This window comes from Eumetopias jubatus, unplaced genomic scaffold (genome assembly GCF_037043125.1).
Source record: "Eumetopias jubatus isolate StellerSeaLion01/CBP00866 unplaced genomic scaffold, mEumJub1_p1.0 scaffold_9, whole genome shotgun sequence".
Lineage (NCBI taxonomy): Eukaryota > Metazoa > Chordata > Mammalia > Carnivora > Otariidae > Eumetopias > Eumetopias jubatus.
Genome location: NW_028274815.1, coordinates 91836919 through 91979587, shown reverse-complemented (window position 1 = coordinate 91979587; position 142669 = coordinate 91836919). Strand labels below are relative to the sequence as shown.

The 142669-nt window shown below is 43.0% G+C and overlaps 7 protein-coding genes across 9 annotated transcripts in view; 5 read left to right on the top strand and 2 right to left on the bottom strand.

The window, feature by feature from the left end:
* Nucleotides 1–233, top strand: part of LOC148163568 (putative cystatin-16) — a 2446-nt gene extending 2213 nt beyond the window's left edge. Inside the window, exon 3 of one of the 2 annotated variants that reach the window (XM_088026234.1) lies at nt 150–233. In XM_088026234.1, coding sequence (XP_087882360.1) covers nt 150–233 — 84 coding nt within the window. The remainder of the gene's footprint in view (nt 1–149) is intronic. The other variant, XM_088026233.1, reaches the window with a different exon arrangement.
* A 4446-nt stretch (nt 234–4679) lies between these two features.
* Nucleotides 4680–8381, top strand: LOC148163567 (putative cystatin-15). Its single transcript, XM_088026232.1, has 3 exons — nt 4680–4904; nt 7475–7585; nt 8301–8381. The coding sequence occupies exons 1-3, from the start codon at nt 4710–4712 to the stop codon at nt 8379–8381; spliced, it is 387 nt and encodes a 128-aa protein (XP_087882358.1). The 5' UTR covers nt 4680–4709.
* Nucleotides 8382–24034: 15653 nt separating this feature from the next.
* Nucleotides 24035–37630, top strand: CST8 (cystatin 8). Its single transcript, XM_028123758.1, has 3 exons — nt 24035–24265; nt 27345–27458; nt 37547–37630. The coding sequence occupies exons 1-3, from the start codon at nt 24035–24037 to the stop codon at nt 37628–37630; spliced, it is 429 nt and encodes a 142-aa protein (XP_027979559.1).
* A 43884-nt stretch (nt 37631–81514) lies between these two features.
* Nucleotides 81515–90496, top strand: LOC114224541 (cystatin-13-like). Its single transcript, XM_028123777.1, has 3 exons — nt 81515–81742; nt 86332–86445; nt 90413–90496. Exons 1-3 carry the CDS (start codon nt 81515–81517, stop codon nt 90494–90496), a joined length of 426 nt encoding a protein of 141 aa, XP_027979578.1.
* A 3927-nt stretch (nt 90497–94423) lies between these two features.
* Nucleotides 94424–97559, bottom strand: LOC114224527 (cystatin-9-like). The gene is made up of 3 exons (XM_028123759.2): nt 97332–97559; nt 95420–95533; nt 94424–94513 (listed from the first exon to the last, which is right to left on the bottom strand). The coding sequence occupies exons 1-3, from the start codon at nt 97557–97559 to the stop codon at nt 94424–94426; spliced, it is 432 nt and encodes a 143-aa protein (XP_027979560.2).
* Nucleotides 97560–100382: 2823 nt separating this feature from the next.
* On the top strand, nt 100383–103498 carry LOC114224489 (cystatin-9-like). The gene is made up of 3 exons (XM_088026634.1): nt 100383–100646; nt 102393–102506; nt 103409–103498. Exons 1-3 carry the CDS (start codon nt 100383–100385, stop codon nt 103496–103498), a joined length of 468 nt encoding a protein of 155 aa, XP_087882760.1.
* Nucleotides 103499–107879: 4381 nt separating this feature from the next.
* LOC114224538 (cystatin-9-like) lies at nt 107880–124262 on the bottom strand. 2 transcript variants are annotated; one of them, XM_028123776.2, is made up of 4 exons: nt 124244–124262; nt 111086–111267; nt 109281–109400; nt 107880–108386 (listed from the first exon to the last, which is right to left on the bottom strand). In XM_028123776.2, the coding sequence occupies exons 1-4, from the start codon at nt 124245–124247 to the stop codon at nt 108282–108284; spliced, it is 411 nt and encodes a 136-aa protein (XP_027979577.1). In that variant the 5' UTR covers nt 124248–124262; the 3' UTR covers nt 107880–108281. The 2 variants fall into 2 exon arrangements, with proteins under 2 accessions (XP_027979577.1, XP_027979576.1); XM_028123775.2 differs by lacking the exon at nt 124244–124262 and having other exon boundaries at nt 111086–111340.
* Between the last annotated feature and the right edge of the window lie 18407 nt (nt 124263–142669).

Below are 142669 nucleotides of genomic sequence, written 5' to 3'. Positions count from 1 at the left end.
TAAGCTCCTCGGATCCTACCCTAGGCCACTGTTTCTTTTTGCTTTTCGTCATTTATAGTTTTCATGCACGTTGAACTCCTACTCAGTCTTTCATGCTAAGTGCTCTCCATGTGTTAAACTGTTCTAATCTCATAATTACTTTTTTTTTCCAAGTGGACTGCACCTTTATTGTGGATGCCAGACCAAGGATTTCCCAGTTCTCCCTCCTGAACAGTACCTGCGTGCAGAAATAGGCAGAGAAGGAGCCCATAGTTCCTCAAGCAGAAGTTCCTTTCCCTCCAGAGAGCAACAGTCAGTCTGTAGTCCCAGGTCTATTTAGTACCAGGGGAAATAAAGGTATCTCAGAGCACTTTCTGGGTCCATGTCTGTTTTGCACTCTCCCACATCTTTTATCTTTTATAAATGGTGCTGCCTGTGACAAGGGGTGGAGAATTCATCATTATTGCTCTTACCTTGACTGTAGGTGCAGAGCGTTGAATCAGTCAGACTCCTCAGCTCATGGGAGGCTGCCCTAGTGGTTCTTGCGGGGTCCCCACTGGTTGGTTGGTGTATTTATTCATTTAGTCATTCATCCTCCAATCTTCCCATGCCCCTCATCCATCCCACTCAAAAGGAATGCAGACTATTTTGCCAGGGAATAGCTCTTGCTTCTCTCTTCCAGCTCTAAGGCCAGGCTCACAATAGGGTGGTCCTTCCGAAGAGGGACCATATTAGTCACAGAGATTGGAGGTGGGTGAGTGAAGCTGATAAAAGGCTCTGCCCTCCATGGACACCCATCAAGGCATCTGCACATGAGCCCCTTGACACATAGAAGGTCATCCCAGGGCCTCTGAAGATAGCTCAGAAAATGGTAGCTCCAATCACCATGTCCCACCTGCTCCCTGATGATGCCTGTATCCCCCTTCCTAGCTCTGCCTAGCCTCCATGGCTGTCAACACCAATCACTACCCCTGGGATAGGAACTGTGGTGACAGACACCCAGCCTGATGAGCAGTTCTGTCTTTTGGGATCCTTGTGGGGAGTAACCCTGGAGGGGCAGAGTGAGGGACAGACAGAGTGAGGTGTGGGAGCACCTGGGAGCATGACTGGGACAGAGAAGCTGTGGCAATGATGCTTGGAAGAATCCTTCAGCATGGAGGGGTTAGGGGTTACCTTCCTTCCTTTTGGGTTTCTAGGGGTTCTATTTTTAGTGTGGTTCAAAGTCTGTCCTTTTCTTGCTGATATATTTCCATGATGTGGCTATAAACATTGATAGGATAGATTTTCCACATATTCTGGACTGCTTCATTGGGCACAGAATAAAGATGGTGGCCTGAGCCAGGTTTGGTCCTTTGACCAGCCTGTGCATATAATTTCTGATGTCTCCCCACAGTTTGATAGGGGCAAATATAAACTAACAAGGTAGATGTGTGGTCAGCAAAGCTAACCTATTACCTGCTCTTGGTTTGAGATCACTCAGGTTCAGAGTGGTCTAGCTGTTCATTGTTCAGAGGCCTGTGGTGGCTGAGGACAACCAGACCCTCCCTGAAGTCCGGTTGTTGCTGCTCACTGTTACCCCTCATAGGTGAACACCTTTATCGTCATTCCCATTTCACATTGGGAAGGCCTGGCATCTTGTTGTTTTCAATTATGCTGTGCTTTGAGCTCAGATACACCTTACATGCACCTGGGGGCATTGTAAATGTAACTGTGTTAGTGTCATGTGTTCAGCGGACCCAGCCACTGGGTTATTTTAAGCCCTGCACTGATGATTCTAATGAGCTTCCCTTTGGGCACCAAGGTGTGAATATAGGTTCATAACTCTGACTGTGGCCTCTTGCAGCTCTCAACAAATATGGGATTAGAAACATAGCTTTTTGGGAACTGAAAGTCACAGCTTTGCTTGAATATGGAAGTTACAACAGTTCTATCCTTGGGCTACCTCTTCTTATGGTCTCCACATTAGTAAAGCCAGACCAGACAGGGCTAGAGGGAAAATGATCAAATCCCAATCCAGTAACTGACAGAACCCACTAGGTAAAAATCAGAACATATATACAAAAATTTAAGAATCCGTTGAACAAATTTGATTTTTGATTATTTTTGGGAGTTTAGCTAAGCTACTCCATGGTACTGCTGCCTTGGCAGCTACTTTGTGTGGCCAGGAGGACTGCATGGTCTTAAAACTGACACTAATCTCTCATATAAGCACAAGCATGTGCCCTAGATAGCATCCTGCAGAGTCACAAGTAAATGGAAGCACCTGATGTGACTTCCCCTGCAGCCCTTGTGAGCAATAGTCTCCTCTGCCTCCCAGGACCTCCCCCTTGTGCTCCCTTAGAAAAGACCCTTGTGGGTTTTACAGAACTCTGTCCTTTGGGGTTGAGTTGGTCAGTCTGGTTCTATCCCAAGAACCCCGAAGTACTCCACCCAGTAAGCAGATCCTGTGGCTCCATCTGCATTGTGCCTTGACCTCCCCGTGCGGCCCTTTCACCTTGCTGAGTACTTCCCCCAGGACCTGTGAATGATCGCTCCTCTATTTCAGTTTCTCCCATGGTCCTTTGTTGAACTGAGATTGACCATGCATCACCCTGTGCTCCACTTAATTGTTAATTTCACAAATTAATAACAATTATATAGAATATTCACCACCGACTATGGAACATGTATTCTTCTTTTTTTATATAATTTTATTTATTTATTTTATGTTTTTAAGATTTTTTAAGATTTATTTATTTGACAGAGAGAGAGAATGAGAGAGCATAAGCAGGGGAAGCGGCAGGCAGAGGGAGAAGCAGGCTCCCCGCTGAGCAAGGAGCCCGACGTGGGGCTTCATCCCAGGACCCTGAGATCATGACCTAAGCTGAAGGCAGACGCTTAATGACTGAGCCCCCCCAGGTGCCCCGGAACATGTACTTTTCTTGAGCTGATAGAATATTAATCCAAACTGAACATATTCTGATCCATAAAGTGAATCTCAATGCATTTGAAAGAACTGATATCATAAGGAATAAAGTCTCTGGCTGCAATGATGTTTAGATTGAAATTAAGGAGAAAAATGGTTGTCGAGTCAGCAACACACCTTAAAATAACACAAGTAATCTCAATTCTGATTAGGGTATATGATCAAAGGAAATGATTAAAATTTATGATGTGACAAGTATATGTGGTGCTCCTGAGGTTCAGCCTCAAGGGAAGTGACAGTCTGGACCGGCACACGCAGAGGATGGGCACAAGGATGACCGGTGATCACAGTCTCTCTCAAGAATGGGAGGAAATTATGACAAAAAAGCATAAACAAAGGAAAGAAGAAACAGACTGATAGAGAGGGCCAAGAAATGCAACAGCTGGTCCATTGGCAGGCCCCATGAAACCTCTGACCCCTGCTGAGAGAAATCTAGAAGTGAGGCAGTCACAACCCATGTCAGTAGTGTCTTCCTGGTCTCGAAAGATGACAATGGCCACTCTAGTCACCCTGCTGCTGGAGGTGGGGAAGAAGGGTCAGCCATGTGGGGACCTGATCTCCTCGGGAGAGCAACACTCAGGATCAGACACACTTGTAGGCAGGGTGTGGAGTCCTCGTCATGACGATCCCCAGACACCCATGCCGCCAGCTATCTACTGATGTGCAGCAGTGAAGGTGGTCACAAAGGTGTCTGCCATTCTGGCCACACTCCCGTCTCTTTCTGGGGTAATCCCAGTCTGTACTTATGGCCTATCTGAACAGCTGTGGCCCTGGCCCTGTACCCTTTCTGGGATCATCATCAATGTGCAGGTGTCTGTTTACTCCCCATGCCCAAGGTGGGAAAATCCTTCCCTTGCAGAGTGTCCTCACATGCATGGACAGCATGTCATAATTTCTTGGTCCACTCACTCCCAATGCCTTGTATGAGGCCAGGCAGGACACTCACACGTACTGTGCTTCCCCCGAGGAAAGCCTAACAACAATGACTTGGCAAAGGCCATGGGACCTCAAAGTGGCAGAACTGTGTGGAAATGCATGTTGGCTAGGGCTGGGCAAGGCCTGTCTTTCCCAGTCCCTGATCCCTCTCATGCCCATGGCTGCCATCCACATCCATTCCAGCAGAGCCCTGCCCTGGGCTAGTACCCACTTTGTCCTGGATTTCTCTCCACCTGCCCAGTACATTAGAAATCCCTCTCCCCACTGCCAAACACAGCCAGACCTCATGGCAAGCAGGTCAGCAGGTGCCAGAGGTGGTGGAAGGGATGGTAACCCAGCCCCAATGGTAACCCTTCCCTGTACCCTCCTGATGGCTGCAGCCATGGTCAGAGGTAGACCTGGTTTTTACCTCAATCTCCTAGAGCCCACCAGTGTTCCTAAGAGTTCCTGTGACTTGGCAGTTGTAGGATGCAGTGCTGTGAGAGCAAGGGAGGTGGGTTCAAAACCCCCATTCAGAGCCTATTAGGGCTGGACTGGGGCAGGTGGAGGTAGCCCTGGAAACAGAGCATATTGCATGCATGTTCCTGGGTCCAAGGCTTATGGAACAAAGCAGTGGAAATGGTGAGCCCCTGCTCTGCCTTCTGTTAGTGATGATGGGAGGGACAAGGCACAGACAAGGCAGGATGAAAGGGAGGAGCTGGACAGAGCACTGGCCAGCAGCCCAGGGACTCCTTGGGGTAAGGCTGTGTGGGATGCAGAGCTTTGGAGGGTGGCCCCGCGCTGGCTGCCAGCCGTTTGCTGCTGGCTTCCAGGGCTCACGCCAGACAACATGCTCCTGAAGGCACCTCTGCTTCTGGGGCTCATTGTGCTGGTGCCTCATGTCTGCAGTTCCAACTTTGTGGACATTGATAGGAGAACAAATTACTTTACCCTGTGTGTTGAGTTTGCGGTGTTTCATTTCAACCAAGTTTACCCAGATGAGTATGCGTATAAGCTGCTGTGGGTACGGCGAAGCCAGCGCAAGGTGAGTTGAATGTCCTCCTTCCATGTGGCTCCATGTTTGCCCTGGGACCACACCTGGGAGGGGCGAGTCCTTGATCTGCAGGAAAGAGCAATGGATGTTTTAATTTGGTAAATATTGTTAAAAAAGTTACAAGGTTTCATTAGAAGTGTTCCGAGTTTCTGATTTGTTTCCTTCATGAGCAAGTTCCCTGAATAACAGAGGGAAGGAAAGAAGGTGAGCAGAAAGCAAGCACTGAACGCAAAGATCCAGCTGCCGAGTGAGAGAGGGAAGAAAAGCTGCCAATGAGGTGGCTAGGAGAAGCCAGAGCCGCAGGGAGACAAGAAACCAGAGAGACTAAGAGACGTGGTAGCTGGGGAGCACCAGCCCGAGAAGGAAAGGCATCACAGAAACTGAGCTGTGAGGCTCCTGCATGAAACACTGTAGGTCCAGGGCTGGGCAGGAGGTAGCAGAGAAGACAGATTGGGACATGTTCTCATGGGGCTGTGGTGCTGGTGAGGACAGACCAATGGCCTCCAAGTTCATGAGTGGAATAGTGGAAGGCTGGGGAAGAGCAGTAAGTGTGGGGGCCTAGGGCAAAGGCAAGGCTAGGGGCATGGGGGGCAGTCAGGGAAGGCATCTCAATGATGGGTACTCCTGGAAAGATACAGTCATCTGGAGGTTGGGGATGAGAAGGGCAGGCAGCCCTGGGGAGGACCCTGGATGGGGACAAGCAACAAATACACTTGCAGACAGCCTGAAATTCTGTGGACTGGCGTTGCTGGGAAGGAGGTGCAGAGAGGCAGGAGTGCAGGGGTAGGTAGGGCTGGGGGCACCTCAGGGCCCCAGGCAAAGATTTGAGATGTTATCCTTGAAGATCTGGGGATCCATTGAAAAAAGTTGCTCAGGGCTCCACAGGCCATGGCAGGCTGAGACCAGGATGCAGGGGATGGTCCTCTGGTCACTGGGAAGTAAAAGAAGTGCTGGCTTCTGCATCTGTTGGAGGTTGATGTGGGGTGCACTGGTGTGACAGTGTAGAGAAAGAGGGGGTCAAATATGGACCCCTGGTGTTTTCCCAGAACACGTGGGTGTGCAGTGACTCCATCAACTGAGACAACAGAGCAAGGTTGGAGGAAACACAAACAGATCTGGGCAGGACACATCACATTTAGGATTCCTGAAATAGCCCATGCAGAAGAAGGCCATGGGTTATAGAGCCTTAAGAGTAGAGAAAACATTGGGCCTGATAGAAATGTGTCCTTAGCCTCTGTTGGGCAAACCTTTCCCACTACTGTTTATTCTTATCACTTCATGCTTTCTTTGAATGGAATACAGACTGCTGTTCTGAACTCATTCTGTGCATGCCCAGATTCTGGTCCCTGCATGAACAGTCTTGAGCCAGGCACCATGTCTGCAGGGCCCTGATGGGGAGAGTCTCACTTCTGCATCACACTGGGTGTGGCCCCCTCCCCTCACAGTGCCCACTGGCTTCTCTCAGTCTTTCCCATTTCCTGACCCTCTGCCTCTTCCTTAGACAGCCGCCAACCCTGGACACCTGGAGGATGTGGGAACCCCTGGGCATAGAACCTGTAGCTGCTGCTCCAGCCCCTGTGCCCCGTCCTAGCTCAGGGTCTGGGGGCCATGCAAGTGAGGCTGGGTGTGCATGAGTGTGTGTGTGTGTGTGTGTGTGTGTGTGTATTGTTGGTGCTTGTTGGGGCACGAGTGGATATCATGTGTCAGTTGTAAGAACTGAGCCCAAAAGTCAGCTTTCTAGATAATTCCAGTTCAGTCCAATGAGAGGCAGTTTCCTCCCCACAGTGATTTCTGGCTACATTTCTAAGTTTGAGCTCTTCTTGAGTTTTCATGCAGTTCTTTCTTTTTAACAAGATGAAATGGTAACTTTTAATAACTTCGGATAGAAGCCTAACTGACACATGGGAAAGCATCTGCTTTGTAAATATCCACCTCAGTGAACCTTAACAAGAAGAGCCCTTCTGTGCAGCCAGCTCCCACATAAAGAGGCAAGCATCCCCAGCCCCCAGGACCCCCCACATCCCTGTCTAAATGCTGCCCTGAAAGGGACTGCCATCTGTGATGGCTAATCATTGGACTAACACACCTGTTATCCTACTCTCCAGAGGAGGACACCCTGGTGTGCTCCCCTTGTGTCTGGCTGATGCCACGCAAGCATACGATTGAGAGATCAATGGTGCTGTCAGTGGTGCTTGAGCCCCTGCAGGCTCCTTGCTGTGCAGCGTCTGATCCTGTGAGCCTGTTACCTCCTGTGCATTCATAGCACTGTGGATGTGACTGGCAGGTGCAGGCCATCAGGAGGAGTGCCTCAGGGAGGATTCTAATACATGCCTTAGGTGTACATATGGACATCTTTTTGTAGAAAAATGGAGAATTAAGAGGAAAAGGTGAAATAATAAATCAATTTAAAAATAAGAAAAATAAGAGACATCGTACATATGTATGTCCTTATTCATTTATGTATGTATATTCACAGCTTTTGCCTGTTTTCTTTTTGGTTCTCTGTTTTTCTTACTAACGCAAAGTATTTCATTGCAGTTTCTACAATTTGTTCTTAACAGGAGTTTACCTTGATATATTTAATGGAGTTGGAATTGGGCCAAACCATTTGTACAAAACAGGATGAAGATCTGGAAAATTGCCCCTTGCAAGATGGCCCAGAAGAGAAAAAGGTTTGAGAATATGATGAACATTCATATAAAGGAGGACTGATGGGAGAAGGCTTAGGGATGTTGTCAGGGATGATCGTGGGCCATAAAAAGAGTCCTGGTCCCTCTCCTTTCAGGTCCCAGGGTTCCCCGCTGAGGGAGAATATGGTTTTTCTAGGCCATCAGAGCCCTGTGCTCACAGCTGGCCTGTGTAATGAACTTCTTGTGTCATCATCTATGAGCTGATATCGTCCAGGGGACTCAGACCCTGGGCATGAGCCTGAGTCAGGATGACAACCCTCAGTGGGGCTTTTCTCAGCCCCACCCCCTATCCCAGTCTGAGGGGCAGCCTCTCCTCTGGGTAGGTTTGCAGCTGCTACTGAGTGTTCAGTGTTCAGCTGGACCATCTCCTGGGCAGTCTGCTGGCTCCCTCAGAACTCATGGGGGCAGGGGGCATCCAGGCTGTGTCATGGGTACTGGCAGGACCCCTGAGTGGCAAGCCATGGTCTCACCAGGACCCTCTCAGGAGCCCCTGACCCACATGTGCAGATTCAGCAACCCCTGCCCATCATTTTGGTGGAGTCTTGAGCTCCTCGGATCCTACCCTAGGCCACTGTTTCTTTTTGCTTTTCGTCATTTGTAGTTTTCATGCACATTGAACTCCTACTCAGTCTTTCATGCTAAGTGCTCTCCATGTGTTAAACTGTTCTAATCTCATAATTACTTTTTTTTTTTCCAGGTGGACTGCACCTTTATTGTGGATGCCAGACCATGGTTTTCCCAGTTCTCCCTCCTAAACAGTACCTGCGTGCAGAAATAGGCAGAGAAGGACTCCCTTGCTCCTCAAGCAGAAGTTCCTGGGATACCTGGGTAGCTCAGTTGGTTAAGCATCTGCCTTCAGCTCAGGTCATGAGCCCACCGTCTTGGGATTGAGTCCCACATCGAGCTTCTTGCTCAGTGCAGAGCGGGCTTCTCCCACTGTCTGCCACTCCCCCTGCTTGTGTTATTTCTCTCTCTCTCTCTGACAAATAAATAAATAAAATCTTAAAAAAAAAAAAGAAGTTCTTTTCCCTCCAGAGAGCAAGAGTCAGTCTGTAGTCCCAGGTCTATTCAGTACCAGGAAAATTAAAGGTATCTCAGAGCACTTTCTGGGTCCCTATCTATTTTACACTCTCCCACATCTTTTATCTTTTATAAATGGTGTTGCCTCTGACAAGAGGTGGTGAATTCATCATCATTATTGCTCTTTCCTTGACTGTAGGTGCAGAGTGTTGAGTCAATGAGACTCCCCAGCTCATGGGAGGCTGTCCTAGTAGTACTTGCAGGGTCCCCACTGGTTGGTTGGTGTATTTATTCATTTAGTCATTCATCCATTCGTCCATCCATCCATTCATCCATACATGTATCTACACATCCATGTATCCATCCATGTATCCATTCATTTATTCATTCATCCGCCAATCTCTCCATGCCCCTCATCCATCTCACTCAAAAGGAATGCAGACAATTTTGCCAGGGAGCAGCTCTTGCTTCTTCTCTTTTCCAGCTCTAGGACCAGGCTCATAATGGGGTGGTCCTTCTGAAGAGGGGCTATATCTAGTCACAGAGATTGGAGGTGGGTGAGTGAAGCTGATAAAAGGCTCTGCCCTCCATGGACACCCATCAAGGCATCTGCACATGAGCCCCTTGACACATAGAAGGTCATCCCAGGGCCTCTGAAGATAGCTCAGAAAATGGTAGCTCCAATCACCATGTCCCACCTGCTCCCTGATGATGCCTGTATCCCCCTTCCCAGCCCAGCCTGGCCTCCATGGCTGTCAACACCAATCACTACCCCTGGGATAGGCACTGTAGTGACAGACACCCAGCCTGATGAGCAGCTCTGTCTTCTGTGATCCTTGTGGGGAGTAGCCCTGGAAGGGCAGAGTGAGGGAGGGTGTGGAAGCACCTGGGGGCATGACTGGGACAGAGAGGCTATGGCAATGCCACTTGGAGGAATCTGTCAAAATGGAGGGGCTGAGGCATCTTCCTTTCTCCTGGGTTTCTAAAGACTCTGATTTGAGTGGTTCCTAGTTGAAAGTCTGCCTGTTTCCTGAACAATTCATTTTTATTAAGTTGTCATAAGGAATGATGTGATAGGATTTCCCAAGACAACTGGGGATAGTTCCACTGGACACAGCACAAAAGTAGTGGCCTGGTTCAGCTTTGGTTTTTTGACCAGTCTGAATGTAGAGTTTGTAATATCTCCCACACATTGAGAGGGGCATACACTATCTTACAAGAGTAAGTTTGTGTGGTTAACAGAGCTGACCTATTACCTACCCTTGCTTTAGAGCACTCAGGTTCTGAGGGGTTGAGCCATCATTCTTGGGCTATGTGGTTTCACCCAAGGAAGGCCTGGTATCCTGTTTTTTCTCACTATGTCTGTCATGTTCTCTCTTGATCCACATGAAAATGCCCTTGGTTTCATTTTACAAATGCAGAGACCAGGCCATACTCCCCCCCCACCCCCACTAGAGAGGAATCTTTGTGACTGGACATCAGAAATACATAAAGTTGGGAAATAGTTTTCTAAGGATCTGCAGTACTTAGAAATGTGTGAATTGTAGTTAAGGTATTTTGTTTGTGACCAATGTCTTTGCTCTGGTTCCTGCTCTGGTAGAATAGGGGATTAAAAACATGGCCCCTTTCATGGAATTGATGTTCACAGGTCATGGTTTGTGCAAGAGTCTTTGGTAGGGCGAGTAAATGTTGTGCCTGCCACCATTGCCAGCGGTGAGCCCACATTAGTAGCTTTTGAATGAAACAACACTGTCCAAGGTGAATCAGCACCAGGGGCAGCCTGTCCTGTGTCATCATGCCCTGGAGAGACCTCTCCAGATCTAGCCCAGTCACTCATTGTCCCAAATCAGTAGGGAGCAAAAATATACTTGGAAGTTATAATACAAGCACACACATAGAAACATTGACACACATTTCAGAAATTCTTGATGTCCACAAAACCCAGAATGTTTTATGGGACTTCCTGGCCTGAAGGAATAGAGTTCCCCAGAATATACTTGTGAGACCCCTTCCGAAATAGGGGCTTAGCCAAAATCTCAGCACTGGGGTCTTCAGGGAAGCTTCAAAGGGGAAAGAGAGGGGGTGAAGGAGAAAGAGGGGAACTGTGCTCCCTGCAAGGTCAATGTCATAAAATCCAAGTTATGAAATGATCTCTATTAACACTCAGGACCGCCTCCTTCCCCATTTCCCTATCAGGACGCTGGTAGCTAGTCTCATGATTCTTTACTGTGCTTTTCTTAAGTTGAGCTCACAGACTGAGCCCAGCTCCTATCACCCATATTAACTTTTTGGTTTCCAAACGCAAATACCACAGGCATTAGCTAAGAAATGAAGGCTTGGAAATATATGTAACTAGCCATTTGTTATCTCCTTTTTGAGATGCTTTCCAAAATTATTTCCTCAACAAAATCACTCACCACAGAAACTGCTATTGTTTATCTGCTTTCTTGTCCTCTCTTATGAGGCCACATTGTCAGTCCAGCAAGACCAACAAATCAATGTCCTGAAGCATCGCATTCATTAGATCGGTCCCTTGCCTCTGTCTTCAACTGCCCTACACTCAGGTGCCATCCCTCAGCATCTGCCCCAGTGTCCTCCTTGTGTTCCCCTAGACCCTGTACAACCTCTCCTTCTTCTCCAGTCTCCTGGCTGCACCCACTTTCAGAATCTACTCTTTAGATGATGACATTATCTCTGAAATGGTCTGTATTTTACATAGACCTGTCCCATGGCTTACATCCTGTACATCGCTGTCAGATCAAGGTAAAATATTTTCTAAATCATGCAAAGCCTCAATGAGTTCTACATGTTTAAAACACAGAATATCCAGCAATCAGTCAAAAACAATAAGAAAAAAAGACAAGACTTGATGGGTAAATCAAGAGCAAAATTTAATAATAGAAACAAACCTGAAAATGTCTAAACAGTGCAGTCATCAGATATGGGGTTTTAACGCCCTCAAGATGAATAAGTCAGGGGAAAAAGATGGATAATACTGGTGAAAAGTAGAAGCTACCAAAAAGAATAAAAAGAAAGTTCTAAAACTGAAAAATATAACAGAAATGAATGATGTGATAGGTTAATCTGCATGGGAGTTAGACAGCAGGGAGGCAGGCCAGAACAGATGCAGGATGGGAAGCGTGAGAAGGGTGAGGTGAGATCTGCACCATGGGGGAAGAAACAGATAATGGGGCAGAAGCAGTATTTGAAAATGTAAAGCTTGAGTTTTCTAGAACTGACCAAAGACATAAAGCCATTGATTCAAGCAATGTTACAAACCCTAAGCAGGATATAATAAAAGAAACCCACAATCGAGCATAAAAGAGTTCTAAATCAAACTTAGGGAGAAAAATCTTAAAACCAGCCAGAGGTAAAAAGATTTCTTATTTTCAAATAAACCACCAACAGGCTTTTAGCTGACCTCAGATAGGAAGCAACAGAAAGTCAGAAGATATTGTCATGCACTTGCTAACCACTGAAGGAAATTAACCATTGACCTACAATTCCTTGGGCAACAAAAATCTCTCTCAAAAATGCATACAAAGGGGCACCTGGGTGGCTCAGTCATTAAGCGTCTGCCTTCGGCTCAGGTCATGATCCCAGGGTCCTGGGATCGAGCCCCGCATTGGGCTCCCTGCTCTGGGGAGAGCCTACTTCTCCCTCTCCCACTCCCCCTATTTGTGTTCCCTCTTTTGCCGTGTCTCTCTCTGTCAAATAAATAAAATCTTTTAAAAAAAATGCATACAAAGACACAGATGTAGTGAAAAGAAGGGCCATATGCATCCCAATGTTCATAGCAGCAATGTCCGCAATAGCCAAACTGTGGAAAGAGCCGAGATGCCCTTCAACAGATGAATGGATAAAGAAGATATGGTCCATATATACAATGGAATATTACTCAGCCATCAGAAAGGATCAATACCCAACTTTTACATCAACATGGATGGGACTGGAGGAGATTATGCTAAGTGAATAAGTCAAGCAGAGAAAGTCAATTATCATATGGTTTCACTTACTTGTGGAACATAAGGAATAGCACGGAGGACATTAGGAGAAGGAAGGGAAAAATGAAGGGAGGGAAAAATAGGAGGAAGAGATGAACCATGAGAGACTATGGACTCTGAGAAACAAACAGGGTTTTAGAGGGGAGGGGGGTGGGGGGATGGGTTAGCCTGGTGATGGGTATTAGGAGGGCACATACTGCATGGAGCACTGGGTGTTATACAAAAACAATGGATCATGGATCACCACATCAAAAACTAATGATGTATTGTATGGTGACTAACATAACATAATAAAATTTAAAAAATGCATACAAAACCAAGTTATTTTAAATAAGCAAAATGGAGTGTATTTGCTGCCAGGAGAACCATTCTAAAATAAAGACTAAAGGGAATTCTCTGGGCAGAAGGAAAAATAAGCCCAGTGGAAAAATAGAGCGGTAGGAAGAAAAGAAGAACAAACACATCAGAAGGATGAATATGTGGATAAATCTAGATGATATTTTGACATGTACAATCATGATATTGTATTGAAGATTGTTAAATACATATAGAATTAGTACACATGAAAATAGTAGCAATGTGGCTAGGATGATGTAAATGAATTGTGTACTATAATTAAAAGACATGGTTAGTTGGACTGAAAAAATACAAGAAGGCAAAACAAAAAGGAAACACATCTCAAATATAAGAACACAGAGATATGGGAAAATAAGAATAGATTATATTATGTCAATGCCAACCAAAAAATGTCAGTGTAACAGTACTAAGACTCCATAAAATAAACTCTAAGACAAGAGGTAGTGCTGAAATAAAGGTGGACATTTTACTGATGGAAATATTATTTACTAGGAAGATAGAACAGCTCTAAGTGTGTAGGTACCTATCTCTGAATACTCAAAGCAGAAACAGAATGAATAAAAAGGAAAGATAATCAAATCCACAATCACAGAGAGAGTACAAACACAAACCACAGGAGCTGATAAAACTCAGCTGAGGCAGGACATCAGCCAAGTTCTGAAGTTTCCATAGAGACATATCAACTTGTCCTTGACTTGTACTGAACACCACTCAAACATTGACCACAAATACATGCTCGTTTCTTTCATTCTTTGTTTCTTTTTTGAGGGGGGGAGGGGCAAAGGGAGAGGGAGAGAGAGAATCTTAAGCAGGCTCCACACCCACCTTGGAGCTTGACAACGCAGGGCTCAATCTCACAACCCTGGATCATGACCTGAGCCGAAATAAAAAATCAGACGATTAACCAACTTAACCACCCCAGTGCCCCAATATATGCTCTTTTCAAGTGCACATGAAATATTTCCAGAATTGATCAATTGTGTACCACAAAGTAATTCTTAACAAAATTTACAGGCCTGACACCTTGCAGACCATTCCATGACCATGATGAAATTAGGCTGGAAATCAATCAATAAGAAAATGTTAGAGACTTCCAGAGATCAGAAGAAGCTTTCCTTGTTTCTGTGAACCCTTCCTGTGTTCTTCATTGGCTTTCTCCTTGAAGTGACCTGGAGATTAAGGTGGATCGAGTTGGAGGATGTGTTGCAGAGGGAGAAAAATTTCTGAGGGGCTCCTCTCTGAGGAGATGGTTCCAGGCCAAACTGGTATGATAACTTTTCAGGCTGCAGGTAATTATAAAGGCTCACCTGGCAGATTTAAGGGGGAGGCTGGCCTTCCCCACCAGCCCCATGCACACATTTTGCATTCTCTGGAGAGAATTTCAGGCAGGGACTCACATGGAGAAGATGCTCAAGAGACAATGCATAGGGGGACCTCTTCATGGAGGAAGGGCACTTGACACTTGTCTCCACTCTGACTCAGTTCTCAGTACTTTTCCACTTCTAGTCCTGCCCCTTCACCCTCTCCAGAACCCTGGGGTCCTCTCTGGTTTGCTTGCTTGCCATTCATTCATTCATTCACTGTCTTTTTTCCCACACCTACTCTAGTCCCCTGCCCCTCTTTTTAGAACTATTCTCATGACTTTTATGTGTGCCTTTACATTTGTTTTCTGGAAGAGTGGGTAGTATTGTTTTGTGTCCATAATAGTTATTTAATTGGGTTGTGTTATATATCTTCTTTTGAATTTGATGTTTTCCTGTTAGTATTGTCTTTTAAAAGATCCATTCTTCGAATCTTAGAATCTTGGAAGTAAGAATGAATCTTCTCTGTATACATCCAGTCTAGCTTCCAACCCCTGCATTGTGCTTTGTGGGGAGGTGTCCACCACTTTACCCACATTTCCTCTACCCCCAGGTGGTTTTTGACTCCCTCATCAAATCTGCTGCAGTGAACGTCTTCCTTTAGGTCCTTTATGGATGTCCTGAGAAATTCCTTAGACTGCTACTCAGGATCAGAAATGTGTCCTGGGCTTTGCAAACCCTCAATTTATTCTCCAGAATGGAGGCACCAGTTCTCACACTCCCTAGATGCACAGAAGCCCTCCTGTGCCCCCGTGATTAGTCTCATCTAGCTTTCTCATTTTTGATAGCCTAGTAGGTTAAAAGGAGTAATCCATTTCACTGGTGATACCTATTTTCACTTCTTTTTTTTCTTTAAATTTTTTTATTGTTATGTTAATCACCATACATTACATCATTAGTTTGTGATGTAGTGTTCCATGATTCATTGTTTGTGCATAACATCCAGTGCTCCACACAGAACGTGCCTTCTTTAATCCTATTTTCAATTCTTTGGTTACCAGTGGGTTCGAATATCTTTTGATATGCTCAGACTGCTAGGTTTTCCCTCTGACAATGCCTGGCTCACAACATTAGCTCATTTCTTAGTCTCAGATTTGGCAAAAGTCTTCACTGACTTCTGTGAATAGTATCTTTTGTTGAATAGACACCCTAAATCTTGTGAGTTTTAATGTGGAGTGTGGCATTTCATACTAGAACTTGTTAATGTATTCTTCAGGCTTTTGATCTCTGCTTGTTTTTGGGCTTCTCGATTTATCAGTTTTTTGCTTCAGATTAATCAGATAAAAAGCTGACCACTTTTACCTGCTTTCCCCTGCTTTCTCATTTCTTGCTAGGTGTGTGTTAGGCTATTGCTAGGCCTATAAATATTTTGATGACTATATCTTCTTGTTCTATTTTTTTCTTTTGTCCATTTTTGTTTCTTTATTAGTTTTTCTATGCTATGCTACAAATAACCACACATTTAGCAGTTTTAAACAATACTCATTTATTATCTCATTGTATCCGTGGGTCAGACTTATCTGGGTCCTCTGTTCAGGGTCTTTCCAGGCTGCGTCCAAGTGTTGGACAAGACTGGGGACTCACCTAAGATGGAGTCCTTCTCCAAGCTCATGTGGTAGTTGGCAGAATTCAGTTCCTGTGGTTGTAGGACTGGGGTTTTCAGCTGTTAGAGGCTGCTGTCTTCTGCCAACATTGGTCTTCTGCCAAAATGGTCTTCCACTCAACATGAGCATTTGCTCTTTGAAGGCCAATAGACAAGTGTCTCTGCTGCCTCTTTTCTTTTGCCTCTAGATTATCTTTTCATTTTTTCCAAAAAAAAAAAAACAGCTTTCATGAGATATGGTCCATATGCCATACAATGCACTCATTTCACATGTGCAATTCAATGGGCTTTTACTATATTCACAAAGTTGTGTATCCATCACCAGAATCAATCTTAGAATATTTTCATTACTACAAAAAGAAATGCCACACTCCTTAGGTATCACCCTCCAGTCCCCAATATCCCTCTGCCCCAGCCCTATCAGCAACTTTCTGTCTGTATAGATTTCCCTACTCTGGATGTTTCACATAAAAGGAACCATATGATATTAATGACTTAGCATCTTTCACTTAACCTAATGCTTCCAGGATTCATTCATGCTATAGCATATAATCAGTACTTCATTCCTTTTTATTGCTTAATAATATTCTTTTGTGTGGATATACCACATTATATTTTATCCATTCTTTACTTGATAGATATATAGGTTGTTTCCACTTTTCATTAATCATGAGTAATGGTGCTGTATATATACATTTTTGTGCAGACATAATTTTTCTCTTGGGTATATTCCTAGGAGTAGTATGGCTGGAATGTATGGTAATTCTATTCTTTAATTATTTGAAGAACCGCCAGATTGTTTTCCAAAGTAGTTGCACCACTTTACCTTCCCACTAGCAGTGTATGAGGATTCCAATTTTTCTACATGCTTGCAAAGACTTGAAATAATCCATCTTTTTTATTCTAGTCATCCCAGTGGTATGCAGTGATAGCTCATTGCAGCTTTGAGTTGCATATTCCCAATGGCTAATAAAATTGAACATCTCATGTGTTTATTGGACATTTGCATATCTGCTTTGAAGAGATGTCTATTCAGATATTTTGCCCATCTTTTAATGGGTTATTTGTATTTTTATTATTGAGTTGTAGTATTTTTTATATATTCTAGATTTATATATTCTGGATCTCTTAAGTCATAGATGATTTTCAAAGTTTTTCTGCCATTATGTGGGTTGTCTTTCCACTTTCTTGATAATGTCTCTTGAAACACAAAAGTTTTTCATTTTGATTAAGTCCTTTTATCTATTTTTAATTTGGGTGCTTGTGCTTTTGGCATTATGCTTCAGAAAGCGTTGCCTAATCAAAAGTCACAAATATTTACACCTATGTTTTCTTTTAAGGATTTTATTTTAGTTTTTACATTTGGGTCTCTAATCCATTTTGAGTTAACTTTTGTATATGGTGTGTGGTAGGATTCCAACTTCATTCTTCATGTGGATATCAAGTTGCCCCAGCACTACTTGTTGAAAAACTCTTCCAATTGAATTGTCTTGGGTCCCATGTCAAAACTCAACAACTATAAAATATGAGCATTTACTCTAAGGACTCTTAGTTCCATTGCATTGAGCTATATGTCTGTCCTTATGCCAGGACCACATTGTTAGGATTATTGTAGTTTTGGAGTAAAATCTGAGATTGGAAAGTGTCAGTTCTCCAACTTTGTTCTCCAACTTTGTCTTTTTTTTTTTTTGCAAGATTTTTGGGGCTAGTTTGGGTTTCCACATTTTATGAGTAATGGATCCATGGAGCTCTTTATTCTACCATCCTGAAAATGAAAATCCTCTCTAGACCCTCTTTTAAAGGACTCATTTGATTAGGTCAGCTCTATACAGGATAACATCCCTTTCTATTCTCTTAAAGATCTCTGATTAGGGAACTTAATTACTTCTTCAAAATGTCTTCCTCTTCGCCATATTACCCAACCTCATCACAGGACTGGTATACCATTATATTTACATGTCCTACCCACAATCAATGGGAGGGGATTATGCAGGGTGTATATACCAAGGGGTATATCCTGGGGGTCATCTTAGAGTTCTTCCTACCACAGTTTCTTATGACTCTTTTTTTTGTCTTAATTCTTATTTTGTCATTTATTAAGATTGATGCTCTAATTTTCTTTTTGCTTCATATTTGTCTAAATATTTTTCTATCCTTTTATTTTTATCTTTTCTGTGTCTTTTTGTTTTAAATGTATCTTTTGTAGAGACAACATGCTGTGGGTCCTTTTTAAAAATCCAATCTGTGAATTTTCACATTTTATTTAGTGAGCTACTTTTATTACCATTATAATACATATCTTCTCTGTCATTTTCAATACTTGCATTCACTGTATTTTCTCATTCTGTTTTTGCCCACCTAATCTGCTTTTCAATGGGTAAATTGAAGTTTCTCCTGATGGTTCCATTCTGTTTTTATTCTTGTGGTTATTTCTCATTTAACTTCAAGACCATTTTCATGCTTATTTACCCCTCTGGCTCCCACTTCTAGCCAAGCTGGTAAACTACCATAAGCTGCTGACTCGCTCCTAGGATCCATGCTAGAAAGATTACAGAAATGAGAAAAACTTAGATTCTAGTAAACTAGCGAAGCATAAGAAAACAAAAACCATGTGAGACTCCTGTGGTGACTGGAGGCTATAGGTTTACTCATGTTTTCTGGTAATCATTATTTACCTTTCCACCACAGAAATTAGCAGCATCCTCCAAGGTCGCAGGTACCAGGGATTGGGTTAAGAACACAGCAAGATTCTTTCCAGAAAGAGGAGTTGGTGAAAACCAGTGGGGTCAAGAGTCTACTTCCAGGGTGCCTGGGTGGCTCAGTTCGTTGGGCAACTGCCTTCGGCTCGGGTCATGATCCCGGAGTCCTGGGATCAAGTCCCGCATTGGGCTCCCAGCTTGGTGGGGAACCTGCTTCCCCCTCTGACTCTCTCCCCTCTCATGCTGTTTCTCTCTCGCTCACTCTCTAATAAATAAATAAAATCTTTAAAAAAAAAAAAGAGTCTACTTCCAGGTAGCTATCTAGCCTACTCCAAATCTCCTGGTGTTATGGTGTAATGAATTCCTGGTGGGAATGTTGGCTTGGGGTGAATACATTTTGCATGTAGGACTTTGCAAATGCAATGGAGAATCTTGAAATGGGGAGATTATTCTGGATTATATGGGTAGGCCCACTGTAACCACAAAGGTCCTTAAAATAGGGGAGGCAGGAGGCTCAGAATCAGAGTCAGAGACAGAGATGTGAAGATGGAAGTGGCAGAGGAGAGAGAGAGAGAGAGCTTGACAGAGAGAGAGAAAGAAGTTGATATATAGAGAGAGATTTGAAGAGGCTTCATGGAGGAAGGGGCACTGAACCAAGGGATTTAGACAGCCTCTGGAAGCTGCAAAAGAAAAAGAAATACATTTCCCTGTAGAGTCTCCAGAAGGAATGCAGCCCTGCCTGTACTTGATTTCAGCCCAGTGAAAGTTGTTCTGGGCTTCTGACCTCCAGACTTGTAAGATAATGAATCTGTGTTGTTTATTTTAAGCTACTCAGTCTGTGGTAATGTGTTACAGCAGCAACAGAAAACCAAAACAAGTGGATTGCATTTTAGGGGGCCTGCCTGCTCTCAAGGTTTCCTCATCAGAATTTAAGGGTGAATCCCTCACTGCGGGCATTGTTTGGCGGGGTGGCAGCAAAGGAGGTGATTGATGAAGGCTCTAGGGTCCCTGGGCCTTTATACTCTGGGATGCATCCCCTCTCTCTTCCTTAAATTCAGTCAATTTAGAGTCTTAATCCAGGTCACAATTCCAGACAGAGCAGCTGATATATCTCGGGGGAATGTGGACTTGCATACCTGAGGAGTACAATTATTAAGCCAAACCATACAAAACAACTATTTTTATAGATCAGTACCAGTCAAATATTAGCAATTCCTTTTGGTTCAACTTAATACTCTAAATAGGAATGATCAAACTATGGCCCATGGACCAAATCTGGCCCACAGCATGTTTTTATAAATAATTTTATTGGAGCAGAAATATTTATTGGAACAGAGGCATATTGCCTCTGGTGGCTTTCATGCTATAGTGGTTCAGCTGAGAAATTCTTAGAGACCACATGGTCTCTAAGCATGAAATATTTTCTATTTGCCTCTTTACAGAAAAAGTTTGCTGATCCCTGCTCTATAATAATACCTTCTGAAGTAGAATTGTCAGAAAAGATTGGTGAAAATTTTAAAACAAACAAGATAAAATGTTTAAGAAGGTAAAGAAAGGTTTTCATAATCTAAAAAAAAAGACAAACATTTATTTTAAAAAAAGAAAAAAAGAATCACATGGAAACACTAGATATAAAAAACCCAAGGGGTGAATAGGTATAGCAGGGAAATGGATAGGGTACTAAGATGGACAGGAGAGGAGTGAATCACAGGGTGGACAAGCTGTCTGGGAAATGCTCTCAGAAGGCAGCAGGAGAGGACAATAAGATAAGAAAGAGAAAAATGAACTGATGTAAAGGAGAAAAGTAGAAGTGCCAACGTCTGCAGAAGTGGGAACACACTAGCAATACCGTTTTAATTGGGTGTATTTTAGATTACTAGTCGGCTCTTGGCAAAGAAATGCTGTATACTAACTCATTCCTTACCCTTTAGCGAACCAAAATAAGCATCCATTATCTGGTGTATGGGTCTGAAGGCTGACTGTAGCTTGATTGACAGTTGTCAGCCTATTCACAGTGTTGCTTGAGGCAACACTTGGGCCTGTCTTTTCTAATAGCAAGCCCCACAGATATTCCCCCTATGCCCCACCAGCACCAGGACAATATGGCTGGACTGGCCCTTGTGGTTCAATTGTAATAGCAAGACACACCTCAGCAAAACCATCAGGGAACTTTGGAAAACAAAATTTATTTACTCACAAGTCCTGGTGGGTATGTGGTACACCTCCCTGGTTCAGTGCAGTCTCAATAGAGAGACAGAGAGAGAGAGAGAACAGACCTGAGGCTTCACCTTTATTAGAGGCTGAGGGTGGGGTATCCAGGGTTTCATGGGTTCACTCTTTATCAGTGAATTTAAAGTATAAGAGCCAGAAGTGGAGGGGCATCAAAATGGTTCAGTTGGAAGAGTGTGTGACTCTTGATCTCAGGGTCGTGAGATTGAGCCCCATGTTGAGTGTAGAGGTTACTTACATCAATTAAAAAAAAAACTTAAAAAAAGAGCAGGAGGTGGAGCATAGGAAGGGGGAAGCAGAGTCACTCACATGGTCATGTATCTAAGTCACCCAGGGCTTTCTGAAAAATGTACCTTCATGGGTGGGGTGGCCTGCTTCCTTATCTCGTTGTTTGCTAGTAGCTGTGTCCTATAGCTGCAGTGTTTGTTTGAGGTAGACATCTTTGAAATGAATGCCTTGGAAGTCAATAGCTCAATATATTACTTACATTACAATCAATAAACTTTACATCAGGCACTTACACTACACTGGTCTAGGAAGCATGCTGCTATGGCTTCACTTTAGGTTGATGCACCTGGGCTCACTTTCAGGTAGGTTCAGAACATTGTTCTGGAGTCCAGACTAGGTGTTCCTACATAGCACATTCTCAGACTACATTCTAGGGCACCCCTTACCTTGGAAAATCACCTGAGAACAAGTGCACAAATGCAGTATGTCTTCACATCTCACCATTATCCTGACACATGGTCACTTCTGCCTCTACTGCACAGTGCTAAACCAGCCATATGCTCAAACCCATCACATGAATGGAGAAATACATTCCATGCACTGTAGGGGAGGCCCTGAGAAGTCACTGCAAAGGGCACAAAGGAAGTATTCTTAAACAGGAAAGCTTGAAGGATTGCAGCAATGACTCAGTCTGTAACACTGGGTTATATAATGCTGAATGTAAAAATCTAAGTCCCAGGAGTCTTACATACACTGTGGTAGATACCCTTTTATAGAGTACAAAACTGAGCATGTCAGGTGTGCCGACACTGGTGATTAAACTCTTGAGTAAAGGCAGGGATGATACGAGGTGTCCTGGATAACAAAGGAGCACACATTGTCAGATATTGATAACATTCTGGCTCTTGGTTTAGGTGATGGATTGTGGGCTGTTCACTGTCTTATACAGCCACACATGAACCAATGCCAGGTGTGTCATGAACAAAGGAAAGGATGATGTTTAAGCAAACTCTGGGCAACTAGGGTTCATAAGAAAAGAAAAAGACAAGCAAACAAAAAACGCAAATGCATCATAGAGTCAGAGAAAATCAAACAGATGTTTTGAATTTGGCGATTAATTTGGAAAGGGTTAAGGGGCAGTTTACTCTAGCAACGCAGCCTCAGTGGAACCTGGGGTGGTGGGACTCCTTGCTCCAAAGACCTTCTGAAGTGGGCTCCCTGTCTACTGGGCTGTGTCTTTGGGGTTGGTCCTTAATTATCCTCTTGGCCTCAGGAGCAATGAATGACTCTTGCAGAAGAAGCTGGGAGTAGCTGGAAGTAAGTGGGAATAGCTGGGAATAGACAGGAGTAGTTGGGAATAGGTGAGAGTAGGGGGAGTAGGTAGGAGTAGAGGGGAGTAGCTGGGAATAGGTGAGGGTAGGCAGGAGTAGCTGGGAGTAGGTGGGAGAGACACTTTAGATTTGGGTGGAGGCAGTGACATGCATATTGAGACTTGTAGGTGGCTGAGCCTCTGGGTGGAGGTGAGGGAATATCAAGCCCTGGTAAGGAGGCTGGGCCTGGGTGTAGAGGCAGGGTGCCACTTGGTCCTTGGTGAAGTGGGAGAGGCTATTAGAGATGTGGTTGAAGATGTGGGTGCACACAAAGTGTGATCAAGATGACTTGCATTTTTTAATAAAAGTTTTTATTTACGAAGATCATTTTTAGTGTTTTGCCTCCTGGTTCACATGTACATTGATACTCAAGAGGCACAAATGCAGTACACTGGTTCTCAGACACGGCTATACACTGGAACCTGGGATGGCTTCCTCGTCACTTGGCCCTCTCGCAAGATTGATTTTTTTGGTCTGAGTGGCCTAGGTACTTCTTAAAACTCCCCAGGTGCTTTTAACATGTAGTAAAATTTCACTGCAACAATTTACAACCTGCCAAGCAGACTTATACCTGCATATTGTTTCCTATACGTTGCCACTTCTCATGGTCAAGAGCCCATCAATCTTCTGGCCCTGGGACCAATGCCCACCTCTTGGCCCCTCCAGGAACTTGCTGGACATTGATTTGGGATTTTCACAGAGAAGCAGAATCTCTGAGAACTCAGGGGATGCAGGGGCCCCCTCCCGCTAAGGCACAGGTTCCACCATCAGGTTGGCTGGGTGACCCTCACCCTTGCAAGACGGCAGAGGGAAGTGCTATTGGTCCAAACAGTGGGGGTCCAGAAGCTAGGCATTTAGGAAGCTGAGGTCACTGCACAGGTGGGCAGGAGACCTCTGGGTGGTCCCCACAGCTTGCCTGCTGTGTGTGAGCTGTCTGCACCGGAGGACAGTGGCTGTGTCACAGGTGCTGGATTACATCACAAAGTGTGCCCTGCCTACAGGGGCATGGAGAGAGCAGAGTTCAGCACTGAGGGAGACCCCTGACCAGGGCTTAGGCACAAACTGAGTGCTAGAGACCCAGGAGAACCACGGGCTGGGGTGTGGGCCACAGACAACTACACAAGGAAGAGGGGGCAGCCAGTGGGCACAGCAGGTTGGAAAGTCCCCAGAGAGCTGGAGCCAGGAAAACTTGGGGAAGCAACGCTTTTCACAGTCACAACTTACAAGCTGAGGTGCAGAAACAGGAGTGGGCAGTGAGGTGACCAGGGTAGGTCCTGGCAGACTGGGTCTAAGTGTTCTCCCTGAAATTGCAGACCATATCCGGGGGATGGAGGGTGGATGGCTGGTAGCAGGGACTTTTTAGCTGGTTTCTTGTGGGTTGATTTCCTTGGAGACAGGGATAGCCCTAAAGGGTGGACCTAATGGTTCTTTCTTGAATCCAGCTGGGCTGAAGCTGTTTTAGATCTTTGAACCTGCAGCAACCGCAGCCATCCCACCCCGCCTGCAGCTCCAGCCATGGGAGGACGAGGAGGCTCACTTCTGTCCCTGGATGGAGGGATCATGACTAGATCCTGGGGGTCCTGCTTGCTCCTGCTTACCATTTTGCTGGCCCTGGTGGCCAGCACAGACCCAGGCAAGAATAAGATCAAGGTGTTGAGGGAATTAAAAGTGGTCAATGCCTCAAATGCCAACGTGAAGCAATGTCTCTGGTTTGCCATGCAAGAATACAACAAAGAGAGTGAGGATAAGTACCTCTTCCAGGTGGTCAAGACAGTACAAGTCCAGCTGCAGGTAAAGGTGTTCCCTCGCACCATGCATGTGTGCCTATGGTGGGAGAGATTGAAGCTGGACTGAAAGAGTGGGCATGGGAGAAAAACAATGATATATAAAAGTCCTAAATATGTGAGTGATCAAGTACTTACACATTTGCAGGTCACTGTGACATCACTGCACTTTCTATATATGCTTCTGCTGTTGTTCTAAGTTCTTTATGTGTACTAACTCACGTAAACTACAAACCGCAAATCATAGGTTCATGATTTGTATTTGCTAGGGCTGGGAGACAAATTGAGTGTCATGAATATTTTGCAATAATGCTGCCATGGGCAACATTTCCATCTATCTGCATAACGTAAATTGTGTGGTTGAAAAAAGACATGTGGCTTATCTAATGTGTAGGTAATAAAGTCTCTCCTCCTATAGTCTATAATTCTTTGAATCCAACATTTGTTTGGTAGAAGCACATTCTGATTCTATGTTCATAAAAATGTATCCCTCCTCGCAGGGTCATGCATGGCCCAAGGCTAGGAAGCATTGTTTAGTTGGATTCCATTGAGGATGATGCTCCCCAGAGCTTGCAACATGTGGTCCTGCATGCCATGGTCAAGGAAAAGCCCCCAGAGCTGGAACTGAGCTGACTGTACCATCCTCAGTCTGCGGGTTGGTGGTGCGGCTTGTAATTCCACCATGAAACTTGTGGGAATGAATTGTAAAGGTACCCAGCGGAGAGGTCCTTGTTGGCAGAGTTTACTTCCGTTTTTATATTCTCCATATGGCATGTCCATTTGCAAGAGCTGAGCCAGTGTACATGTTGATGTTTATGACCCCATCCCTTTGGGACCTTGTGAACGAACAGCCCGTATTTCTAGTATATCATTCTGATGGCGCTCTGTTTATTTTTATTTTTTTTAAAGATTTTATTTTATTTATTCATGAGAGACACAGAGAGAGAGAGCGAGAGAGAGGCAGAGGGAGAAGCAGGCTCCCAAGGAGCAGGGAGCCCGATGCGGGACTCAATCCCAGGACTCTGGGATCATGACCTGAGCCGAAGGCAGACGCTTAACCATCTGAGCCACCCAGGCGCCCTGATGGCACTCTGTTTATTGACTGGCACGCTGCACAATCCCCTGGGGAACTCCTGCATCCCTTTGAAGTAGGGGGATGGATCCTGGCTCTTGTAACTTCTCCAGACCCCTTTGCAGTTCTCTTTCTTTGGTATCCAACTAGCACACATATTCAGCAAGTTTCTCCTAAGCAGCCCTATGCCAGGGATGTACATGGGGTGGTGAGATAGACAGAAATAATCACACTCCTAGGAAGCCAGCAGTCTAATCAGAAAGAAACAGTGCCAAACCCAGAATGAGAGCTGGAGCATCTGACCTGGTGGCGTGGTACCCAGGAGTCTGGAGGTCAAGGAAGCCTTCCTTGGATAGGCTCTCACCTGAGGGGCTTGCAAATGTCCTACCACACTGACCTCACCGTCACCAATTAAATGAGGATCTCTAGGTAGGACCCAGGTCTCAGTAGGTGTTAAAACCTTCCAAGTGATCCCAATACACAGTCAAGGCTGAGAACCACCTCTCTAGGGAGTGATATTGGTGCCAAACCTGAGGGCAGACTAGGAGGGGATCAGGTGAAGGATGCTGGTGGGAAGTGTTTTCTTTTAGGTTTCCCACAGCAGATCCCAGTGCTAGAATTCAAGTGCCAGTAGTTTATTTGGGAGGCCACCCCAGTAAGCACCAGGAGGCTGGAGGAGAAGGGAGAGAAGGCAGGAAAGTGGCCAGAACAGAGTGAGTTACGGTGCAGATGACCACAATGGGCCTCCCTGGGGCCTCGGGAAAGGATGCAGAGCCTGCCTCAGAGTTTGGCCACCCTGCAGGAGGGAAGATCAGTTGCTTACCCATCAACTCCCATCCATTGTTGGCTAAGAACTGCTCTTGGCTCTTGCTGGTCAGGAAACCTCCAAGCAGGGAGCCCCAGGAAGTGGCAGTGTGTTTGGGAAGAGCAAAGGACATGGGCACCACTCACAGCATCTACTACAGCAGGGGAGCCCAGGAGGATTGGGGGGCTGCACGGGGGTTGGGAAGAGCAGTTACATGTAGCTGGCTGCCACTGGGAAGGGGCATGGCCCATTCAACAACTCAAAGGAGCCAGTGTGACTGGACAGAGAGGTGGGCAGGGACTAGACCATTCAGGGCCTTGAAGGTACCCAACTTAACTCTCCAACCCAAGGGGCAGCTCTGGCAGTCTCTTCTTGATGTCAACTAACCAGCTTCTCCCCCATGGCAGGCCAGAGTCACCTTGTTAATTCTTTGGAATGTAGCTAAAATGTAATACAATTTTATTAAAGGTTTGAAGATAGCAGACCCCTTTTGTCTCCTGCTGTAATCTCTTAAAACCAGATGAAAGCTGATTTAAATGAGTTTCGTGAGTGTCTTTAACCACACTCAGCCATTAATGAGTTCAGAAACTACTGATGCCTTGCTGTAAACCCATTGCTTCTCTGCTTACTAAACACTCAGCAGAGAACAGCAAGACCAACTCCAGCCGGCATGGCCCCTTTAAGGACTGCTTGCTGAGGTTGTGGAGAAGCCCTCCAAAGCAGGAGATGTCACCAGATAACAGACTCTGAGGGGGGTGTGGGAAATGAATCAGGGAGGAGCGTCCAATGTGGCCACAGGGCCTGTCCTTTCTTCTGGCCTGTGCAAACTTGTAATATCTCAGGCCTAGGAGAGCTGATGGTTCTGGTGACCTCATCCTTCTCCCTGATCCTTCATGGAGGATATGGCATGCCCTGGACTTTGGGTCAGAAAGTGGAATTGGAAGATTTCACCTTCATTGGGGCCCCACACTGGAAAGGAGACTTTTCCCCAAGGATACAGCTCAGGGGAGTGGTTTCCAGGGTCCAACTGGTATCAGTATACAGCAGAAACCAGGCCTTCCTCTAAAGGTATGTTGGAAAGAGGGGATAGGGAGGCAATAGGGAGAGAGGATGAGGGGGAGAGTGTTTTTTAGATTTTTTTTTGACTAAAATTTTAAAAAAGTAAAATAAAAATCTTTTGAATAAAATTGCACCATTGTTAATTGACAGGTTACAGATCGTTTGGAATACTTTATTGATGTTGAAATTGGCCGCAGCAATTGCAGAAAGTTTTCAAATAGTACTGAAAACTGTGCCATTCAAGAGAACTCTAAACTGGAAAAGGTAGGTGATCAACATTCTGTGATGGTCTTGGCTGCTCTGAGCCCTAGACAGAAGAACTCGAGGTGCCTGTATCCTCTCTCTGAGGTCTGGATCACTCCCAAAGTTTTGCCCCAGAGTGGGCTTTAGAGCAGAGGGTAGAGAACAAGGGAATATGATGAACCCCTCTGAGTCTTTCCTTACACCCCATCCTAGGGGCAGAATGCTGTCAGGGTCAGTCTTATTGCAAGGGCTTCATCCACTCTGTCCTCTCGGTGCAGGAAACCTTGACAACACTATTCATTGAAAGCGTGTCCTCTTGGACCCAGATGAGCAACCTAGCCATTGCTGGCCCCAGAGCTGCTCATTGTTTCGAAGGCAAGAAAGGAAACTCATTCATCCACTCAGCTACGCATTAAAGCTTACTATGCACCAGGTGGTATTTTGGGTGCTGGAGATTAAGCAATGACTAGGCCAGACATTGTTCCCATTCCCCCAGAGTTACAGTTGATTCTTTCCAGGCTCAACCATGATTTCCAGGAAGGTCATGGAAAAGCCCAAAGACCCCCACCAAAGGACTGACCTGGGCCAGGGGCTTTTAGCCTCAAGCCCGTATTTCTGATCTCAGAGGTGGGGAGAACCCCAGATTCATCTAAGTCCTTAGTGTGATATTGATGAAAGCTTTCTGCAGGTTTGCCCAAGAGATGTGTCTTTGCTTTTGTTTACACCAGTGGTTCTTTATGTGAGCAGGCATCAGAATTACCTGGAAGCCTCAATAAACCCAGATGGCCAGATCCTACCTGCAGAGTTTTGGACTCAGTAGGTCTGGAGTAGGAACCAAAAGTTTGCATTCTTAACAAGTTCCCAGCTGCTGCTGCTGGCTGTGGGACCATACTTTGAGAACCACTGCTTCATGTAGCCATGCCACAGGAAATTGCAAGGGCCTATTAACAAAGTGCACTTCCAATATGTTTCACTAAAACTGCCTCTGTATGCTCAAACTTTATAAATCCGATCATTTCCAGTTAACGGCAGATACCCATCAGGACAAACATTTAAGCAGGGAGCATGTCTTCATGCCATATGGCTTTTATGTTACTTTTTTTTTTAATTGAATTATGTTATGTTAGTCACCATACAATACATCATTAGTTTTTGATGTGGTGATCCACTATCCATTGTTTTCGTATAACACCCAGTGCTCCATGCAGTACGTGCCCTCCTTAATACCCATCACTGGGCTAACCAATCCCCCCTCCCCCCTCCCCTCTAAAACCCTGTTTGTTTCTCAGAGTCCATAGTCTCTCATGGTTCGTCTCTCCCTCCAATTCCACCCACCCGCCTCATTTTTCCCTTCCTTCTCCTGGTGTCCTCCATGTTATTCCTTTATGTTCCACAAATAAGTGAAACCATATGATAATTGACTTTCTCTGCTTGACTTATTTCACTTAGCATAATCTCCTCCAGTCCCATTCATGTTGATGTAAAAGTTGGGTATTCATCCTTTCTGATGGCTGAGTAATATTCCAATGTATATATGGACCACATCTTCTTTATCCATTCATTTGTTGAAGGGCATCTCGGGTCTTTCCACAATTTGGCTATTGTGGACATTGCTGCTATGAACACTGGGATGCATATGGCCCTTCTTTTCACTACATCTGTGTCTTTGGAGTAAATATCCAGTAGTGCAATTGCTGGGTCATAGGGTAGCTCTATTTTTAATTTTTTGAGGAACATCCACACTGTTTTCCAAAGTGGCTGTACTAACTTGCATTCCCACCAACAGTGTAAGAGGGTTCCCCTTTCTCCATAACCTCTCTAACATTTGTTGTTTCTTTTCCTGTCCATTTTGCCATTCTAACTGGTGTAAGGTGGCATCTCAATGTGGTTTTGATTTGAATTTCTCTGATGGCTAATGATGAGGAACATTTTTTCATGTGTCTGTTAGCCATTTGTATGTCTTCTTCAGAGAAGTGTCTTTTCATATCTTCTGCCCACTTTTTTTTAAATTTTTTATTGTTATGTTAATCACCATATATTACATCATTTGTTTTGGTGTAGTGTTCCATGATTCATTGTTTGTTCATAACAGCCAGTGCTCCATGCAGAATGTGCCCTCTTTAATACCCATCACCAGGCTAACCCATCCCCCTACCCTCCTCCCCTCTAGAAACCTCAGTTTGTTTTTCAGAGTCCATCATCTCTCCTGGTTCGTCTCCCCCTCTAACTTACTCCCCTTCATTCTTCCTCTCCTGCTATCTTCTTCTTTTTCTTTTTTCTTAAAATATGTTGCGGTATTTGTTTCAGAAGTACAGATCTGTGATTCAACAGTCTTACACAATTCACAGCGCTCACCGTAGCACATACCCTCCCCAATGTCTATCACCCAGCCACCCCATCCCTCCCACCCCCCACCACTGCAGCAACCCTCAGTTTGTTCCTGAGATTAAGAATTTCTGCCCACTTTTTGATTTGATTATTTGTTTTTTGGGTGTTGAGTTTGAGAAGTTCTTTATAGATCTTGGATACCAGCCCTTTATCTGTAGTGTCATTTGCAAATATCTTCTTCCATTCTGTGGGTTGCCTCTTCGTTTTGTTGACTGTTTCCTTTGCTGTGCAGAAGCTTTTTATCTTGATGAAGTCCCAAAAGTTCATTTTTGCTTTTGTTTCACTAGCTTTTGGAGATGTATCTTGAAAGAAGTTGCTGTGGGCAATGTCAAAGAGGTTACTGCCTATGTTCTCCTCTAGGATTTTGATGGATTCCTGTCTCACATTGAGGTCTTTCATCCACTTTGAGTTTATCTTTGTGAATGGTGTTAGAGAATGGTCGAGTTTCATTCTTCTGCATGTGGCTGCCAAATTTTCCCAGCACCATTTATTGAAAAGACTTTTTTCCATTGCATGTTTTTTCCTGCTTTGTCAAAGATTATTTGACCATAGAGTTGAGGGTCCATATCTGGGTTCTCTATTCTGTTCCATTGGTCTATATGTCTGTTTTTGTGCCAGTACCATGCTGTCTTGGTGATCACTGCTTTGTAATATAGCTTGAAATCAGGCAACGTGATGCCCCCAGCTTCGTTTTCCTTTTTCAACATTTCCTTGGCGATTCGGGGTCTTTGATTCCATACAAATTTTAGGATTATTTGTTCCAGCACTTTGAAAAATGTCATTGGAATTTTGATCGGGATGGCACTGAAGGTATAGATTGTTCTGGGTGGCATAGACATTTTAACAATGTTTATTCTTCCGATCCATGAGCATGGAATATTTTTCCATCTTTTTGTGTCTTCTTCAATTTCTTTCATGAGTGTTCTGTAGTTCCTAGAGTATAGATCCTTTACCTCTTTGGTTAGGTTTATTCCAAGGTGTCTTATAGGTTTTGGTGCTATTGTAAATGGAATCGTTTCTCTAATTTCTCTTTCTACAGTTGCATTGTTAGTGTATAAGAAAGCAACTGATTTCTGTGCATTGATTTTGTATCCGGCTGCATTACTGAATTGCTGTATGAGTTCTAGTAATTTGGGGATGGAGTCTTTTGGGTTTTCCACATAAAGTATCATGTCGTCTGCGAAAAGAGGGAGTTTGACTTCTTCTTTGCCAATTTGAATACTTTTTATTTCTTTTTGTTGTCTGACTGACGTTGCTAGGACTTCTAGTACTATGTTGAACAATAGTGGTGAGAGTGGGTGTCCTTGACATGTTCCTGATCTTAAGGGAAAGGCTCTCAGCTTTTCCCCATTGAGGATAATATTCGCTGTGGGTTTTTCATAGATGGATTTTATGAACTTGAGGAATGTTCCCTCTAGCCCTATACTCTGAAGAGTTTTAATCAGGAAAGGGTGTTGTATTTTGTCAAATGCTTTTTCTGCATCAATTGAGAGGACCATATGGTTCTTCTCCCTCCTCTTATTAATGTGTTCTATCACATTGATTGATTTGTGAATGTTGAACCACCCTTGCATCCAGGGGATAAATCCCACTCGGTCGTGGTGGATGATCCTTTTAATATATTGTTGGATCCTATTAGCTAGGATTTTTGAAACCATATTCATCAGGGATATCAGTCTGAAATTCTCCTTTTTGATGGGGTCTTTGTTTGGTTTGGGGATTAACGTAATGCTGGCCTCATAGAATGAGTTTGGAAGTTTTCCTTCTGTTTCTATTTTTTGAAACAGCTTCAGGAGAATAGGTATTATTTCTTTTTTGAATGTTTGGTAGAATTCCCCAGGGAATCCATCAGGTCCTGGACTCTTGTTTTTTGGGATGTTTTTGATCACTGCTTCAATCTCATTACTGGTTTTTGGTCTATTCAGGTTGTCAATTTCTTCCTGTTTCAGTCTTGACAGCTTATAGGTTTCTAGGAAGCCCTTTCATCCAGATTGTTCAGTTTATTGGCATATAGTTGTTGACAATAATTTCTAATAATTGTTTCTATTTCCTTGGTGTTAGTCGTGATCTCTCCCCTCTCATTCATAATTTTATTAATTTGGGTTCTTTCTCTTTTCTTTTGGATAAGTCTGGCCAGTGGTTTATCGATCTTATTAATTCTTTCAAAGAACCAACTTCTAGTTTCGTTGATCTGATCTACTGTGTTTCTGGTTTCTAATTCATTGATCTCTGCTTTAATTTTAATTATTTCTCTTCTAATGCGTGGCTTAGGCATCATTTGTTGCTTTTTCTCTATTTCTTTAAGGTGTAGAGTTAGTTGGTGAATTCGGGATTTTTCTATTTTTTTTGAGTGAGGCTTGGATGGCTATGTATTTCCCCCTTAGGACCGCCTTTGTGGTATCCCATAGGTTTTGGACCAATATGTTTTCGTTCTCATTGATTTCCATGAGCTGTTTAAGTTCTTCTTTGATTTCCGGGTTGACCCAAACTTTCTTGAGAAAGTGGTCTTTAGCTTCCAAGTGTTTGAATTTCTGCCAAATTTTTTCTTGTGATTGAGTTCCAGTTTTAAAGCATTGTGGTCTGAGAATATGCAGGGAATAATCTCAATCTTTTGGTATCGGTTGAGAGCTGATTTGTGACCCAGTATGTGGTTTATTCTGGAGAAAGTTCTATGTGCGCTTGAGAAGAATGAGTATTCTGTTGTTTTAGGGGGGAATGTTCTGTAAATATCTATGAGGTCCAACTGATCCAATGTGTCATTCAAAGCTCTTGTTTCCTTGTTGATTTTCTGCTTAGATGATCTTTCATTGCTGAGAGTGGAGTATTGAAGTCTCCTACAATTAACGTATTGTTATCAATATGACTCTCTTTATTTTAGTTAACAGTTGGCTTATGTAGATGGCTCCTCCCATGTTGGAGGCATAGATATTTACAATTGTTAGATCTTCTTGTTGGATAGACCCTTTAAGAATGATATAGTGTCCTTCTGTGTCTCTAATTACAGACTTCAGTTTAAAATCTAATTTGTCTGATATAAGAATTGTTACCCCAACTTTCTTTTGAGGTCTGCTGGCATGGAAGATGGATCTCCATCCCTTCACTTTCAGTCTGGATGTATCTTTAGGTTCAAAATGAGTCTCTTGTAGGCAGCATATGGGTGGGTCCTGTCTTTTTATCCAATCTACAACCCTGTGCCATTTTATGGGAGGATTTAGGCCATTCACGTTGAGAGTGATTATTTAAAGATATGAATTAATTGTCATCATGTTGCCTGTGAAGACATTGTTTTTATAGATTGTCCCTGTAAATTTCTGTGGTATATCACTCTTGGGGTCTTTCTCCTTTTATAGAACCTCCCTTAATATTTCTTGCAGGGCGGGCTTAGTGGTCACATGTTCTTTCAGTTTCTGCCGGTCGTGGAAGCTCTGCATCTCTCCATCCATTCTAAATGAAAGCCTTGCCAGATAAAGTATTCTTGGCTGCATGTTCTTCTCATTTAGTACCCTGAATATGTCTTCCCAGGCCTTTCTGGCTTGCCAGATCTCTGTGGATAGGTCTGACATTATTCTGATGTTCCTCCCTCTGTACATAAGGAATCTCTTCCCCCTAACTTCCCTTAAGATGGTTTCCTTGGTTCTAAGATTTGCAAGGTTTATTATTACATGCTGGGGTATTGGTCTGTTTTCCTTGATCTTGGGAGGGGTCTTCTCTGCCTCTAGGATGCAAATGTTTGTTTCATTCCCCAGATTAGGTAAGTTCTCAGCTATGATTTGCTCAAATACATCTTCTAGTCCTCTCTCTCTCTCCACTCCCTCCGGGATTCCAATTATTCTGACATTGGAACGCTTCATGGTGTCACTTATTTCTCTGATTCTATTTTCATGGATTCTGGGTTGTTTTTCCCTGGCCTCCTCTTTTCCCTTTTTATCTATTATATTGTCTTCCAGGTCGCTTATTTGTTCTTCTGCCTCAGTTACCCTAGCTGTTAGATTATCTAGATTGGATTGGATCTCATTGATAGCATTTTTAAGTTCTGCCAATTCAGCTTTCATTTCAGCCCTTAGAGACTCTATGTTGCCATTAATTGATTTCTCCATTCTAGCCATTGTCTTCACAATTGCTAGCCTGAATTCCATCTCCAACATCTTGGTTATACCTGCATCCATTTGTAAATCTGCAGCATAAGCCATAATCTCTGAGTCTTTTCTATTTTGGGGACTCCTCCTCCTAGTCATTCTGTTGATGGGTGTTTGAGGGAATGTATAGAGTCCAAATTACTGACCAGAACCCAAGCAAGATGCACCTGTATTCTTGGGACCTTAGGGTTGCTGGGCTCTTGTTTTCCCAGCCTTTCTTCTGGGGGAGGGGCCTGCTGCGCTGTTACTCAGGCAACCCTGTTTGGGCAGGGTTGCCCTGCCCACCTGTGGCGGGGATGGGCTCTGTGCGAATCAGTTTTTGGGGCTTTTGTTCTCTGGCGGCTTTCCCTGGTGGCTTTCCGCATCTCTTCCGTGAGTCAGAGCCGAAGAGACCGTTTCCAACCCTCTGCCTCAGAGCAGAGAGACCGCAGTCTGTTCTTCAGTGAGCTCTCCAGGCCACACTGTCTCCATTTCTGTCCATGCGGCTATAAACTGCAGCGGCCTGGGTTGTGTGCCCCTCCGCAGTGCCCCTAGTCCTGCCTCCAGGTTGGGGCACATCTCTGCCCTTTGTGCTTCTAAAACTGCCAGCCGCTCCCAGTTTGCAGGCATGACCCCGCTGCTCTGGGTTTCTGCCCCGGGGGCTGCCCTAAAGTCCTTTCCGTCTGCTACCGGTCTGGAGTCTGTGCCCTGTCCCCAGGGTGCGAGGCTGTCACTCGGCGGTGTAGGATCCCCACGGCCAGACACCCTCCCACTGCCATTTATCCTCCAATATCTGCCTGTGGAATCACGGCTCCCGGATTCATACCTCAAAACCAACTGCCTGCAATATTCTGTTTGTAGAGATCCAGATCTTCTTACATCTCAGGCTTCGTGGGTGCTCAGAATGGTCTGGTAGATATCCAGCTCAATTCAGGGGACCAGTTGAAATAGGGTCCCCTACTCCTCCGCCATCTTCTTCTATCTAGCTGACCATCTCAAATTTTAAGGTGCACGTTTTTAAGCGCACACTTATCAATATTGAAAACAGTTTTTTTTCTTTCCAAATCTTTGGAATAAAGCTGAGCAGTAATAATGCTGGGCAGTTTTTCTTATTCCCAGCTTTGATGGCAGTGCTTTCAGTATTTATATCCTATTATTAAATATTATATCAAGTGCTGATTTCTGGAATTCCTCCAATTCCTTTTGCCAAGAGTTATTTTTTCTTTCTTTTTTTTTTAATTTTATTAACATATAATGTATTATTTGTTTCAGGGGTACAAGTCTGTGATTCATCAGTCTTACACAATTCACAGCACTCACCATAGCACATACCCTCCCCAGTGTCCATCACCCAGCCACCCCATCCCTCCCACCCCCCTCCACTCCAGCAACCCTCAGTTTGTTTCCTGAGATTAGGAGTCTCTTATGGTTTGTCTCCCTCTCTGCTTTTGTCTTGTTCCATTTTTTTTCTCCCTTTCCCTGTGATCCTCTGTCTTGTTTCTCAAAATCCTCATGTCAGTGAGATCACATGATACTTGTCTTTCTCTGATTGACTTATTTCGCTTAAGTTCCATCTGTGTTGTTGCAAATGGCAAGATTTCATTTTCTGATGGCTGCATAACATTCTGTATGGCTGTATATATATACCACATCTTCTTATCCATTCATCTCTTGATGGACAGCCAAGAGTTATTTTTTAAATTATGTTTCTTCTATCAATTATTTTTTCAGCATCTACCAAGTATACTAAATAATTGTTCTTCTTTGACCCATTAGTGAAATAAAGTAATAGATTCATTAATGCTTTGTCATTCTTACATATCTGGAAGATGTTTTTTTAGGGGGGGATTTTATTGCTTGGATTGCCTTAGTTAGTTCTTATCCATACTGACTGACTGCAGGTTGTTCAAAGTGGTGACAAGTACCTAGTACCTCAATGTATAAGCTTGTTTAGGGAATGTCTGTCTTCTTTGCATTTTCTGGACAACTGCACACAGATATGGCATGGGACATTCCTTACTGCTTTGGGCCAGACAGCTTTGTTGAGCCCGGTGTCAATATGCACATCCATCCCTTTCACAGCAAATTTCTAGCTCTCCCTGAGTGCCCTGGGGGCACACTTCTTGAAGGGTCCTCCACAGATGTGCTGTGAACATGGATGGTATATTCTCTGGTCACCTCACTAATGGCAGAACAGTCCCTTCTTCTTGCCACCTTTCTTTGTGGGAACAATTCTGTTGGGCATGGTGGGTTGTGTCCACCCTTTTAGAATATGGTGAAATTCAATATACCATTTTTTAAAGGAATTTTTATATAGGAATTATATACATTAAGTACTCTTAATCTTCCCTAAATTTAAGAATCAGAGGCGCCTGGCTGGCTTAGTCTGTGGAGTGTGTGACTCTTGATCTCAGGATTGTGGATTTGAACCCTGTATTGGGTGTAGAGATTACTTTAAAATAAAAAGAAAGTCACTTGGAGCATGTAGTGAAACCACACACACAGTTCCATGGCCTCATCCCAAATTTATTCCATCAGAATTTCCAGGTACAGACACCCCACACATTTCATATCACTGGGAAAGTCTGGGAAACACTGTGTTAGGGATAGAAATTGTTTAATATGCAAATGCCTTTAATTTGCCAGTATTTTTTTTTTTAGGATTTTTGTTTTAGGGGAGTTTGAGTTATAATTTATTCCTCTGGTATATTTTGGTTTCAGGATTTTTCTGGCCTGGTATAATGAGAATAAGGACTTTCCATCTTTTTTGTGTGTGTTCTGGATCAGTTTAGGGACCACAAGAGCTTTGGGTTGCCAAGGTTTTGTGTAATTTGCCTATAAAACCCTCTTGATTTGGTGTTTTTTGTGGGTTTCTGGGGGGGGGGGACAACCTGCATAATCCTCCTTTGTGTGTGTCCAAAACTCAGCAGAGACCAGGCTTTCTTTTCTCTGTCTCCTAATAGCATCTCAATGTTTCCAATTATTTAAGATGCTCTTTGCTGTTTTTCCAGGACAGCTATATATGTATCATCCAGCTATCTATCTAACTAGCTAGATTTTTTTTTATTATCTAGCTATTTATCTATCTACCTACCTACTTTCCTATCCATCCATCCATCCACCTATCACACACACATACAATCTTTCATTTGCCATTTCTATGGTATTTTGAAATGGAGAGATGGGCTCTTTGGAATAACAGCTGGTAGGCCCTAGAGCCCTCCGAATTGCTCTTGTTATCAGAACAAAAGGCATTATTAGACTTAAAAGACATTATTTAATTATTAAGATAACATATATTAGTTTATATCTGACATAAAATTGCTTTATTTACATTATAGAAAATATTAGAGAGAATTAAAAATAAAATCAAGTTTGCATCTGATCTCCCAGCAAAACATGATGATTGTTAGTATTTGCTGTCTGTCCCTGGTTCTTATGGGAACAGAGACCCCTCCAGGTATCTGCTGATGGCTGCAAAGGTCTAGGGGATTCCTAGGAGCATTCACTGTTGGCTGAGGACCCATCCTCCAGCTAGCAACAGGACATTTTTTCCCCCTCTTTTTTGGCATTACCGATTTTGTTGTGGTTGTGTTTCTTTTTCAGAAAGTAATGTGCAGTTTTTTGGTCGGAGCACTCCCCTGGAATGGTGAATTCATGGTGATGAAGAAACAGTGTGCAGATGCTTAGGGGGTTCTGGAGCACCCCCCCCACCACCACCATCTCTACCTTTTTCTGTGAAGAGATAAATGGCATGCACCGTGTTACCAATGTGGTTTCCTCATGCATGCCTCTCTGCTAATTTTGTTTCCTAGTTTCTTATTAGGTGGTGACAAAAGATGGGTATGTCCAATTCCTTTTTCTTTTTCTTCTTTTTTTTTTTTTGCCTCAAGGGAAGCCCCTTGACTTTGGCCAACTTGGTGACCCACCACCAGGAATAAGTTTGTCCCTGAGTACAAAGGATGGAGTGAGGTCTGATTCCATTCCCCCCTGCAAATCTGAGGAAGGATTCCTTTTTGATTGGGTAATAACCCCTTCCAGAGGTCTGAAGACAGTGGGTGCTAACTCAACAGGTTCCTTCTGGAAGCCTCCTTTTTGGCCTGAGGCTCTTTCTTCCTGAGAGTTCTGAGTCCACAGGTCACCTGGGCTGGGAGAACTCCTGCAGAAATCTTCCCCTGTGGGGTCTCTGTGAATTTGGGAACTTGTGTTTTTTCTCCTGTAAATGTTAACAATGGTCACACGAAGAGAGACAAAGGGCAATAACGCCTTCAGAGTAAGCTGTGTTGTTCATGTGTACGCGCATGTACGTGTGTGTGTGTGTGTGTGTGTGTGTGTGTGTGTGGAGAGAGAGAGAGAGATAGATGGATTGAGAAAGAGAGAGAGAGACAGAGATGGGGAATGTGAAGAAGGAAGTAGGCAAACATGGATGATAGCAGGAGATGAAATTCTCTTGAAGAAAATAATCATTAAAAATAAGTCAGTCTAATGGGGAATTATTTAATGGTACTCATTTTCAGTTTTGCAATATGAAAGAGTTCTGGGGATTAGTTTCACAACAGAGTAACTATATTTAACACTACTGAACTGTATACTTAAAAATGGTGAAGATGGTAGATTTTATATGTATTTACCATGATTAAAAATAAAAAAAAATTAGACATGTCTGTTTGAACCATGGTGGTGGGTAAAATTCAGAAGGCCAACTATATTTCAAATGTGCACACACACGGGCCAGGCTTCACCTCACAGGGCTTGGCAGGTGGTAAGGATTGCAGTGTTTCTGCCCCAGACTGAATGAGGCCATGAAACTCAAAGGCCATTCCTTTTACCTCTCGTTCCTGTGTTTTACCCAACTGATGTTTCATGGGTAGGGACACTGTACCACTTAGAGCAGCAGGGACAAGTGACATTCACCTTGCAAAATCCTTGCTTTTCCTGTGGCTCTCCCTGCTCTCCCTCCATCAGGCCCCATGATTTTCTTCCAGGCACACCCACTTCCATGCCCACTTTCTTCTGATGAAGCCCCTGCCCTGTTTCCTCTTCCCCCTCTCAAGATCCTCCTCTAATTAAGGGACTAGGGTTTGGATCTGGTACAGATTTTTGCATTTCTTGGACCTAATGTACTTATCCTGATTAAAAAGTGTTCTTTCCTTCGGGCCAGGACACTCCATCAAAAATTACCCCCTAACTTCCACCCCTCCACCTCTGACACACTGATGGAACTGCAGGCAGCAGACCCATCACCCAGCTTTGGAGGGGCTTGTGGGACTGGTCAGCTTAAGGATCCATGGGTCTCCACTGTTTGTGGAACAGTCTAAGTCATATGTAAATGTCTTAGGAAAGACTGTGTTTTTGGAACGAAATCTTGGAATTGTCTTTCCTATGGACAGGTAGGCAGGAACCATAGGGACTCTGATGTCTGGAGCAGTGTGGACCAGCAGGGCAGTGTGGACAAGCTTGGACATGCTGGGGATGGGGGTGACCGCTGCTTGTGCTCTGTTTGGGTTAGCTTCCCCTACGGACCCAGAGACGTGTCCTATGTTCATATGCATTTACATGCAGGGATCTATTTCTAAGTATATTTTAACATTAAAATTTTATTTGTTTTAACCTCTTTTCAACCTGTCTCTCCAAATCTCTTTCATTTCATAAAATAAAATGCAAGGCAGGCCTTACTTTCCTTTGCTGGATTTCATGTCCTTTTTGCTAAGATGTTACTGGAGTGCACTCTGTCTCTCTCTCTCTCTCTCTCTCTCTCTCTCTCACACACACACACACACACACACACACACACATACACACACACACACACACACATTCACTTCCCCTGTGGAGGAAAGGAGTCCCCCAAGATAAGACCTGCCGTTTCCATTAGGTTCTACTGAAACTCTACCTGTGAGCCCTGGACCCCAAGCACTGTCTGTCTGAGTCTGGGACACAAGAGCCCTGGAGCCATGGGAGGCCATGGACATCAGGGAAATGGGGCTTGACCAGATAAGCCACATTGTTTAGGTGCTGCCCAGACTCAGAACTGGTATGAGGGGTGGTGTCCTGAGCCCACATGATGACTGGTCATGGTCATGCTGTGTGTGAGAACAAGGAATAGCCCAGTCCTAGGCTGGGTCACTGAGAACCCACAGGTTGGTGGGAAATGAGGTCGGAGGAAGGGGTCTGCCAGGACCAGAGTGAGCACTCTGAGGATACATGGACAGCAGTGGCTGGGAGCTCAGGGCCTCAGACCTGGGAAAGGGCCAGGGGGCCATGTGGAAAACACAGCCTGGTCCTGGTCTCCATCTCAAGAGGATGTGAGTGCTGTCCCAGGTCTGGTGCTTCCTACTGCAGCACCTTCATCACTGAACCTACCCCTGATCTGTTCACCTGACCTGGGAGAATGTCAGGACTGCCTGGATCCCAGGGGGCCTGCTGAAAAAAAGCAGTGTGTGTGGGTTGCAGAGTGATTTTTCCATGTCTGCTCTGGAGAAGGGGCATTTCCCTTTCTATGCAGTTGGTACACTTAGATTGGACTTAGTAGATGCATTTCTAGTGTCTCCAAAGAATTCAGGGACAGTCGGTCAAGACCCAGGGTCAGATGGAATAAGACCCAGACAAGTCAGCATGTGTTTTTCATACCATTTTAGATATTGTTCAATGGGTCTGATGAGGATTTTTGAGTTATCCAGGGGATATACCTCTATTTGATGTTCTGTTCATTATTGATTAAAAGCCAGACTCTAAAGTCATGTGTTCACTTGTGGATTTTTTTTTCCCCCTGAGAGGTGCAAATGACTACTGTCTAATAGAAAGGTTTACTATAGGGGTATGGTTTTATTGCTCTCTGGAAAATAAGCCAACTTTGTAACTAACTTAGGAATTCCCCCTCAACATTCTGTATTTATAAGTGGCTCAGGTTTGTAACATTCTGAAAATTATCCTTTGACGCTTCCATGTGACCCTTCCAAAGTTCTCCACGTGCCAGACATCAGGTATGTCCCATGGCATTTAGGACCTGCTCTCCTTCCTTCCTGAGTCCCATCCCTCAAACAAGTTGACTCAGGGAGACTCTGTGATGGGCCTCCTCACACACCTGTCACTTATTATGGAGGGACAGGAGGTCAAGACCACAAGTGATAAATAAAAGTATTAGCGAGTCAAAAACTGTCCTTGATGGATATAAACACTGGTCCCTTGTTCAGGGGCTTGGAAGCTATCAGGAATACCTTCCAGTCATCTGGGAGTCCAGAGAAATTGGCACCAAGAATGCCATATTTGGCCCTTGACGAAGAGAGGGTAAGGGATCAAACTGACAACTGCCACCCATTGTCAAATGGGGACTTTTTGGTTATGAACTTATGATGCCAGGAGGCAATAAAATGAGTGATCTGCTCTTGAAGCAATAGACTTTCCTGTTTTTTGGTTCTAAACTCTTTGGAGTTTTTTTGTTTTTGTTTTTAATATCTGCATCCCCAAATACAGAGACATTTTGAGTGAGCATCAGGGAGCACTGACTGCAAATCCCATTGTCCTGAAGAGCTAGCTTTCTGTCTTGCTAACCAGATTCCCAGGGATTTGTCACCTGCACCAAGGCTGTAGCTGATAAAACTCTGAATATGACAGTCAAAGACTCAGGGACTACTCCCTGTGCCAGAGGTAAGGTGACAAAAACCTCAGGGCCCCATAAAAGCTATGTCTGATTGTAAAATTAGCCCCTGACTTTGGTTTTGAATAAAACCACACTAATTTATCCCCATAAGCTGCCTGAAAGCCAGCACTTGCTGCAGGAGGTGACCAGGAAACTGATCCAGTGTGGAGATTTGACCAGAGCACATACATTAAAAAATGGAACACAGTGCTTTCTTAAAAAGAAAAAGATAAATCAGCTTTTGTGAGGAAAAAAGGAGAAAGGAGAAAACCCAGTTTCTTGTGGCAAATGTCAAACTGGTAAAAAGGCTTATGTTGTTGGGCAGATACTGATTTATGCACTGAAAAAAATGAGAGTAAATACATAGTTTATAGATTTTAGCAGTAAGAATCAATAGAATAAAAAAATCAGGTAGCACTTACAAACCCATAAGCGGGAAATCCAGAGGAATGCCAACAATCCACCCAGACTAAACCCAGGAAATAAAGCATAATAAAGAGGACCACCAAACTAAGAAAACCAAATGTGTGTCTGTTAGCCATTTGTATGTCATCAGGGAAATTCAAATCAAAACCACATTGAGATATGACCTTACACCAGTTAGAATGGCAAAAACTGACAAGGCAAGAAACAACAAATGTTGGAGAGGTTGTGGAGAAAGGGGAACCCTCTTACACTGTTGGTGGGAATGTAAGTTGGTACAGCCACTTTGGAAAACAGTGTGGAGGTTCCTCAAAAATTTTAAAATAGAGCTACCCTATGACCCAGCAATTGCACTACTGGGTATTTACCCCCAAAACACAGATGTAATGAAAAGAAGGGCCATATGCATCCCAATGTTCATAGCAGGGATGTCCACAATAGCCAAATTGTGGAAAGAGCCGAGATGCCCTTCAATAGATGAATGGATAAAGAAGACGTGGTCCATATATACAATGGAATATTACTCAGCCATCAGAAAGGATCAATACCCAACTTTTACATCAACAAGGATGGGACAGGAGAGATTATGCTAACTGAAATAAGTCAAGCAGAGAAAGTCAATTATCATATGGTTTCACTTATTTGTGGAATATAAGGAATAGCATGGAGGACATTAGGAGAAGGAAGGGAAAAATGAGGGGTGGAATTGGAGAGAGAGATGAACCATGAAAGACTATGGACTCTGAGAAACAAACAGGGTTTTAGAGGGGAGGGGTGTGAGGGGATGGGTTAGCCTGGTGATGGGTATTAAGGAGGGCACATAATGCATGGAGCACTGGGTGTTATACGAAAACAATGAATCATGGATCACTACATCAAAAACTAAAGATATATTGTATGGTGACTAACAACATAAAAAAATAAAAATAATTTTAAAGAATCAAAATGTGATTGGTATTTGTAGATTGATGAAATGGAGACTCTTGAATTTTCTAAGATTATGTTAAAAACAAGAAAACAGCCCCCCCAAATAGGTCACTTATGCTAAGCCCCTGACACTAAATGGAGATTTAGTTTATTTATTTATTTATATATTTTTTATAATGTTATGTTAATCACCATACATTACATCATTAGCTTTTGATGTAGTGTTCCATGATTCATTGTTTCCATATAACACCCAGTCCTCCATGCAGAATGTGCCCTCCTTAATACCCATCACCAGGTTAACCCATTCTCCCACAACCTCCCCTCTAGAATCCTGTTTGTTTTACAGAGTTCATAGTCTCTCAGGGTTCATCTCGCCCTCCAATTTCCCCCCTTCATTCTTCACCTCCTGCTATTTTCTTCTTCTTCTTTTTTTTTTAACATATAATGTACTATTTGTTTCAGAGGTACAGGTTTGTGACTCAACAGTCTTACACAATTCACAGCGCTCACCATAGACCATTCCCTACCCAATGTCTATTACCCAGGCTCCTCATCCCTCCCACCCCCCACCACTCCAGCAACAGTTCCTGGGGGGTGGGAGGGATGGGGTGCCTGGGTGATAGACATTGGGGAGTGTATGTGCTACGGTGAACACTGTGAATTGTGCAAGAATGTTGAATTACAGTTCTGTACTTCTGAAATAAATAATGCAACATATGTTAAGAAAAAAGAAAAAGAAGAAGATAGCAGGAGGGGAAGAATGAAAGGGAGTAAGTCGGACGGGGAGACGAACCATGACAGACGATGGACTCTGTAAAACAAACTGAGGGTTCTAGAGGGGTGGAGGGTTGGGGGATGGGTTAGCCTGGTGATGGGTATTAAAGAGGGCACATTCTGCATGGAGCACTGGGTGTTATGCACAAACAATGAATCATGGAACACTACATCAAAAACTAATGATGTAATGTATGGTGATTAACATAACAATAAAAAATTAAAAAAAATTCCTCATATCAGTGTGGTCATATGATACATGTCTTTCTCTGATTGACTTATTTCGCTCAGCATAATACCCTCCAGTCCATGAACGTCGATGCAAATGGCAAGATTTCATTCCTTTTGATGGCTACATAACATTCCCTTGTAGATATATACCATATCTTCCTTATCCATTCATCTGTTGGGGAACATCTTCGCTCTTTCCATAGTTTGGCTATTGTGGACATTGTTGCTATAAACATCAGGGTGCATATACCCCTTCAAATACCTATATTTGTATCTTTGGGGTAAACATCCAACTAGTGCAATTGGTGGGTCATAGGGTAGCTCTATTTTCAACTTTTTGAGGAACCTCCATACTGTTTTCCAGAGTGGTTGCACCAGCTTGCATTCCCACCAACAGTGTAGGAGGGTTCCCCTTTCTCCGCATCCCCACCAACATCTGTCATTTCCTGACTTGTTAATTTTAGCCATTCTGATGGGTGTGAGGTGGTATCTCATTGAGGTTTTGATTTGGATTTCCCTGAGGCCGAGGGATGTTGAGCACTTTTTCATGTGTTTGTTGGCCGTTTGGATATCTTCTTTGGAAAAATGTCTGTTCATGTCTTCTGCCCATTTCTTGATTGGATTATTTGTTCTTTGGGTGTTGAGTTTGATAAGTTCTTTATAAATTTTGGATACGAGCCCTTTATCTGATATGTCATTTGCAAATATCTTCTCCCATTCTGTCGATTGTCCTTTGGTTTTGTGGACTGTTTCTTTTGCTGTGCAAAGGCTTTTTATCTTGATGAAATCCCAGTAGTTCATTTTTGCCCTTGCTTCCCTTGCCTTTGGCGATGTTTCTAGGAAGAAGTTGCTGCAGCTGAGGTCGAAGAGGTTGCTGCCTGTGTTCTCCTTTAGGATTTTGATGGACTCCTGTCTCACATTTAGGTCTTTCAACCATTTGGAGTCTATTTTTGTGTGTGGTGTAAGGAAATGGTCCAGTTTCATTCTTCTGCATGTGGCTGTCCAAGTTTTCCAACACCATTTGTTGAAGAGACTGTCTTTTTTCTGTTGGACATTCTTTCCTGCTTTGTCAAACATGAATTAACCAGAGAGTTGAAGGTCCATTTCTGGGCTCTCTATTCTGTTCCACTGATCTAAGTGTCTGTTTTTTTCCCAGTACCATACTGTCTTGATGATGACAGCTTTGTAATAAACCTTGAAGTCTGGGATTGTGATGCCGCCAACTTTGCTTTTCTTTTTCAACATTCCTCTGGCTATTCGGGTCTTTTCTCGTTCCCCATAAAAATTTTGGGATTATTTATTCCATTTCTTTGAAAAAAGTAGATGGTATTTTGATAGGGATTGCATTGAATGTGTAGATTGCTCTAGGTAGCATTGACATCTTCACAATATTTGTTCTTCCAATCCATGAGCACACATTTCTTTGTGTCTTCCTCAATTTCTTTCATGAGTATTTTATAGTTTTCTGAGTACAGATCCTTTGCCTCTTTGGTTAGATTTATTCCTAGGTATCTTATGGTTTTGGGTGCAATTGTAAATGAGATCGACTCCTTAATTTCTCTTTCTTCTGTTTTGTTGTTGATGTATAGGAATGCCACTGACTTCTGTGCATTGATTTTATATCTTGCTACTTGACTGAATTCCTGTATGAGTTCTAGCAGTTTTGGAGTGGAGTCTTTTGGGTTTTCCACATAAAGTATCATATCATCTGCAAAGAGTGAGTGTTTGACTTCCACTTTGCAGATGTGGATGCCTTTGATTTCTTTTTGTTGTCTGATTGCTGTGGCTAGGACTTCTAATACTATGTTGAATAGCAGTGGTGAGAGTGGACATCCCTGCTGCGTTACTGACCTTAGGGGGAAAGCTCTCAGTTGTTCCACATTGAGAATGATATTCGTTGTGTGTTTTTCATAGATGGCTTTTATGATATCGATGTATGTACCCTCTATGCCTCTACTCTGAAGAGTTTTGATCAAGAAAGGATGCTGTACTTTGTCAAATGCTTTTTCTGCATCTATTGAGAGGATCATATGATTCTTGTTGATTGTATCGCGTTGATTGATTTGTGGATATTGAACCAACCTTGCAGCCCAGGGATAAATCCCACTTGGGCATGGTGAATAATCCTTTTAATGTACTGTTGGATCCTATTGGCTAGTATTTTGGTGAGAATTTTTGCATCCATGTTCATCAAGGATATTGGTCTGTAATTCTCCTTTTTGATGGGGTCTTTGTCTGGTTTGGGGATCAAGGTAATGGTGGCCTCATAAAATGAATTTGGAAGTTTTCCTTCCATTTCTACTTTTTGGAACAGTTTCAGGAGAATAAGTATTAATTCTTCTTGAAATGTTTGGTAGAATTCCTCTGGGAAGCCATCTGGCCCTGGCCTTTTGTTTTTTGGGAGATTTATGATGACTGCTTCCATTTCCTTAGTGATTATAGGTCTCTTCAGGTTTTCTATTTCTTCCTGGTTCAGTTTTGGTAGTTGATACATCTGTAGGAATGCATCCATTTCTTCCAGGTTATCTAATTTGCTGGCATAGAGTTGCTCATAATATGTTCTTATAATTGTTTGTATTTCTTTGGTGTTGGTTGTGATCTCTCCTCTTTCTTTCATGATTTTGTTGATTTGGGTCATTTCTCTTTTCTTTTTGATAAGTCTGGCCAGGGGTTTATCAATCTTGTTAATTCTTTCAAAGAACCACCTCCTAGTTTCGTTGATCTGTTCTACTGTTCTTTTGGTTTCTATTTCATTGATTTCTGCTCTGATCTTTATTATTTCTTTTCTCCTGCTGGGTTTAGGCTTTATTTGCTGCTCTTTCTCCAGCTCCTTTAGGTGTAGGGTCAGGTTGTGTATTTGAGACCTTTCTTGTTTCTTGAGAAAGGCTTGTGTTGCTATATACTTTCCTTTTAGGACTGCCTTTCCTGAATCCCAAAGATTTTGAACAGTTGTGTTTTCATTTTCATTGGTTTCCATGAATTTTTTAAATTCTTCTTTAATTTCCTGGTTGACCCATTCATTCTTTAGTAGGATGCTCTTTAGCCTCCATGTATTTGAGTTCTTTCCGACTTTCCTCTTGTGATTGAGTTCTAGTTTCAAAGCATTGTGGTCTGAAAATATGGAGGGAATGATCCCAATCTTTTGGTACCGGTTGAGACCTGATTTGTGACCTGGGATGTGATCTATTCTGGAGAATGTTCCATGGGCACTAGAGAAGAATGTGTATTCCGTTGCTTTGGGATGGAGTGTTCTGAATATACCTGTGAACTCCATTGGGTCCAGTGTGTCATTTAAAATCTTTATTTCCTTGTTGATCATTTGCTTAGATGATCTGTCCATTTCAGTGAGGGGATTGTTAAAGTACCCCACTATTATTGTATTGTCAATGTGTTTCTTTGCTTTTGTTATTAACTGGCTTATATAAGTGGCTACTCCCCTATTAGAGGCATAGATATTTACAATTGTTAGATCTTCTTGTTGGATAGACCCTTTAAGTTAGATATCGTGTCCTTCCTCATCTCCTATTACAGTCTTTGGTTTAAAATCTAATTTGTCTGCTATAAGGATTGCCACCCCAGCTTTCTTTTGTTGTCCATTGGCATGGTAAATTGTTTTCCACCCCCTCACTTACAATGTGGGGGTGTCTTTGGGTCTAAAATGAGTCTCTTGCAGACAGCATATCAATGGGTCTTGTTTTTTAATCCAATCTGAAAGCATGTGTCTTTTGATTGGGCATTTAACCCATTTACATTCAGGGTAACTATTGAAAGATATGAATTAAGTGCAATTGTATTGCCTGTACAGTGACTGTTACTGTATATTGTCTGTGTTCCTTTCTGATCTCTGTTACTTTTATGCTCTTTCCTTGCTTAGAGGACCCCTTTCAATATTTCTTGTAGGGCTGGTTTCGTGTTTTCAAATTCCTTTAGTTTTTGTTGGTCTTGGAAGCTTTTTCTCTCTCCTTCTATTTTCAATGATAGCCTAGCTGGATATAGTATTCTTGTCTGCATATTTTTCTCGCTTAGTGCTCTGAATATATCATGCCAGTCCTTTCTGGCCTGCTAGGTCTCTGTGGATAGGTCTGTTGCCAATCTAATGTTTCTACCACTGTTGGTTACAGATCTCTCATCCCAAGCTGCTTTTAGGATTTTCTCTTTGCCTCTGAGACTCCTAAATTTTACTATTAGATGTCGGGATATTGACCTATTTTTATTGATTTTGAGAGGGGTTCTCTGTGCCTTCTGGATTTTGATGCCTGTTTCCTGCCCCATATTAGGGAAGTTCTCTGCTATAATATGCTCCAATATACCTTCTTCCCCTCTCTCTCTTTCTTCTTCTTCTGGGATCCCAATTATTCTAATCTTGTTTCATCTTATGGTATCACTTATCTCTCGAATTCTGCCCTCATGATCCAGTAGTTGTTTATCTCTCTTTTTCTCATCTTTATTTTCCATCATTTAGTCTTTTATATTTCTAATTCTCTCTTCTGCCTCATTTAACCTGGCAGTTACAGCCTCTATTTTTGATTGCACCTCATTAATAGCCTTTTTGATTTTGACTTATTAGATTTTAGTTCTTTTATTTCTCCAGAAAGGGTTTCTCTAATAACTTCCATGCTTTTTTCAAGCCCAGCTAGTATCTTTACAATCATCATTCTGAACTCTAGTTCCAACATCTTACTAATGTCCATATTGATTAGGTCACTGGCAGTCGGTACTGCCTCTTGTTGTTTTTGTTGAGGTGATTTTTTCCATCTTGTCCTTTTGTCCAGAGGAGACTAGATGAATAAGAGAACAAAATGCTAACAGGGTAACAACGTTCCCAGAAAATATATACTGATCAAATCGGAAAAGACCTGAAACCGGCAAAAAGAAAGGGAAAGAAAGAAAAAAGAAAAAAAGAGAAAGATAAAAACAAACAAACAAAAACAAAGCAAAACAAAAAAAAACAGAATATGATCAAATATGATAAGGCTGGTGCATAGATCAGTGCCACACACTAGATTTTGGGTGTATTTTGGTCTGTTAGAAGAAAGTGTTTCCCAAAATTTTAAAGAAAGAAAAACATATATGTAGAAAAATAAGGGTTAATTCGACGAAGGGATGGAATATGACTGTAAGGATGAAAATTATAAAATATTTTATAAAATGAATTGGTAAGATAAGAAGTTGAATAAAGAAAGAAGATAATTAAAAAAAAAAGAAAGGTGAGAGAAGGTGATCAGGCAGGAGACTAGAACAAAGCCATACACTAGAGATTTAGGGTATATTTTGATCTGTTAGAAGAAACTGTATCTCAAAATTTTAAAGAGAGAACAACTTATATATATATGCCAAAAATAATGGTAACTACTTTGAACGGATAGAATATGACTCTAAAAATTAAAAATAAAATGTTTTTTTTTAAAAAAGGGATTGATAAGATATTGGTTGAAAAAGGGAAAAAGAAAAATTCAAAAAAGACAGTTAAAAAATTAACTTTGAAAGACTAAACAATCATGGTAAAAAAGCCATGAATTCTTTTTTTTTTTAATTTTTTGTTATGTTAATCACCATATATTACATCATTAGTTTTTGGTGCAGTGTTCCATGATTCATTGTTTGTTCATAACACCCAGTGCTCCATGCAGAACGTGCCCTCCTCAATACCCATCACCAGGCTAACCCATCCCCCTAACCCCTCCCCTCTAGAACCCTCAGTTTGTTTTTCAGAGTCCATCATCTCTCATGGTTCTTCTCCCCCTCTGACATACTCCCCTTTTCTTCCTCTCCTGTTATCTTCTTCTTTTTCTTTTTTCTTAAAATATGTTGCGTTATTTGTTTCAGAAGTACAGAACTGTGATTCAACAGTCTTGCACAATTCACAGCGCTCACCGTAGCACATGCCCTCCCCAATGTCTATCACCCAGCCACCCCATCCCTCCCACCCCCAACCACTCCAGTAACACTCAGTTTGTTTCCTGAGATTAAGAATTCCTCATATCAGTGAGGTCATGTGATACATGTCTTTCTCTGATTGACTTATTTCACTCAGCATAACACCCTCCAGTTCCATTCACGTCGTTGCAAATGGCAAGATCTCATTCCTTTTGATGGCTGCATAATATTCCATTGTGTATATATACCACTTCTTCTTTATCCATTCATCTGTCGATGGGCATCTTGGCTCTTTCCACAGTTTGGCTATGGTGGACATTGCCGCTATAAACATTGGGGTACATGTACCCCTTCGGGTCCCTACATTTGTGTCTTTGTGGTAAATACCCAGTAGTGCAATTGCTGGATCGAACGGTAGCTCTAATTTCAACTGTTTGAGGAACCTCCATACTGTTTTCCAGAGGGGTTGCACCAGCTTGCATTCCCACCAACAGTGTAGGAGGGTTCCCCTTTCTCCACATCCCCGCCAACATCTGTCGTTCCCTGACTTGTTAATTTTAGCCATTCTAACGGGTGTGAGGTGGTATCTCATTGGGTTTTGATTTGGATTTCCCTGATGCCGAGCGATGTTGAGCACTTTTTCATGTGCCTGTTGGCCATTTGGATGTCTTCTTTGGAAAAATGTCTGTTCATGTCTTCTGCCCATTTCTTGATTGGATTATTTGTTCTTTGGGTGTTGAGTTTGATAAGTTCTTTATAGATTTTGGATACTAGCCCTTTATCTGATATGTCATTTGCAAATATTTTCTCCCATTCTGTCGGTTGTCTTTTGGTTTTGTGGACTGTTTCTTTTGCTGTGCAAAAGCTTTTTATCTTGATGAAATCCCAATAGTTCATTTTTGCTCTGGCTTCCCGTGCCTTTGGCAATGTTTCTAGGAAGAAGTTGCTGCGGCTAAGGTCGAAAAGGTTGCTACCTGTGTTCTCCTTTAGGATTTTGATGGACTCCTGTCTCACGTTTAGGTCTTTCAACCATTTGGAGTCTATTTTTGTGTGTGGTGTAAGGAAATGGTCCAGTTTCATTCTTCTGCATGTGGCTGTCCAATTTTCCCAACACCATTTGTTGAAGAGACTGTCTTTTTGCCATTGGACATTCTTTCCTGCTTTGTCAAAGATAAGTTGACCATAGAGTTGAGGGTCCATTTCTGGGTTCTCGATTCTGTTCCATTGATCTATGTGTCTGTTTTTGTGCCAGTACCATACTGTCTTGATGATGACAGCTTTGTAATAGAGCTGGAAGTCTGGAATTGTGATGCCGCCAGCTTTGCTTTTCTTTTTCAGTATTCCTCTGGCTATTCTGGGTCTCTTCTGGTTCCATACAAATTTTAGGATTATTTGTTCCATTTCTTTGAAAAAAGTGGATGGTATTTTGATGGGGATTGCATTGAATGTGTAGATTGCTCTAGGTAGCATTGACATCTTCACAATGTTGATTCTCCCAATCCATGAGCATGGAACGTTTTTCCATTTCTTTGTGTCTTCTTCAATTTCTTTCATGAGTATTTTATAGTTTTCTGAGTACAGATCCTTTGCCTCTTTGGTTAGATTTATTCCTAGGTATCTAATGGTTTTGGGTGCAATTGTAAATGGGATCGACTCCTTGATTTGTCTCTCTTCTGTCTTGTTGTTGGTGTATAGGAATGCCACTGATTTCTGTGCATTGATTTTATATCCTGCTACTTTACTGAATTCCTGTATGAGTTCTAGCAGTTTTGGGGTGGAGTCTTTTGGGTTTTCCACGTACAGTATCATATCATCTGCAAAGAGTGAGAGTTTGACTTCCTCTTTGCCGATTTGGATGCCTTTGATTTCTTTTTGTTGCCTGATTGCTGTGGCTAGGACTTCTAATACTATGTTGAATAGCAGTGGTGATAGTGGACATCCCTGCCGCGTTCCTGACCTTAGGGGAAAAGCTCTCAGCCTTTCCCCATTGAGAATGATATTCGCTGTAGGTTTTTCATAGATGGCTTTTATGATATTGAGGTATGTACCCTCTATCCCTATACTCTGAAGAGTTTTGATCAAGAAAGGATGTTGTACTTTGTCAAATGCTTTTTCTGCATCTATTGAGAGGATCATATGATTCTTGCTCTTTCTTTTGTTAATGTATTGTATCACATTGATTGATTTGCGGATGTTGAACCAGCCTTGCAGCCCAGGAATAAATCCCACTTGGTCCTGGTGAATAATCCTTTTAATGTACTGTTGGATCCTATTGGCTAGTATTTTGGTGAGAATTTTTGCATCCATGTTCATCAAGGATATTGGTCTGTAATTCTCTTTTTTGATGGGGTCTTTGTCTGGTTTTGGGATCAAGGTAATGCTGGCCTCATAAAATGAGTTTGGAAGTTTCCCTTCCATTTCTATTTTTTGGAACAGTTTCAGGAGAATAGGTATTAATTCTTCTTGAAATGTCTGATAGAATTCCCCTGGGAAGCCATCTGGCCCTGGGCTTTTGTTTCTTGGGAGATTTTTGATGACTGTTTCAATTTCCTTAGTGGTTATAGGTCTGTTCAGGTTTTCTATTTCTTCCTGGTTCAATTTTGGTAGTTGATACATCTCTAGGAATGCACCCATTTCTTCCAGGTTATCTAATTTGCTGGCATAGAGTTGCTCATAATATGTTCTTATAATTGTTTGTATTTCTTTGGTGTTGGTTGTGATCTCTCCTCTTTCATTCATGATTTTGTTGATTTGCGTCATTTCTCTTTTCTTTTTAATCAGTCTGGCCAGGGGTTTATCAATCTTGTTAATTCTTTCAAAGAACCAGCTCCTAGTTTCGTTGATCTGTTCTACTGTTCTTTTGGTTTCTAGTTCATTGATTTCTGCTCTGATCTTTATGATTTCTCTTCTCCTGCTGGGTTTAGGCTTTATTTCCTGTTCTTTCTCCAGCTCCTTTAGGTGTAGGGTTAGGTTGTGTATTTGAGACCTCTCTTGTTTCTTGAGAAAGGCTTGTATTGCTATATACTTTCCTCTCAGGACTGCCTTTGCTGTATCCCAAAGATTTTGAACAGTTGTGTTTTCATTTTCATTGGTTTCCATGAATTTTTTTAATTCTTCTTTGATTTCTTGGTTGACCCATTCATTCTTTAGTAGGATGCTCTTTAGCCTCCATGTATTTGAGTTCTTTCCGACTTTCCTCTTGTGGTTGAGTTCTAGTTTCAAAGCATTGTGGTCTGAAAATATGCAGGGAATGATCCCAATCTTTTGGTACCGATTGAGACCTGATTTGTGACCTAGGATGTGATCAATTCTGGAGAATGTTCCATGGGCACTAGAGAAGAATGTGTATTCCTTTGTTTTGGGATGGAATGTTCTGAATATGTCTGTGAAGTCCATTTGGTCCAGTGTGTCATTTAAGGTCTTTATTTCCTCATTGATCTTTTGCTTAGATGATCTGTCCATTTCAGTCAGGGGGGTGTTAAAGTCCCCCAGTATTATTGTATTGTTATCAATGTGTTTCTTTGCTTTTGTTATTAATTGCCTTATATAATTGGCTGCTCCCATGTTCGGGGTATAGATATTTACAATTGTTAGATCTTCTTGTTGGATAGACCCTTTAAGTAGGATATAGTGTCCTTCCTCATCTCTTATTACAGTCTTTGTTTTAAAATCTAGTTTGTCTGATATAAGGATTGCCACCCCAGCTTTCTTTTGGTGTCCATTAGCATGGTAAATGGTTTTCCACCCCCTCACTTTCAATCTGGGGGTGTCTTTGGGTCTAAAATGAGTCTCTTGCAGACAGCATATTGATGGGTCTTGTTTTTTAATCCAATCTGATAGCCTGTGTCTTTTGATTGGGGCATTTAGCCCATTTACATTCAGGGTAACTATTGAAAGGTATGAATTTAGTGTCATTGTATTACCTGTAAGGTGACTTAACTGTCTGTTGTCTGTGTTCGTTTCTGCTCTTTGCTGCTTTTAGGTTCTTTCTTTGCTTAGAGGACCCCTCTCAATATTTCTTGGAGGGCTGGTTTCGTGTTTGCAAATTCCTTTAGTTTTTGTTTGTTCTGGAAGCTTTTGATCTCTCCTTCTATTTTCAATGATAGCCTAGCTGGATATAGTATTCTTGGCTGCATATTTTTCTCGTTTAGTGCTCTGAAGATATCTTGCCAGTCCTTTCTGGCCTGCCAGGTCTCTGTGGATAGGTCTGTTGCCAATCTAATGTTTCTACCATTGTAGGTTACATATCTCTTCTCCCGAGCTGCTTTCAGGATTTTCTCTTTGTCTCTGAGACTCGTAAGTTTTACTATTAGATGTCGGGGTGTTGACCTATTATTATTGATTTTGAGAGGGGTTCTCTGTGCCTCCTGGATTTTAATGCCTGTTTCCTTCCTCACATGAGGGAAGTTCTCTGCTATAATTTGCTCCAATATACCTTCTGCCCCTCTCTCTCTCTCTTCTTCTTCTGGGATCCCAATTATTCTAATGTTGTCTCGTCTTATCATATCACTTATCTCTCGAATTCTGCCCTCGTGATCCTGTAGTTGTTTCTCTCTCTTTTTCTCAGCCTCTTTATTTTCCATCATTTGGTCTTCTATATCGCTGATTCTCTCTTCTGCCTCATTTATCCTAGCCTTTAGTGCCCCCATTTTTGATTGCACCTCATCAATAGCCTTTTTGATTTCGATTTGGTTAGATTTTAGTTCTTTTATTTCTCCAGAAAGGGTTTCTCTAATAACTTCCACGCTTTTGTCAAGCCCAGCTAGTATCTTTAAAATCATGATTCTGAACTCTAGGTCCGACATCGTACTAATATCCGTATTGAGTAGGTCCCTGGCTGACGGTACTACCTCTTGTTCTTTTTGCTGAGGTGATTTCTTTCGTCTTGTCATTTTGTCCAGAGGAGAATAGATGAATGAGAGAACAAAATGCTAACAGGTTTACAACGTCCCCAGCAAATATACTGTATACAAATCAGAAAAGACCTGACACCAGGGGAAAAGAAAGGGAAAGAAAGAAAAAAGAAAGAGAAAAAGAAAAAAAAAAGAAAAAAAAAAGATAAAAACTAAAACAAAACAATACAAAAAAGGCAGAATATGATAAAATATGATCAGGCTAGTGCATAGATCAGTGCCACACACTAGATTTTGGGCGTATTTTGGTCTGTTAGAAAAAAGTGCCTCCTAAAATTTTAAAGGAAGAAAGACATATATGTACAAAATAAGGGTTGATACAATGAAGGGATGGAAGATGACTGTAAAGATGAAAATTATAAAAGATTTTATAAAAGGACTTGGTAAGATAAGTTGTTTGAAAAAAGAAAGAAGATTTAAGAAAAAAAAAGAAAAAGGGAGAGAATGTGATCAGGCAGGAGACTAGAACAAAGCCATACACTAGTGATTTAGGGTATATTTTGATCTGTTAGAAGAAACTGTACCTCAAAATTTTAAAGAGAGAACAACTTATATATATATGCCAAAAATAAGGGTAACTACTATGAAGGGATAAAATATGACTCTAAAAATGAAAAATAAAAAATGTTTTTTTTTTAAAAAGGGATTTATAAGATGGTTGAAAAAGGGAAAAAGAAAAATAAAAAAAAACAGTCAACAAAAATTAACTTTGATGAAATAATGAATCATGGTAAAAAAAAAAAAAAAAAAAGCCATGAATCTATGTGCAGTATTCCCCTAGCGCTGGAGTTCTCCTATTCTCCTTGATCGGTAAACTTGGTCTTGGCTTGCTGGCTGTTTGTGCTGATCTTCTGGGGGAGGGGCCTGTTGCTGTGGTTTCCAAATGTCTTTGCCGGAGGCGGAATTGCACCGCCCTTGTCGGTCCGGGCTAAGGAAGCTGCTCCGGTTTGCTCTCAGGAGCTCTCGTTCCCTGCAAGCTCTCGGCACAGCTTTGGAGGACCAGGGTGAAAATGGTGGCCTCCCAGTCTCCACTCGGAGGAGCTGAGAACTCGGGGCCCCGCTCCTCAGTGTGCCCCCAGAGAAAAGCAGTCACTTCCGTGTCCCCGGTCTCCGGCCGCACTCCGTGCTCACCCGGCCTGTGATCGAGCGTTGCTATCTCTGGCACCCGACCCCGCGCGGAGTCTCCAAACCCAGCAGATCCCTGCAGTGCGTTCCCGCACCGCTCCTCCCCGGGAAGGAAGGGGAGTCTCCCCGGATCTGCCGCTTGTTGGGTCCCTGCTGGGGGAGCCGTGGCCCGACTGGGCCGCAGATCACAGTTTATGGCCACCCCGAGCTGAGAGCCCACGCCCCGGCTCCGTCTCTGCAGCCGGCTTCCCCGCTCCGATCCCTGGGAGCTCTGCCGCACTCAGGCTCCCCCGGTCTTTCTGTGACCCCGAGGGTCCTGAGACCACACTGTCCCGGGAGGATTCCACCCCCCGCTTAGCCACTGGAGCGGCGTCCCTCCGCCGAGCCAACTTCTAAAAGGTCCGATTTTGTGCTCCGTGGCTCTATCACTTGCCAGAAGCGGCCGGCGGAGGCCCCTCCCCCGCCATCTATCCTCCCGAATATCGCCTCGGATTCACCTCTCCACAAGCCCTACCTTCCAGTAAGTGGTCGCTTCTCTGTTCAGAGAGTTGTTGCTACTCTCCTGTTCAATCTCCTGTTGAGTTCGTAGGTGTTCAGAATGGTTTGATCCCTATTCAGCTGAATTCCTGAGACCAGACGAAATCTAGGTCTCCTACTCCTCCGCCATCTTGCTCCGCCCCCCCAAAAAGCCATGAATTCTATATGCAGTATTCCCCTAGCGCTGGAGTTCTGCCATTCTCATTGATTGGTAAACTTGGTCTTGGCTGGCTGTTCTTGCTGACTTTCTGGGGGAGGGGCCTGTTGCCATGGTTCCCAAATGTCTTTGCCAGAGGTGGAATTGCCCCGCCCTTGCCGGTCCAGGTTAAGGAATCTGCTCAGGTTTGCTCTCGGGAGATTTTGTTCCCTGCAAGCTTTCTGTACAGCTTTGGAGGACGGCAGTGAAAATGGCGGCCTTCCAATCTCCAGCCTGGGGGAGCTAAGACCTCAGGGCCCCACTCTTCAGTTCACCCCCAGAGAAAAGCAGTCAATCATTCCCGCCTCCCCGGTCTCTGGCCACACTCCGTGCTCACCTGGCCTGTGACCGAGCGTTTTTATCTCCGGCACAGGACCCCATGTGGAGTCTCCAAACCCTGCAGATCCCTGCGGTGCGCTTCCATGCCCCTCCTTCCGGGGGAGGAAGGTCAGTCTCCCCTGATCTGCTGCTTGTTGGGTTCCTGCTGGAAGAGCAGTGGACTAGCGGTGATCATGGTTTATGGCAACCCCGAGCTGAGAGCCTGCTGAGAGCCTGCTCCTCTGCTGCGTCTCTGCAGCCAGCTTCCCTGCTCCAATACCTGGGAGCTGTGCTGCACTCAGGCATCTCTGGTCTTCTTGTGACCCTGATGGTCCTGAGCCCACAGTGTCCTCATGAGGGTTCCACCTCCCGCTTAGCCACTGGAGCGATGTCCCTCAGTGGAGCTGACTTCTACAAGTTCTGATTTTGTGCTCCGCTGCTCTATCACTTGCTGGTAGTGGCTGACGGAGGCCCCCTCCCCCGCTGTCTAGCCTCCAGTATATCTCCTCGGATTCACTTCTCCACACGTCCTACCTTCCAGAAAGTGGTCGCTTTTCTGTTCAGAGAGTTGTTGCTATTTTTTTCTTTGATCTCCTTTTGAGTTCCTAAGTGTTCAGAATGGTTTGATCCCTATCCAGCTGAATTCCTGGGTCAGACGAAATCCAGGTCTCTACTCTGCCAACTTGCTCCTCCCTTGGAGATTTAGTTTTAATTATAGTTTGGGTTCTCTTAGAAACGGAATCTTAACCAGTCAATTGGGAATCACCTCATCAGCACTACTGAGGTAATGTGCCTGGCATCCCCTAAAGGAAAGTAGCCTAGTGATAACCAATCTGGCTTTTTTTCTCCAGTGTAAACTTCTTGTTCCTGTTCCCTCCTGACTATTAAAGTCCTTCATTTTGTACTGCTCCACTGAGCTACTTTCTATCTGCTGGATTGGATGCTGTCCAATTCATGAAACACTGAATAAAGCCAATAAGATCGTAGTTGAATTTTATTTTCTAACAACTGTCAAACCCATAGGATTTTCATAAGGGACACAGCTACCACACACCAATCTTGGCATGTTGAAAATTTGTTGATGGGTAAGGATATACCAAAGAACAAAAGCAGGAGAGAAAATATTAGGATAGTAGAATTTAGGCAAAGAGTGTTAAGTGGAGTGAAGAAGAAGTCTTTCCCTGGAAAATTTATTCTAAGATACCAAGAAAATACAAATACTACGGCCATGACAGACACCTAATCCCAATATTATGGAAATGATGAAATCACAAATAGAGTAGAAAACAGAAATCTTTCAGAAGTTAGCACATCAAGTAGGAGGAGAATCAAGGAACTAGATGAAATAAGTAAAACAATGAGACCTTTTTGTTTCCAAGGGGCATAAAAATGATTTGGCTCTACCCTATGAGGGAAGAAGGAAGGGAGAGAGAACGAAGCCCAGGATTGCGGCCAGAGAGAATGACCAGAAGACCCCAGATGGCACCCCTTTGGGTTGAGGGGTGGGAAATATGACCCTTCTTCTGACTGTGGGTCCTTTGTCCTCCCTGTTGGTTTTCCCTGGTAAATGGTACTTCCTATAACTGCCCCCAAGTCTCCTGTGGAGTGTGCCCCTGATTTTCTGGCAGGAACTGGACCAAAAGTGGTATGTTCCAATAGCTCCTAGTCTCCTTCTGCAGCACCTCCTAGCTCAGCCAGTGCCAACCATGTGATTTTTGTCATGACACCATTCTCTCCTGAAGTATTAAAGGGCCATCAAGGACAATTTTGTGCATAACCAGGACCATTTCTATTGTTACTTAATGCATTTTCTTCACTTTCAAAATTAGATGTTGATTTCTATAGAACAAAAGGACATGACAAAAATCTTCTCTTACCCCTGTTCACTAGCCTTTCAAAGGATGTGCTGGGGCTGGGTCAACTCGCTGCCATCGACCTCATTCAGGGCCAGTGAGAGAGGCCCTGCAGTCCTCCCTGAGGAACTGTACCTCTCCTGTGGGCCCCATTGCTGTGACTTGTCAGGAGGGAGAGGGGATTTTCAGTGCCTGGACAGACCCTCTGCAGGCCTGATGGTGGGGACTGCACAGTCCCCCCTTTTGCACTTCCACCTCTACCCAGAGCTATTTCATTCTCTCCCAGGAGGCCCTCCTCTGCTCCACACCTGTCTGGCTATGGATCTGTTAGGACACTTAAATTTGTGAGTCACCAATGGACTCGGGCCAGGGCAGTGGCCTTGGGGACAGATGGTAGAAATGGCAAGATCTGAGTCCTTGCCCCTGCTGTCTCCTCCCACTTGCTCACTGTACACCTTGTCCCACCAAAAAGTTGAAAAATGTTAGTTCGACAGTCTCCTTAGTCTTGAGCTGACACAGAGTTTGACTGTAGCAACTTCAAAGTAGGCCAGGGACAAAACATACTACAATGCTCTTGGCCAAAGAACAGAGAGTCCTTGGACTGGCAATAGGGAGGGCTTGAATTTGGGAGACCTCCAGCTTTTATTTAGACACAATGGTGCATCTGTAGCATGCACCATCTCATCCATGTGAACCGGAATGTGAATCTATGGGGCCACTCTTAGAAAAAAATTGCCAGGGGGGTGGTAATGACCCCATTCCTTACCCCACACATCCTCCCACCTTGGACAATGCAGTGATGGGCCTCCAGAGTTATCTAACACAGCAGGTTCACCCCAAGGTATGCACACGTGCAGGTGCCTAGCTTGCTCTGCCCTGTTCTGCTGGGAACTCAAGGCCTACATCTGGTCCCTCACTGTACATGCAAAAGAAGCCCCTTCTGTACTCAATCACTCAGCCTCACCTTGCCACTGGAAAAAGAGCAGGAATGTGGGACTGTTCCCATTGCCAAGATGGGGAGCTGGATCTATGGTGGAACTAGCTTCAACTTGCCTAGTGTTACAGCAAATTCACCCATAAGAGAAGGCCCCAAGATAGGCTACAGGTCAGAGAATTGCTCTAAAGTCCTGGGAATAACAGCTTTGGCCTTCTTCCTGACAAAAAAAAAAAAAAGATTTGATTTGAAATGAGGGTGATTTCTACAGGATCTTTCCCAATTCAGCCACCCTGGGAGTAAGAGTTAAGGGCACTGCTATAAAAAGAACCACCACATCAGACTATCGTGGCTGGAATTATAAGTCACACAAGCCTATCTGCTCCACAGAGACAGGTGAATGCCAGGGAGGATAGGCAACTTTTCCAAAATGTGACAAGAGGCCAGGTGTCCTGACTCCAGGGCTGATGTCTCATGTGTCTTGCTGGCTTTGCACCATCCTGGCTATTGTTGCTTCTGCAGCTCAGCATCTGTCTTGGCAAGTGGCCAATAAATAATGGATGAGATGAAGGAATGGGTGATGGGACCACTTTCCTTCCCAGGCTTATTTGCTTTTCAAGGTCATTAATCCAAATGGAACAGGGCTCTCTTGAGGCAGACCTTGAAGCCTTCGTTGCACAGCCTTTCATGGGTGTCTATTTCTGGGAAATGGCTGGCATCTGTGCCCCTGAGCAGATCCTCAATCCTGCAGGTTGAGAAGGCTTCATGGAGGTCAGAATGGAGGGAAAGAGGTATGGAGAGAAAGGGAGAAATAAATCACTAAACAACTTAATTTAGTAATGTTAACTGGTCCTATAGCCTGGGTGGCTCCAGAATTTTTGCAAAGGAAATTGTTCACCCATAGCAATCTGGAGGGAAGAGGAGTTGGAGGACTTGTTTAGATCTGCTTTCCCACAGTTTATAGCGGAATGAGAAAGATACAATTGTTTATATCAAGTGGAGGAGCTACTGATGGATAAAACAATGGAGACAGAGGGTGTCAAGGGCCTTGGCTCCCACCACAGCCCACCACGCTTCTGACTGGGACCAGTCTCCTTCCTTAAGCACAACCTTTGATATGGGTTAGCACTATCCATTGGATGCCCTTTCCTTCACCTAAACCCTGCCTGGTATGTCAAAGTTGATCTGTATTAAAAAACTTAGTGAAGATGGTGACTGCCATTTTGTAAAAGGTTTGTTATTTGCTTTTTTTTTTTTAAGACTGACTTATTTATTTTAGAGAGAGAGCACAAGCTGGGGGAGGGGCAGAAGGAGAGGGAAAGAGAGAACCTCAAGCAGACTCCCCACTGAGTGCAGAGCCTGATATCATGACCTGAACTGAAATCAAGTTAAACACTTAACGGACTGAGCTTCCAGGTGCCCCAGGTTTGTTATTTCTCATTCCAACAGAAGTCCACTCTCTTTAGCCAAAGGTCCAGGGTGGGACAGTCTAATAAGACAGAAAACTTCAGATACTAACTCCTCTATGCCAGTCAAGAAAACCTGACCTCATCCTCAAATATGTCACTAAAACCGTAGTGGGGAGCCTAGATTTCCAACCTTATGGAGACTATAATGAGGCTCTCCACTCCCTGGTGTCCGTGGAGATAATATGGGGAGTCTGGACTTCCACCCCCACCTGGCAGTAGAGAGGCTCCTGAGCTACCTCCACAAGGCAGTAATCAGGCAGTGACTCTGCTTCTCTTGCTGAAGAGGTGCTGGAGAGGCTACCTAAAACAGCAAGTTCAAATAGGATTCAGAGTCACATAACATGATATGAAAATGTTTAGGCTTTAACAAAAGAATCTGTTTTCATACTAACCAGGAATCTCTCAAACTGAATCAATAAATGCCAATAATCAGATGACAGAGGTGTTAGGCATATCTAACAAAGATTTTAAAGTAGCTGAGATAAAGTGGTCCAAGAAGCAATTATGAACACAAATGAAACACTCCTAAGATTAAAAAAAAAAAAAAAAGGAAGCCTCAGAAAAGAAATAGAAAATCTCAGCAAAGATATAAAGTGTAGGGGCGCCTGGGTGGCTCAGTTGGTTAAGCGACTGCCTTCAGCTCAGGTCATGATCCTGGAGTCTGGGGATCGAGTCCCACGTCGGGCTCCCTGCTCAGTGGGGAGTCTGCTTCTCTCTCTGACCCTCTTCCCTCTCATGTTCTCTGTCTCCCATTCTCTCTCTCTCAAATAAATAAATAAAATCTTAAAAAAAAGATATAAGGTGTAAAAGAGAGCCAAAATGGAAATTTTATAAATGAAAAAAATAATAGCTGATATTAAAAAGAAAAAAACACTGAATGAATGGGCTCACTAGCAGATGGAGGGAGCAGAGAAAACTATCACTAAGCTGGAAATAGAATAATAGAAATTATGCAGTTGTTCAGATTGAATATAGGCATAAAAAAAAGAATGGAGCCTCAGGGACCTGTATGATTATAAAAGGGTCTAAAGTTTGTTTCATCAGAGTCTGAGAAAGGGGGACAGAGGACAGGAATAAAGGCCTTTAAAAGAAAATGGCTGAAAATTCCCTAAATTTGGCTAGAGATATAATTTCAAAGATTCTAGAAACTGAGCAAATTACAAACAGAATAATTCCAACAAAATCTACACAAAAATCCACCTTGAAACGTCTGGAAACTACAGACAAATAAAAAAATCTTTAAACCAGTCAGAGAAAAATGGCATTCTACCTGTAGAGGGAACACAATTTGAGGGGCAGCAGATTTATTAGAAACCCTGGAGCAAGAAAGAACTGGGAAAATGTTTTTTTTTTTTTTTTTCTGTGAAAGCACGTAAAGCCAGTATCCTATAGACAGCAAAACAAAATCCTTCAGTTATGAAGGTGGAATCAAATCATTTTCAGATGAAGAGAAACTAAAAATTTGTACCCTAAAAACATGGCTAAGGGAAGTTCTCTAAACAAAAAAGAAACAGAAAAAGAAAAAAATCTCTGAAAATTAGAAAAGAAAAACAAAATGCAGATAAGTAAATAAGCTTTCCTTCCACTCATGAGTTTTCTTTTTTTTTCCAGAAATTTTTTATCTTTTACTTTTACCTTTCTTTCTTTTTTTTTTTTTGATGTAGTGTTCCATGATTCATTGTTTGTGCATAACACCCAGTGCTCCACACAGAATGTGCCCTCTTTAATAACTTTCACAAGGCTAACCCATCCCCCACCCCCTCCCCTCTAAAACCCTCAGTTTGTTTTTCAGAATCCATCGTCTCTCATGATTCGTCTCCCCCTCTGATTTACCCCCCTTCATTCTTCCCCTCCTGCTATCTTCTTCTTTTTTTTTAAACATATATTGCATTATTTGTTTCAGAGATACAGATCTGTGATTCAACGGTCTTGCACAATTCACAGCACTCACGATAGCACATACCCTCCCAATGTCTATCACCTAGCCACCCCATCCCTCCCACCCCACCCCCACTCCAGCAACCCTCAGTTTGTTTCCTGAGATTAAGAATTCCTCATATCAGTGAGGTCATATGATACATGTCTTTCTCTGATTGACTTATTTCACTCAGCATAACACCCTCCAGTTTCATCCACTTCGTTGCAAAAGGCAAGATCTCATTCCTTTTGATGGCTGCATAATATTCCCTTGTAGATATATACCACATCTTCTTTATCCATTCATCTGTTGATGGACATGTTGGCTTTTTCCACAGTTTGGCTATTGTGGACATTGCTGCTATAAACATTGGGGTGCACGTACCCCTTTGGATCGCCACATTTGTATCTTTGGGGTAAATACTTACTAGTGCAATTGCTGGATCATACGGTAGCACTTTTTTCAACTTTTTGAGGAACCTCCATACTGTTTTCCAGAGTGGCTGCACCAGCTTGCATTCCCTACCAACAGTGTAAGAGGGTTCCCCTTTCTCCGCATCCCCACCAAAATCTGTCGTTTCCTGACTTGTTAATTTTAGCCATTCTGATGGGTGTGAGGTGGTATCTCATAGAGGTTTTGATTTGGATTTCCCTGAGGCCGAGGGATGTTGAGCACTTTTTCATGTGTTTGTTGGCCATTTGGATATCTTCTTTGGAAAAATGTCTGTTCATGTCTTCTGCCCATTTCTTGATTGGATTATTTGTTCTTTGGGTGTTGAGTTTGATAAGTTCTTTATAAATTTTGGATACGAGCCCTTTATCTGATATGTCATTTGCAAATATCTTCTCCCATTCTGTCGATTGTCCTTTGGTTTTGTGGACTGTTTCTTTTGCTGTGCAAAAGCTTTTTATCTTGATGAAATCCCAGTAGTTCATTTTTGCCCTTGCTTCCCTTGCCTTTGGCAATGTTTCTAGGAAGAAGTTGCTGCAGCTGAGGTCGAAGAGGTTGCTGCCTGTGTTCTCCTTTAGGATTTTGATGGACTCCTGTCTCACATTTAGGTCTTTCAACCATTTGGAGTCTATTTTTGTGTGTGGTGTAAGGAAATGGTCCAGGTTCATTCTTCTGCATGTGGCTGTCCAAGTTTTCCAACACCATTTGTTGAAGAGACTGTCTTTTTTCCGTTGGACATTCTTTCCTGCTTTGTCAAAGATGAGCTAACCAGAGAGTTGAAGGTCCATTTCTGGGCTCTCTGTTCTGTTCCATTGATCTATCTGTCTGTTTTTGTCCCAGTACCATACTGTCTTGATGATGACAGCTTTGAAATAGAGCTGGAAGTCCGGAATTGTGATGCCGCCAGCTTTGCTTTTCTTTTTCAACATTCCTCTGGCTATTCGGGGTCTCTTCTGGTTCCATACAAATTTTAGGATTATTTGTTACATTTCTTTGAAAAAAGTAGATGGTATTTTGATGGGGAATTACATTGAATGTGTAGATTGCTCTAGGTAACATTGACATTTTCACAATGTTTGTTCTTCCAATCCATGAGCATGGAACGTTTTTCCATTTCTTTGTGTCTTCCTCAATTCCTTTCATGAATATTTTATAGTTTTCTGAGTACAGATCCTTTGCCTCTTTGGTTAGATTTATTCCTAGGTATCTTACGGTTTTAGGTGCAATTGTAAATGGGATTGACTCCTTAATTTCTCTCTCTTCTGTCTTGTTGTTGGTGTATAGGAATGCCACTGATTTTTGTGCATTGATTTTATATCCTGCCACTTGACTGAATTCCTGTGAGTTCTAGGAGTTTTGGGGTGGAGTCTTTTGGGTTTTCCACATAAAGTATCATATCATCTGCAAAGAGTGAGAGTTTGACTTCCTCTTTGCGAATTTGGATGCCTTTGATCTCTTTTTGTTGTCTGATTGCTGTGGCTAGGACTTCTAATACTATGTTGAATAGCAGTGGTGAGAGTGGACATCCCTGCTGCGTTACTGACCTTAGGGGGAAAGCTCTCAGTTGTTCCACATTGAGAATGATATTCGCTGTGGGTTTTTCGTAGATGGCTTTTATGATATTGATGTATGTACCCTCTATGCCTCTACTCTGAAGAGTTTTGATCAAGAAAGGATGCTGTATTTTGTCAAATGCTTTTTCTGCATCTATTGAGAGGATCATATGATTCTTGTTTTTTCTTTGGTTAATATATTGTATCACGTTGATTGATTTGTGGATATTGAACCAACCTTGCAGCCCAGGGATAAGTCTGAAAATATGGAGGGAATGATCCCAATCTTTTGGTACCGGTTGAGACCTGATTTGTGATCTAGGATGTGATCAATTCTGGAGAATGTTCCATGGGCACTAGAGAAGAATGTGTATTCCGTTGCTTTGGGATGGAATGTTCTGAATATGTCTGTGAAGTCCATTGGGTCCAGTGTGTCATTTAAAATCTTTATTTCCTTGTTGATCTTTTCCTGAGATGATCTGTCCCTTTCAGTGAGGGGGGTGTTGTTGTCAATGTGTTTCTTTGCTTTTTTTATTAATTGCCTTATATAATTGGGTGCTCCCACCTTAGGGGCATAGATATTTACAATTGTTACATCTTCTTGTTGGATAGACCCTTTAAGTAGGATATAGTGTCCTTCTTCATCTCTTGTTACAGTCTTTGTTTTAAAATCTAATTTATCTGATATAAAGATTGCCACCCCAGCTTTCTTTTGGTGTCCATTGGCATGCTAAATGATTTTCCACCCCCTCACTTTCAATCTGGGGGTGTCTTTGGGTCTAAAATGAGTCTCTTGCAGATAGCATATCGATGGCTCTTGTTTTTTAATCAAATCTGATAGCTGTGTCTTTTGGTTGGGGCATTTAGCCCATTTACATTCAGGGTAACTATTGAAAGGTATGAATTCAGTGTCATTGTATTGCCTGTAAGGTGACTTTTAGTGTCTGTTGTCTGTGTTCCTTTCTGGTCTATGCTGCTTTTTGGCTCTCTGCTTAGAGGACCCCTTTCAATATTTCTTGTAGGGCTGGTTTCGTGTTTGCAAATTCCTTTAGTTTTTGTTTGTCTTGGAAGCTTTTTCTCTCTCCTTCTATTTTCAATGACAACTTAGATGGATATAGTATTATTGGTTGCATATTTTTCTTGTTTAGTGCTCTGAATATATCATGCTAGTCCTTTCTGGCCTGCCAGGTCTCTGCGGTTAGGTCTGTTGCCAGTCTAATGTTTCTACCATTATAGGTTACATATCTTTTCTCCTGAGCTGCTTTCAGGATTTTCTCTTCATCTCTGAGACTCGTAAGTTTTATTATTAGATGTCGGTGTGTTGACCCATTTTTATTGATTTTGAGAGGGGTTCTCTGTGCCTCCTGGATTTTGATGCCTGTTTCCTGCCCCACATCAGGGAAGTTCTCTGCTATAATTTGCTCCAATATACCTTCTGCCCCTCTCTCTCTTTCTTCTTCTTCTGGGGTCCCAATTATTCTAATGTTGTTTCGTCTTATGGTATCACTTGTCTCTCGAATTCTGCCCTCATGATCCAATAGTTGTTTATCTGTCTTTTTCTCAGCTTCTTTATTTTCCATCATTTAGTCTTCTATATTGCTGATTCTCTCTTCTGCCTCATTTATCCTAGCAGTTAGTGCCCCCAGTTTTGATTGCACCTCATTAATAACCTTTTTGATTTTGACTTGTTTAGATTTTAGTTCTTTTATTTCTCCAGAAAGGGTTTCTCTAATAACTTCCATGCTTTTTTCAAGCCCAGCTAGTATCTTTAAAATCATTATTCTGAATTCTTGTTCTGACATCGTACTAATGTCCGTATTGAGTAGGTCCCTGGCAGACGGTAGTACCTCTTGTTCTTTTTTTGAGGTGATTTTTTCCATCTTCTCATTTTGTCCAGAAGAGAATAGATGAATGAGAGAAGAAAATGCTAACAGGGTAACAATGTCCCCAGAAAATATACTCTAAACAAATCTGAAAAGACCTGAAACCAGGGGAAAAGAATGGGAAAGAAAGAGAAAAAAAAAAGAAAATGAATTAAGACAAAAACAAACAAAAACAGAACAAAACAAAGAAAAAACAGAATATGATCAAATATGATCAGGCTGGTGCATAGATCAGTGCCACACACTAGGTTTTGGGTGTATTTTGGTCTGTTAGAAGAAAGTGCCTCCCAAAATTTTAAAGAAAGACTTATATATGTACAAAATAAGTGTTGATACAATGAAGGGGTGGAATATGATTGTAAAGATGAAAATTATAAAAAATTTCATAAAAGATATTAATAAGATATAAAGTGGTTTGAAAAAAGAAAGAAGAGGATTTAAAGAAAAAAAAAGAAAGAAAGGAAAAAAAGGGGGGAGAGAATGAATGTGATCAGGCAGGAGACTAGAACAAAGCCATACAGTAGAGATTTAGGGTATATTTTGATCTGTTAGAAGAAACTGTATCTCAAAATTTTAAAGAGAGAACTATTTATATATATATGTCAAAAATAAGGGTAACTACTATGAAGGGATAGAATATGACTCTAAAAATGAAAAATAAAAATGTTTTTTTTGAAAAAGGGATTGATAAGATGGTTGAAAAAGGGAAAAAGAAAAATTAAAAAAAAAAGACAATAAGAAATTTAACTTTGAAAGAGTAAAGAATCATGGTAAAAAAGCCATGAATTCTATGTGCAGTATTCCCCTAGTGCTGAAGTTCTGCCATTCTCTTTGATGGGTAAAGTTGGTCTTGGTTGGCTGTTCTTGCTGACCCTCTGGGGGAGGGGCCTGTTGCCATGGTTCCCAAATGTCTTTGGCGAGAGGCAGAATTGCCCCGCCTTTGCCGTCCGGGCTAAGGAATCTGCTCGGGCTTGCTCTTGGGAGCTTTTGTTCCCTGCAGGCTTTCGGTACAGCTTTGGAGAGCGAGAGTGAAAATGGTGGCCTCCCAATCTCCACTCCGGAGGAGCCGAGAACTTGGGCCCTGCTCCTCAGTGCACCCCCAGAGAAAAGCAATCACTCCCATGTACCTGGTCTCCGGCTGCACTCTGTGCTCACCCAGCCTGTGACTGAGCGTTTCTATATCTGGTCCATGACCCTGTGTGGAGTCTCCAAACCCAGCAGATCCCTGCAGTGTGCTCCTGCGCCACTCCTCCCGGGGAAAGAAGGGGAGTATCCCCGGATCTGCCATTTGTTGGGCTCCTGCTGGAGAAGCAGTGGTCTGACTGTGCCACGGATCACAGTTTATGGCAACCCTGAGCTGAGAGCCCACGCCTCCGCTCCATCTCTGCAACCAGCTTTCCCGCTCCGATACCTGGGAGCTCTGCTGCTTTCTGTGACTCTGAGGGTCCTGAGACCACACTGTCCCACGAGGGTTCCACCCCCCACTTAGCCACTGGAATGACATCCCTCAGTGGACCCGACTTCTAAAAGTTCCAATTTTGTGCTCCGCGGCTCTATCACTTGCCAGAAGCCGACGGAGGCCCACTCCCCCGCCATCTACCCTCCCGAATATCACCTCGGATTCACTTCTCTGCACGTCTTACCTCCAGAAAGTGGTCGCTTTTCTGTTCAGAGAGTTGTTGCTATTCTTTTCTTCAATCTCCTTTTGAGGTTGTAGGTGTTCAGAATGGTTCCCTGGATCCTTATCCAGCTGAATTCCTGAGACCAGGCAAAATCCAGGACCCTGAGATCATGACCTGAGCCAAAGTCCGATGCTTAACTTAGCCATTCAGACACCACTCGAGTTTTCTAATTATATTTCATGGTTGAAGTAAAATTATAACATTGTCTGAAGTGGTTCTAAATATATATAGAGGAGATATTTAAGACAATACATTAAGTGGAGAGGGTAATGAGATGTAGAGAAAGGTAATGTTTCTATACTTCACTTGAACTGGTAAAATAATGGCACCAGTAGACTGTGATAAGTTATGTATACATAATGTAATATTTACAGTAACCACTAAAGAAGCTGTCACTTCTTTTGAGATATCATTCAAAAACCCTATAGATAAATACAAATGAAATTCAAAAATTTTTTTCAAATAGTTCATAGGAAGGAAACAGAAAAAAAGCAAACAAACAGAGAGAATGGACAACAGAAAATAAAATAGTAGACTTAAGTCCTAACATCAAAAATTAAATTAAATTTAAATGGTCTAAATACACAAATTAAAAGATGGAGACTTGCAGAGGGGACTTAAAAGCATGACTTTGGAGAGGGTATGTGCTATGGTGAGCGCTGCGAATTGTGTAAGACTGTCGAATCACAGACCTGTACCTCTGAAACAAATAATACAGTATATGTTAAAAAAAGAAGAAGAAGATAGCAGGAAGAGAAAAATGATACGGGGGAAATCTAAGGGGGAGACAAACCATGAGAGACTATGGACTCTGAGAAACAAACTGAGGGTTCTAGAGGGGAGGGGGTGGGGGATGGGTTAGCCTGGTGATGGGTATAAAAGAGGGCACATACTGCATGGAGCCCTGGGTGTTATATGCAAACAATGAATCATGGAACACTACATCAAAAACTAATGATGTAATGTATGGGGATTAACATAACATAATAATAAAAAAAAGCATGACTCAACTGTATGCTGTCTGAAAGAAACTCACTTTGAATATAATGATATAGGAAAGTTGAAAGTGATGGAGAAAATGTATCAGGCAAACATTAAGCAGATGAAAATAGGACCGGCTATATTAATATCAGAGAGAGTAGGCTTCTGAGAAAAAAAAAATAACAGAGACAGAGGGACATAATGTAATGATAAAAGAGTCAAGAAGACAAAACAATCCCAACTGTGTACACATCAAACAATAGAGCTGCAAATTATGTGAAGAAAACCAATAGAATTAAAAAGAGATATACATAAATCCACAATTATAGTTAAAGACTTTAACACCCCTTTGTCAACAATAGAACAATTGAAAGAAAAACTAGACATAAAGTCAGCAAGGATATAGAAGAACCCAATATCCCTGAACAATAGGAATAATCAATATTCATTTTTTTATTTTTTATTTTTTTATTTTACATTTTTAAATTTTATTATGTTATGTTAATCACCATACATTACATCATTAGTTTTTGATGTAGTGTTCCATGATTCTTTGTTTGTGTATAACACCCAGTGCTCCATGCACTGTGTACCCTCTTTAATACCCATCACCAGGCTAACCCATCCCCCCAACCCCTCCCCTCTAGAACCCTCAGTTTGTTGGGAATAATCAATATTCATAAACAACAGCTGAATATACATTCTTTTCTAGTGCATACAGAACATGTACCAAGATAGATCACATCATGGGCCATAAAACATACCCTGGTAAACTAAAAAAATTAAAATCATACAGAATATGTTCTCTGACCACAATGGAAACAAACTAAAAATCTAAAACGGGAAGATCACAGGAAAATCTCCAAACACTTGGTAACTAAACAACACATTTCCAAATAATTCATGGGACAAAGAAAAAATTTCAATGAAAATAAAAAATACATTGAACTGAATTAAAATGAAAATGCAACATATTTAAATTGTGAGACACAGCAAAAACAGTGCTGAGAGGGAAAATTATAGCACTAAATTAACATATAGGTAGAGAAGAAGAGTCACCAATCAATAACCCAAATTCTCACCTGAAGCACCTAAAAAAAAAAGAGCAAAATGAACCCAATAGTAGCAAAAAGAAGGAAATAGTGAAGAGCAAAATCAATGAAATTGAAAACAAAAATAATAGAAAAAATCAATGAAACGGAGTTGCTTCTTTGAAAAGATCAATAAAATTGACAAACTTCTAGCCAGAACGTCAAAGAAAAAACGAGAAAAGACACAAAATACTAATATCAGGAGTGAAACAGGGCATTATTACAGACACAACTATGAGAAGAATAAGGGAATTAAAAACTTTATTTACATACATTTGACAACTTAGATGAAATGAACCAATTCCTCAAAAAACACAAACTACCACAACTCAACTGAAGGATATGTAGATGGCAAATAAGGAAAGGTGTTCAACATTATTAGCTATTAGGGAGATTGTAATTACAGCCCCAACAAGATGCTGCTACACACTATCAGAATGGCTGGGGAAAAATTGTGACACTTCCAAATACTGTTAAGGATGATGAAAAACTGGGTCATTCAAACATTGCTTGTGGGAAGGTAAAACTGGAGAGCCCCTCTGGAAAACTGTTGGGCAGTTTCTTTAAAAATTAGACCTGCAATTACCACAGGACCCAACAATTTCCCTCCTGGTGTTTACCCCAGAAAATGAACACTTGTATCCACACAAAGACCTGAATATGAATGTTTATGGCAGCTTTACTCATAATAGCCCCAAACTGGAAACCATTCAGGTATTTTTCAATGAGTGGTACATCCATGCCATAGATACCGAAGACTAAAAAGGAAAAAACAATTGACCCAGGTAACCACCTGGAGGAATCGCCAGAGAATTATAATTGAAACAAACAAACAAACAAAGGTATTTATCGAGTGTTTCCACTTATATAACATTCTTAAAGTGACAAATTATAGAAAGGAAGAACAGATTAATGGTTTCCAGGGATGGAGGTGGGGATGGAAGCATGGTGCAGCTATAAAGGCAACATAAGGGATCCCTATGGATGGAAATGTTCCATATTTTGACTGCATCACTGTTAATAACCTGGTCATGATATTGGACTATCATGCAAGATGAGACCATTGGAGGAAACTGGGTAAAGGATACACAGAATCTGTGTATTGTTTCTTACAGCTGCAGGTGGATTTGGAGTTATCTCAAAATAAACAAGATTAATTTAAATAAAAGTTTTTAAAAAGTCCTGGGAGCTTGGAAGTCACCTTTCCATCCTAACAAGTAACAAGCTGAATAGACTGACAATAAATTTATAAGAGATTGGAGGACACAGGGCAAACTGCAGCCCTCACGATTGGAGAGCCACAGAGGTGAGTACAGGGTTCATGGTTTACCAGTGCAGAGACTAGCAGAAACCACTGTGGGAACCATTGTCAGAGCAGGCAAGCCTAAACTTCAACTGACAAATTGCAGGAGGCTCAGTGAGGACAACTCAGAAAAACTCCAGGGAAGCCCAGGCACTGCAGTATGGGGGAGATGTCCCCACAGTATTGTGAGATTTACTACTGGCAATTCAGCCAGATTCCCACAGTAAATATCAGAGAAAAGTCCCCTCCTGTTTTGGGCAGGAACCATTTTGAAATATCCCAAAGCCCTCTGTTCTTTTTTTTTTAATAAAAAATATTTTATTGAAAGATGCATTCTTTCTTTTTTTTTTAAATTTTATTACGTTATGTTAATCACCATACAAGCCCTCTGTTTTTAATGAGTCCCACCCTCAGGGGAAACTAGTTAACCAGGGCCTAACCTGCTGGTGTATTGTCAGAGCCTCACTACACAACTTCTAGCTGGCTCTAGCTACACTGGGCCTACACAAGGCCTTATATATGCAAATATAAGATTATATGTGAATAGATGGATGAAAATAGGTCTCAGGAACTAGAAAGGATGCTGGTCTAGAATGTTTTAGAAAATGTAATGAGGAAAGAATTGATGCAAACACTAGAAAAGAAGATAAAAAGCATCTCTTTCTCTATGATTGTTTTTCTGGAGAATCCAAGAGAGTTGGGTGAAAATCACACTCAGTCATTGGACCCTAGAAATTACCTGAGCAAGTGTGCTCCCCACCTTCCATGCTCTGTGGAAGCCCAGCCCTGACATGTGTAGAACAGTGGAGGCCACAAAGAACACCTCAGAAAGTATTTCTTGAAGTTTAAATAAAGCCACTACTTAATGTCATAAAAGATGATTCATTCTGAAAATGTAATAATTCTGAACTCAAATGCACCCCAAATTATATATATATATGCCTCAAAATAGAGCAGGAGTCATCAGAACCACCAGGTGGCAAAGACACAGCCCCAGCGATTGTGGACATTTCTGTAGTCACCTGTCCTATGAATGAGAGGACGTGGACCCAAGCCAGAAAGTCCAAAAAAGGAGGCACCCAGGTAGAGCCTCCTGGAGAGGGTTTGTGGGACAAGGACCCATTTTTCAGGAGGTTCCAGCCCATTGTTGGGGATTGGTTATAGGCTCAGGGCAGCAGGAGAAGGAGCAAGAGAAGAGCCCAGCCTCCCTGATCTCAGTGAGGGGAGGAGGAACATCCAAAACCTTGGAAGGTACAGGACACATGCCTGTCCTTTGGTCTCCGTCCTGCCCTTTGAGAGCTCCCAGGCCTCACTGGACCCTCACCTCAACTCAGAACCAGCCTCTTGTTCCTACTTGCTTCCCTTTGGTTTATACTTTCCTTCTGGTTTCTCTTTTCCTCTTCTCTCATTTCTTTTTCCACTTCCTTCTCATCTCTCCACTGGCCTTGATGTGGGAACGAGGTATATGTCAATCACTAAGTCTATGTACAGAATCTTCGCTTCCTGGTTTTAGGAATTTAGTTAATTATAGAAAATTTGTGTTCTCTCTATCTCTCTCTCAAACACACACACACACACACACACACAGATTCTTTTACAAGGCTTGGGGGAGATTCAGCTTATTACATTTGCATGCATGTTGACTATGTGATTTTTCAAGAAAATCACATTTAAGCAAGAATTTGGATATGTACAAAGAGATATGCACAGAATTATCATTATGCTGCTAATACCAGCAATGATGGCAGATGACATGTGTTCAAAATAGAGTCTAGACTAAATCAATCCTGAGACATTAGTCAGCCATTACAGGTCGAAAGGTCTTGTCTATATGATGGGGAAAGAAGGAGGAGGCAAATCATAGACCAATGAGCAAATTATTAAGGTTATTTCCAGTATTTGAAAGATATTCCCAGTATTTGATAGAATGGGTTAGTGGGCTACAGACTAATTGGCAAGTGGAAGTGAAGGGTAAGAACTACCTGAGACAGGTGTATCTTGCAGGTAGTTAACATTCCATTTGCCTCACATTCAACTCTTCACATTTCCTGCTGAAGCCTTCTCCTCCATTTTCCACCCCAGCACATGACACTGCCTGCTGCTTAAGCCACTTATTATCTGGGGTCACCTTTGACTTTTGACTCTTCTATCTCTAGGCCTGGTTAGCTCAACCAGCTCATAACTGCGGGCATTACTTTCCCCTTCATTTGCTTATACCCCAGTAGCAGCCACCTCCTCCCAATTGCAATGTCCCAACAGCCTTTTAACTGAGAATCTAGCTTCCACCACTTTTGCCTTATTCCAATTAATCATCTGTCATCATACAGATAATCATATTTAGAAAATTAGAAATCTTATGCCAGTCTGCTAGACCCCCATGTTTAAGCATTTGTTGTTTTGTTTTGCAAGTTCTTCAGTCATCTAATTTGGAAAGCACAGTTGTGGGAGGAAGGATGAATGAGGATTTGTGCAACAGAGAGTGGGATATGGGGATAAAGGAGGTAATGGAATAGATGAGGCTACTAACACCATTATCCTACAGAGATAGGTTCAAAAGGAGCTCCTGGAGGTTGATGAATCAGAAGAGGTTTAATTATATTTTTAAACTTATACAAATAAGTAGTAGAATATCTATTGATTGATCAATCCATCAGTCCATCCATCCATCCACCCATCCATCCATTCATCCAAATAGTGAGAAGAAGGAGGAACATAAAGAGTTAGCATGTGAGCCAAATCCTCATCTTTCATATCAAGGATTCACAATATCTTTTATGAGTCCTGTGGAATGGAACCGAGAGGTAAAGAGTGGAGTAGGCACTTGATTTTCATCATCTTAAGGTCTTCTCTACATTTAATTTTCACTGTGGAGCTTTCAAATTTTTATAGAAATTATTTTATTTTATTATTAGTTCTATTTTATTATTAAGAGCTAGAGCATTATGGAAATAATTAACTTAGAATGTAACATTCCTATGTAATCCCATCCCTCAGGCACAAGCCTGTGAATGGTTCAAAATCCCAAGTTTCCTTTTTTTGAGCTTAACAAATCATTATTTATTCTTAAAAAATCCAGATCTTTTTCTGCTTAATATTTTACAACTTGCTTATTTATCCAGAGCAGATGTTGTTCCTTGTCAGTACATGCACATACTTTGGTTAATTTTTTAGATCTCATTTCACGGATATTACATATTTTTAGAATTTTGTTGTTTTTTATTATAATTCCAGTGTAGTTCACATACAGTGTTATATTAGTTTCAGGTGTACAACATAGTGATTTGACAATTCTCTACATCACCTGGTGCTTATCACGACAAGTGTGATCCTTAATCCCCATCACCTATTTCACTCATTGCCCCACCCACCTCCCCTCTGGGAACCATCAGTTTGTTTTCTATAGTTAAGCGTCTGTTTCTTGGTTTATCTCTTTTTTTCCCCTTTACTCATTTCTTTTGTTTCTTAAATTCCACATATTTGTGAAATCATATGGTATTTGTCTTTCTCTGACTGACTTATTTCACTTAGCATAATACTCTCTAGCTCTATCCATGTTGTTGCAAATGGCAAGATCTCATTCTTTTTATGGCTGAGTAATATTCCATTTTATATATACACTACATCTTTATCCATTCATCTATCAGTGGACACTTGGGCTGCTTCTATAATTTGGCTCTTGTAAATAATGCCACTATAAACATAGGGGTGCATTTATCCTTTTGAATTAGTATTTTTGTATTTTTTGGACGAATACCCAGTAGTGTGATTATTGGCTCATAGGGTCATTCTGTTTTTAATTTTTTGAGGAATCTCCATACTGTTTTCCACAGTGGATACAGAATATTACATATTTTATTTAATAACCTACTATAGATACATATTTTGGCTGTTTTCCTCATGTCTTTTTTTTTTTTAACTAGTAGGAACTGTAGTGCAGTGAATAATTTTCAGTCAGTTTTGTGCCTGTAGGCAAGCATTTCTGTGAGACAAAATCCTAGGTGTGGAACACTGTGCTGAGGAATATGTAACTTTTAAATGTTTAACAGGGATTGCTATATTGCTATAACAAAGACTGATTCCTACTCTTTCAATGCTGATGAAAGTGCCTTATCAATGGAGCATTATCATTGTGTTTAATTTTTTTCCCAGTGTGTAGAAGAATAGTGACATTTCATTCTTGGGTTAACTTGAATTTTTATTGTTGAGGATGTTAAGCATATTTCCATATGAGTATTATAGACATGTATATTTCTTTTTCTGTGATTTGTGTGTTCATGACTTTTCTCTGAATTTTCTATCGGAGTTTTGTCTTAAAAAATTACTCATAAAAGCACTTTGGTATAATGAAAATTAAAATTTACTGTGTCACATTTGTCAAATTCTTAGCACTTGTCTTACTTTGTTCCCACTAGGATGACTATAATCTAAAAAGACAGATATTAACCAGTGTTGGCAAGGATGTAGAGAAATTAGAACCCTCATACACTGCTGGTGGGAATGTAAAATGGTTTACCCACTTTAGAAAACCATCCAGTAATTCCTCAAAATGTTAAATATAGAGTTAACATGCAACCCAATAATTCCATTCTTAGGTGTATACTCAAGTGTCTACACAAATCTTGGAACATAAAGGTTCTAACAGTATTATTCATAATAGCCAAAAAATGGTGTTAAAAAACAAAATTTGATGAGTAGATTTGAAGGTCTAATTGGCTTTATTAAATGATTCATGAATTAGGCAGCATCCTATCTAGAAAGTAGAAGGGAAATTCACTGAGCTAAATAAACAGACAAACAGGAAAGGGTTTTTAAAGGCATAGAGAGGGCATTATAAGAAGAAGAAGGAGGAGGAGGAGGGGGAGGAGAAAGGGGGAGGAGGAGGAGAAGGAGAGAAGAAGAAGAAAAGAAGAAGAAGAAGAAGAAGAAGAAGAAGAAGAAGAAGAAGAAGACGACGACGACGAAGAAGAAGAAGAAAGGGGGAAGAAAGAGGAAGAAGAGGAAGAAAGGAATTTATTAGCAAGAGATGTGTTGTTTAAGCAAAGTTGCCCTTCTAAGGGGAGTGGAAGTGGTCTATCAGTTAATTTCCTAGCATTTACTAACTAGGAAATTCCATGTTTCCTGGTTAAAGATTACATTTCTGGGGTGTTCACACTGTAGTTAGGTTAGTTATTAAGTCTTGGTTTACTGACTTGGGACCTTAACCTAAGTGATGCCATTTAGGCCTGTGGTTTTCTTTTTAACAGTGGAAACAACCCAAATCTGTGCAAATTGGTGAATAGATAAATGAAATGTGGTATACACATACAATGGGATATTATTTGGCAATAAAAAGAAATAAAGTAGCAAGATATGCTATAACATGAATGACCCTTGAAAACATTACCAGCCGTTGAATTGTGTACTTACATGGATGGATGGTATGGGAATTAGATTTTAAAAAGTTGCTTAAAAGATCACCCTACATGTGAGCAATGAGCCCAGGTGCATCCCAACTGCTCTCCAAATCCATGGGACACCCTGAGTGGCAAGCACCCTGATGGTCCCTTCTTGAAATCCTGATGCCTGCAGTCATGAGCAAAAAGAAAGGCTTTTTGGGTGGCAATGGCTTCTGGAGCAATCTGCATCTGTGTTTTCTGGTGACCCCAAAGTAGATAGAGTGTGATTGGTTGGGAGGAGAGGTGTTTTTGGGGGAGGAGTGGAGACCTGAGGATGGGCCCAAGACTCTGGCTTGTTGGAGCCCCTTCCTCTTCAAATCTGTGGGTCCACATCCACCACAGCATTCAGCAACTCCCCCACTCCCTTTTATTTCCCAGGACCACCTTCTTTGAGAAGAAGTGGGGTCAAAAATGGGCTCCTGTCCAGACCTGTGGAAGTCACAGAGAAGGGTGTGGGTGTCTCTCTGCTTTACATTGTGCAACTTCCTCTGGACACAGATACCAGGTAGAAGGTGAATCAACAGGGACAGCTAGAGAGAGTTCTTACCACAGGCCAGTTGTTTTCAAACAATTGATGTGTGGCCAAGAGGGGAAATGGATTCATTTTGGATGTGTTGTCTGCTAAAATTCTTGACTTACTTTGAATCAAGACAAAGGAGGAAATTGTCTTTTTCTTTTGGATTTAAAAAGAGTTTTCCAGAAGAGAGAATTTAGTCCTTCTGGACTATCCAAGATAAGTCCAAATATCTTCCAAATAACTTATTCTCTGTTCCCATTCATCTCTTGACTTTGCCTATATGTGCATGTGTGTGCGAGCACCAAAATGTGTGGCCAAATTAATTATTCTTTCCCATTTTGGTGTCTGTGTTTTATACCTGCTTAGAAAGTCCTCCTCAGGTTGAGCACACAATTTTGTCTCAAACATCTGAACCCTCAGCCAGGCAATCTCAGGTTTTACAGGCCCAAGAGTCTGACTTCCTATTTGGAGTTTTATGTATCTCAGGTAAGATCCTCTTTATGCTGATCTATATTTTGCTCTGGAAAGACAAATATTAATCCCCAGGTTTCTGAGTTCCCGGGAGCTCCCTGTTACAGCTAGGCTCTAACTGCAGAGTGGGATGGAGTCTGCTCCTCGGTGGAGCCTGGTTTGGGCCTAAGAATCGCTACCAGGAGAGGGAACCCCCACAAGGGAGAGGGAGGCAGAATGGGGAATGTTTACCTGGGACAAGGTTAACAATGGAGGTACATATGGCTAATGGGTCTGTGGGAATCTGCTCATTCATTCATCCCACAGAGGTATATTATGCCAGCATTGTCATTGCCAAACGATGCTTTCTACTTGGTGTTTCTGGGGGCAGCTCTTGCTAGCCATAAGCATTACCTCCCCAAGTGCCTCTCAGTCCCAGATTCCCTGAGCCTGGCCATTTGGTGCCTCATCCTGCCTCTAGGACTATGGAGTCATATAACAGAACCCTGACAGAAATGACCATGGAGGTGCTTTCATTTCCAAGGAGTTCAGTCCTAAGCCCAGGAATTTAGAAAGCCAAGAGGTGTGAAACAAGCAAGATTTCTGCATTAGGGCTAGATACTGCTGGTCTTGCTGAGCCTGTGGGGCTCTGAGAGCTGAGGGACCTGTTAGAGGTACCCTGCCCTTGAACAGCATCAGAGGGGCTGGGCTTACCTCACAAAGGGCCCATAGATGTGACCACCTGGCCAGACAGTGTAGCCAGAGCGCAGAAGCATCCCTGACTCAGGCCTAACTAACACTCTGACCAGGTGCAGGGGCAAGAACTGAGTGTGCTGGGACAGAGAGTGGCCCACGAGGGGAGCTGGTCAAAGCTCAAGTCCTCAGAAGGAGAAAGATATCACCTGTGGGTAAGGACAGCCAGCTCAAGTCTCAGCAAGCAGGAGTGTGGTGAAGAACTTGGTTCTGAGGTGGGTCTGGGGTATAGCTGTACTGGGTGGGGAAGGACTATAATGCCAGGATGGCCTCCAAGTGTGCCCTGGGCAACACATTCAGACATTATGGAGTAGAAAGTCTCACAGGCCAAAGTTAGCTGCTCAAGCAAATCCCATGTATATCAAGTAAGTGCAAACCATCAAACCACTGGGCAAGAGGCTAGGTGGGGAAAGGAAGCAAGTTAACACACTTCAGGTATGGGGGCAAGCTGGGGAGACACAAAGGCCATGTTGCCCAGACCCTGGGCCTGTGATGCTCTTTGCTGCTTCAGTCTCCTTGCTGATGGGGTTAAGGGGCCCAGAGTGAGGGTTTGAGCAAAGCCTGTGTAACATGTCGGAAACACCCACTGGCCCTGAGGAGAGACACAGGTAAGTCTGCCTGGCACAGCTGGACATGTTGAGGATTTGGTTGGTGGTTCCTGGGGTGAGGACACATGGGGCCATGATGGCATCATCCCTGGTTGGCTGACATAAGACCTTATGAATATTCTGTGCTCCATGTATCTCATGTGTAGTTCGTGTCTGATGGATATCAGGTGTCGTTAGGTTCTGCTGCCACATTCCTTGCTCAACTTAGGCAAACTATACTTACTACTAGTCTGTGGTGAACACAACCTTTGGATTCTGCCTTTGTCTCTGTTGGGGAGGAAAAATTTCCTGTCCCCTTCAAGGACCTTCTAGCCAGACTAAGAATCAAATTGACATGCAACAGATTAACAGGAGAAAAATCAAATGTAATTTCATACATATGGGGAATCCACACAGACATGGAAATTCCAAAGACAGTCAGGCAAACTGTATATAAGTCATTCTGAACTAAGGAAAAGGAGAATGGGGTCTGGGACTTCAAAGGGAAGAAATGTAATCCTCAAGAAGAAAGGAAAAGAATTGATATTTGGTAAACAAATACTTATTGGTCCCATGGAAACAATGAGACAAAGAGAGGACTTTGATCCAACAGGCCTTACTAGGTTCCCCCCTGTCTACCATAGCATGTTCACCTCATAATGTAGTTGTCTGTGGTGATAGCTCTCTTCCTGGAGCAGGTCCTCTAAATTCTTTTTAGCTGGCTGGAGGAGGAGAGAAGGTAAAGAACTTTCCTTGAATCTGCTGGGTTTTGATTGTTTTTTAAATCAAAATAATCTTCATGCCCAGGTGGCTCCCTTGATGTGGCCTGCCCCTGGCCCCTACACCTGTCAAGCTATTTGCTTCTTCATTATCTATACTTAACACATTAACTGTTGTGCCTCTGTCTCATGAACTACACATTCTGATTCACCTTCTATAGGAGAATGGAATCTCCTCAAGAGCAAATGCACATTACAAGCTGTGATCTACACTTACTCATCTGTTAGATTGAGGTAGGTCTGAAGGTGCGTTTCAGGCAATGAAGTAAAACTCTGACAGGTAGCCTGAGGCATTTACTTGACCTCTTTGTGAGACCTATTTTCCTCCTGTGTAAAAAGGACTACTCATTATGTGGCCCCAAGGGAGATAATTAAATAAGAGAAACATGTGATATCCTTATTATAGGGCCTGACAAGACTCAATAATACTCCATAAACAGATCCCAGTGTGATTGCTAATGAACCTGACTGGAAATGGGAGAGATGCTGGGGGTAGTTTTGAGGCCAAAGGCTCAGCTGAGGATTTTCATACATTTTTTTGAAGAGGAAACAAGATGAGTTTCGAGACCCATCTTCTTCCTGTGGCAGTGCTTCTGTTGCAGGTCCTTGTGCCTTCTTGTGCAATGAGACCAGATACAGAGAGACACTTACACTGGATGTGTGGGAACCTCTCAGGCAAAGAGGCAGGGGTCAGTTGGTAAGGAAGGAAAGGAGTGTGAGTGCACTCCCTCCAGAAAAATGGGAAAATGCTCTGAATTGTGACTGCCCAATTCCCTTCCCTTCCCTTCTCTTTGAGGAAGGAGAAAGAGAAGACCATATGACACAAAACTAACAGAAGTTCTCCCCCTTTTGTCCCTAGCAGTGCCAGGAAGATCTGAGGGTGCAGAAGCAGCAGGGCCAGCCCAGTCCATGTTCTGCCCCAGTCCTGGAAGGATAGAAGGAACAAGACCTATACCCACTTGGCTGAGGTACCATGGCCAGACTCTGCCTGAGCCTGCTGTTCCTGGTGGCCACTATGACCCTTGTGTTCAGAGGTATCCACACCTGGGGCAGGTCGAAGGTGGTGAGGAAGTTCCAAGACATCCCAGAAAGTTACGTCTATGTGCAGCAGGCACTGTGGTTTGCCATGAAAGAGTATAATAAGACCAGCAAAGACAAGTACACCTTCAAGGTGGTAAAGGTCCTGAAATCCCAGGAGCAGGTTGGTGAGCATGTTCTCTTTTCTCTTTCTCTCCAAGATGCAGTCATGAGGGGGCCCATTATCCACAGAGGGCACAGACCCCAGGGAGTGGAAAACAGCTGAGAGATGCCTTTAGCCAAATATATATTAATTTTATTTTAGGGGTTTTGGAGGAAAATTAGTTACACTTTATCTTTTATTATTCTATTATAAAATAGCCATTAAAATAACTTAAAATGTATTACAATCATATCAGAAAGCATAGGTGAGGGTCTAAGAAGGGCTGTTGAGGGGGTCAAGTCTGGGACAATTTGGGCTGATATCATCAAATGAGTCATTATAGGTGTGAATTATAACACAGTGAAAAGGCAAAGAAAGTGCAAGTCCAGCTTTCACTGAAAAAAGGAAGGGAAGGCTCTTCTTTACAGAAAAACGCCTACCTGTAGATATAAAAGACTGACATCATGGTATCATGGCAATAACTATTTCAGGCAAACATCATCAGTGAGTCCCACTGGGTGGGAGAGTGGTGGAGGACAAATTGCTGCAGGGATTCTTTCATTAATTAATTACAGTAGGGAAAACATACCCTTATAATCAGAAAATCTGGCAAATACCTTGTTCACCAAATGCTTGTCACCAACACTGGGACAAACTAACATCATGTGCCCCTGATGTGAAGTCATGGAAAAGACATAGTATCACCTGTGCATGGTATGCTTGTCTAAGATCCACCCCCTGAAGGAAATCATGAGGAACGAATCCATATTATGGGGTATTCTGTAAGACCTCTTAACACTATCAGGGTCATGAGAGACCAGGAGAAAAAACAAGGGAACTTCTTGATTAAAAGAGGTATAAGAAACATGACAACTAAATGCAATATGTGGTCTTGTATTATCCCTTGGATTAAAAAAAAAAAAACTATAAAAGATGTAGTTGGAGGAATTGAAATACGGTCCGTATCATAGAAGAGAGCATTGCATCAATGTTGTTTCCCAAGAAAATTGATTGGACTGTGGTTTGGGGGGACCCCAGAGAGGAATCAGTAGGTGCAAAGAAGGAATGGAGGTTCAGCCAGTCTGGCTGGAGTTTAAGGAAGGGAAGAGAGAGAGGTTGATGGGGAATGGGGGCTACCCTGCAACGTTGGAGTGACATGCTGTATAGGGACAGTCTTTGTGCTCCTCTTCCTCCTCCACTAGCCCTGTCTCCTCTCCACCCTCTGCCCTGCAGCCTTTGCGGTCCATCCCTCCAGGTCACCAGGAATTTGCTGAGGTTACTGTTTTCTTAATGGGGTCAGGAGAGAAGGCTCATTTGGCAGCTTCATGTCCCTATGAGGCTGGGACATTTGGCCCCTTGGTCATCCTCCACTCTCAGTGGGCCTTGGCTTCCTCCTTTTCTTTTGTGTGATCCTGGTTATGTTGTTTGTGTTTCTTGGATAGTGGACACCTGGGGCCTAGATGTGTGTCATCACTGGGTGGCCAATTTAAAGCCTCATGAATATCAACTGCCCTGGGGGCTCATTTATATGTAGTAAACTAATTAATAGTGAACTATTCCACTTTCATGGACTTGTCTTTATCTATGCTTTTTCAGTTCCAAAAATAGATGGTTCTGCTTTATTTAATCAAAAGTACACCGAATTCTCATGTCTCAAAAATTATACATCATTTTGTACTGTGCGCTAGTTTTTTCATGAATGCACATTTTATTTCTCAGCTCACTGTAAACTCTTGAATGCAGGTAAGAATTCAAAAGAATCAGGTAGAAACAGGTTCAAAAATAGTCTAGAACAGAGGTATTTAAAATTCCTTGAACTTCCATCTACATACCACTGGAAAACACACTAAAGAAAAAGGTAAGGAAGAATGAAACATTCCCTCCCCCCAAACAAAATTAACTCAAAACAAAACAAAAGCAAAAAGAAAAATACTTGGTGATAATTCAGATTAAATTTAGTAACACACACAGGCTCTATATAAAGAGAACAACTATATCTTATTGGTTGATTTAACTTAAAAGTACAAAGCTCTCTATCAGGAGCTGGACAATTATAGCCTGCAGCCAGGCTGGCTTGCTGCTTATTTCGTATGCCCCATGAACTAAGAATAGTTACAAGAAATAAAAAAAGGATATTTTGTGACATGAAAATTACATAAAATTTAAATTTCCATGTCTATAAATAAAGTTTTATTAGAACATTGCCACCCACATTATTTGAGTGCAGTCTAGGGCTACTTTTGTGCCATACTGACAAGATTGTGTGCTCTGAGCCTAAAATATTTACCCTCCAGTCCTTAAAGAAAAAGTTTGCAGCTACCTGCTTTAGTTCATAGTTAACTGAGACTCTGCTGCAGATTTTGTGCGAGGTGAATGATGGTAAAAATAAGCACCGTGGGTCCAATTATATGCTAATTTCTTTCAAGAAATACACTGCAGTGCTATATTTATGTATTTTCTCTTCCTTATAATTTTCTTAATAAAATTTTCTTTTCTCTAGCTTACTTTATTTCAAGAATACGGTATATAATATATATGACACACAAAATATGTGTTAATTGGCTGTTTATGTTATTGGTAAAGCTTCTGGTCAAAAGTAGGCTATTAGTAGTTATGTTTTTGAGGAGTCATAAGTTCCACTTGGATTTTTGATTGTGCCTGTAAGCCCCACGTCGTTCAAGGGTCAACTGTATATACAGTCTACTTTGTGCCAGACCTGGTTGCTTTTCATATGCTCATTCAGATCTCACAACTCATTATGTAGGAACTGCTTTCTTCCACTTTGAAAAGGAAATAGGCACAGAGAGGTTTAGTATTTTGTCCAGGGACACACAGCTAGTATGTAGAAGAGCCAAGATTTAAACCCAGGCTGTCTGTTTTGAATGAGCACATGTTACTGCCTGAGTGATATGGATGGAGTAAAGTGGTGGGACGTTGCAGCCAAAGGAAAGAGGTCATGGAAGGTCAGGAGAGTCAGAAGCCTTGTCTGTGAAAGCTGTGAAGGGCTGCCTCAGCAGCCAGGGCCCCTATCCTCTTCCCTTTTCTGGGCAATTAGGGGTCAAGCTAGGGCTAGCGGTCAGTTGGTGGTTGTTGAGTATGATTCAGAGCAGTTTGTTTTTATGATAATTTTAACTTGGAAATATTACTCAAATATAAAGCAGTGGTTCCCAAGTGGGCATGGATTTTGCTTGGCAGGAGACTTTTGGCAATACCTGGAAGGATTTTTGGTGATTGCAACCAGAGGGGGCCACTAACCGACACTTAGTGGGCAGAGGCTAGGACGCTGCTAAGCACCCTACAGTGCCCAGAATAGCCCTTACCACAAAGACTGATCCAGCCCCAAATGTCAATAGTGCTGAGGTTGAGAAACTTGTTATCCAGTCATAAAAAAATGTTCTAGGAGTATGTCTGGAAGACATTGAGTTGAAAAATAGAAACGAAGACCCAATTTCTTGCATTTCCAATCTGACTCGGCATTTCCTGAGGGCACCCCCAGAAGCAGTTGGCTGTCCTTCCAGACACTTTATATACGCTTACACACACAACTGAAAAATTTTAAAGTATATATGATATTCAAGAAACCGTCCTTAGAATTCTCCCAACCACTACCATTTTGTTCAATTGCCCAGGCAATTTCTCAAGAATGTCCAAAATGTTTACTATGTTTTCAAAATGATCTCTTACTCTTCTAGGGTCAGTTATTGTGTTTAACTTGGTCATTCTCTTTAATGCATTCTCTCCCTTAAGTTTTGTAAAATCTTACCTTGTTCTCATTTTTAAATAATAAAAGTCTCCATTTGCCATCATGCATCTCCATTTCCCCATAGGGCCCTCTGGAATACAAGGGCTGGTGGGGGGCTCTTCATGGGAGAGGAAGATGCCCTGAAGTCAGGGACTTGGGAGGGTGTATCATGTGGAATAAGGTTGGATTGCTAAAATTGCCAAGGAAGGAAGTTAGAAAAGCAATACCGTCCAAGCAAATTCCAGTTCTGGGATGTCTTCTTCTCCCAATAGTGACTAGGTATGAAGATGTTATAGACTGCTGTTTATTTTCCAAGCTCCGATAAGCAAACCATTACCTTTCCCAGGAAAACATTCTTTGGGGAATAGTTTTCTTGCTTTATCTTGGGGACGGTTGTCATTATTTAACATTCAATACCATGATGAGAGATAGACAGACAAAGGGAGAGAGATCAAGGGAGGAATTCCTCCCCCTCCAGTTACCCCAAAATTTCTGGCAAGGAAACTATAGGAGGGAAGGAGGGTGGTGGGGAGACATTCTTTGCCCTGAGCAGTCAATGACATGTTTATTTATTAGAGATGACAATTGATATCATGTATTCATTTATGATATCTAATTTTTATTTTTTATTTTCTTAAGGATTTTATTTATTTTAAGAAAGAAAGAAAGAGAGAACACGAGTGAGGGGAAGGGGCAAAGGAAGAAGGGGAAGCAGACTCCCTGCTGAGCAGGGAGCCTGATGCAAGGCTCAATTCAGGGCTCAATCCCAAGACCCCAGGATCATGACCTGAGCCAAAGGCAGACACTTAGCCGACTGAGTCACCCAGGTGCCCCTGTGATATCTAATTCTTAAATTACTTCTTGACAGGTCACAGAGAGTTTGGACTACTTTCTTGAAGTCAAAATTGCCCGAACAATATGCAAGAAAATTTCAGGAGAAAATGAAAACTGCTTATTACAACAGGATCCCCAAATGCAAAAGGTATGGCCTCGGTCAGGTCTGTGTACCAGACAGAGAAAACCGATAGGACCAACCCTGCTAGTTTCCTTTTTATTTTTATTTATTTTTATTTTTTATTTTTTTATTATGTTATGTTAGTCACTGTACAATACATCATTAGTTCTTGATGTAGTGATCCACGATCCATTGTTGCATATAACACCCAGTGCTCCATGCAGTACATGCCCTCCTTAATACCCATCACCAGGCTAACACATCCCCCCACCCCCCTCCCCTCTAAAACCCTGTTTGTTTCTCAGAGTCCATAGTCTCTCATGGTTCATCTCTTCCTCCTATTTTTCCCTCCCTTCATTTTTCCCTTCCTTCTCCTAATGCTAGTTTCCTTTTTAAACCATAGTCTGATCATATTCAGGACCAAGGACAGCCAGGTTCTAAACATAGAGCACTGTTTCTGTCAGTTTTTGCTGATACCCCTCACTCCTGCCAACACATACATAGACACTTAGTGGCTTAAAGCAACACCCATTCACTATTTCTCACTATTCTGCAAAGCTGGGCTGGGTTTGGCTGGGCAGATTTGTCTTGGTGATCTTTTCATAGAAGTTACTTCTAGTTTTTCTCTTTCATAGTTGAAGGTGTGTACACAAGTATGCATATGTCTGTGTCTTATGTATTTTCTTCACCTATTTGGTATATACCTAAAGCTGGCATGAGACATGGCTAAGCAAAAATAATGGCAGATTAGTGGTTCCTGAAAATTGCTCAGACATGTGCAAATAAAATACATCTTCATATTCTAATGAATAGTAGGCACCACAGCAGAACACCAAATACAAGTGGATGGCTACATCTAGAGAGTAAGCTATAAGTTACTGGAACTAGTTTTCAATTAAGTAACATTTTAAAAATTCTGGTAGATACTAAGAATGATATATCAAATACCCATATGCTTGATTTTATAACTGTTGTCATTTTATTACATTAATTTAAAATGCTTATTTCAACCAGTAAAATGTTAAATACACATTCCACTCCCCTCTCTCTAAGATAAACACTCAAATTGTTGAGAAGTGTCCCTACCCATTAAAAAAAATTAATCTGTGTCTGCAGAGTTTTGTGTGTTTTTCAAAATATACATACATTTTGGAACTTCCTCTTGTTTTCCACTCAACAATATGTTTTGAGATTTATTATGTTGGTACAATCTGTTAGTATTTAATTATGCCAAATGATTTCTTGGGCCATTTAATATGTATATAAATCAGGCAAAATTGTTTTTATTACTGCATATTAAGCTCTTATATGGCTGTATTATGTCATATTTAACCATCTTGCTATTTGTGGTCATCTTAAAATTTCACTTTTAACCATAATGTAGCAGTGACAGGGTGCATGCAGACTGAGCAGATTCGGGGCTCTCCTCTGGGGTGCCCTGGGGAGTGGGTCTACCATTTAGCCACACGTGCGGCTTCAGCGCTGGTGGGACCACCACACGTGACTTGCAATCTCCGTTTTACTCTCTAAATTGGTTGAACCAGCACACCCTCCTTCCGTGGTGTGCACAGTTGTTCATTTTCCCTCAGCCCTTGGGGTTGAATCTTAAATGTTTTCATTCTGATGTATGTGAAAGGTGATCTCCCCACCATTTCACTTGGTTGCTCCCTGATTTCTAGTAAGGTTGAAATATTTTAATATCCCTAGTAATCATCCACGTTTTCACTTCCAGGCCTTGCTTTTTAATGTCTTTTTTTTTTCCCCCTGGAGCAACCAGAGGGCCCCTGTCAGGAGCCACAGTCAAGTCACTGGAAACCCCTAACCTCAACTCCTCAGCTTCCCACTTCCTGTCTGTCTCCCCTTGGCCAAACTCAACTGCAAGCCAGAGGGTGCCCATTGATGAGATCTATAGAAGTCACAGGGCAGAACGCCTATTGACACAGACAGTGGAAGCTATAGAGCAAGTGTGCTCATTGGCATAGCCCATTGAAGTCATTGGTCTTTCAAGACACTCCAGGTAAAAATAGAAGGAATGCAGACATGGAGAAACACATGGAGAAAAGCCAGCATGGGGGCAGGGGGTGGAGACAGCAAGATCAACAGGAGTCTGTTAGGAGTCTAATGGACTAGCTCAAATGAGAGATGATGCTGTTTGGGTTGGTGGAGGTACTCAGTTCTGGATGTCTTTGAAAGGCTTGGTTGAAATTTGCTGATAGATTGGCCATGGAGAGTTAGAGGAGAAGAGCTGAGGATGACTTCAAGGTTTCTGGGGTTTTGAGGCAGTTCTTTCTCTTGGTTTTCTCTTATGCTTTCATCTTCTACATAGAGCATCTGGCATTCAGTAGACTTTGTCACCTTGATTGCATCCACTTCTTATCACGAGGAGAATCTTCTCTGTCTCTGTCCTTGCATGGCGTCCCTTCCCATTTCAGAGCTCCTATAGATTTGACCTTCTCTGCTTTCTTTTTTTTTTTTTTTGACCTTATCTGCTTTCTTTAGTTATTTATTGGGATTTAGAAAAGAAGAAAAGGCAAACATCTGAGCTCCTTGGAATATAAATTTAAAACTTGATATGATTTTAAATAGTTATTAGCCTGATTCATTTCGTGTGGAAAATTTGGAACTTTCAAAAGTCACTTAAAATCAACTATAAATACCCTTATGTAAAGTTTACCACTGTCAATATATCGTTATTTATACTAGCTTTTCTATATTTCATATTTGTATTTTTATGTAGTTGGGATCATACTGTATACTGTTCTATAACCTAGATTTTCATTTAATAATAAAGTGTAAGGATTTCTAAAATTGTAAAATTATTTGAGAGCATTATATAGTGAAACTGTGATTTCATTTACTTGTGTTCCACATTTTACTTAACTGATCCCTGAGAATTGGTTAAGTTTTCCTAACTTTTAGCTATTATGAACAGTGCTTTAATAAATATTCTTCTTTATTTCTATTTATGTGATTTTTGTTTCCTTGTAGGCAAAGTTCCTGGAAGTTGAATTACTCAGTAGTTTTTCACTTCTTAAAGATTTTTAATATATGTCCTCTAGGATTGATCCTGATAATTGGGTTTTTAATTCCTCTGTTTCCTGATTTTTTCCTGTCTACTTTGGCTGATCCAGAAGTTAAGCAATTAGTTGACGCTCTGATAAGCCCACTCCCTCCCCTTCCTACTACTGCCAAGAAACAGCTGAACCCGTCCCAGATGCCCCTCCAGCCAGGATGAATATCTGGACTGGCCTTAGTTCTCCAATGGCCTGTCTGGATTGCTGGTAGCTTGGTCTTATTTTCTTCCTCAAGCTGATCCCTCAGTATTTGTATCTTATACAACTTCAATTCTGTTTGATGTTGCCATTCATGTTTCCATTGATGTAGTAGAGATATTCCTCATTTATATTTTTATTCTAACTGAATAAAAATTTTAGGAGTGAGAGGAGGGATACAAGTGAACTCATCCCACACCAGCAGTCTGAAACTCTCGCTCATTCTGCAGGCCCTGGGAAAGAGCTCTATGTGTCCCCTCAGTTCCCTGGCTACAAATTTTGCTTCTTGTCTCTGGCCAGACCTTGACCTGCCCCACCAAGACATGCAGGACTCTGTACTATTCCTACCTCTTCTGGGAAGGACTCACTGGGCCCTTCAGGCAGCATGCAGTCTCAGTAGGCTGCAGGCGAGTCAGCGTGGCTGGATGAGGGCCAGAGCTGGAGATGAGGATTTCTGAGAATAACCAGTTTCTGGGCTCCTGCTATCCATGATGGCTTCAGATCACAAAGAGGTGAATTGGCAAGGGTCCATCCTGGTGAGTGAGGCTGGCTCCCCTGCCATCCGGTCTCAGGTCTAACAGTGCCAGGGACTGCAGGGGCAAGACTGGCTCAGGCTGCCTTTAGCCACCCTGAAGCCAAATCCCAGCACCCAGAAATAGAAACTTCTGTTTGTTTTTCATTTTTCTTTCTTACAAACTGATTATTCTTTTTGTCTCTTTTAGGTGTTTCTTTGCACATTTATTGTTGCAACCAAACCTTGGGAATTTGAGTTCACTATGCTGAAGAAACAATGCGAAGAGGTCTAATTATCTTCTAGCATGTTCGACTGTTTTCACTTCCATTTTAAAGAAGCAAATACACCTGCAAAACATTTAAATAAGCTGACCCACTGACTTCATTTCTGTGGCCTTTTTGCTTTGTTGTGTGCCCTTCAGGGGCTGAAACTGAGAACATGATGCCTTTTTACAGTGTTGGTCAGCCTCTTCTAGGTGACTCACTCATCTACTAGCAGGACAATCTGCTACCAGTAGATGGAAGAGAGTGTAAACCTGTTTCCTTATCTCACTGAACTCTGAGCACAAATTACTTTTCACTGGCAGCTGTTTCTGGAGAACTAACTGGAGGACGCAGTCCTCAACTGTTTCGAACTGATGGGTTGTTTCTGCAAGATTCTGAGGGGTCTGGCTGCCTTGAGAGTGTTCTTTCCATGGATTTCCACAGAAATCTCCCTGCCTAGGACTCCAGGGAAGACACAGCCCATTGGCTTAGAAACAGTTTCAGACAACTGATCCAACTGGAAGATAGTTGGATTATTTGTAGATTTGCAGTGTACTTTTCGTTTTGAAATGAAGCAGAAACAATGTAAGGGTGATTGATGGCTCATGGATAGTAGGCTGCTTTGTGCATGAACGTGTGTGCGTGTGTGCACCGTGGGATATATTAGTTATCTAATGCTGCATGACTAATCACTCTGCCCTTAATGGCTTAAGCAATTTAAATCTCTTATGGTGTCTGTGGGTCAGGGATCTGAGGGTGGCTTTGTGGGGTGGTTCCAGATGTCATTGTCTGTTGAGGTTACACTCAGACGTTGACTACATTGCCCTCATCTGAGGGTTTGTTTGGCTCTGGAGAATCCACTTCCCAGGTGGCTCATACTTATGACTGCAAGTTGGTGTTGGCCATTGACAGGAGAACTCTGTTCTCCATGTGGGCCTCTCCACAGAGCTGCTGGGTGCTTGGTATGGCTTCCTCCAGATAGAATGTTCTGAGAGACTGAGATGGAAGCCCCACTGCCCTTTGTGACTTAGCTTCGGATGTCAGACACCATCACCTCTTCCTTGTGTTAATCGTCCCCCAGGTTAGCTCTGGCTCAGTGTGGGAGGGGACTGTACAAGAGTATGATGACCAGGAGATGAGGATCAGTGGATGCCATCTTGGAGGCTGGCTACCCCTGATGGGACCACTCTGAAATGTGTGGGGTCATGCTGAGGCTCATTCACAGGGCAAAGACTGCAGGCTCCTGGGGTAGCTCTCCGTGTACGTCACCTACCAGCTCTGACTACCCCAGGTCCCAGACCCTTTCCTCCTTCCTCTGGCCTCCATGGGAGAGGCCTGGGCATCCATCAAGGCTGTCCCAAGTTTTCCACTTCGTTGTTACTTTGTGTTCAGTCCTGTATTTATTGAGCCCAGGCTATATCGTGACTCTGACACCTTGGGAAATTTGAGGGAAGTGTCCACTGTCTCCTGACAGATGAGGAAGTGGCTGCAGAGCAGAACATGGTAGAGCATTTGATAACCAGCATAGTTATTTTCCCAGTTGCAGGCCTTGACCCAGAGACTGAGGCTAACAGGCCAGTACTAGGGCAGCAGAGTCAACACAAGATTCACATTTTAGGGGAAGAGTGAGCTCTCCTGAGATTGAGCCACTAGCTGGACCTCTTTTCCTCTCTGGAAATTGGGACCTGGCCAGGTAGATGGTCTGTGTTTCTAGCAATCCCCTGCTTTTGCCTCTGCCTCTGGCAGGGCTTTGCCCAGGGACCTACCTCAGGGTGACACTGAGTATCCAGAAACCTGCTTTCCTGTTCCTTCAACAACAAACTCCAGAAAAGAAGCAGGCAGGACCACCCCAAGCCAACAAGGATGGACAGGGCAAGGGAGAAGGGCCTTCCCGCAAGAACTGGTCCCTCAGTCTTACACCTGTTACAAAACTGGGGCACCTGAAACTTGTACTCATCCTCAGGGCCCTGTGGACACAGTGGGAACTGGGACAAAACCCCACTTTCTTTTTCTCCTTTTTTTTATTTTTTAAAGATTTTATTTATTTATTTGTGTGTGGGTGGGGGAGAGAGAGAAATATAACAAGCAGGGGGAGCTGCAGGCAGAGGGAGAAGCAGGTTCCCCACTGAGCAGGGAGCCCAAAATGGGGCTTGATCCTGGGACCCTGGGATCTGGGACCCTGGGACCTGAGCCAAAAGCAGACACTTAACCGACTGAGCCACCCAGGTGCCCCTAAAACCCCAACTTTCTGTAGATTTCCATGGGAAGGGGGAGGGGTGGAACCATTAACAAATCCCCACAAGTATGATCTGAGGCAGGATTTACTGAGTCCTTACCAGGTGCCATGATTTGATACCTGCTTTGTGGGCTCTGCTTCCCCAGCCCCAGGAAGTAAGGTGAGCCCACAAAAGGGCCAGGAAAGGTCCCCCCACCATTGGGCTGAACACACAGGAGACCCTTTCCTGGAGCTACTTGGTGGGACTTCACTAGAATTAGTGGGGTTGACTATGGAAAACATGCTGGGATCACAGTGGATAGAGAGCCCCCTTTATGCTTCCTTCTGCTGATTAAGGCACAACTCAGGACAGACCAGTGTGGGAGTAGACAGGAGGGTGGTTGGTGGGAGAGTCTTCAGAAATCTCTTGAAGTCTGGGACCAGGCAGGATGGCTTGGGACAAGAGCACAGCTATGTCCATGCTTAGTGATGCTCGGCTGGCAGGGAGGATCCCCCCCCCTAGGGTCTCCCCATGGCTCTGCCTGGAATCCTGGGAAGCCCATCCAGGTCTCTATGGAGGATGAGCCCTAAAGATATCTAACACCACATGTCTGCTGTTAAGTCCCCAAGGAGACCCTGAGATGCAAATTGGGGGGTGCAGGTGGTTCATTTGGGAGATGGTCACAGAGGCACAGAGGGGAAGGGAGACAGAGGAGGGAGAAAGTCAATGCGGCTGTTGTTATGGGCCACTGAGCAGCCATGGGTTTTGTCCTACTGGAATGTATGAGAACCCTGTGGATCTTCCCTCTGACAACCTCTGTGGAGCTGGGAGCCTGTCGCCATCCTACCTGGGGTTGGAGTGTTGTCCTTGAGTCCTACCTCTCTCCAATGAGGTGTGCTGACTCTGCAGATGGAGTGCCACTTGCACAGAGAAAGCCCTGAGCAGAACTTGGGGGAGATGCAGATCTTGAGGAGGAATGGGAAGCGTTAGGTACTGGGTAGTCCAACTACATGGACACTGGAGGGATGGCTGGTTGGAAGAAGGGAACCATGGCCCCAGGATCAAGCACTGCCCCTGCCTGTATGTGTAAATATAGTCTGACTGGAACACAACACTCTTATTTGTATTAGTATTGTCTATGGTACTTTCAAGGCAACATTAGGGATTTGAGAACAGGCCATATGGCCTGAAAAGGCCAAAATAGTTACATTTACTTACAGAAAAATTTTGCCATGTCCTCTTTTAGAAGATTCCCAAGTCCTCTTTTAGAAGATTCCCAAGACAAGGGCCACATGTGTCCTGAGGGCCTGAGGGCTTGTCTGGGTCTATCTTGCATTCTGTGTCCCCTGCTGGGTCATGGTCATTGTACCTCTGTGAGCCCAGAAAGAGAAGCACCTGGGCTTCCAGGTTGGGCCACCTGGAAGATGACCCCGGAAGTCTGAGAGGGAAGAGAACCCATCCTGGGCCCACCTGACTTCCCTATTAGGATGAGTCCTTCACTTACCCAGCCCCTCTGTCTGGAACCAATGCTACACAAAGCTTCTTGAAATGCTAATGTTTAGTGATCTATTCTACAGGATGGAAATGGACAATGAAGAATTTCCATAATGCCTGGGAGTGAGACCCAGACACTTGCAAGAGAACAAACAGAGCCTGGTGTTGCACAGCCACTGAAGAGACACCTATAGAGAAACAGTGGATCCAGGAGAACAGTCAGAGCCAGGCAAGGTATGGTATCATTCAGTGGAAGCCCTCCAAGCAGGTCTTGTACAGGAGATAGAAGGGTGTTCCCCAGGGCACAGTACTAATGGTGAAGAAGCAGTTGAAAGTCTGAGGGGACTAGCACAGGGATGGAGGGTGGCTGGAGAGTAGTGGGAAACAATCCAACTCTGAACACAGCACATATCCCAACCACCCATCCTGGGCTAAGCACCTGGGGATGCAGGCTGTGGCCCTCAGGTGCAGCCCCACCTGAATCCTCCTTGTTTTGGACCTGGGACCTTGTCCTGACCTCAGGGGCTTCTGTGCCAATTCCTCATCCTTAGCCCTGTGGTTTCCAGGGCAACACTTAGGCTGACCCAGCGTGACCCATGCCCTAGTACAGCATTGGGGTGCTTTCTCCCATGGGGTGCTATCTCACTCAGAGGAACCCCTCACCCTAGGCGGAGTGGCCCAGAGTTGGGGTTCACCTTGACCTTTTTCCCTGGAGCAACAGCTTATAAATCAGTGGGACCCAGGTCAGGGCATGAGAGGGAGGGCAGTGGGCTGCTCCTCAACCCTTATAACCTCAGACCCTCAACAGAGCCAACAAAACCTCAAAAGAGCCACAGGGGCAAAGGTGATGTTGTCCACCCCAACATGCTCCTTCTCCTTAATGCCAGGAAGAGAGGTGGATAAAGCTCAGAGAAGGGGCATCCTGTCTCAGCCTCAGGAGACCTGGACCCTCATGGCCAGGAGCAATCTGATACTGGTATGGCCTGGGGGCCAGGCAGTTGGAATGAGGTGAGTGGGCAGAGTTAGTTCCCAGATTGACCAGGGGCTACAATGCATCCTGAGGATGGCCTGTCCCTGTCTGGCTGGGCTCCTACTGCAGCACCAGCAGTGAGCAAGTTAGGGCCTGCAGTTCCCTCACTCGTCTGTGTCCCTAGGAATGGCACTGTCATCTGCTTCACCTCCATGTCTGTCCCAAGCTGCATCCTCAGCTCTGTGACCTGAGGGATCTGCTGTGTGTCTTACATTGTTCAGCTCTGAGCTTTCTTGAAAGGGACAGTTGTCAATGTCTTCATCAAATTTCCCATGTTCGGTTCTGCGAAGCTCCAGCTCCATGGAGAACGCCAGGTCGTCTTCTATCTGTGGTACATGGAGACATTACAGTGGGAACACCTGTCTTGGTTCCATTAAGAGCTGCTAGTGTAGATCCATGCAGTGTAGGGAGAGTCCCAAACACTCCTCCCCATAGGGAGCTGGACCTGGAACAGCTTGCTGGGGGTAAAGCCAAGCTTGGGGAATTCAAGCAAAGAGGCCCTCATTTGCTGTGAGACCCAGGGTAGATGCAGGCCTGGGCACACATCATTCATACATCACACCCTAAAGCCCCAAGTCCACAAGTGCCCCAGGGAGACCCAGCCTGACTTCCAGCATGCTTCTGAAGCTACAACAGCACTCCCCAGGGTTAGGTGCTGAGTGCTTAGGAAGGTATTTGCTCTGCAAAATTTTGCTGAGTAATGTCAGCCCCAGAGTGGGAGACTCTTCTATAGCCCCATTGTGACACCTTTCACCTGCCTGAGAACAGGAAGATGCCCTGCAGTGCTGCTGGAACACTCACATGTGCACACATGCACACAAACAATGATACCTCTTGTCCTACTACAAAGTGCCTTCTAAAATTTTTTGTACTCTTCTCCACTCCATTCTACTTCATTCCATCCATACCCGTACTCCACTCTCCACTACTCCACCCTAAACTCAGTGTGAGTGCATATCTAGGGAGCCCAGAGCAAAGGTCCAGCCTGAGAGAGCTTAGGCAGCAGAACCAGATGGGACCTGGCCCAGCAGTGTTCACAGAGGCTGGAGTTCCATGCAGGGTGGAGCTCCCACTGTCCTTTCCTCAGGCTCTCAGGGCAGAGGTCCAAAGGCAGAGAGGAATGCCCTGGGCCCCCAACACAAGCACACTCACACATACATACTAGGACATACATACACACACTCAAACACACACATACACATGCTCACTGACACACTCACACTCACACCCACACCTACACACACAGACACATTCGCATTAACACATAAAACACATGTGCTTACACATGTGCTCACACTTTCACAATACTATACATGCTCACTGACACACATATTCACCTACACCCACACCCACTCACAGACACACACTCACTCAAAACCTCATACTTACAATATACACTCTCACACTCACTGATACACTCAAACACACTCATACACACACTCATTCATGGACATATACCCACTCATAACTACTCATACTCACCTTTACACACACACCTATACACACACACACACACACACACACACACACATACTTACACACACCTACCTATACACACATGACTAGACCCGCTCCTGATGTAGCCCATGTGAAAACAGCATTCCTGGATGCATTCTGTAGACACTCCCATTACAAGGACAATGCTCTGGAAAGAGTGTAGAGTAACATTTATTCCCTTAGGTGGAGACTGTAGGGAGGATACCAGAGAAGAAGCTCTGCTCCGGATGAGGAAGAATCCTCACTCCCCGAATTCTCAAGCCACCTCTCTCTATGTCTGTTCCTCTGTTTGCTAATGATCTTTTTGTATTTGTTTTCTTAGAATATTTCCCCAGCTGATCTCTTCTTTGGGCCTTTTCTTACTCAGGATCTTTATCACCTCATAGTCCAGATTTTGAAGTATTAGTCATTAAATAATGTCATAAAATGATGAAGATTGAAAATATGTCCTACATGTGAATGGACCCTGACTAAGGTGTTTAATTTCCAAATTATTTCTTTTATAAAACTAACACTAACTGGACAGTTGTATTTTCACTGTATTTTATGGACTTAGATGGTGAACAAGATCCCTGGCCTTGACTATAGCAAGTGCAGGTCATTATGTCAAAAAATGTGGTTACCTACCTGCTCCTTCCAGAAATTCAGGATGCGCACCAGTCTGTAGGCCTTCATATCCTTGCTCTGCAGGTTGAATATGTGTAAGGCATATTCCACAGTGGCAGGGAAATGACTTTCCGTGTCACTGTCTTTCTCCTCTTGGGAATTCCATCTGTGAGTAACCAGGAGCTGGAAACCTAAGAGAAGCAGGAGCATGGCCCAGGGCAGGGCCCACCTGCACTGCCAATGTGTCATGATTGCAGGGGTCTGGGCACACATGGCCTTTGCCCTTCCCAGTTCAGGCTCCTACCCAAGTATCCCTTGGGCATTGTTCCAATTCACTGGCTCCAAAATAACTCTTGAGTCCAGGCCTCCTCTCTGTTATTACACTCTGTTCCTTCAATCTGTTACTCTGCCTTCTCCATCCAAATCTGCAAAATGTGCCTGCACTCCAAGGGAGAGGACCAGTCCCAGGCAGTGTGGGTTGGTAAGAACCAGCAATGTGTGGGAGGGGTCCCCTGTAGCTGAGTCCCAGCCACAACCCCTCCATCACCGCCCCACTGGTGAGATATATCATTTGGAGGCCCCAGTATCAGAGGCTAAAACAAGGACACAAGACTAAGAGGTAGAAGTGGAAAGTGACTCCAGGACACAACAGTAGGGTGAGGGCCACTGAGATAAGAACAGAGCTGAAAAGGATGAATTGCCAAGAGTCAGCCTTGTGGGACATGGAAAGCAACCTCCCTAGAGAAAATGCATATGCATCAGAAGGACCAGAGGTCTTGAAGACTTGACAGGTCCAGGTGACTCTGTCCCTCTTGGGTCGCAGCCCCCTTGAGTAGTGGAGCGGACTAGTTCACTGACTCTTGGGATGATATCATGTTGGGAGAGTACAGGGGTGGGAGCCCAGGGTTGGGAGGGGGACTGTCCAGTGATGCACACAGGGACCTATCTCAGCTGCCTAAAGTCCCTGCCTTGTGTGGGAGCCTCAGTATTATCCTCCCACATTCCTGAAGAAAATAAGAATACCTCCATTACATAGAAACATATATGGCAGCATAAAGCTATAGGATAATTTTGAAGGGGGAAAATAACACCAAGTGACCTGTTTCAAGGCTAGAGGGGCTTCCAGGATGGGTGAACAGGTACAGAGCATTTTTGGAAAGGGGAGTGATTGAGATTGGGACTTATCAGAAGATAAAGCAATTGTTTAGTGTCTGGAGAAGCCAATGTAGAGAGAATCATCATAAATTTAAGAATTGAAAACAATTTTTAAGAACATTTACATTGGACATTTATACAATGTGAATTCAAAATTCTTAAGTGAAACAATATAGAAGAAGCAATTTAATACCTGGAAACTTTGCTTACAAAGAAGGAATAATCAGGCACAAAAATAAATACATAGAAAAGAAATACACAATACAACACTTATCACAATAACTGAAAATAGAAAAACATGAATCAATCAATTCTTGGGCATTGATTAAGGGTGACAATGAGTTTTGAGAGGCCCCATTCCTGGGAAGGGCACCAGCTCTGAGGACCTTTGTGCAGTGAGGACAGGCTGTCAGCTTCAAAGCAGCCTTCTCTCTGTCTATAGGGCCATCTGGTCACTGATGCCTGGGGGTCTGCAAACCCTACACCAGGCATGGAGTTCTGACCCCTTCCCTGATCCAGTGTGACCCCCACACACCATCCCCAGCCCCAGACCTTGCCTTACACTTGAGTGACTTCTCCTGGTGATTTAGCTGCATCCCCCACCCCCACCTTCAGGGACTCACTCTGAACTGTGCTCCTCAACATGTGGTCCAGAGACTAGGACCATCAGCATCCCCTGGGAGCAGGTGAAGTCCCTGGGAGGAGGTGAAGATGCAAACTTTCCAGGCCTGCCTGACTGACTGGGTCAGAATTCTGGCTGGGGAAAGGCCCAGGGCTCTGGGTGTCCACAGGCCTTTCAGGGCATTCTGGTCCCCCTGAGTTCACAAGTAGTGGCAGACAAATGCTGAAGCCTTTCACAAGCACAGAGCTGAAGCCTCGTTTGGAAAGATGTGCTCTTTAGTCCTTCCAGAGCCCCATCTGCTGCTCTAGATGGAGGCTGTGAGGGCCCCTCTCTAGAACCCAGACTCTGCACACAGGAATTGTGTCCACTGAGGCTTGAGGACCTTCACCACGAGAGGGCACTGATGCTCACCTAATGGTCACAACTCAGCCATCCCTGGGAGCTCACTGGCTTTGTTCTGTGTCTGTTTCTCCCTCACTCCACCCTCCCTCTTCTAGAACAAACTCCTACAAAGGGATCTATAGGCCCAGTGTGTGTCAAGGCTCACCCCTGCTGCAACACCTTTGGAGAGCATGTGCTTACATCATCCAGCCAGGCCCCAGGCTGAGCACATGGCAGCACATCCAGGGGCCAAGAAGTGCAAAGGGAGATGCAATGAGCTCAGCTGGAAGCTTCTGGTTCCAGGACCCTGAATTCTCCTGGCCTGGCATCAGCCCAGGAACCAGTGAGCCTTCTCTGCTCTACTACTCAAGGGGGGGTGGGGAGCTGAGGGGGACACGGACATTTGTAGTCATCAAGGCCTCAGTGCTTCTTTCTTCCAAAGAAACCCATTTTCTCTGTGCAGGTTGCCTCTGTCTCCCCCAGATTTGGCTCTTGATCACTTGTCCTTTTTGGCTCTGTCCTTATCTCAGTGGCCCTCCCCCTACTGCTATGTCCTGGGGTCACCTTCCACTTCCACCTCTTGCTCTTGTGTCCTTGTTTCAGCCTCTGATTCTGGGGCATCCAAATAATATCTCTGCCCAGCGAGGAGCTGAGAGGGATGTTGTGGCAGGGACTCAGCTACAGGGGACCCCTCCCTCCCATTGCTGGTTCTTTCCAACCCACCCTGCCTGGGCTTGTTCCTGTCTCTGGATAGGAGGCAATTATGCAGCTTGGAATGGGGAGGCAGGGTGACGTGTGGGAAGGGAGTATGATAGCAGGGAGGATATCCAGAGGAGGAGTGGTTCTGAAGCTATTATACTGGACCAATGCCCAAGGAGGCTCAGGTAGGAGCCTGAGCTGGGAAGGCAAAGACCATGGGTGCCCAGATTCCTGCAACCATGCTGCACTGGCAGTTCAGGTGGGCTCTGCCCTGGGCCTTGCTCCTGCTACTACTAAGTTCCCAACTCCTGGTGACTTACAGCTGGAGTTCCCAGGAGAAGGGGGACAGTGATGAGCAAAGGGACATAGAACATCACTTCCCTGCCACTGTGGAGTATGCCTTACACATATTCAACCTACAGAGCAATGACACGAAGGCCTACAGGCTGGTGCGCATCCTGAATTCCTGGAAGGAACAGGTAGGTGACCACATCTTCCTGCCTGATGACCTGCACTTGCTATAAAGTCAGGGTTGTGGGAGGAGGGGTCTTATTGAGGGATCTTGTTCACCATCTGAAGTCCATAAAACAGGGAAAGTACAACCTGTCCAGTTAGATTCAGTTTTATAAAATAAAAAATTTGGAAATTTAAATACCTCGGACAACATCTACTCTCATATAAGGTATATTTTCAATCTTCATCATTTTATAACATTAATGATGAATGACCTCAAAATATAAACTATGAGGTGATAAAAATCCTAGCTAAGGAAAAGATCCACAGATGAGATCCGTTAAGGGAATATTCTAAGGAACAAATACAAGGAGATGATTAGAAAACAGAGAGCAGACACTGAGAGAGAGGGAGGGAGAAGGGCTTGAGGATCAGGGCAGTAAGGATTCTCCCTCATCCAGAGCAGCCTCTGTGACTTCAGGGCCTCTTCTCTGGGCTCCTCCCTGTGGTCTCCACCTACGGGGATGGGTGCTATTCTATTCTCTCCCCAGACCATGGTTCTCAATATCCTAGAGCATTGTGCTTATAATGGAGTGTCTACAGAATGCAGCCACGAGTGCTGTTTTCACGTGGGCTGCATCAGGAGCATATACGGCCATGTGTGTTTGGGGGGTGAGAGGGTTTAGGTATGATTGTGTCAATGAGTATGTGTGCATATGTGAAAGTGTGAGTTGAGTGAGTGTGTCTCTTTGTGTGTGTTTGTATGTACATGTGGATGTGAGTGAGTGTGTGTTAGTGGGTGAGTGAGGTTGTGTTAGTATGTGTGCAAGTGTGAGTGTGTAGGTGTGAGTGTGTGAAAGTGTATATGTGTATCTGAGTGTATGTCTGTGAGTGTGTGTGCATGTGTGCACGTGTTAGGGCCTGGGCCATTCCTTTCTCTCCCTCTGGACCTCTGCTCCGAGACCCTGAGGGAAGGGCAGTGGGAGCTCCACCCTGCAGAGAGCTCCAGCCTCTGTGAACACTGCTGGGTCATATCCCTGCTGGTTCTGCTGCCTAAGCTCTCTCTGAGTTCTGCTCTGGGCTCCTAGATCTGCACTCACACTGAGTTAGGGTGTGGGGAGTAATGAAGGGTGGAGTGGGGGATATGGGTTGGAATAAAGTAGACAGAGTGGAGAAGAGTATAGAAAATTCCAGCTGCACTTTGTAATAGGACAAGAGGTATCCAGAAGCCATAGTTGGCATGTGTGTGTGTGTGTGTGTGTGTGTGTGTGTGTGTGTGTGCTCATGTGCTCAGTGTTCCAGCAACATGCAGGACATTTTCTTGTTCTCGGGCAGGTGAAAGGTGTGCCAGTGGAGTCATAAATGAATCTCCTACTCTGGGGCTGACATTACTCAGCAAAACTCTTGCAGAGCCAACACCTTCCCAGGCACTTGGCACCTGTCTCCTGAGAATGTGTTGTAGCTTCAGAAGCATGATGGAAGTCAGGCTGGGTTTCCCTCATGTATCTGGGGACATGATGCTGCAAGGTGTGATATATGACTGGTGTGTGACTCAGCCGATATCTATCTCTGGCCTCAACAACAACCTCAGGCCTCTTTGCTCTGAATTCCCCAAGCTTGGCTTTACCCCCAGCAAGCTGACCAAGGCCCAGAGGCAGCTCCCTGTGTGGAGGAGTGTTTGGGGCTCTCCCCACACTGCATGGGTCTAAACTAGTACTTGTTTAAGCGAACCAAGAGGTGGGTTGAGACTGTAACATCTCCATGTACCACAGATAGAAGACATCCTGACATTCTCCATGGAGATAAAGCTTTGCAGAACTGAATGTGGGAAATTTGATGAAGACATTGAAAACTGTCCCTTTCAAGAAAGCCCAGAGCTGAACAATGTAAGACACACAGCAGATCCCTTGGGTCACACAGCTGAGGATGCAGCTTGGGACAGATGTGGAGGTGAAGCAGATGACAGTGCCATTCCTAGGGACACAGATGAGTGGGGGAGCTGTAGGCACTGCCATGTCCACTGCTGGTGCTGCAGTAGGAGCCCAACTGGGCCAGCCAGCCCCAAGTTCCCCTTGTAGGCTCCTGGCAAATCTGGGAACCAAGTCTGCCCACTCACCCCATTCTAGCTGCCTGTGCCCTGGGCCACACTGGTATCAGATTGCTCCTGGCCATGAGGGTCCAGGTCTCCTGGGGCTGAGACAGGATTCTCTTCTCTGAGCTTTATCCACTTCCCTTCCTGACCTCCAGGAATAGGAGCATGTTAAGGTGGCCTACAGCACCTTTGCCTCACTGACTATTTTGGAGTTCCCCTTGGTTCTGTCAACAGTCTGAAGGGGTGGAGGTTAAGGAAGGGCTTACTGCCCTTTCTCCTATGTCCTGACCTGGGTCCCAGTGAACTACCAGCTCCTGGTACAAGGGAAAATGTCAATGTGAACCCTAGCTCTGGGGCAAGCCCACCTTGACCAGAGGCTCCTCTGAATTAGCACTCACTGGTAAAGAGCACCCCAATGCTGCACTAGGGGCATGGGTCACATTGAGTCAACCTGAGTGTTCCCCTGGAGACCACAAGCCAAGGTAAGGAGTATAACACAGGTGCCCCTGAGTTCAGGACAAGGTCCTAGGTCCAGAATATGAAGACCTTGGATGGGGGTACATCAGAGGACCACAGCCTGCAACCCTAGCTGCTCACCTTGGGGTGGGTGGTTGGGATGTGTGCCGTATTTAAAGCTGGAGCCACTGTTTTCCAGTATTCTCTACCCACCTTCCATTCTTGTGCTTGTTCCCTCAGACCATCACCTGCTTCTTCACCATCAGCACTGAGCCCTGGAGAACAAAGTTTGAACTCCTGAACAAGACCTGCTTGGAGCGCTTCCTTTGATTGAGGCCATCCCCACCTGGCCTCTAGCTGTTCTTCTTCTGGACATCAGCATTTCTATGTAGGTGACAATACCAGGTTGTTCTCTTGCAAGTGTCCGGGTCTCACTTCCAGGCATTGTGGAGATTCCTCACTGTCCAATTTTTTCATGTAGAATATATCATTAAATATCTGCATTTCAAGAAGCTTTGTGTGGCATGGTTCCAGAGGCGCTGCACAGGTGAAGGACTGATCCCAGCACAGCAGTAGGGTGGACCCATGGTGGTGGGTTCTCTTCCCTCTTGGACCTCTGGAGCCAGTCCAGGTGTCACAGCCTGGAAGCACAAGGTACTTCTGAGCCGCTGTCTTGCGGCTCATGAGGAATCACTTTTGTCCCCAAAGGTGCAATGCCCATGACCTGGCAGAGAACCCAAACTGCAAGGTGGACCCAGACAGGCCCTCAGGCCCTCAGGACACATGAGGCCCCCATCTCTGGGTCTTGGGGGCTTGCTCACATCCATTCCGTGGTCCACACAGCTGTGAGGATGTGGGAGCATCTGTAGCCTCCACCCACAGAGTGGTCCAGCCACCACCAACAGCAGCAAGTCCTTGAGCCTCAGAAATGTTCCATTAGTGTCTCCCCACCTTTGCACAAGGAAGCTGCATTTTCTTGAATTCCCAGGAGACCCATGGACACTTACCATTTGAAAGGCACTGCTCTCCCAGATGCTATGAGACTCAGCCTGAATCCCCTAAAAGAGGATTGGCAAACTTTTTCTGTACATAAAGTGAAACTGTTTTGGCCTTTGTGGGCTATATGGCGTTGTTCTCAGATCCCCAACTTTGCTTTGAAAGTTCCATAAACAATGTAAACCCAAATATGAGTGTTGTGTTCTAGTAAGACTATTTACAAAAATAAGCAGGGTCTGCATTTGGTCTTGGAGCTGTGGCTCCCCTCCCACAACTAGCTGTCCCTCCAGTGCTCATACAGGTGGACTACCCAGTACCTGACACTCTCCACTTCACTGAAAGGTCCTATTCTCCTCTAAGTTCTACTCAGGGCTTTCTCTGTACAAGTGGTACCCCATCTGCAGAGTAGGCACACCTCAGTGGGGAAAGGTAGGCCCAAGGACAACACTCCATCCCCACATAGAGCTGCACCAGGAAAAGGCTTAGAGTTCCATCACCACAGATGCAGGTCAGAGACAAGATCCACAGGGTTCTCACATAGTCCAGCAGGACAGTGACCCATAACAACAGCCATGTTGACTGTCTCCCTTCTTTGCTTCCCTTCCCCTCAGTGCGCCCCCTGTGATCATTTCCCAAATGAACTACCTGTACCTTCCAGTCCACATATAAGGGTCTCCCTGGGGACTCGCAGTACACATGTTGTATTAGATATCTTCAGGGTTCATCCTCTTTAGAGACCTGGATGGGCTTCCCAGGAATGTATGATCTCCCAGGCAGAGCCATGGGGAAAGCCTGACAGTGGGCTTCCTTGCTGCCAGCTGAACATCACTCAGAATGGACACAACTGTGTTCTTCTCCCACAGCCTTCCCATCTGGTTGCAAACTTTAGTACATTTTTCTTGAAGACTCTCCCACCAACCAACCTCCTGTCTACCCCACACTGGACTGTCCTGAGTCAAGCCTCAATCTGCAGAAGAAGCATAAAGGGGGCTCTTTACCCACTGTGATCCCCATGTATTTTCCATAGCCACTGCACTAATTCTACTCAAGTCCTATCAGGTAGCTCCGGGAGACAGTCTCTTGTGTGTTCAGAGCCCACAAAGGAGGCATCAGGTCATGGCTCCTGGCAGAGACTTGCTAAATCCTGCTTCAGACCACACTTGTGGGGCTTTGTTAATAGTTCTCCCCACCCCCCAGAGACTCTGGCTCCAGGGCCTGACAGTGAATCCATGCTCCATGTGCTCCAACTTTGTAACAGATGTAGGATTGAGGATCATGTACTGTGGGGAAACCTTTCCTCTCTTACAGTGTCCACCTCTGCCTGGCTCCGGAGACCCCGCCCACTTCTCCTCTTTTCAGAGTAGGTTTGTTGAGTAAGTCTAAGCTGCCTTCTTGGGATCAGGAGAGGAAAGAAATCCTAGTATCCAGGGAAGGGGACCCAGGCCAGGGCTGTGGAGTGAGCTTGAGAAAGCACTGGGAATGGGCTGCCTGGAGCCATCCTGCCTCAGTGAGCAGGGCTGGCAGGTAGAGCCAGATGTCTGCAGCCTTCAAGGCTCTGGTCAAAGGATGAGTGTGGCCATGGCAGAAGCCCTGTTCAGGCTCACAATACTCCTCATGTTTGAGCACACCCTCTCTCCCTAGGCATCAGACCACGGGGAGAGAACACAGGTGGGATTCACCCATCGGAGGTGAGGACAGGGTCAAGTTTAGAGGGACCCAGGCTCCCACTCTCTGGCTGACCCTCTCTACCCTAGGCGATGGGTGACAAAGGCCATTTCCTTGTGTGAAGCCACTGAGAACCCTGGGGACCATATAGCACTGGCCAACTGTGATGCATTCCCCTTGGTCTCCAGGGAGCCCCAGGGAGCTGGCTGGGGGCCCTGGACTGGAATTGAGAGAGCTGGCCCAACTCTGCCACATGCCAGTCCTGCAGCCTTGGCCCTGCTCTTAGCCATCTACACGCCAATTGCCCAGATGCCACCCTGGGATAGCATCCTCCATGCTTTCACCAAAGGGTGCTATTTGGGATAATATTCAAGGTTATGGAGTAGAAGTGCTGTGTTTTCTGACACATTCTCCCTAGTTTGGAGTCACTCTGACTACTTGTTTCTTTCCTTGTCTCTGCTCAGGTCCATGTGGACCTTGTGCATTGGTCATTGATGCATTGGTACTGAAGGATTCGGTCCATCCCCCATCCAGCCTGCCCACTGGGGGCACCCCTGATGCTCACTCCTCACCACCTGCAACACCTGGTGCCCACTGGTGACACATTGGGTGTGGTCCCCAACACTCATCCTGAATCCATTATCCTCACAGAGCCACACAAGCATAGAGGGTCCAAGTAACATTTCTCTCCCATGTGAGACAAGGAGATAAACTCATCACCCACCCTAAGTGTAGACATCTCTAACCCCCTGCAAAGTCCTGTATTGTGGGCCAACTCCTTCCCACACATCACTAGTCAGAGGGCAACTACAAGAACGTTCTCATAGCAGTGGTGATATGGTTGGATTGAGATCAGTAGCCTCTAGAGCAGTACACTTTGCAGTGAGGTGATGCTAAGAGGAGGGCTCCATCAAGAAGCTCCAGTACTCATGAACCTGAATCCCAGTAACACCAGAGTTGGACCATTCACCACAGCAGCTGATCCTGTTACAGGCAAACAGGCATCTGCACATGAAGTTAGAAGGTTCTATCACCTGTCTCAGAGCTGATACCAAGAAGGCTAAACATTATAAAGGAAGCAACAGAGTTGAAAGGTGAGTGAACCAGTCTACTTCCACAGGGTCTGTAAACCCCTCTACCCGATATAGAATGTGGATTTTTGAAATAATAATCTGATAATCACTAAAATAAACTGTTAATTATAAAGGTATTTTCAGCCCAAGATTAAATTATAGGTGATGGGACACTGGGTGCATCAGCTTCGTGGGCACTGGAGGGGCCTTTACTTTGGCAGGGGTGGGGGTGGTGGCAGCCACAGCCTGAGGATCAAACACATACCCTGCCTGTGTATGTAAATACAGTCTCACTGGAAGACAACACTGTAATATGTATTCATATTTTCTATGGAACTTTCAAACCCACACTGAGGAGATGAGAACAAGACTGATGGCCCACAAAGGCCAACACAGTTGAACTCTTTTTGCAGAAATTGTCTGCTAAATCTGCACCCAGGAGTTGCAGGCAGAGTCTCATAGCATTTGGTACAGCAGTGCCACTCAAAATTCAATTGTCTGTGGGTCTCCTGGGATTTCATGAAAATGCAGCCCCCTTATGCAAAGGTGGGGAGACACTAATGGAACATTTCTGAGGCTCCAGGACTTGCTGCTATTGATGGCAGCTGGACCACTTTGTGGGTGGAGGCTACAGATGCTCCCATATCCTCACAGCTGTGTGGACCACGGAATGGGTGTGAGCAAGCCCCCCAAGACAGGGGCCTCATCTGTCCTGAGGGCCTGAGTGCCTGTCTGTGTCCATTCTGCACTTCGGGTTTTCTGCCGGGTCATAGTCATTGAACCTCTAGGGAGCAGGTCATTTCTCATGAGCCCCAAGGCAAGCTCAGAGATACCTGTACTTCCAGGTTGGGCCACCGGGAGATGACTCCAGAGGTCTGACAGGGAGGGGAACCATCACCATAGGCCTGCTCGACTGCCCTGTTAGGATGAGCCCTTCACGTGCCCAGCCCCTCTATCTGCAACCATGCTGCGCAAGCTTCTTGAAATGCTAATGTTTAATGATTTTTCTACATGAAGAAAATGAGCTGGAGGGATTTTCACAATGCCCAGATATGAGACACGAAATATCTGCAAATAAAGAGAACACAACTTGGAGCTGCTCAGCCACTGAAGGGAGACCTACAGAACATCACTGGTGTCCAGGAGAAGAACAACCAGAGCCAGGTGTGCTGACATTTCATCAGTGGGAACCATCCAAGCAGGTGTTTCTTTTTAGTATTTTTCTAGTATTTTTTTTTGACACAGAGGGAGAGACCACAAGCAGGGGGGGAGTGGCAGGCAGAAAGAGAGGGAGAAGCAGACTCCCCACTGAGCAGGGATACTGATGCAGGACTCGATCCCAGGACCCTGGGATCATGACCTGAGCCAAAGGCAGATGCTTAACCAACTGAGCCACGCAAGCGTCCCTCTAAGCAGGTCTTGTTCCAGAGTTCGAACATTGTGTTCCAGGGCTCAGTGCTGATGATGAAGAAGCAGGTGATGATCTGAGGGTAAGCACAGGGATGTAAGGTGGGTGGAGAATGGTTAGAAACAGTGGCTCCTGCTTTAAACACAGCACACATCCCAACCACCTGTACTGGGGTGAACAGCTGGGGCTGCAGGCTGTGGTCCTCAGCCACAGCCCCACCTGAGCCCTGGTTGTTCTGAACTCAGGACCTTGTCCTGACCTCAGGGGCTCCTGTACCATATTCTCATCCTTAGCCCTGTGGTCTCCAGGAAAACACTCAGGCTGAACCAGTGTGACCTATGATCCTACCATAGCATTGGGGTGCTCTCTACTAAGGGGTGCTATTTCAGAGGAGCCCTTCACCCTAGGGGGGTTAGTCTCAGAGCTGGGGTTCACCTTGACCATTCTCCCTGATGCAGCAGCTGATAGTCCATGGAATCTGGTCAGGGCATGGGAAGGAGGGCGATTGTCCCCTCCTCAATCCCTACCCCACAGGCTCTTTTCTCAGGGGGACCTGAGAAAGCCAGTCTGGCAAAGGCCATGTTGCCCATCTCAATATTTCCCCCCTGAATTCTGTGAGGAAGGCACATAAATAAAGACAAGAGAAGGGACATCCTATGGCTTTCCCAGGAGACATGGACCTGTGTGGCCAAGAGCAATCTGTCATCACTGGCCTCTCAAGAGCAGGCAACTGGAATGGGGTGAGTGGGCAGAGGTAGTTCCCAGATTGGCCAGGGGGCTACGAGTGGACCCTGAGGATGGCCTGTCCAGCTGGGCTCCTATTGCAGCATCAGTGGTGGGGAGAGCAGTGCCTGCAGCTCCCTCACTCGCCTGTGTCCCTAGGAATGGCACTGTCATCTGCTTCACCTCCACGTCTGTCCCAAGCTGCATCCTCAGCTGTGTGACCCCAGGGATCTGCTGTGTGTCTTACATTGTTCTGCCCTGAACTTGCTTGAAAGGGACAGTTGTCAATGTCTTCATCAAATTTCCCACATCTTGTTCTTCTAAGCTGCAACTCCATGGAGAATGCCATTGTGTTCTTCTCCATCAACTGTAACAGACATCGACATTAACGTGAGAATCTGCCTCCTGGTTCCCTTGCACAGCTGCCAGTGTAGACCCATGCAGTGTGCGGAGAGCCCCAAACACTCCTCCACATAGGGAGTTGCCTCTGGGCCTGGATCAGCTTGCTGGGGGTAAAGCTAAGCTTGGGGAATTCAAACAAAGAGGCCTGTGTTTGCTGTGAGACCTGGGGTAGACGCAGGTCTGGTCACACACCATTTATACATCGCACCCTGCATCCCCATGTCCCCAAATGCTCCAGGGAGACCCAGCCTGACTTCTGGCATGCTTCTGAAGCTACAACAACACTCCGGGGGTCAGGTGCCTGGGAGGGTGTTGGCTCTGCAAGATTCTGCTGAGTAATGTCAGCTCCAGAGTAGGAGACTCATCTACCACTCCATCCTCACAACTTTCACTTGCTTGACAACAGGAAATACACCTGCAGTGCTGTGAACACTCGTGTGAGCCCAAGAGTGCCCACTTTCACACACAACCCTTATTTCCCCCAACTATGGCTTCCAGATACCTCTTGCCCTATTACAAAGTGAAGCTGGAATTTTCTGTATTCCTTTTTACTCTTCTCTGCTCAATTCTTTCCATTCCTTACCCACCCCCCACTCCACACTTAATTACTCCCAATACCCTAACTCAATGTGAGTGCAGATCTAGGGATCCCGGAAGTCCAATCTGCAAGAGCTCGGGTAGCAGAACCAGACGGGACCTGGCACAGCAGGAGGCTGGAGCTCTGTGCAGGGTGGAGCTCCCACTGTCCTTCCCTCAGGCTCTCGGAGCAGAGGGCCAGAGGGAGAGAGGAATGTCCTGGGCCCTAACATGTGTACACACACACACATGCTTACACACACATAATACACACAGTGACACACTCATGCTACTCACACCCACACCTACGCACACAGTCACACAAAGGGACACACACACTCACTCAAAAACTCATACTTACCCATATTCACACTCTCACATACTCACTAAAACACTCACACCCACACCTACACCTGACACACATACACACATGACCATACATGCTCCTGCTGCAGCCCACATGAAAACAACCTTCCTAGCTGCATTCTGTAGACACTCCATTACAAGGACACTGCCCTAGGATTGAGAACCATGGTCTGGGAAGAGTATAGAATAGCATCCATCCCCATAGGTGGAGACCACAGGGAGGAGCCCAGAGAAGAGGCCCGGAGGTCACAGAGGCTACTCTGGATGAGGGAGAATCCTTACTGCCCTGATCCTCAGGCCCTTCTCCCTCCCTTTCTCTCGGTATCTGTTCTCTGTTTCTGTTTGCATTTGTTTTACTAGATTATTTCCTCAAACCCTCTCCTCTGACATTTTCTCAATCGAGCTCCTCCTCCTCCTTTCTGTCTTGTTCTTTTCCTTATTCAGGATCTTTAGCATCTCATAGTCTGTATTTTGATCATCAATAAGTAACTTCATCAAATGATGAAAATTAGAACATCCTACCTGCAGTAGACATTGACCTGGGTATTTAAAATTTCAAATTCTTTCATAAAACTGAAACTTACTGTAGAGTTTGTATTTTTGCTCTATTTTATGGACTTCAGAACAAGATCCCTAGAGAGGACCCCCCCACTCCTGACCCTGACTTCATAGCAAGTGCAGATTATTAGGCCAGGGTGTGGTACCTACCAGCTCCCTCCTGGAATTCAGGATGCGCACCAGCCTGTAGGCCTTTGTGTCATTGCTCTGCAAGTTGAATATGTGTAAGGCATACTCCACAGTAGCAAGGAAGTAGCTCTGCATGGCTTTTTGGTTATCACTCTCTGCTTCCTCTTCGGATCTTGACCCATGAGTCACCCGGAACTGGGAACCTAAGAGAAGCAGAAGCAAGGCCCAGGGCAGAGGCTTCTCACCCTGCCAGTGTGGCATGACTATGCATATCTGGGAACCCAGGGGCTTTGCCCTTCCAGCTCAAGCTCCCTCCAAGCCTCCCTGGGCATTGGTCCAGTATAATAGCTTCAGAACAACTCCTCCTCTGGATATCCTCCCTGCTATCATACTCCCTTCCCACACGTCACCCTGCCTCCCCATTCCAAGCTGCATAATTGCCTCCTATCCAGAGACAGGAACAAGCCCAGGCAGGGTGGGTTGGAAAGAACCAGCAATGGGAGGGAGGGGTCCCCTGTAGCTGAGTCCCTGCCACAACATCCCTCTCAGCTCCTCGCTGGGCAGAGATATTATTTGGATGCCCCAGAATCAGAGGCTGAAACAAGGACACAAGAGCAAGAGGTGGAAGTGGAAGGTGACCCCAGGACATAGCAGTAGGGGGAGGGCCACTGAGATAAGGACAGAGCCAAAAAGGACAAGTGATCAAGAGCCAAATCTGGGGGAGACAGAGGCAACCTGCACAGAGAAAATGGGTTTCTTTGGAAGAAAGAAGCACTGAGGCCTTGATGACTACAAATGTCCGTGTCCCCCTCAGCTCCCCACCCCCCCTTGAGTAGTAGAGCAGAGAAGGCTCACTGGTTCCTGGGCTGATGCCAGGCCAGGAGAATTCAGGGTCCTGGAACCAGAAGCTTCCAGCTGAGCTCATTGCATCTCCCTTTGCACTTCTTGGCCCCTGGATGTGCTGCCATGTGCTCAGCCTGGGGCCTGGCTGGATGATGTAAGCACATGCTCTCCAAAGGTGTTGCAGCAGGGGTGAGCCTTGACACACACTGGGCCTATAGATCCCTTTGTAGGAGTTTGTTCTAGAAGAGGGAGGGTGGAGTGAGGGAGAAACAGACACAGAACAAAGCCAGTGAGCTCCCAGGGATGGCTGAGTTGTGACCATTAGGTGAGCATCAGTGCCCTCTCGTGGTGAAGGTCCTCAAGCCTCAGTGGACACAATTCCTGTGTGCAGAGTCTGGGTTCTAGAGAGGGGCCCTCACAGCCTCCATCTAGAGCAGCAGATGGGGCTCTGGAAGGACTAAAGAGCACATCTTTCCAAACGAGGCTTCAGCTCTGTGCTTGTGAAAGGCTTCAGCATTTGTCTGCCACTACTTGTGAACTCAGGGGGACCAGAATGCCCTGAAAGGCCTGTGGACACCCAGAGCCCTGGGCCTTTCCCCAGCCAGAATTCTGACCCAGTCAGTCAGGCAGGCCTGGAAAGTTTGCATCTTCACCTCCTCCCAGGGACTTCACCTGCTCCCAGGGGATGCTGATGGTCCTAGTCTCTGGACCACATGTTGAGGAGCACAGTTCAGAGTGAGTCCCTGAAGGTGGGGGTGGGGGATGCAGCTAAATCACCAGGAGAAGTCACTCAAGTGTAAGGCAAGGTCTGGGGCTGGGGATGGTGTGTGGGGGTCACACTGGATCAGGGAAGGGGTCAGAACTCCATGCCTGGTGTAGGGTTTGCAGACCCCCAGGCATCAGTGACCAGATGGCCCTATAGACAGAGAGAAGGCTGCTTTGAAGCTGACAGCCTGTCCTCACTGCACAAAGGTCCTCAGAGCTGGTGCCCTTCCCAGGACTTGGGTCTCTCCAACACAAGTTTTGCAATTCTAGGGTTGCCCACATTTAGGAAATGCTGCAAGGTGCCCTCAGCTAATGCTCTCCCCTGAGAACTTTGTCTCCTTGTTCCAGGGAATGTGAGCAACCCTGTGTTTTATCCTTCATGATTGTGATTTTTCTCTTTTGGCAAAGTTCTGTGGTCACTGTTTTATTGTCCCCCACCATACTCCATCCTGACAGGTTGTGTTGTGTTATTTGTAATGATAGTGATACTTTCATTGGTACATAGTCATCTCCAAACTCTCAGTTGTAGACATCAAATGTTACAGCTTTTGTATGTCAATCACACTTCAATAGAGCACATTAACCAAAATCAATTAAAAAAAAAAAGGAAAGGAAAGGAAAGAAAGAGGTCATATCATTTCTCAGATGGCTTTAAGTTTACACAAATTGAAGCTTAAGTGATATGGGTTTTTAGCCTGAGAATGATTGTGCATGTTTTGGGGTGGGATAGGAGTGTTTGCAATCATAGGGATGTCGCTGTGGATTTTCAGTGGTGGGGACAGGCTGTGGAGACCTGTGTGAAGTAGAATCCTGAAACAGATGGATAGATTGCAAACGTCCCAACAGAACCAGCAAATGCCCACTGAGGCCACTCACACTTTGCCATAGAAAGGGCCCAAAGAATACAGATCTGTCTTACATATGTCAGTGTCTTCCCCATCCAAGGGAAAGTCCTCACATGATCTTACAGTAGGGATGATTTAGACCTCTGTGCGCCACACGGGTCCTCACAGTACAGCTAAGAGGAAGTCAGCGTCTGGCCACATCCAGACCTGGGATCACAGGTGCATGGACACACTACTCTTACAAGTGTGTTTATACACTTGCCAAGTCCTTACTGGTCTGGAGTGGTCTTCCTTTCCAGGCTGAGAGCTACTAGCATATCAAGAAGGAATTAGAAGCATATCAAGCCAAGGAATGAGAAGAGTGAATATGTATCTTACCCTGTTAGAACCTGAAAGATGTAGGCACAGACATTTTGTAAGCCCTGAGTAGACCCAGAGGTATATGATCTCCATCTGGGAGCATACAGCAGCTTGTCACAGCCTTCTGTCTGGCCACCCCTCCATCTGGGATCTGGGATGCCTTTTCTCTAGGGACTCCTATTCATCCTTCAATGCCCAGGCCAAATGTACCTTTTCTCTAAGGCTGTCTTAAGTCCCATGACAAAACTTTGTCTCACTAACCTGAGTAATAAGTGCTTGTCTCCTGGGAGAAGCAGGGCTTTTATTAGGCCCACTTTTATGTTACTGGCACAGAGTGCCCCACATAGGCCGCATAGGAAGGTTTCAGTACCTGCTCACTGAAATGGGCCTGATTCCTTCAACCAAAACCCTGTATTTCTGGAAGCATTCCTTTTGGAAATCAGGAAATGTCAGTAGTGGCCAGGACTAAACGAACAGCTCTTCCCTGTGGAGACAAAAGTGATGCAGCAAGCAAGCTGAAACCACCATCTCTGTCCCAGATGCAGTCATGGCATTCCTCCCAGCTCCCTCCCTCTGACCTCATAGCTCAATACCTTCCAGGTGGTCTGACTCACTGCCCAGCTTTACTCTGCCCTACCTTCCAACTGTCCTGCACCATCTTGCCCAGGATTGCCTGTTTGGCTTCCAGACCACTTCCTAAGGGCCCTGCACCTCCAGCTTGACACTGCCCCACCCAGATAACCTGAGATGCTCGGGTTCCTGTGCTGGGAAATAAGACTGTGCCCAGAGTCCGTGTGAGCAAAAGAGGAAAACAGGGGCAGAGAGAACCCCAGGACTCAGCACAGAATAGAGTGATCACTGTCAGGTCAAAGGAAAGCACCGAGGAGGCAGGAGACCTCCAGGCCTAGCAGAGCTGCTCCACACCTGTCCCTCCCATCCTTGGGGCTTCCATCCGGAGAGCTCTTCTTGCTTGAGTCTTCAGGAGACATTGAATCCTGATCATTTAAGGCAGGCATCTCATTTAGACTTCTAGCTAATTTAAATTGATAAAGAGGAGTAACAAAAACTGAATGTATAAATGGCAAAAGGAAGAATAAAAAGGCCACAAGATATGTGATGCCTCCACCAGAAAATCACTTGCAGCATGTGCAGATGGAAAGTCACTGGGGTGGTTTTTCTCCTCCTTGCACCAATCCAGCCTGCTGTGTGGTTATGAGCCAGTGGTCTTACAAGTGCTGTAAGGTTCCACTTAGGAGGAACAGGCCCACTGGCCCCTTGTCCCTGGGCAGCTGGGCTCCCACCGAGCCAGAGTGCTGCCCCACACCCCTCCATGGCTCACTGTTGCAAACTGTCCTTTGCCTTTCTTGTGATCAGAGCTGGCCGCCCCATCTCCTTCATTGTTGTCCACATGAAAACAGAGGCTTTCTTTTGAACTGTGGGCTATATACAGCTTGACCCTTGAACAATGTGGGGGTTAGGGGCACTGACCCCTGTGCAGATAAATATCCATCTATAAATTTTAACAACCCCCCCCAAACTTAGCTAAGGTTGTCAGGAAGTCTTACTGATAATTTAATAGTCAGTTAACATATATTTTGAGTGTTATACATATTAAATACTGTATTCTTACAATCAAGTCAGCTAGAGAAAAGAAAACATTGGTAAGAAAATCATAAGGAAGAGAAAATATGTTGACAGCACCATACTGTGTTATTAATTGGAGAAATCCCACCTATACGTGGACCCATGGAGCTCAAATGCATGTTGTTCAAGGGTCAGCTGTATATGGGCAAAGTGGATTTGAAAACCGAAACAAGATGACAGAAAATCACCCAATCCTGTTATAAACGTGCTTGTGGTTGTTGAGATCTTGTCTCCTAAAGCGTCTTTCTCTGGCTTCCAAGAGACCCTGAGCTCTCTCACTTTTGCTCAATGCAGGCCTGCACCCACTGTGTCCTTTGACAAGCCTGCCATGTGCCCAGAATAGAATTTGTCCTGACAGCGCCCATTATTTTTCTTTCCTGTGTACTTTAGTTTTTTTTTTAACTTCAAAATATTCGCCAAAAATATAAAAAGTATGAAATGGTACACAACCACTTTTACTAGGTAAAATGTAGGTTTGCCTCAGCAGAACTGAAATTCAAATAACAGTGCCTTCAACAATCAAGAGGGTTTTTTTTTTTTTTCTCAATACAGACAGTAGCTGATATTCACATGGGCTCACTCTTGCCAGGTACTGCCCCAGGCTCTCTAGAAGCATTGTCCCATTGAAGCCTCACAGGAAGAAAGTCAGCTAAAATGATATATGTTATTAAGTGGCAGGCTTTTAGCATTTTGCATAAATAATATCATACTGCATTTCTGCAACTTGATGCTTTTACTCAAGTCATATTGGTGAGATCGCCCATGTGGGCACTTGTTGATCTAATGCATTAGAACCTTGTTGTAATTCACCACTGTTAATGAAATCATTCCCTGATGAGTGGCCCTGGATTGACCTACTCTTTTCCTGTTAAAGTTGGGCCAGCAACAGGCACTTTCATCCTGGTATCCATATGCACCTGTGTGAGTTACTCTAGGGTGGGGCCTGGAAGGAATATTACTGGGACATGGGATAGCCCCTCCAACAGTTTTATTAGGGATCACCATGCTAATGATTTCTGTCGTTATACAGATTACATTGAAGACAGCTTAGTGTATCAACATTTTTGTTGAGGGTTTGTGCTCTTTTTATGTTTGTTTTAAAAATCCTCTCCCATATTCTTCTATATTTTCTTTGAACTGTGTTATTTTCTTTGCTTTTCTCCTTTATGTGTGTGATCCAGCTGGAGTCTGAGTGTGTGTTAGGTGTGAGGTAGGGATCTAAGGCTTGACATCCACTCCTCCCCACCCCTGCCAGCCCTGGATGCACAGCTGGCTTTTCCAGCACTCTTCATGGAACAATTCCTTCTTTACTCCCAGATTCTAATAGCCTGTCTGTCCTACGGCCATTTTCTAAAACATGTTGGTTGCTTTTGAGTCTCTTTTTCTACTCTACTGGTGGGTGAAGAAGGTACAGGCTTAATATAAGAAGGTGATCATTTGACCTTGGCCAAAAAGGGAGTATAATGTCAGGACACATTACTAGGCCTAGGTCTTGCCTGCTGCCCAGGGCTGCTTCCTGCCAGCTCCTAACTTGTGGTCAGGGGGCCAGTGGCCCTTTGTGATCTCCACTCAGACCCTGGCTTTGGGGAAGGTGGTTTGAGCTCAGGTTTTAGGAAGCCCTTCCTGGATTAGCCATTATAACTTAGTATCCCCAGCACCTAATCCTACAAACTCCACCTTATTCTTTTATCATTTGGAAATATTAGATTTCTTATTTTATCTTTTTCTGAACTTTTGTGGGTTTTATTCTTCAAGGAGTTTGTTTTCCTGGGAAGTTTTAATTACCTCTTGGATGCAGGCAAGCACTTGCCCAGAAGAGCAAGAGAAAAAACCTGGGGTGCAGACTCAGAATATGAGTTGATTGCAAAGAAGCTGTTTCATCTTTGTATCCATTTATAGAGGCTGAAGGTTTTAGATGATTTGTATGGTCAATATGTTGTAGCTTATAGAAACCTTGGAAGGAGGCAAAGCACAGTTGAGGAGGTCTTTGGAGTTGGACACACCTAAGTTTGGGTCCCATTTTGCACCTCTTGCTGGTTGCAGCACTGGGACACATTTTTACTTTACATGAACTTCTGTTTCCACAACCATGAAATTAGAATTATCTGGTATCTTACCCAAGTGGTTGTTATGAAGTGAATGAGACAATGTACAAAAGACAATGACAGAATGCCTGGCAGAACTAGACACTCAACAAATTATATTTGTGGTGTTTGATTCTTCTCCTTATTGGAAAAGGATCCCTCAGGAGCCAAGCTTGTTTCTAACCATCCTCATCCCCAGGAGAAGGCAACTGAGCTAAGGTGTGCACTACATATTCTGAGCTGTGGGACTAGGGAACCTATAGAGGAGGAGGGGAGCAGAGATTTCCATGGCTCTGTTACTATCTATCAGGTTCCCTGGGGTGGTGTGAACACAGAATGTGGCACTGTTGTTTGGCTTTAAGTTTAGACTTCTGGTCTGATTCATGTTGAAATAAGAGCTTAAGAAAACTTATTCTAGAGAATAAAATATGATTTTTTTTTTTTTGAGAAGTTCTGGCCACCAAACTCACCCTCTTGAACTTCAAATTCAAAGTGTTGAGAAGCTTGGGTTCAAGTCCTTGTGTTCTGACCTTGCAACTGGGAGACCCCTGTCCCATACCCAGGCTTCCCAAGGCCCCTTCCCCTCTTCTGTGGCATGGTCTTGTGTGAAGTTTACATGAAAGGCACGTGCAACGAAGCTGTGTGGCCTCTCACAACACCAGCTAACTGCTGCCTCATATAGTACCTGTGTTCTCTGCCCCAGTGTTGAAATCTAAGCAGACTTGGGTTCTTCTTGTTTTCTACTGGGAGCAAGTTTTATTGCATTACAAAATAAGGCCTAAGCAACAGATGCAATCATTGGCAGAGGCCCTTGAAACCTTCTGTCCAACCACTCTGTTTTATTTTATGCTGACCTCTTGTCACAGAAGCCCTGTCTGCATAGCCTGTCAGGGTTGTCCTGCCTTAGACATTTTATTCACATTGTGCACGATATCCTCAATTCTTTTCATTTTGACAGTTTTTGGGCAATGTTTACTGCTGCTTCTTTCAAAACAGTCTCTTTAAACCTGGCCAATTTGACAAATGTGTCCTTTTTGCCTTCTTTAATGGCTCTCCAGACATGGACAACGGCTGCTTTCTCCTTGAAATGGTTCCATTCAGAGTTCTTTTTGGGTATCCTGCAACAGTTTCCATTGACTCAGCCAAATTTCCACTTCCTCAAATAGCATTTGGAGATCAACCACAAATGTCCAACACTGGCACTTATTTTGGAAACATAAAACAGTCAACTCACTGCAAAGATAACACCCCTTTTTGGGGAACAAAACACTAATTCAGTCCAGTTTCCAGCTTTTTGCTTTTCCAGACACATCAGCTGCTCTTGACTAAGTGAATGTCGTTCTTAAGCCTCATTGCAATCCATGTGAATTCAGGCTAAAGAATTAGGTTTGGGATATATACCTCCAATTTCCACACACAGTGGTTCAATTTAAAGGATAGCATATAGTAGAATTGAAATAGAAATATCAAATATGGGAGATGGGTTTGTGCCTGTTTGGATCAATTGCCACCTTTCATATCAGAGATCAGACAGATCTTGTCCAACGCTGACAAATACAGCTAGAGTGTTATAAGCCTATAGCCTAGACAAGTCATAAGGGAAGACACGAGAAGAACTGGAGCATAGCAGCCTGCTCTGGAGCCAGGACAGTAGCATGGAGCAGATGAGACTGTTGTTTTTTCTCTTAAGCTCATCTGCACTTCCTATTATGTGCAGATATTACTTTGACAAAAATAAAATAATGGTTCTCAGCTTTTTTTTGCATCCTGCTGACTGTAAAGGGAAGTTGTCAGACTTAATAGAGTGATGAAGGTTGGGGGCCAGGGACAAGAGGGTAGGTTAAGGTGAGAGAGTATCTTAAGGGATGCTCTGACCTCCTTAGGGGTGCTTCCTCTTCCTTAGAGGGTGTTCTATCCTCCTTAGGGGTTGTTCTGTTCTCCTTAGGGATACCCAGGTGAGCAGCAAGACAGGACAGGACAGCTCCTGGAAAACCCAGTGAGTCATTCAGCGAGTAATTTGTGGCCCTTGTCTTTAGATTTTCCAATTAAATGGTCTAAGATAACCATGGGGAGTTCTTCATTCACTACCACATGTTTCAAGAGCCTAAAGCCTGGGTCTTCACAGTCAAATTCTAAGGTTGTAGAGTCTGCCTTCCTGCTTCCCAGTCTAAACCCATCTCTGTGCTCCTGTCTCTGTTTCTGGACATTCTTCCTCGGAGGTTGCACATTACCCTCTCTCATGAGATTGCAAGATTGTTTTGGAATTCAATTCACAGCAACATTTACTCACTCTAGCACTAAAAAACAAAACAACAACAACAACAAAAAACCCAACCAACTGAAAAAACAAAAAAACCCAAGAAACCAAAGAAATCCTTAGTGAAATCTCAGAGCACCGATTTCAGCCCCAGCACAGGTGTGCTCTGGCCACAAAGACTTGTCTGTTCTATGTCCTTAGATGGGTATTAAAGTCCTGGAGATGTGACCAATCTCAAAGTCTACTTGGGTTCTGGAGGGGATGGTCAGGGACTATTTGATCCAATCTTCCTTATGCCATAGGGAGACCATCAAGCTCCACCAGACCCTGCAACTTCAAATTGCAAGTTACTTTTAGTGTACTCTGCTCATCTTTTTACGGCATTGCCTGCAATCTGAAATCTGACTCCCCACCAGAAACACCTGAGAGCTTAAAAATGTATACAGATGCTGAGGCTTTATCTGATAGAGTCAGACCCTCTGGCAGTGGAGCCTAGGAACCTGCATTTTAAACAAATCCTCCAGGTGATTCTGATGCAGCAGCAAGGGCATTATCTACAGGCCAGCCTTTGGAAACCATTTAGAAGACAGTCTCAAGGGTCCTCTGAATTCTCCTGTCTCATGATCTTTTGAGTCAATGAATGCATCCCTAACATAGGGCAGCATGCCTGTAGGAGGAGGATCTGAAGGATCTTGCCATACCTATGCCCATGCCATACCTCTTGCAAGTTGTGATTGCTTTTGGGACCTGAAAGGAGCTCTTATGGGAAGAGCACACATGATCCTGCCCCTCACTATGACCCCTTTGTGTCCCAGACCAGCAAGTCCTTGCAGGAAGAGTGCAAGGCCTCTTGTGGAAGGTGAGAATCCTCTTCAGAAATCCACACTCCAAATCCTGCTCTGCCCACCCCAGTCTTGGTGATGTGTAAGACCTTGTCCTCTTGGGAAACTGTTTTTGGCATGAGGTGAGACTTCAGTGTCTGCAAGTATGAAGATGTGACTGATGCAAGAAACACTCTAGGGGAAAAATAAATTTGCCTCAATTTGGAGGGTTTTTTTCTACGCCATTTTTATTGTGGTAAAATGTACCTAACATAAAATTTACTATCCTAACCATTTCTAAGTGTACAGTTCAGTGCCAGTAAGTACATTCACATTGCTGTGAAACCATCACCATCATCATCTTCAGAACTTATTCATTTCCCCCATCCGTACACAGCTCCCCATTTTCCCCTCCCCCCAGCCCTTGGCAATCACCACTCTGCTTTCCATCCCTATGAATTTGACTACTCCAGGCCCCTCATATAAGTAGAATCGTAGAGTATTGGTCTTATTGTGACTTAGCATATTATCCTCAAGTTTCATCCCTCTAGCAGGTGTCAGAATTTCTTTCCTTTTTAAGTCTGAAAATATTCTATTGTATACATACACCATATTTTGTTTATTCATTCATCTGCCCATGGTCACTTGGATAGCTTCTACCTTTTGGCTATTGTGAGCAATGTTGCTATGAACATGGGAGTACAAATTTTCTTTTGAGTCTCTACTTCCAATTTTTGGGGGTATATACCCAGAAGTGGAATTGCTGTATTATTTGATGACTCTATTTTTAACTTATTGAGGAACTACCACACACGTCATACCATTTTCCATAGTGGCTATACCATTTTACATTCCCACAGCAGTGCATAAAATTTCCAATTTCTCCACATCCTCACCAGCACCGATTATTTTCCATTTTTTTGTTGTTGTTTTCCTTTTTTTAAATTAATAATCATCTTAATAGGTGTCAAATGGTGTGTCTTGTGGTTTTCATTCGCATTTCCCTAATGATTAGTAAATGCTGATCATTTTTTAATGTGATTATTAGCCATTTGCATATTTTCTTTGAAGAAATGCTTATTAAAGTCTTTGTCCATCTTTAAATAGAGTTTGTTTTTCTGTTGTTGAGTTGTAGGAATTCTTTATATATTCTGGAAATTAATCCCTTTCAGGTATATGATTTGCAGATATTTTCTCTTGTTCTGTGGATTGCTTTTTCATTTTGTTGATAGTGTCCTTTGATGCACAAAACTGTCCAGTTTATTTGCTTTCTTTCTTTGGTCCCCTATGCTTTTGATGTCATATCCAAGAAATCATTGCTAAATCCAATATCTTGAAGATTTTCCCCTATATTTCCTTCTGAGAGTTGTATAGTTTTAGCTTTTACATTTAGGTCTTATAACCATTTTGAGTTAAATTTTTGTATATGGTGTTTGGTGAGGCCCAACCTCATTCTTTTGCATGTGGATATCTAGTTTTCCCAACTCTTCGGGTATTCTTGTCTTGTTTTAGCCATTTATTAAAAATAATTTCTTTTTCAACTGAGTGGCTATTGGTACGTTTGTCAAAAATCATTTGACCATATATGCAAAAGTTTATTTCTAGGCTCTTCTTTCTATTCCATTGATCTATAGGTCTTTCTTTATGTCAGGACCACACTGTTTTGATTATTGCAAGTTTATAGCCAGTTTTGAAATTAGGAAGTGTGAGACCTCCAACTTTGTTCTTCTTTTTCAAATTTGTTTTGTTTATTTAGGGTCCCTTAAAATTAAATGCATTGTAAGATGATTTTTTCTATTTCTGCAAAACATCACTGGGATTTTCCTAGGGATTGCTTTGAATGTTTAGATTGTTTGGGACAGTAATGCCATCTTAACGATATTGTCATCTCTTCTAGGGCACAAGATGTCTTTCATTTATCTGTGTCTGCTTTAATTTCTTTTATCAACACACTGCAGCTATCAGTATATAAGTCTTTGATCTCCTTAGTTTATTTCAAAGTGTTTTATTATTTTTGATGCTTTTTTTCACTTTCCTCCAAAACAATTTTATTGGGTATTACATTCCTATTTCTAAAAATAAAATGGTTTTCTTTCTTTTTCAGATTGTTCATTGTTAGTGTATAGAATACAAATGATTTCTTATTTTGATTTTGTATCCGCAACTGCTGAATTTATTAGTTCAAATATGTGTGTGATCTGTAGGGTATTGTACATATAACATCATGTCATCTACAAACAGAGATAACTGTACTTCTTCCTTTCTAATATGAATGGTTTTTGTCTTTTTTCTCTTGATTCGTTGTTCTGGCTAGAACTTCTAGTACTGTGTTGAATAGAAGTTGGAAAAGCGGACATCCTTGTGCTGTTCTGACCTTAGAGAATAAGCTTTCATTCTATCACCATTGAGAATGGAGTTAGCTGTGGGCTTTTCCTGTATGACCTTTAGTATGTTGAGGTAGTTTTCTTCTATCTCTGTTTTGCATTTTTTATCATAAAAAAGGTACTGAATTTTTTAAAGAGATCTTGTTATTTAGAGTAGTTTTAGGTTCACAGCAAAATTGAGCAGAAGGTATAGAGATTTCCCATTTACCCTCTGCCCCCACACATGTGCCTCCCACATCAACACCCCCACCAGAGTGGTTCATTTTTTTACAACTGATGAACATACATGGACACATCATTATCCCACAAAGCCCAGTTTCATTCTGTGAGTTTGGACGAATGCATGACAGTTATCCACCATTATGGTATCACATGGCGTAGTTTCACTGCCCTAAAACTCCTCTATGCTCTTTTTCTTCCTGTTTCCTCCTTAATCCCTGGAAACACTGATCTTTTTCTTGCCTTTATAGTTTTGCTTTTTCCAGAATGTCATCTAGCTGGAATCCCAGTGTGTATGTAGCCCTTTCAGATTGGTTTATTTCACTTACTCATATGCGTTTAAATTTTCCCTATGTCTTTTCACGCCTTGATAGCTCATTTCTTTTTAGTAATACATAATATTTTGTTATGTGGATGTACCCAGCATATTTATCTATTCACCTACTGAAAGGTGAATGTCATTTGTTCCTGGGCTTTTCTTTGTTAGGAAGTTTTTGATTACTGATTCAATCTTGAAAATTGTCTTAATGTTGTTGGTGGGGGGTGGCGAGGGAAGAAAAGAAAGAGGAGTCAATGTAGTTTTCAGTTTGGGTAGTAAGGAAAAGATGGTTCCATTAATAGAGATGAGGAAGTTAGGAAAAGAGAAAGAAGGTAAATTAAAAAAAAAGGAAGTAGGTTGAGAGGACAGGAGGGAGAGAGGGGAAAAAAGATGTATTGCTGTAGCAGCACATGGCATGCAATAACCTACTTAGTTGTCCTATCCTTGTTGCCTTCAGAGGGAATGTACTGAAATAATGTAAGTAAATTTGGTCATTCAGTAAAAGTCAATTCTTTTGGTCTATATCAGTAACCCCTCCGAATTAAATCTAAGAGAGGGCTATACAATCTTTCCTTCCTCCCAACCTTGTCATCCAGTTATAGAAACAAGCCTCAGATCCAACTCTTCCAAACACTCACACATTAATATGCAGGCACCAGACAGTCCTGTGGTCTCCCCTGTAGCTCAGTCTCCATTCTCCAGCTGGTGTTTGCTTGAGAGGGTGACTCCAGGATAAAGACATTCTGTGGATCAGACTGGCCTTCCCTGGGCTTGGCTCAGCATGGGGATCACCAGGAAGTGGAGTGTCACATGGCCAGCACAGGCATCCACTTTGAGCATTGCCCCAAGATGCTGGGGGTTTCTGGGCTTGCCTCATTTATCCAAGGGTGGCTAAGTCTGTGCAAATTTTTTTCAGTCAAACCTTATTATTATTTCTACACACACAATAGTAAATTCTATCAGCTTTTTTTGCTGATTAAACCTTCTGGTGTAGGTTTCAATAATGGTAGATGTTAACTTGTCTGCCATTTTGCTAATTAGTGACTTCTGATTCCAATGAATCACCTTGAGATGGAGATTTCTGACTGAGCGCTGAACATTCACAGCTGTTTTTAGATTGTGTAGAGTTTATCTCTGAGAACGCATACACTTCCCACTGTTTATGCTGAAGTATTTTGAAATGCATTACCACATTGACCAACACTGTCTAATAGAAATATGTGAGTCATGTGTGTAATTTCAAATTACCTTGGAGCTGCATTTTCGAAAGTAAAAAGAATCAGGTGAAGTTAATTTTAATAATATATTTATTTAATCAAATGAATCCAAAGTATTATCATTTCAAAGGTAACAATATAAAAATTATTTAATAAGATGCTCTGTAGTATCAAGTTTATCTTGATTCGGACACTAAATTTCCAGCAGTTAAATTTGAATGCAGTCCTACCAAAACAACAAAGTTGTGTTTAATGAAAAAAGTTTTATTCTGCTCAGTTTTAAAATTTAAAACAAAATTAAATAAATTAAAGATTCAACTACTCAGTCACACATGCTACATACAGTTCAAGTGCTCAATTGCCACAAGTGGATAGAAAACATATCCATCATCACAGTGACCTGTTAGATGGCCCCAGGACAGACAGGTTGATGGGAAGACAATATAATCTCTGTTTCTCAGTGGGGACCTCAGACTTAGGATATTTTCATCACCTCCCCAGGTTGCCCAGGTTTCCATGTGGAGTTGGATGACTTTCTTTTCTCTACACCCAAATGAAATTCTCCAAGAAGAGGTTGGGAATGGTATTCAAACTAGAGATGTGGAAATAGCATTCATCTGAAAGGACAGGCTTATTGTATTTTTAAAACCAAATAAGAGCTCTGAGAGAGAAGGGAAAAAAGAAAAGCAGGGCTTCAAGGCCATTTGAAACAGGAAAAAAGGAAGAAAGAATTGTCAAAGGAGAAAAATATCAGAGGGAAGGAATAAGGGCTCCACTTAGGGAAGAGGGTTAATTTTATAGGCAGAGGAATGCCCTGCCTGCATATTTTCAAACACAGGTAAGAATGTTAAGGTAAAAGGTAAGGAAGAAAAACCTTAGGGAATTAGGGGGAAATATGGTTATTCCCATGGAAATAGAATGTGCTTGCCTTTGTTAAGTTTCTTTGTCCTAGCTGGAGGGAACAGTGGATAAAATAACAGATATGATCACTTGGAGTTTTAGTTAATCTGTGGCCCACAAGGGAATTCCTTATGTGAAAATGTAGAGTCAAAGGGCAGATAGATGTATCTGGAATGATAGGACTGTTGCACCACATCTGGTCTGCTCTGCCAGGGATTTTTCACTTGTCTGACTCCTACTCACCCTCCTTTGGGGTGCTGACTCACACATCATAAAACCCTGAAACTATATACCTTAATTTCTTTGAGATATAATGTCTCCTGCCTTTCCAAGCCAATGAAGGGTCTAACCCATCAGAGAGCCAATCCCCCTTTCTCCATCTCCTTTCTTCATATACACATATTTAAAGAAGGAACAAAACTATCAAATAGTGGAAAATATTTTGCACACATGCAAGCTGAGTTTGAACTTATTTATTTATTTATTTTTATTTTTTTAATTTAAATTCTATTTAGTGAACATGTAGTGCAATATTGGTCTCAGGAGCAGAATCTAGTGATTCATTACTGACATAAAACACCCAGTGCTCATCATAACAAGTGCTCTCTTTAATACCCATCACCCACCTAGCTCATTCCCCACCCACCTCCTCCATCAACCCTCAGTTTGTTCTCCATAGTTAAGAGTCTCTTATGGTTTGTTTCCCTCCCTCTCGCTCTCTCTTCTGCACAGAGAAGGAAACAATCAACAAAACTAAAAGGCAGCCTAGGGAATGGGAGAAGATATTTGCAAATGACCTATCTAATAAAGGGTCAGTATCCAAAATTTATAGAGAACTTATCAAGCCCAATACCCAAAAAACAAAAAATCTAGTTAAGAAATGGGCAGAAGACATGAATAGACACTTTTCCAAGGAAGACATCTAGATGGCTAACAGACATGAAAAGATGTTTAACATCACTCATCATCAGAGAAATACAAATCAAAACCATGATGAAATACCACCTCGTACCTGTCAAAATTAACAACACAAGAAACAAGAGATGTTGGAGATGTTGTGGAGAAAGGGGAACCCTCTTACACTGTTGGTGGGAATGCATACTGGTACAGCCACTCTGGAAAATGATATGGCGGTTCCTAAAAAAGTTGAAAATAGAACTACTGTATGACCCAGCAGTTGCATTACCAGGTATTTATCTAAAAGATACAGACATAGTGATTTGAAGGGCCACACACACCCTAATATTTATAGCAGTCATGTCTACAATAGCCAAAATATGAAGAGAGTCCAGATTTCCACTGATGGATAAGTGGATAAAGAAGAGGTGGTATATATACACAGTGGAATATTGCTCAGCCATCAAAAAGAATGAAATCTTGCCATTTGCAATGATATGGATGAGCTAGAGTGTATTATGCTAAGTGAAATAAGTTAGTCAGAGAAAGACAAATACCATGTGATCTCACTCCTATGTGGAATTTAAGAAACAAAACAGAAGAACATGTGGAAAGGGGAAAAATGAAATTTTTTAAATATATCTTGAACAAGGGGCTGCAACTGCATTCTCCAGTTGTCAGCGACTTCTGCTTCTTGGCCGCAAAGGTCCCCTCTCAGTGTGCTGTAATGCCGCCTTGGAGCCTCTGTAGCACTTTTCTGCCAGCTGCTGGGTTGGGGTGGAGGGCAGGGCGGCACCAGCAGGAGACTGCCAGGTGGGAGGAGGCAGGAGGAAAGACATCTGAAAAGAGATTGGTCTCAGAAGGCTGTGCATATCCCAAGGAAGTAGATCTAAGACAGACAAGAGCAGGAAGATATTTCATGGAGGTGGAGATTCCGTCCTTGATTCTAATTCCAATATAAGGGTGATGGTACATTTTGCATTCATATAAGGTCAGTTCAGTTTAATTTCATGTACAGCGAAGTATAACTTATAGAATATAGGAAGCAGAGACACTCATATATATTTTATTTATATGAATAACAATTGTGTCCATTTGCTCACTCTTCCTCTATCTATTCTCTTTAACAATAGAAGTCTTCAGGTCTTCAGCTCTGACTTGGCACATGACCATCTGCCTGGACACCAGCTCCCAGGCCCCTTGCAGCTGCGTGTGGCCCAGTGAGTCCTGACTGGCTGAGGGTGTGGACCCCTGAGGATCATAAACTCTCACTGATCTTTATTCCCCTTTAACCTTTTATTTGACATATTTTCAAACTTACAAGGAAGCTATAAACATAGTACAAAAACTCCCATATATCCAGATTCACCAATTATTAACATTTTTTGCTATACTTTTATTTTTTCTTTGCATATGTATTTTATAATGATGTATATACCCCTAAATACTTTAGTTGTGTTTTCTAAAAACATGGACACTCTTTTCATAAACACAAGACAATTATAAATATCAGGACACTTAACCTTGATACAGCATTAATTGTCAATCTACAGTCCATGTACAGATTTTGTTCAACTCATGTCCATCATAGAAATTATTTTACCAGTCCAAAATGCAATCTAGAACCTCCCATTGTATTTATTTTATTTTTTCCAGCTTCATTGAAGTATGATTGGTATACAAAAATACACATAATTAATGTATATACCTTGGTGACTTTGGATATATTTTACGTTTGTGTTACCATCACTACAATCTGAGTAATAAAACCATCTACCACCTCCCAAAATTTTCTTGTGCCCCCTTTCTTTTCTGGTAAGAACACTTAAAATGAGATCTACTCTCTTAACAAATTTTTAAGGACACAATACCTTATTGTTAACTATAGGCAGTATGTTGTGCACCAGATTTCTGGAACTCACTTGCCTTGTAAAACTAGCTTTATACCCTTTGAACAGCAACTTATACCTGCACCCCCCACACTATCTCCCAGAAACCATCATTCTATTGTCTACCTCTATATCTTTGACTATGTTAGATGCCTCATCTAAGAGGAATCATGTAGTATTTGTCTTTCTGTAAGTAACTCATTTCATCTGGTATAATGTCTTCTAGATCCATCCATCGTGTCACAAATGGTAAGATTTACTTCTTTTTAAAGGATGAATAATAGTCTACTGTGTGTGTGTGTGTGTGTGTGTACCGTATTTTTTTATCTATTTATCTGTTGATGGATATTTAGGTTGTTTCCATATCTTGGCTACTGTGAATAATGCTGCCATGAACCCAGGAGTGCAGATATGTCTTTAAGATCCTGATTTCAATTATTTTGTATATATACCTAGAAGTAGGATTTCCGGACCATATGACAGTTCTATTATTAATTTTTTGAGGAAACTACATACTGTTTCCCACAGAAGGTGTATCATTTTACATTACTACCAACACTGTATAAGTTCCAATTTCACTATAACTTCCCCAACAATTATCTTTTTTTTTTGATAATAGCTATCCTAAGGGATATGAAGAGACATCTCATTGTGATTTTTATTTGAATTTCCCTGATGCTTAGTGATGTTGGGTATCTTTTTATATAACTGTTGACTATTTGTATGTCTATTCAAGTTCTTTGATCATTTTCTAATTGGATTATTTATTTATTTATGCTATTGAACTGTATGAGTTCCTCATACATTGTGGAAATTAACCACAATATCAGATATATGGTTTGCAGTTGGTTTCTCCCATTCTGTAGATTGCCTTTTCCCTCTGTTGATTGTTTCTTTTGTTGTGCAGAAGTTTTTCAGTTTGATATTGTCTCACTTGTTTTTTTGTTTTTGTTGCTTGTGTGTTTGGTGTGACATTCAAAATACTATTGCCAAAGACCAATGTCAAGTAACTTTCTCTAATGTTTTCTTCTAGGAGTTTAGGGTTGCAAATCTATGTTCAAACCTTTAATCCATTTTTAGTTAATTTTTGTTATGGTGAAAGATAAGGGTCTGATTTCATTCTTTTGGATGTGGACATCTGGTTTTCTCAGCACCATTTATTGAAGAGAATTTCTTTTCCAATTGTTTATTGTTAGTATCCTTGTCAAAAACCAGTAGAATGCATACATGTGGGTTTATTTGTGAGCTTTTTATTGTTCCATTTATAAAATAATTGTTTATTTTTGTACCATGCCGTTTTAATTAATATAGCTTTGTAATATGTTTTGAAACCAGAAAGTGTGATACCTTCAGCTTTGTTCTTCTTATTTAAAATTACTTTGCCTGTTAGGGATCTTTTGTGGTTCCTTAGGAATTTTAGGATTGTTTTTTCTATTTCTGTAAAAATGTATTTGGGATTTTGATAGGGATTATATTGGGCCTGTAAACTGCTTGGGTAATATGGACATTTGAACAATACTAATTCTTCTAATCCATGAACATGGAAGGTTTTTCATTTATTTGTTTCTGCTTTCATTTCTTTCATTAGTATTTTATAGTTTTCAGTATACATGTCTCTCACCTCCTTGGTTAGGTTTATTTCTATTTTATTCTTTTTGGTACTCTTGTCAGTGGGATTTTTTAAATTTCTTTTTTGGATAGTTTAGTATTGGTGTATAGAAATGCAACAGATTTTTGTGTGTTGATTTTGTATTTTGTGACCTTGCTGAGTTTATTTGTTCTAATAGTTGTTGTTCAGTCTATATGGTTTTCTACATATTTCTGATCTTTGTTACTGAGGACATCTTGCCATCATTATAAGAACCATGAGAACCAGTACAACCATAACATTGGTTCTGAAAGGCAAACTTGGGCCCAGGTGAATGTCTTCACATAATTTTTAGCCCAAATTATTGCACAAAACAGCCATCTTGCAGATGTCACTGCACTCCTTGCTCTAATTATAAAAATATTTTTTTTTATCTTCTCAGTGATATCACTGTAAAACAAGGCCAGGAATGCCACTGGAAGGCCTGTGTGTGGAACATTCTGTTCCTAGAATGAGATTTCTTTAGAAACATAAGCAAGAACAAAACTGTTTTGGAAAACATTCTTCAAATTAGCTTTCAAACCAAGAACAGAGGAAGAATGAGAACAAAAAGGAAGAAAATCAACAGTAATGTTAAATTTTATGTATCTACTTGACTAAGGTTATGGTGCCCAGTTATTTAGTCAAACCCTAGTCTAAATGTTACTGTAAAGGTATTTTTATAAATACGATTAACATCTGTAGTTAGCCAACTTTAAGTAAAGGAGATCACCTTTAACAATGTCAGATGAGCCTCATCCAACTAGTTTAGTGCCTTAAGAGCAAAATCTGAGGTTTCCAGGAGAAGAAGGAATTCTGCCTTAAGATAATAATGTAAATTCTTCCTGAGTTTCCAGGCTGCTGGCCTGCCTGACAAATTTCAGACTTACTAGCACCTATAATCACAAGGGTCAATTACTTAAAATAAATCTCTTAATATATATACATAGATCTTATTGACTCTGCTTCTCTGGAGAATAGTAACTGATACACCTACTAATTTAGCTAAAGGAGGAGTCTTTCCTAGGAATTTAAGTACCTGGACCAATGAGACGGACATGAAGCACAAAGTGGATTTGAAGGCCAAGATAAGAAGATGGGGAATAATGTGGATCCAATTGCTCTTGAAGGGGGTACTAAAAAGGTGAGGGAAACATGCTATTATTGAATTAGAAACAGTGGCTGGAGCCAAAGGCATCCCACAGACGAAGAGAAGATCTCAGGACAGACTGGAATGACACCTTTAAAGGAGGGGGAAGATTCAAAACTACTGGAGCTAGGGGTGGTGCACAGAGAATACCCATAGCAAGAATAGTTGAGAGACTGCCCCCTAAAATTGTGAGAGTCACCTGAGGACTGTGACTTTAGCAGTCTGGGTGGGGCCTGGGGATCAGCATGTGTCCAAAGTTCTTGGGTGATTCTATGTAAGGAATCACATATGTAAGGACCACAGCTAGGTCAGATTTGCCGATCAATTTCACCAACCTAAACTCATCAGAGCTCCCTTGCTGGATTTCCAGGTTGATGCGGACACAATAGGTGGAAATACAGGTTTGCTTCAGCTCCAGCGGAGTGTGCTTGAGGAACTGCAGGAAACTAAGGGAGGGTGTGGCAGAGACAGGACACACTCACCACAGGCAGCTGGGGTTAGTGGACACTGTGATGGGAAATGTCTCCTTAGATGCAAGTTATCCATCTCAGGAAAGGAGAATGGACAAGACTTGTTTCAGTAGCAGACGACTTTGACAAAATAGCAGTTACAGATTTATATCCTTCCATAGGGTACCCTTCAGACAAAATGTGGTGTAAGAACCGGAATTGAGTGGGGTTTGAAAGCAAGGAGAAAAATAAAGGCAAGAAAGGGAGGCACTCAATCTGGCAAATAACAAGCCCCACCAGAGTTAGGAAAGTTTAGTGACCAACCTGAGAAGCAGGTGAAGCAATTAAAAATTTACCTGATCCTTACTAAAAGACTAAGGCAAGAGTGAGAAATTCTGCTTCAGTTGGTGACTGACCATTCCTGAAGTGAAAGCAGTGGTTCTCAAACTTTAGCCTGCGTCAGAATCACCTAATTACATAATATATAAATTGGTTACATATTTCTGTGTAACAAATTACTGCAAAACTTCTAAGCTTAAGACAATAAGCATTTATTATCTAAGTTTATATGGGTCAGGAATGCATATACTACTTAATTGGGTGCCCCTCGCTTAGGGTCTCTATGAGGTTACAGCCAAGCTGTTGGCCAGAGATGCAGTCTCTGGTGGAGGCCTGTCTGGTGGGGGTGGGGGGGCAGGGCGGGACTGCAGCCAAGCTCCCTCACATGGCAGCCGGCAAACCTTGGTTCCTCATCATGTGAGTGTCTCCACAGGCTCCCTGAGTGTCCTTACATCACAGCAGCTAGTGATCTGAGAGATAGAGAGCCAGGGAATGCCCAAGATGGAAGCCACAGCCACAGACTGTACAGACTAGGTTTGCCAGTGACATCTCTTCACTTCTGCTGAAGCCTTTTCATTACAAACTAGTCACTAAGACCAGCCCGTGCTCAGGGCAAGAGGACTGATGACACAATGGCCTGAAGACCAGGAGAAGGAGATCAGAGAAGCCAGCCAGGAGGCTGCCTAACACAGTTTATTAATACATAGATTATTGGACCCTCCCCCAGAGTTTCTGATTCAGCAGGGCTGGGGTGGGCCCTAAGAATTTGCATTGCTAACAAATTCCTGGCTGCAGTTATTGCTGCTGCAGCTGATCCAAGAACCACACTTTGGGAATTGCTGCTTTGAAAATCCTACACCCAGTCATACTGAGAATCAGGCTCCAGCTGCTGCAGGAAGTTGGACTTCACCCAGGCACTGAGACTGGGAATCTCAGTGGCTCAGATTCTGGCTGAGTCTGAGCTGAATAAGAATTTGGGGAGGACAGTTTATAAACCTTAACTTAAAATTTTTGGATTTTCTAACTCACGCAAGAACAAGAGAATTCTGCCTGGGGCTTTCATTCCTTTGGATTTTAACAGTTTAGGAGTTCAACCTGCAGGGGGGATTAGTCTTGAACTTTAATTTTTCCTGGGACTGAGATAATGATGGTGGGGATGTGGTGGGAAATTTCTATGTTGGCTTGTAATTACAGTACAATTGTTTAATTGTACTTGCTTAATTTTGTTGAGGCTTGATTAGACAATATGGCTGGAAATTATTTGAAATGGGAAAGAGAACACAGGGTAAACTTTTGGCTTGGATAAATGGAGCTTTGGGATGGATTTTGTTAAACAGCTTTATTCAGATATAATTCACATACCACACTATTCAACCATTTAATGTGTATAATTCAGTGGTTTTTAGTATATTCACAAAATTGTGCAAATATCTCCACAATCTAACTTTAGAAACATTTTCATTATCCCCTTTCTACCTCTCTGCTGCCCACCCCCCCCCAACTGCTGCCCCAGCCCTAGGCAACCACTAGACTACATTTTGTCTTTATAAATTTGCCCCTTCTAGCCATTTAACATGAATGAAATCACACAATATGTGGGGTTTTTTTGCTGACTTTATTGCATACCATAATGTTTTCAAGATTCTTCCATGTTGCAGCATGTATCAGTACTTCAATTTTTGTATTGCCCAACCATTATCCATTATATAGATATATTTCATTTTCTTTACTCATTCATCAATTGACAAACGTGTTTTTTTCTCTCTTTTTTTGAGATTATGAATAATACTTCTACAAACTTTCTTATGTAAGTTTTTGTATGGCCATGTTTTCATTTATATTGGGTATCTATATCGGAGCAGAATTGTTGGATAATATGGTAACTGTATGCCTAAACTTTTGAAGAACTGCCAAATTATTTACCAAAGCAGCTGCACCATTTGACATCTCTACCAGCAATACCAGGCTCTAATTTGTTATTGTCTGTTTTGTTTGTTTGTTTTAAATTTTTTTTTTTTTACTATAGCCATATAATTGGTGTGAAGTAGTATCTCATTTTGACTTGCATTTCCCTAATGGCTAATGATGAGCATTTTTTCCAAGTACTTCTTTGTCATTTGCCTATCTTCTTTGGAGAAATGTCCATCCAAATCCTTTGGGATTTTTAAAATTGGGTTGACTTCTTAAAAAATTTAACTGGGTTACTTTTTAATTTTTAAAATTGAGTTTTATTTAGTTATTTAAAAATGGGTTAGTTGTCTTATTGAGTCGTAATAATTCTTCATATATTCTGGATACAAATTCCATATTAGCTATATGATTTGCAAATATACTCTCCCATTCTGTAGTTGTCTTTTCTCTTTATTCATGGGGTTGTCAAATGACAAAACTAAAACAACTTTGCAATAAGTGTGATGTCCTTTATATAAGGAAAAACAATCCATGGGTTGTGAGAATACAGTGCTACCCAAGTGACAGCACACTCTTCCTGGGGAAATTTGGTTAAGAGAAAATTTTATATAGCATTAGAAGCAGCAACATGGAGATAGGGCATGATTGGCTGCGGTTGCATATCTGAACTTATCTGGAAAGATCAAGGAACAAGAAAATAAGTATAAAGTCCAGAGCTGGATTGGTGTTTGGGGTTTGGTTGACTGGATACTTTGTGTTTCTTGTCAAGTGGAGACTTTACAGGAACATGAAAATTAAGTTTGCTGGTGTGGCATCCTGAGCAGGAGTAGCTCCATCTTGAACCTAATAATTTATTTCAATAGCTCCCCTCCAATTTTAATCATCCTCTTGACCATTCCAAAGTTTTGATAAAAAATATTGGCCTTAGGGGTGTCTGGGTGGCTCAGTTTGTTAAGCATCCAGCTCTTGATTTTGGCTCAGGTTATGATCTCACGGTTGTGAGATAGAGGCCTGTGTCAGGCTCTGTGCTCAGTGGGTAGTCTGCTTGAGATTCTCTCTCTCCCTCTGCCCCTCCCCCTGCTGGTGCTCTCTCTCTCTCTCTCTTAAATAAATAAAAAAATAAAATCTTTAAAAAATATTGGCCTTAGTGTGACTCTCAGTTATTATTGCTTCTGGGGTCTCAGTGTAATATTCACAAGAGAAGATGTCAAGCTTGTATTATTGGAGCTGGTTACATTCTTCTGTTTTCTTTTGTTGTTTCAGTTGGTTAGAGACAATCTATTACCCAGTCAGTGGCTGCCCACATACATTTAAAAACTTTTGAGGGAATGCAGTGTATTAGGGAGAAAATAGTAATTATTACCAATAAAATGATACCCTTGTTTTGGAGATCACTCCTGAGCCAGGGTCTCCATGAAGCAAATCAGCTAGAATTAAGTAAGTCAATAAATGATCCCAAAGAAGGGAATACTTCTTTAAGTTAGTTGTCCTCTTTATGTATTTCATGTAACTTTGTCTCCACTTTCCCAGAAGTGTTTATCCAGATACAGCAGATGTTGTTAATTATTGCACAAATTCCTTCTTGTTCTCCAAGGAGGTAATCAAGAGCCAGCCAGCTATAGTTTTGGTCATGGACCCTGATCTTTCCCTTAGAGTAAGAAATGGAGCCCCCGGGTTAAGGAGGCTAACATGAGAGAGAGTGAGCAAACTAACATGAGCTGAGTGCCCCAGTGAAGCTGAGGCATTGGGATTCATAAGTGTGTGACAAGCAGAACTACAGAACTACAGAACCGCCACCATCATGGCATTTCCAACAATCATTTGGAAGTTGGATTACCGTCCCCTGCCAACCCTTGTAATAGCCTGAGATATGTAAATAATGGCATTATCTTTCCATGCCAGAGCAAGAAGAAAAGGTGGAAAAAGATCTTCATGGTGTAAGAATTAGGAAAAGGATGGTCAGAGAGGGAAAAAGAAAGGAAAAAATTGTCCTTGATCCAACATCCTGGGTTGAAGCAGCCTTCATTAATACTGTCTACTTCTCTTTCTCACCAATTTGATTTTGAGCTCTCCAGCAGCTGTGCAGGACCAGATGTGAGGTGGATCCTTCTTCAGTTTTGAAATATGGACTGGATGTTGGACACCTTGTAATTTGGCAGCAGTGTTAGTAGTCAAGAGTACTTGGTAGGACTATTTCAATGAATCTCACTTTTGCAAACACATCAATGTAAAACAGTAATTGTCTGTAAGTTGTAAATTGTCTGTAAGATTTTAAAATGGCTATGGTTAAAGATCTCATGAGAGTTAATTATAATGCAATTGACACAAAAGTTTTATTTAACATTTTAAGATGATAACTGGAATTATGACTGATAACATTATACCATGACAGATTTTTAGGAATTCTATACAATTTCTGGAACATTTATATTAAAACATATACAAATATAACCTAAGAAGGTTAAACATCACTTCTCATTTGACAATACTTTCAATGACAATTTAACAAATGAAATAAGTCTAATTGATTTGATCTCTTTTTACAAGAAGAGAGAACAAGTCTTTTGAGATATTCCCAGGCACCCTCTAGAAAATCCCATAGTTAGTTTGAGGTCAAAAAGGCTTCATTTAGAATTTGCTTTTTGAGAGGCTGCTGGGAAGATGACAGATTAGGAGGACCCTGGGCTCACCTCTTGCCACATGGCCACCTAGAGAACACCCACATTGGCATAAATAACCCCAGGAAATGACCCGAAGACTGGCAGAACAGACTCTCTGCAGCCCAACATAGACAAGAGGCCACAGCAAAGTGGATCCACCCACTCCGATGCATTCTTGGCAAGATCCCATCAAGCAGCACCACAAGCCTGACAGTATGCAAGCAGTCCAGACAAGGGCCAACACCACTCCAAAGTGAGTCCTGCTCCAGGGAGAGGGAAGATGACCACACATCAGTCTGACTGTGACCCCCTGGGGGGTCAGTGGGTTGGGGGCAGTGGGCTGGGGGCAGGCACCTGGTCTGACTGCAGGCCCCACCCACCAATAAAAACTTCTCAGAGGACAACACAGGGAAAGTGCCCTGCAGTTTGGTGCTACTTCATCTCTGACAAACACCTGGTGTTAGTCAACTCAAGCCCAAGGCAGCCCCACACTGGCCCCCTAACACCACAGGCACCAGACTCTGCCCACAATAGGCAAAGAGCCATAGCAGGCTGGACTGAAGGCAAACACAGCTCTGCCACAATGGTAGGACACCCCTGTAGCAACACACATAGGAAACACCCCTGAAGCACCATTTTCTGATGAAAAGGAGACATTGCACTGTGGGGTACTACAGGACCTCTTCTTCATAAAGCCACTACTTTCAAGTGTGGTAGACACAGCTGACTTTCCTAACACATAGAAACAGACACAGGAATAGACAAAATGAGGAGACAGAGGAATATGTCCCAAATGAAACAGTGGAACTAAATCATAGCAAGGGACCTAAACAAAATGGAGATAAGTAATATGTCTGATAGCAAATTTAAAGTAATGCTTATAGAGATACTCACTAGAATGAGAAAGGAGGGCAGGACCTCTAAGAAACCCTCCACAGAGAGATAGGAGACCTAAAAAAGAACCAATTAGAGATAATGAACTTACTAAATGAAAATAAAAATAGACCACTTGGAATAAATAGCAAACATAGAAGAAAATAGAAGAATGGATCAGCAACCTGATCAGGACAGCGTAATGGAAAATAATCAAGCCGAGCAGATGAGAGGGGAAAAAAATATGTAAAATGAGAATAAACCCAGGGAAGTCAGTGACACTGTCAAGCATAACAGTCACATGATAGGGATCCCAGAAGGAGAAGAGTGAGAAAAGGGGGCAGAAGATTTATTTGAAGAAATATTAGTTGAAAACTTCCTGAATCCAGGGAAGGAAAGAGAAATCCAGATCCAGGAGGCAAAGAGGGCTCCCAACAAAACCAACCCAGAGAGGTCTGCACCAGGACACAAAGTATACAAGATAGCCAAAAGTAGTGATAAAGAGAGAATTTTAAAAGCAGCAAGAGAAAGGAAAGCAGTCACAGACAAGGGAAACCCAGTAAGGCTATCAGTGGATCTTTCAGTAGAAACTTTGCAGGCCAGAAGAGAATGGCATGATATATTCAAAGTGCTAAAAGGAAAAAAATCTGCAGCCAAGAATACTCTACCCAGCAACGTTTTCATTCAGAATAGAAGAGAGATAGAGTTTCCCAGAAAAAAACAGAAATTTTTGTTTTGGGTCCCAACTTCACAGTCCAGCCACCCTCCTGCCCAAGTCATCATGCACTGCCTGCTACCTGCTCAATGCCAACTCAACACACCTTTACCTCAGATCAACAAGGACTCAAACTGACATTCTTCCCCTCAAATTCGAGCCCCTGTGCTCAAGTTTTGCCTAATAGCAGAATAAAGCAACCCAAATAGTGACACTAATTCTGTGGAATATATAATGGATTAAAGGAGTGTGCTAGGCTGAGAACATCTCCAGCAAACACAACAAAGAAAAATACATACCGCATGATTCTGGTTACTAAAAGAAACAAACCTGGGAAAAATAAAACAAGATGAAGTCAGAGAGGGAGACAAACCATAAAAGACTCTTAATCATAGGAAATAAACTGAGGGTTGCTGGAGGGGAGGTGGATGGGGGATGGGGTAACTGGGTGATGGGCATTAAGGAGGGCATGAGATGTGATGAGCACTGGGTGTTAAATGCAACTGATGAATTGTTGAACATAAGAGACTCTTAATCTGAGGAAACAAACTGAGGGTTGCTGGAGGGGAGAGGTGGGGGGATATGGTAACTGGGTGATGGGCATTAAGGAGAGCACGTGATGTTATCATTGATGAATCACTGAACTCTACCTCTGAAACTAATACTACACTATATGTTAATTAATTGAATTTAAATTAAAAAAAGACCCCCCCCCGAAAAGAATTTGTTTTTGAGAAGTTTGTCAAAAATATCAAAATGTTTTAAAACACTTGATCAGATAGAATCATAGGTCACTATGAAACAATACTTAGTTATCCATTTAATCAAAAGGACATTAAAGACTTTGAAGGCAAATACAGAAATTTCCATAACTGTAAAAACAACAACAACAAAAACTTAGGTCTTTTAATATTGAGAAGATTAGATTTTCTTAAGTAATCAAGGACCTGATAAGGACATGAAGCACAGTACATTATTTTGACAAGGTACAAATTTTTTTGTTTTCTAGGCAGATTACTTAAAGGATAAAGAAAAAAAATTTTTTTACAATTTCTTATTAAGAACAGACTGATGATATTTAAAAGAAAACAACACCAAACAAACCCTGTCCTTTTAACAGAGAGATAATCAAATTTCAATTATGCTTTACACATAAATTTTTTTTTTTTTTTTTTTTTTTTTTTTTTGTTTTTTTTTTTTTTTTGCGTTACACATAAATTCTTTTTCCAAGATTTCTTTTCCACAAACCTTCTGCCACATCTTTTCTATCCATTTATGTTTTTCCCTCTTTTTCTTATTCTAGAAGAAACAGTCATACTTATTTGCTTTTCACACACAGTTGTTATGGGGTGTCCGGAGCGGGTGGGGGTTGGCAGCATGGCAGTGAAAGAATTCACCCAAGGAAGAACAAAAGAGGTGTAAATCTATTGAATACACTGTCAGGGAGCCAGGGAGCAGTGGGCATGGCAGCAAAAGAGAGACCATCTGCCAGGAGGTGGTGGTGAGGGGCTATAGTTAAAGGGCAGAGTGAGGGAGGGGGATATATGGAATCTTCCCTTTTGGTAATCTTAGGAACTGTGCCTGGTTGTAAGTAGCTCATTGGTTGGTTGGGGTCTATGGCTTACTGAGCTTGTTGGCGTCAGCTCAGGGGCACTGTGGGCCCTTTTGTCTTGCTCAGATTTCCACTGCTTAAGCCTGTTACCTAAAAGCAACCTCTACAGTTGCTTCTTTTCACTCTTCTTATTTCCAAAAAGTTCTAATTGATTAGAATTCTTAATCCTTATAGTTCTTAATTCCTAATGAAAACAAAGACGTCAGCAATTATGAACCGTCCATTATATCAGCATTTATAAATACACTTCTTGATTTCTGAAAGTGTATTTTTACCCATAGTACATTTTTCAGTGTGACACCAGACGTGTTTACTGAAAGACCCACATATCTTTACTTCCTTTTGTAGTAAGAAGACAAAAGTAGTATAAACTTGTGTTTAATATTTAAAGTTTTAGGATTTTATCTGACTTGGAAGATATCTAGATATTTGATGAATATCCACCATTTAACTTCATTTAGTATAAATTTAAGATTTCAAGTTATCAAAAATATTTTATAAACTATTTTAAGTAGACATAAACATAGCTGAAAAATTCATTTACAAACTTATATCTTACTTATATCTAATTTACCTGTTCTAAATCATGCATAGCTTTTTTTATAAAAAAAATTCATGAGACACTAAACAGTTAACCATCATCTTAAGCTATCTTTCTTGCTAACAAATTTTGTTAGCAGACACATTGACTTCTGGAAACCTAGGTAGAACAAAAGTTGTATGTCCACATTATATTTAATGCTGGTAACTCTGAAGACATAGCTGTTTTAATTAAACCAACAAACTTAAACTAACTTCTATTTACTGAAGATTATCCTAGACCACATGAACTTGAAAAACATTTGTGTTATTTTCTGTATTTCTGAGAATATATTTCTATATAGAGAGTATACTTAATTTAGAGAGCACTTACTTTTCTCTAAGCCAACTAAATAGAACTTTTTACAAATTAAACTTGACAATGCCATCTGGAGGTACAAAAAACCCCACACATCTATAACATATATACATAAACATATAGACAGATACAGAGATCTTAGAACTTTTGTTTTAAAATTTTAGCCATGGAACAGGTACCATAGTGCAAATCTCACTAGTTTATACAAGTACATTTGGATCCAAACTATGTTTCTGGCAGATGGAATAATTGAAGGCTACCTGCTCAGGTAGCTTAAGCTTTTCAGTAATATTTGTGCCAATGATTTAAAAATATATTTGCCTATACTAGCCTTTACTTCCCCTCTGATAAGACTTACCTACCTGAAGTTAGCATTTCAAAAATGTAGAACATTCTTAGAGAAGACTGGGTGGAAAATTTACATCTCAAAGGCACAGGAAAATAATGCAAGTTCCTGCAGGAGGATTTTTGTTTCCTAAGTCCAGATATTTTACAATGCCTACAAGCCTTTTGAGATGAATAGGGAGCTTTGTGATTCTTAAAAGGATGGGTGGACTTTGAATTGCTTAGGTGAATGGGCCCTTTCCGCATTTCTGTTCTTGTAAAAACTCAATTTGTAATATAGGATAATTGTTTTAATTCCTCAGAGGCTTGGTTTGCAACCTGAATGCTATCAAGGGGCTGAGCCAGTCATCCACTGGCTTTTTTATATCAGTTTGCTTTTTTATATAAGGGAGACAATCTTCAACAAAAAAGGGAATCAAAAAATTCCTGTGTTCTATATTTAGAGCCATTTGTCTTTGGAATGCTTGTCTTTCTCTCTGGGTACCTAGTTTCATTTAGCCTAGGGAAGAGGGCTGAAAAGAAATTTTCTATCTTAGCTTCCGATCTGGCCAACTTCTGACCACAGAACTACTTCAAAAAAATCCTTTCAAATATCTTGCCAGGTTTCATCTGGGACAGTAAATATTCCTGGCAGTATTGAACAACCCCATGGTTATAAGAGATGTCCCCCAACAGGGTGCAAAAGATACCACCTTCCCAAGATTTAGAGCCCAAGTATAGCCTAAAGGAAGAAAGACTTATGTAATTTCCCTGAGAGTTGGCAACAGTTGGCAGGACCCTACCTGCAAATGGAGTGCAGCTCACATTTGTGTCTGGCCATATTTTGGGGGCCTCCAACCTGACAGTGGACAAGCCAAATTCTCAGGACACAAAACAAAACAAACAAGAAGGTAATAGCTGTCCCTGAGAAAGAAAACAACGAATAACCAATGGACACCCACAAACCATATTCACAAGAGTCTAAACTTGGAAATAAAAGGACAACATGAAATTTTGCCTTCCTCTCTGGACTAGATACTAGAGGCAGACATCCAGGAGAGTTGACTCTGGTAGGAATTCTTACCCTTGGCTGGATTCTGCCAGTTTTCCCAGAAGGCTATCTGTAGGCTCTGGAGCAAGTGGGTTTAAAGTAGGGAGTGTAGCCCTGCTATCTACCAGAATTTGGCAAGGTTTTCCCTTAATTTTAACATTAGTTCCCCTTTGGCCATTTAAGGAAATAACTCTTAAGGCTTTACTGGAGAATCTCTTACTAGAGTCCCATCAACCCTGGGAGTGGTCCATCTGGAGGGCCCTCCTTTGAGGACAGTTTTTCAGTTAATTGCAAATGAGACACTGATTTCTTGGCCAAAGTTTTGATGGTGGACCCCTAGGAGGGTGTCACCGGGGAGGCCCAGGTTTTGTTGTTTTTTTGTTTTTTTTTTTTAGGTTTCTAGCCTTTGAGCTGCTGCAGCTGGAAAACCCAACCTGACAGGCCCAAAGAAAAGGGACGACCATTTCACATAACTAAGATGTCTAGAGGAAGGGCTGACATCTGGCACTGCTAGAGGCAGGGACTCATGTTTTCTGTCTCTTGACTCAGTTC

Excerpts from the sequence above, each read along its gene's own strand:
- LOC114224489 (XM_088026634.1), top strand. The coding sequence starts at position 100,383 with ATGGGTGCCCAGATTCCTGCAACCATGCTGCACTGGCAGTTCAGGTGG. Across the intron at positions 100,647-102,392 it reads TGAATTCCTGGAAGGAACAG|ATAGAAGACATCCTGACATT; the intron begins GTAGGTGACCAC and ends CATGTACCACAG. Across the intron at positions 102,507-103,408 it reads AAAGCCCAGAGCTGAACAAT|ACCATCACCTGCTTCTTCAC; the intron begins GTAAGACACACA and ends TTGTTCCCTCAG.
- LOC114224538 (XM_028123775.2), bottom strand. The coding sequence starts at position 111,325 with ATGCCACACTGGCAGGGTGAGAAGCCTCTGCCCTGGGCCTTGCTTCTG. Across the intron at positions 109,401-111,085 it reads TGAATTCCAGGAGGGAGCTG|TTGATGGAGAAGAACACAAT; the intron begins GTAGGTACCACA and ends TGTCTGTTACAG. Across the intron at positions 108,387-109,280 it reads CAAGTTCAGGGCAGAACAAT|ATCATCACCTGCTTCTTCAT; the intron begins GTAAGACACACA and ends GCTTACCCTCAG.
- LOC114224541 (XM_028123777.1), top strand. The coding sequence starts at position 81,515 with ATGGCCAGACTCTGCCTGAGCCTGCTGTTCCTGGTGGCCACTATGACC. Across the intron at positions 81,743-86,331 it reads TCCTGAAATCCCAGGAGCAG|GTCACAGAGAGTTTGGACTA; the intron begins GTTGGTGAGCAT and ends ACTTCTTGACAG. Across the intron at positions 86,446-90,412 it reads AGGATCCCCAAATGCAAAAG|GTGTTTCTTTGCACATTTAT; the intron begins GTATGGCCTCGG and ends TGTCTCTTTTAG.
- CST8 (XM_028123758.1), top strand. The coding sequence starts at position 24,035 with ATGACTAGATCCTGGGGGTCCTGCTTGCTCCTGCTTACCATTTTGCTG. Across the intron at positions 24,266-27,344 it reads CAGTACAAGTCCAGCTGCAG|GTTACAGATCGTTTGGAATA; the intron begins GTAAAGGTGTTC and ends GTTAATTGACAG. Across the intron at positions 27,459-37,546 it reads AGAACTCTAAACTGGAAAAG|AAAGTAATGTGCAGTTTTTT; the intron begins GTAGGTGATCAA and ends TTTCTTTTTCAG.
- LOC114224527 (XM_028123759.2), bottom strand. The coding sequence starts at position 97,559 with ATGACACATTGGCAGTGCAGGTGGGCCCTGCCCTGGGCCATGCTCCTG. Across the intron at positions 95,534-97,331 it reads TGAATTTCTGGAAGGAGCAG|ATAGAAGACGACCTGGCGTT; the intron begins GTAGGTAACCAC and ends CATGTACCACAG. Across the intron at positions 94,514-95,419 it reads AAAGCTCAGAGCTGAACAAT|ACTTTCAACTGCTTCTTCAC; the intron begins GTAAGACACACA and ends TAGTCCCCTCAG.
- LOC148163567 (XM_088026232.1), top strand. The coding sequence starts at position 4,710 with ATGCTCCTGAAGGCACCTCTGCTTCTGGGGCTCATTGTGCTGGTGCCT. Across the intron at positions 4,905-7,474 it reads TACGGCGAAGCCAGCGCAAG|GAGTTTACCTTGATATATTT; the intron begins GTGAGTTGAATG and ends TGTTCTTAACAG. Across the intron at positions 7,586-8,300 it reads ATGGCCCAGAAGAGAAAAAG|GTGGACTGCACCTTTATTGT; the intron begins GTTTGAGAATAT and ends TTTTTTTTCCAG.